The 144,179-nt window shown below is 40.4% G+C and overlaps 1 protein-coding gene across 3 annotated transcripts; it reads right to left on the reverse strand.

The window, feature by feature from the left end:
• Positions 1 to 5,181: 5,181 nt before the first annotated feature.
• Positions 5,182 to 120,972, reverse strand: LOC126094639 (helicase POLQ-like). 3 transcript variants are annotated; one of them, XM_049909129.1, is made up of 14 exons: positions 119,675 to 120,972; positions 100,248 to 100,426; positions 99,859 to 100,138; positions 96,572 to 96,777; positions 96,361 to 96,500; positions 96,144 to 96,271; positions 95,806 to 96,059; positions 94,937 to 95,336; positions 73,630 to 73,787; positions 69,268 to 69,363; positions 33,554 to 33,727; positions 33,349 to 33,462; positions 11,672 to 11,806; positions 5,182 to 5,602 (listed from the first exon to the last, which is right to left on the reverse strand). In XM_049909129.1, exons 1-14 carry the CDS (start codon positions 120,675 to 120,677, stop codon positions 5,501 to 5,503), a joined length of 3,369 nt encoding a protein of 1,122 aa, XP_049765086.1. In that variant the 5' UTR covers positions 120,678 to 120,972; the 3' UTR covers positions 5,182 to 5,500. The 3 variants fall into 3 exon arrangements, with proteins under 3 accessions (XP_049765086.1, XP_049765087.1, XP_049765088.1); XM_049909130.1 differs by having other exon boundaries at positions 120,616 to 120,970; XM_049909131.1 differs by having other exon boundaries at positions 99,859 to 100,143; positions 120,616 to 120,970.
• Positions 120,973 to 144,179: the final 23,207 nt, after the last annotated feature.

A 144,179-nucleotide genomic window follows, 5' to 3' on the forward strand; every position in this document is an offset into this window, starting at 1 on the left:
AAAGCAATGAATCAAGAAAAAAAGAAGCATTCAAGTATTTAAATACAAAATCCCTACATCCCAGTGATGCTAAGATCACAGAGGAAATCTTCATTGCACCACAAATTCAAGAACTGTTTAAGGATGGAAAATCTAATAGGGTAATTGAAGAAAAAGAGTAAACAATTTGGGAGGCCATAAAAAATGTTGTTCGCAGTTTCTCGGGAAATGAAAGAGCTGAAAATTAGAATCCAGCTGATAATGAACTGCTGAGAACATACCACGAACTAGGTTGTAATACGTCACTTCAAGATCCACTCTTTGGACTCACATCTCAACTTCTATCCAAGCAATTGTGGTGCTGTGAGTGACGAGCATGGAGAGCACTTCTATCAGTAAATTTCACTGATGGAAAGAAGGTATCAGGGCAAGTGGATGCTTGCAGACTTGTTGTTAGAATGTCATGACAGATGGGTTGGGTTGGGTTGTTTGGGGAAGGAGACCAGACAGCGAGGTCATCGGTCTTATCGGATTACGGAAGGATGGGGAAGGAAGTCGGCCGTGCCCTTTCAAATGAACCATCCCGGCATTTTCCTGGAGCGATTTAGGGAAATCACGGAAAACCTAAATGAGGATGGCCGGACGCGGGATTGAACTGTCGTCGTCCTGAATGCGAGTCCAGTGTCTAACCACTGCGCCACCTCGCTCGGTGTCATGACAGATGACGCAGAAGTAGATTAAAAAAAAAAAAATGCTCAAAGTCAATAACTAGGCAGCTAAGAGACCAAAGGGAGAACTTCCATGTATAAAAATCAAGAGCTAACAAATCATCTCTAGTGTAATATTCTTGTTCTCTGGTCTCAATTAAATTGGAATTGACTATTTTTGTAAAGGACAGAGACAACTTTAATTATTTTGTAGACCAGTGATAATTTGTTAATAATTATTGTCTATTTTCTTAAAATACACAAAGAATGTTTCATGTAGCAACAAATCTGTACACTTTTCATTTATAATGGAACTCTAGCTAACTCTCTATATGGTTTTAATGCAAGCTCATCAACACTGAAGGCTTTTGAAAATGTTATCTTAGTAATGATTAGTGTCTTTGAAGCAAAGTGCCTGTGATTCCATGAAAGCATTTGATTCTATAACCCATCAAATGCTCACAGATAAACAGTGGTACTATAGCACTCAACATATAGACCTGTCACTTATAGAATTGTATCCCTGTGATAGAAAGCACAAAGTAAACTTTAACATTAAGTGCTCAGAAATTCAAAATGTCTCATGAACAATCAGTTATTCACAAAATTGTTTAATTGTATAGATAAAAAAAATCTACTCACCAAGTGACAGCAGAACACACATATAAAAGACAGTTGTAATTGGCAAGCTTTCAGAGCTAGTGGCTCCTTCTTCAGGCAGAAGGGTCGAAGGGGAAGAAAGAGGGGTGAAGGAAAAGCACTGGATTTCAGGAAAGTCACCCACAACCATGGAGACGCTGAGTCGCAGGCAGACACAACAAAAAGACTGCTAAACAAGTAAGCTTTCAGCGAAAAGGCCTTCTTATTATGTAACACACACACACACACACACACACACACACACACACATACACACACACACACCCACCCACACCCACACCCACACCCACACCCACACACCCCCAAGACCACAGTTGCTGGCTGCTGAGGCCAGCACACAGTGGGCTTTGTGTGTGTGTGTGTGTGTGTGTGTGTGTGTGTGTGTGTGTGTGTGTGTCCATTGTTTGATTTCATGTAATTGAGAAATTCATGGGTTACAGAAAGGAAGACTTTATATTTTGACTCCTACTGTCTGTAAATTTGTGTAAATGGATGTATTTATTGTTATCTTTACTACTGTATTTTATAGTTATCTAATTTAAATTGAGTATTGTCTTCACTGTTGTGTTTCCTCTTATCTAATACACATTGTTTTCCTTAGTACTGAGTATGATTGTAATCCACTCAGAACCTTCCATTATTGTATTTATTTTGTATGAACTATGGGAACGTTAACAGCACGTACAGTGCCGAAGATGGAAGAATATATTAAAACTGAATGTTCTTGGCAGATTAAAACTATGTGACAGAGAATCAGGGTGAAACTTTTCCTTTCGCGGACAAATTTCATCATTCCTGTCTGCAATTTTTCACTTGTTGTGTCCAAGGAAAACAGTTCTTTAGATGTTATCATCGTTGGACCAAAAATTACTTAAAATAAAATATATTTTCGCAATAATTGGACAGTATGGAAAAAGGAAAAGAAAGGGTTGAATCAGTATTGTATATTCCTGTAGTGATATAAATAATGAATCTTGCCAGACAGCAGCATACTCGGACACAAAAAAGGCAATACAAATGCTATCTGTCGGAACCAACTGTTCCTTCATCTGGGAAAAATCAAGACATGGTAATGAGATAATCAAGGATTGAGTAGTCATGCCACTAAGGACTCTTGCTCAAGAGAGATACATAAGAAATTGAACAATGTAGGGAAAGATAGATTGCTACTTACCGTAAAGATGACACATTCACTTGTGACAGGCACAGTTAAAAGACACTTGTCCAAAGCTTTCAGCCACAGCCTTCCTCAGAAAAAGAGAAAGACACACCATTCATACACACAAACAAGCACCTCTCACGTACACATGACCAGCAGCTTGGGCCAGAATGCAACTATCACGTATGATGAAAGTAACAATCTGGAGGGGCAGGGAAGAGGAAGGTATAGTAGTGAATTGGTGTGGAGGGTTAGAATGCCAACAGGCACAATATCAGGAGGTTGTGGGAGTGGGGATAGGTGGGTGGATGCATCTGCAGAGGATGGTAAACAAAGATGGTGGGAGAAAAGAATGGGGACAAAGTTACAGGACAGAGGGGGTGGTAACTGCGCAGTTCAGAAAAGCTAGTGGTGGAGGGAAGGATCCAGATGGCTTGGGTAGTGAAACAGCCACTGAAATCAAGAATGTTATGTTCAGCAGCATGTTGTGACACAGATTGGTCTACTTTGCCATTAGCCATAGTTTGTTCATGGCCATTCATCTTGGTGAACAGCTGGTTGGTAGTCATACCAAATATAAAAGAGCTGTGCAATGATTGTAGCAGAGCTGGTAAGCGATGTTGCTGCTTTCACAGGTGACCTGGCCCCTAACATGTAGCTCCTTCCATATAGCTGCTTCCATCCCATGTGACAGCTGCATTCTGGCACGAGCTGTCAGAGTTGGCTTTCCATTGTTTGACATAAGAAATTGACAATGAAATGCTAGTAAGATGAGATCTGAAAATGACGATGACGATAACTGACATGATTTTCTTCCCACTCCAGTTTATGTATCTGTAAATACTTTAAAGGTTGTCTTTGCCTTACAGTAAAAAATTTAATATAAAACGAAAGGAGGATAGTGATACAATACCGTATTTACTCGAATCCAAGCCGCACTTTTTTTTCGCTTTTTGTAATCCAAAAAACCGGCTGCGGCTTAGAATCGAGTGCAAAGCAAGCGGAGGTTCTGAAAAATGTTGGTAGGTGCCGCCACAACTAACTTCTGCCGTCGAATATATGTAGCGCTACACAGGCAAGCGTTGTAGGCACAAAGATAAGTACTGGCGCCAAAACCTCTGCGCCAGTAAAAAAAAAAAGGAGGGTGCAAGACGAGCTTTTTTTCTCCGCCCCGAGTTTCGACCACTGCATTTTCATACATTATCCAACGAAGTAAATACAAATTCCGTATTGTTCATCTTCGAATGTAGCAGAATTTCAATGTACTACGAAAATCCGACTGGCAAGACTGTTTGGGTTGTTTGTCAATATGGCCAACTCTACGTTCTCAATTTTTTCCTACCTATGAGAAGAGATGGTTCGAATAGGAACCTGATGAAATGTAAATCACATGCAGTATTCTCTTCACCATAAGAATAATACGAATATAGACATTTTGCCACGTATTTTTCATGTTTGCTGCTATCCCATTTAAATCCTGTCTGCCTAATAAATACGAAACTAGAGTGAGACAACAGCAAACGCGGAAGAATATACGTATCGTGCCATGTTTATATTCGTATTATTCTTATGCCTAATAGTGATACAGTCAGAGATAAAGCACGGCAACTGACTAGATTTTTAAACCTAAGATGACTAATTTCTGTGCAGAATTTGATGTACTAAAGAAGCGGCCCCAAAGATTTTCAAACGGAGAAAAATTTTCACCTAACTCTCATTCAGAACATGTTCTGTCATACGCAGTCTATTATTTGGTTCTTGTTGATCATTATCAACGAAAGCAGCAGTGTAAGTAACAACAAATAGCAGTCTCTTGCCATTGTTTCACTAATGAGACGATTCCTCTCCCTCCTTTTTTTTGTAAGCGGCGGTAGCATGCACTAAAGCAAGCCATGCCGCGAGCCGCGACAGGTCGTAAACACGCACAATCAGAATGCGACAAACAATGCATGACACAGTACAGTAATGCATTTTCAGCTTAAAGAGTGACGTAAACACCTATAACAAAGAAAACGGCAAATATCAGATCGAAGCAAACTAAGCAATCGATTCAAACCAGACGAAGCACGTGAAAAAGAAAGGGTACCCGAATAAATACGGACGGAGCGCCTGACGCATAGCAATGGCTACCTGGTAAAGCTTAACTACTATGCTTACGAGTCGAACCAAACTACTGTAGCTGTATCGTCATTCATTCGACCTAAATTGTGTCTCATATTACAATGGACCAACTTTGTTTCGATTTGGAGATGCAGCCTAAAACTTTTCTCTCCCCTTGAATGTCGAGTCTAAAATTACAGGTGCGGCTTAGATTCGGGAATTTTTTTTTCCTTTATTTCGAGTCTCATTTTTCAGGTGCGGCTTAGATTCGAGTGGGGCTTTGATTCGAGTAAATACGGTACTCATGGAGTAATAGTTTAAGTGAGTTACATCACAGTCATACAACAGAATTCAACTGGCAAACAGATTTAATCCTCTGCAAACCATCTTCCATTAATGGATGGGCAATTTTGATGACGACGATGATGATGATAACACAACAACCAGTTCCCGAGCAGATAAAATCTCCGGCCCAGCCGGGAATCAAACTTGGGCCTCCGCACTGCAGTCAGCCGTTCTGACCACTCACTATGAAGACAGACAATAACTGAAAATGAAGTCTGAATTATAAAACTATTGTTCTCAATACATAATCTTTATTGTTGGCAACATCAAAAGTTTCAGTGAGACTCTATGTTTATGCTCATGATTTCAATTGCTTCTTTTCCACAACACAAACAGTACAACAAAAAACTATCAAAATATATTTACACAGTAAAAATAATTTAAGATTCAAAAATTTAGAATCAACAATGTAAATGTTACAAAATAGGTTTTAATTACTTTCACAGCACCACATGATTAGACAAGGCCAAATACATTTCTGTAGCTAAGTTAACGACATGAATCTATTTATAACATTCAAGACTAGATTGATACTCCTTAACAAAGAAAATTAAGTTTCTTCTTCTACCTCCCCTTTCACTTCAATGTTCAGCCCATCTAAGACAGATTCGGCTTCTTCTCTGAGTGTTTCTGCTTTCTGTATCAGCAACATCTGCAGGTAAACAAGATAAACACATATGATATTTTTGAAATGGCTTATACATGGCTGCAAAAAGAAAGGCATTTTATTATTAACAGCACTCTGAAATTAAGAAATTACAGAATGACCTGCTGCAATGAGCACAGTTCCTGAGAGGGTAACAATGATTTTACTGCAGTTAAACACTGTAGGGTTGTAAAATAAAACATGAAAAGTAGTATTATTAACCACACCTCACATCAATCAAATATTTCACATTATTCGAGACAAAATGTGGGTTATACTCTGATTAAAATTACTTTGTGATTGAAATAATGCAGTGGTGAAGGACAGTATTATCAGTGTGCTGCCGGTCACACTAGGCAATGCTCTGCAAGTACCTACAAAACTGGCAACACAGTCAGCACATGGTGCTCAAGAAAGAAGTATGATTAGCTGGAGGCTGGCCCCTACTGCTTGACTGGCTGAAACATGTATCACAAAGTAATTTTGATAAAAGTATAGTGGATAGGTATTGAATTGCAAATCTGAAGATCTAGGATTCAATTCTGTTGTCTACACTAGCTTATTTCTGTCGGTTATTGTTTCTTTCATCTTTGGCAATCATTTGTATATGTGAAAACTGTTTGGTTCAACAAGGTTCAGAGTACATATTAAAACTATAGATCCTTCACTAGTGGTTGGGTAAGTCAGTTCAAATGCTAAAGGGAAGCAAGGGCATATATATAACATAAAATTGTTTACTATATCGTTTAAATCTGAGAAGAACCAGTGATTACAGTGAAAAAAATTGGAAATACAGGATTTCAAAAAGTGACAACTATTATGGAAAAGTTTCTTTTTGTTGCAAGCTTAATTGTGGAATAAATGGGTTACTCGTTAAACAACAGCATGTTCACTGTCACCTATTATATTGGATGGCCTAATTATGTCAACACTCAGAATGTCTTTTCAGAAATATAGGATAAGATACACAAAACAAATCCATCCCAAACCATGTGTATGATAAGTTCCAGAAAACTGGAATGTGAAAAAAAAAAAAAATAAAATAAAATAAATAAATAAATAAATAAAATTGATGTGTAAGTGTCATATTCTTTGAGTCAAATGAAGTCTGTGCTCACACAACATGCACATGTGTTAGAATACGAATTCATAACATTTCATTCTGTTCGTGAATTGTTATCTGAAGAGAATAGAAAATATGTAGTGTTCTCGCAATGAATATGGCATATATAATGCTAGATGGTTAAGAGTTAGTTCTATGTTGGTTTTGGTCTGAAGAGGCATGATTCCACCTTGATTGATATGTAAATGTCCAGAATTCACTCATTTGGGCTTCAGAAAATGCATGTCATCTGTACAAGTCCACTTTGTAGGCACAAGAAGTTGTTTGTTTAGTGTGCAGTGTCATGAAGATGTCTTATTCAAATTATTTCAGGGCACAGTGAACAGTGAGGGCTCAATATATATGATACAATGGTCTGTGAACATCAAAACTACCAAGCAGCTAAGGCACATGTTTCAACTACATCTACACACATAATACAGAAGCTACCATACAGTGCATGATGTAGGATACCTTGTGCCACTAGTAGCCATTCCCCTTCCTGTCCAACTCACAAATGGATTGAGGGAAAAATGATTTGCCTATATGCCTTTGTACATGCCCTAATTTCTCTTTATCTTGTCTTCACAGTCCTTATGCAAAATGTATGTTGGTGGCTATAGAATTATTTTGCAGTCGGCAACAAATGCCAATAGTCTATATCCTCTCAATAAAGTTTTGAAAAACAATGTTGTCTTCCCTCCAGGGATTCCCACATGAGTTCATATGATATCTCCATAATAATTGCATGTTGACTGAAATCTAGCAGCATGCCTCTGAATTGCTACAATGTCTTCCTTTAATCTGACCTGGTGGGTATTCCATACACTAGATCAGTACACAAGAATGAATTGTGTTAGCGTTCTACCTTACATTCTCATTCTATTTCATGTCCCTTTGTAATGTTACACCCAGATATTTAACCAACCTGACTGTATCAAGTGGCACACAACCAATATTGTATCCCAATGTATTGGGATACAATACTATTGTATTATTGTATTAACTTACATTCTTCTACATTTAGAGTGAACTTCCATCCATCACACTACACAGAAATTCAAAGTTATTTTGTATCCTAACAGTCACCCAATGATGACACTTTCCCATACACTACAGCATCATTAGCAAACAATTACAGATTGCTGCTCGCTCTATCTGTCAGATTATACACATGGTGAGCCATTTTAATCCATAATCAGGAATTACTTGGGATAGAGATGAGATACAGCAAAATGTTTTAGATAAAAATTGTGGGTGGTAAAGAGGTTCACACATTGCTACTAATGGTTGTGACCTTTAATGTGATTTGGAGTTTAAAGTGAATTTTTAAAATGGAAGTCCTGCTATTTGATTCAAGATTCAAAAAGAATGGCAAATTTTGTGAATAAAATGATTAGATTATTCAAGATCATGGCAAGGTTTAATGTTGGTCAAATAAGCAAATATGTTTTTAGTCCTAGTGGGATTAAATTTGAACAGAGAAAGGATACAGCAAAATACAATGTTAGATACAAGTTGTAAGGGGCATAGGGGGCCCAAATATTATTACCAATAATCATGATCTTAAACGTAATTATCGAAGCTCATTCAAACCTTGGGCTTTGTTTTGTGGAAACCCCTATTTATGATGTCAGATCTGGAAAGAACGAAGTTTTAATTGATATGTTTACCGACAAAAATAAATACATCACAACATATAAATGTTATTTTGATATTTGCAAGACAGAACAAACATAAATAAAATATAGATCACTGATTTGCAACTCGTTGAGTGAGTCCCTTCACCTTTAATTCCTCGGGACGTGTGATTTAGAGTCCTTTGTACCTGGAAATTAAGCACTGAGCACGTGCTCAAAGTGACATTGTGCTCAAAGTTACAATGGGCTCAAAGTGACAACCATTTGCTGTATCCCTCCTCTGTTCTGAGTTAATCCATATTAGAACTAAAAACATATTTACTTCTTTGACCTTCACTGAACCTTCCCCATGACCTTGAATAATGTGTCACTTTATATGTAAAATTTTCCACTCTTTTCAAATCTTAAATTAAACATTTGGGTTCCTATTTAAAAAAAAAAAAACCACACACACACACACACACACACACAACACTTTTTAATGAGTGATCCTCTCGCAACTTTTATCTCAAACAGTTTGCTGTATCTTACTTCTGTTCCGAGTTATGCCCCATTATGGATTAAAATGGTCCACCCTGTGATGAATACTTGCCATCCAGGACATCATACAGTTTTAATTATTTAAGAAGTCTTCAAGCCACTCGCATATATGGGAACCTACTCAATACGCTCAGACCTTTGTTAACAGTTTGCAATGACAAACTGTGTCAAACAATTTCTGGAAATCTAGGCATACAGGATCTGCATGTTGTCCTTCATCCAGGTTTCACATGAGTTATGCTTTCTAAATCTCTGCTGATTTATGGACAGAAGCTTTTCTGTCTCAAGGAACTTTATTATACCTGGACTTAGAATATATTCAAGAATTCTGCAGCAATACAATATTAACAGTGTTGGTCTGAAATTTTGTAGGTCTGTTCTTTTCCCCTACACATACAAAAGAGTCACCTATGTTATTTTCCAGTCACTTGGAACTTTGCACTGGGCAAGAGACTCGCGATAAATACATGTTAAGTAAGGGGCTGATGCTGTAGGGTACTTTGCGTAAAATTGAATTTTAATTTTAGCTGTAGCTTATGGTGCAGTGGTTAGCATCACTGCCTCTACATCACAGGGTCCCAGGTTTGACTCCTGGACAAGCCTGAGATTGTCTTCATTTAAGGACTGGGTGTTTGTGTTGTCCTCATCATTTCATTTCATCTTCACTGATGCACAAGTCGCCTAAGTGGCGTCAAATAGAAAGACTTGCACCAGGTGGCCGAACAACTCCAAATGAGGTGTTCCACCCTATAATGCCACTCAATAATTTAATTTCTAAAGGATGCTGCTAACAAAACTCACCTTCACACTACCCCAAATGTCAGAAAGAAGTTGTGCAATGAGTTGCTGCAATTTATCAACAAATGTTACAGCATGTGTATTAAGAACATGCAATGGAGTATTCAGTTACGTGGACTGCATGATGGAGTCTGTTTTAACAAGTTTTGTAACTTAGTCACTTTTCAATAAGGCAGCATTACTTTTTACACACTACACACTTGAGAAGCTGTTTCAGGACTTTTGTTGAATATATATCAATAGATTTTTCTTTTTCTGTCCTTTTTTTTTTTTAATTGATGCAATTTCTCTCACCATGCAGTGGGCTTTATACATGTGAGGGTCATCCACAAAGTAAGTTCCATTTGGTTATACAAAACAAACGTGTACAGATACAGAAAAAATATTTATTGTACAAAAATCTCCAACTGTTAAAATACTTTTCTACGGAGCTTCCCAAATTTTGTAGGCACTTGTCATAGCGTGGCAAAAGTTTTTGTATGCCCTCTTCATAGAAGGTTGCCACCTGTGTATTCAACCATGCGGTAACATGTTCTTTCACCTCGTCATCATCATTGAAATGTTGACCACCAAGGACAGATTTTAGGTGTAAGAAGAGATGAAAGTCACTAGGAGCGAGGTCTGGGCTGTATGGAGGATGATCAAACGCGTTCCAGTGAAATTCCTGTAAGAGTTGTTTGGTTACATTCGCCATGTGAGGTCGGGCATTATCGTGGGGGAAAAAAACACCTTTCGACAATAATCCTTGGCACTTGTTCTGTATTGTGCAGCACAATTTCTCAATGGTTTCGCAGTAACCATGTGCATTGATTGTTTGGCCTGGTAGTAAGAAATCAATCAGCAAAATGCCTTTTCTGTCCCAAAAAATGGTGCACATGATTTTTCAAGGTGTCAAGATTTGCTTATGCTTAACCTTCATTGGGGATGAAGTGTTCCTCCTTTCCATTGACAGTGTAGCGTGTCAAAAACTGAAGTGCACTGCCCATCCATTGTTTTTTGTGTTGTTTAATAAGAATTTTGGGTACCCAACGTGAGCAAAGTTTTTTGAAATTTCAGTTTTTCAGTAAGAATTTCATGAATTAGTGAATGTGAGATTTGTGGAACTTCCATAGCAAGGGCACTAAGTGTGAACTTAGGATTGTTCTTAATCTTCAATTGTGTGAACCAGTTCATCAGTAACCACAGAAGGGCGTCCACTTCGTTCTTCATTTTGCAATTGATGATGTCCTTCACTGAACAGTCTGACCCTTCTGCTAACCATTGAATCATTCATAGCATTTTGTCCGTAAACCTCACAGATTTGCCAATGAATTTCCTTTGGTTTAACTTTCTTTGCATTTAGGGAACGAATCACAGATCTGATTTCACACATGGCAGCATTTTCAATTATGGCTGAAATTATAAAGAAGCACTATAAAGCACACGTCGGCAGCAGCAATCTGAAAATTGCGTACATGTCTTCTCCTTGAGTCAGAGTAACTGCCGCGCATGCTTGGAACTGCGACTGTAGTGCTGCCATAGATAGAAATAGAAACGGAACTTACTTTGTGGAAGACCTTTGTATGTTGTGATGCACTGACTAGGAGACAGAGTCATTGGGGTCATGAAATTGCAACCATTCCATGTCTCTGAATGAATGAACTACTACTGCTACTACTACTAATCCTACCACACCATAAACTAACGTGAGCGGTGTGCATCAGTTAGTATAGCACTATTCACCTTTTAGTATGTAATTATGATGCAGCTGAGATTATTAAAGCCATTTCTGATGGAAGTATTACTGTCACAACGACCTCCTACTACTGACAAAATGAGGAAAGTCTGTTGGTATTAGTGCGTAACTTAGGACTGCAATATCACAATCAAGTGGCATGTAGGAAACGACACTTCACCTAAAAGTTAACTTTCCATCACAAAGTATTCATTTAATTTTTTACAAATTTCTTGTGCTTGCATTTATGAATTCACTCAGTGTGATGTACAAATTCTCACCTTTGCCGCTGAAACAATCTGTTTAGCTACCCGTGTTGGCAAATGGTCAACCATACGAACAAGCTGTTTTGGATCAGCATTTGCAACATCAGTTATGGTTTTAAAACCAGCATTGTACAATTGTTTTGCTCGACCCTGCAAAAGAATGGATGTGTACAATTTCACATCAACTTACACACAAAAGCAATGGAATACAAATTATGTTATATGGCTGTGTAATTCAAAGAAAAAAAAAAGTTTATAGTAACAGAATTATGCTGGGAAGTTGTCGGGGTGTCTAGGCGTAAGGTTATGTAATTAACAATTTGGTACAGGTACAATACAGCCAAAATATTACAATTAGAGGTACACGAAATTAGCAAATACGCTTAAAAAATTTAGCATTTTGAAATTTGAATTTAGCATTTATATATTGTGATGTCTTTATCCATTTAAATGACCCATAGACATAAGTTTGACTTTTCTTTTTAACTATTCACAGTTTTCTTATACAGAGGAAATTGATTATTTATGTAACATAACACCATTGTGTTATTTGTCATTCAAATTAACACAGTTTTAGGCCTATGTACAAATGTTGATCTATTGAATGCAATCACTGAAGTTGCAATCAAATGTCTGGCTTCATTGATCACCTTCTGTCACTTACATCTAAATTCTATGTTGAGAAATACATCTCCGCATCCACACTACTGACAGGAACCCAAATTGCGGATAAAGAGCCCTTCCATTTCAGCATATTTATGCATTTTACAGAGTAGTAATTGCATTATATCATGCTTCCCATCACACCTCCAGCAGTTAACAAGGTGCTGATGTAATGACAAAGTTGCTTAAACTTTTTTTTTCTTTGGCTATATTAACAATAGCACTTTCATTCAAATATGGCTATACACCACAAACTGCCAGGCTGAAGAGCTTGCCAATGTTTTTGCAAAAAAATATTAGCTGGGCCTGATGTGTGTTTATGGATTGCTACACACACACACACACACACACACACACACACACACAAGCAAGCACAACTCTCACAAACGTTATCAAATCTCCGGCAGCTTGGACTGGAATGCTGGTCTGAACTGCCTGAGATGGTGGCCACATGTGCATGGGCTGTGCTCTTTTGTCATCTTAATATAGTGATTTTACATATAATTGTGGCTATATTAAAAGCAGGACAAGTTGAGCATCTGTATATTTAGATATCTTAGCACTTAAGTAAAGCATCTGTATATTCAGGTCTCTTAGCACTTAAGTAATAAACTTCACTGAAATTTTGCTGAAATATACCAATTTCACATTTAAGACCATTTGAAGTTGACCAAAAATATGGTGTTGTAGCATATGTGACTTTCATGTAGCTCTAACTATAATTTAATCTGTATGTAGCTCCTGAATTATAGCTTAGAGAGCGAAAATGGAATGTGCTAAGAATGAGATGTCAGTCGTCTCTAGTGCATTTAGTAGTTAGCGTGTTTTGAACATACCGTAGTCAACAAATCACCTTCCAACTTCTGATGAATGTGGTATAAGGAGCCATGAGGCAAAGAAAGAAAAATGAGGAGAGGTAATATATGAGTTGCCAAAAACAAAGTGTACTAATGCATTATAATTAAGGTTTAAGATTTTCCATGATGATTTCATAACTCTATGAATCACATACATACCTATTATAGCTATCACTATACACATACTGCAAATTGTGCATGATGGTTATGGAAGACATATCTGATACAAAGAACACCAATTAGAATTTTTTTACACATATTATTTCTGAATATTTTTAAATTTAAATTACAAAATGTGAATACTTCATTTACCTGGGAGCTGCATAGACAAAACTGTAAATAATAAGATACCAGGATCAAGAAATGACAACATCAAGATGATGTAAACTTAGAAGATTATCTTAATCCACTGTTGAACACAGTGTATATCCTGTAGTGATTAGTTTTGATAAATTCTATTATCAGAAACAAACTTGTAAAATTGCATAAAATAAATAAATTAACATATACGTGATGAAATTATAACACAATAAAAATAAAGCTATATTATAAAATAGAAAGTGGATGTGGGGATTCCTTTACCTGGTGAAAATGAGGATTTTGAGGAAACAATACTATTCAAAGAATATACATATACATATCAGCAGAAAACATGGTAGAAAACACATCACAACATTTTCCAGAAGTAGTACTTACAAGTTTCTCACATTAATAACAAGCACTCTTCAAGAATTTAACACTAACAATGAATGTGTATGTTGTTGTTGTTGTTGTTGTTGTTGTTGTGGTCTCCAGTCCTGAGACTGGTTTGATGCAGCTCTCCATGCTACTCTATCCTGTGTAAGCTTCATCATCTTCCAGTACATACTGCAACCTACATCCTTCTGAATCTGCTTAGCGTATTTATCTCTTGGTCTCCCTCTACGATTTTTACCCTCCAATACTAAACTGGTGATCCCTTGATGCCTCAGAACATGTCCTACCAACCGATCCCTTCTTCTAGTCAAGTTGTGCCACAAACTCCTCTTCTCCCCAATTCTATTCAATACCTCCACATTAGTTATGTGATCTACCCATCTAATCTTCAGCATTCTTCTGTAGCACCACATTTTGAAAGCTTCTATTCTTTTCTTGTCCAAACTATTTATCGTCCATGTTTCACTTCCATACATGGCTACACTCCATACAAATACTTTCAGAAACAACTTCCTGACACTTAAATCTACACTCGATGTTAACAAATTTCTCTTTTTCAGAAACACTTTCCTTGCCATTGCCAGTCTACATTTTATATCCTCTCTACTTCGACCATCATCAGTTATTTTGCTCCCCAAATAGCAAAACTCCTTTACTACTTTAAGTGTCTCATTTCCTAATCTAATTCCCTTAGCATCACCCGACTTAATTCGACTACATTCCATTATCTTCGTTTTGCTTTATACCCTCCTTTCAAGACACTGTCCATTCCGTTCAACTGCTCTTCCAAGCCCTTTGCTGTCTCTGACAGAATTACAATGTCATCAGCAAACCTCAAAATTTTTATTTCTTACCCATGGATTTTAATACCTACTCCGACTTTTCTTTTGTTTCCTTTACTGCTTGCTCAATATACAGATTAAATAGCATCGGGGAGAGGCTACAACCCTGTCTCACTCCCTTCCCAACCACTGCTTCCCTTTCATGCCCCTCGACTCTTATACCTGCCCTCTGCTTTCTGTACAAATTGTAAATAGCCTTTCGCTCCCTGTATTTTACCCCTGCCACCTTCAGAAATCGAAAGAGAGTATTCCAGTCAACATTGTCAAAAGCTTTCTCTAAGTCTACAAATGCTAGAAACGTAGGTTTGCCTTTCCTTAATCTTTCTTCTAAGGTAAGTCGTAGGGTGTGTTCCAACATTTCTACGGAATCCAAACTGATCTTCCCCGAGGTTGGCTTCTACCAGTTTTTCCATTCGCCTGTAAAGAATTCGCGTTAGTATTTTGCAGCTGTGACTTATTAAACTGATAGTATGGTAATTTTCACATCTGTCAACACTCGCTTTCTTTGGGATTGGAATTATTACATTCTTCTTGAAGTCTGAGGAAATTTCGCCTGTCTCATACATCTTGCTCACTAGATGGTAGAGTTTTGTCAGGACTGGCTCTCCCAAGGCCGTCAGTAGTTCTAATGCAATGTTGTCTACTCCGGGGGCCTTGTTTCGACTCAGGTCTTTCAGTGCTCTGTCAAAGTCTTCACGCAGTATCATATCTCCCATTTCATCTTCACCTATATCCTCTTCCATTTCCATAATATTGTCCTCAAGAATATCGCCCCTGACCCTCTATATAGTCCTTCCATCTTTCTGCTTTCCCTTCTCTGCTTAGAACTGGGTTTCCATCTAAGCTCTTGATATTCATGCAAGTGGTTCTCTTTTCTCCAAAGATCTCTTTAATTTTCCTGTAGGCAGTATCTATCTTACCCCTCGTGAGATAAGCCTCTACATCCTTACATTTGTCTTCTAGCCATCCCTGCTTAGCCATTTTGCACTTCCTGTCGACCTCATTTTTGAGACATTTGTATTCCTTTTTGCCTGCTTCACTTACTGCATTTTTGTATTTTCTCCTTTCATCAATTAAATTCAGTATCTCTTCTGTTACCCAAGGATTTCTACTAGCCCTCGTCTTTTTACCTACTTGATCCTCTGCTGCCTTCATTATTTCATTCCATTCTTCTTCTACTCTATTTCTTTCCCCCATTCCTGTCAATTGCTCCCTTATCTCTCCCTGAAACTCTATACAACCTTTGAATGTGTATAACATATTAAATAAAGATGACCTGTTGAGTTGCAAACAGAAAAAACTGTTACACATTATAGAGTTTGGCCAAAGCCTTCTTCATCAAAGAAAACACACACTTATTCACACTAGCAAACACACTTCATGCACACATGACTGCTACCACCAGCAACTCTGACCAAAATGCAACTGTCAGGTGAAAAATAATCTTGAGAAGGAGGCAGGGAAGGGGTAGGGATAGCAAGATATAGGTGGGTGAGGGGATGGGGGAGAACACTGTCTGGCAGGGCATGCACTGACTAGAGACTGCCAAGTGCAGCATAGGGAGGTGGTGTGTGCATTTGTGTGTGGGGGGGAGGGGGGGGGGAGGAAGGGGACGGGTGGGCATGTACATTAGCAGAAGGTGGCGGGGAAAGGCAACGGATGGGCGGGCACAGTGGCAGTGGGTGGTGCGGAAAGGAAATGGCTGGGTGGGTATATTGGCAGAGGGTGGCACGCAAAGAGCATGAGGGAATGTCAAAATGGAGGGGGTATTAGGACAATGGAATGGAAACAATGGCTGCTTCACAAGCTGGGCCATCTGGATCCTCCCCTCCACCACCAGCTTTTCTGAACTGTGCAGATAGGAGTCATCCTTACAACACATTCTCTGCTGCAAAAATTAACCTGGCCTCAATCTAAGGTAACCTACTGTTCCCACACTCTCCAATCAACAGCTCCGGCAATCAACAGCTCCGGCCCCCTCGTCCTATTGCCTCCACCTTTGTGTGCTGCCCTCTGCCAATGCACCCACCTGTCCTTTTCCCTTCCCTACTCCTCTCCTTTTCCGTCCACCCCCACCTCCCGATGCCGAGCCTGTCAGACATCACTCTTCTCTCCCACCACCCATATCCTGCCATCTCTCCCACCACCCATATCCTGCCATCCCTCCCCATTCCCCACATCTCTCCAGATTGCTATTAAGGTTGACAGATGCATTCCCATCAGACCTACCGGTGGTAGTGGTCATGTTTGCATGAGTTGTGCTTGCTTGTGTGAATGTGTGTGTTTTCTTTGTTGAAGAAGGCTTTGGCTGTATTTATCAAACAATGGAAAGTCCAAGTTGGAATATCAACAATGTTATGAAAAGGGTAGATAGCTACTCACCATAAAAGTGACATGTTAAAACTATTGGCTCTGATGTGATAACAACTGTTAGTAAACAGCTGAGAGGTAATTGCAATGGACCTCTACATTCTGGTGGGATTGGTAGACTATTAGGGCCCTGTTTTTTACCATTTTATTTTGTTTTTAAAATTAAAAAGCTGCAACTGTAGTAGGTAGTATATTTATTTAATAGTTGCTCTTTACTAATAACTGCATTTAACTGATTTTCAGAAGCTGGTATTTCAATAAAATGGCGATGAAAACAAATTTCGGCAGAAAAATCAATCTATTGCATAATTACTCGAAATTAAATTGTCAAATAGACATAAACATTATTTTATCCTAAAAGGTTTTTATACTTGTCTGAAAATTCTTACATCATTAATGAAGCAGGTAGTGATTTACCACCATAACTCACCTTTGTTGTATTTTCTGTAACACATCACTTGCAGTAATTTAAGCAGCACTATTATCAAGAATAATGTTTACGAGATGTCCTACTTGGAACAATGGGTGTAATTTTACTTTTCTATTGTATTTCAGTTCATATATGTATTGCTATATTAAGGGTGCAAATTAAAGTAGAACTATTTGCTGACGGTGAAGTCATTTACATAGCCAGCATACGAAAATACAAAGCCAAATACCATGTAGGGACTACATTTTATAAATTATTTTGTTTCTCCATCATTCATTCTATTCATTCAATTTCCACTTTCTTCATCTACAACTGCTTTTGCTAACCATCTTTTGGGACACATAGCTGCAATTCCTTAACCTTGGCATGTATGGAATCCCAGTAGAGAGTGTAATCCCGCTCCCTGGGGAGACACTGACTGACTGATTAATAATCATTTTCTGTCACGCAGTCATAGTTCTCACTTATAAGGATTAAATATCACACTTTAGCAAACATTTATTAAAAATATTTGTTGCACAAGATTTTTTTGAGTGTCACACTTTGTGATTCATAAGAAATCAAAATGTTACCTTAAAACCTTATATCTTTACTGTATGCTTTTACTGTGTTAAAAGAACATGGTATCTAACATCATTAATTCGTACTATACTTGATTTTTGTCAGAGATGATGTAGCCTAAAATAGGAGCCTGATGCACTCAATTTGAATTTCTGGTTGTTAAGAATTATTGTGAAACTCATTACGGCCATTTTAACATCTCATTTCTGTTCTTGCTGGCTTCCTCGACTGACAGATGTTGAACTCAAATGTATTTATATAGAAATAAATGTAAGTATTTGTTAAACATCACATGTGCACACTGCATTCTTATTATGTTCCTTCACTCACTGAATTATTTATCATATTAAAGAGCAAATTTAAGTGCCAAGGAATATTTCTAGATAATTTACATCTAGAAAGGTGACTGCAAGAGACAATATACATTCAGATTAGTTATGGTAAAGAAACAAACCTACAGATTTACAATTTATTTTGGAATTAATTTATACAACATCTTACGAAAAAATTACTTTTTTGTTATGCAGTATATTGCCAGAAAAGACAGGTAGTTATGATATCCCTTATTTTTGCTTACTGAATATGTATGCGAACTGTGAACTGTCAAAACGAGACAGGACATGTTAATAGAGTTTTGTAATTATTAATGAAATATCATAACAAGTTGTATATGCTTTCTCTTCTAAGTGGAGAGAGAATAAAGACAATACCAAACTGTGGTACACCTGGAGAAGAGAAAGTATCATCAGTGGAGCAGCACATGCAAGTCGAAGTTCTGTGTTTTTATACTGGCTTACTCGCATCAAACCAAATGCTTATAATGACTCAACATTCAGCCTCCAATGTTTTATCTATCATTATAGTAGTTTTTTTTGTGGCGGCGTTTGTAGCGACAAACACTTCGCTGTAGAAACGGCTTACGAAGTCACCGCCACACTTTTAATAGCGGGCCGACCGGTCCGCTGGAACAGTGAACAGAAAGATGAAAACCCAAACACTCTGATTAAATAAAAGTCGGTACTTATCTTTATTAACGAAGATACAGAAACACAGTAGTGAACTCCGTGTCTACAGAAATCTGTCTAGTTCGAGTCGGAGCGGCTAGGTCAGCGTCGGCTGACGACAAACAAGAACTCTGCTGCGATGAACACACAACTGACTAGCAAGTACACAAATCGGTGGCGAGTATACAACTGAGCGGCGAATACAGAACTGTCCTAGCGCTCGCGACTCCAGCGCTTAAGAAGCCAGAAGCCAGCGGTGGCGCGCGCAGACTTGCAGCGATTTCCTGTATCGCTGGCGCTGCTTATGCGGACGGCGTCCGGACTTTGATGCTGCCAACCTTTTGGCAGCGGGCTCGGTTGGCATTACTGGCTAGGATATAACAGTTTTTTTGTGTAGTAATAAATAATTTTCTGTCGTTTGTGAGTGAGACACGCATGACGACACAACAACAGAACCGTGAGCTGTTAGACAGTTTTATTTTTTATTTTTTAAGAACATTTTATGATGCAACCAATATTCTTGCAATTTAGCAAACTGATTGATAGATCCTAATATTAATTACTTTAACATCATATCCCTTATTATTTTCAGGTTTCTGATGAAATCCACACCGTGATAAAGATTGCCAAGCAAACAACCATGGATGCCGGAGCAGCGAGCGATGTCAAGTTGAATACTGAAATGGGAGAAACCGGCACTCAGAAAGTAGGCTACGACTGATAGAGTTCATAACAGAAATTTTAAAGAAATTTGCATTGTGGTGTCCAAGAGGTGTATGAAATTTCAAGAAGGCAGGTAGCTATGTTGGCCAGAATTTCAGAGAATTCGAAAAAGCAGGATGCAATCGCAAACAAAATTTTAGGGATGTCTAACAAAATTTCAGAAATTGTAGCAGAAAAGAAGGACAGGACAAGATAATGTAAAAGTTTTTCCTGAAATATCAGAGATGAAACAAGCATGTGGTGGTGTACCAGGGGTGGTGCAGAACCAATGAGGCTGTAGAAGTAAAATGAACGCATTTCAAACTATTTTCACCAACTTTCCAATAAATTAGATAAATTGCTTCAGAGCAGGAAAAAGCACTGTATGAACAATTTGAGGGACAAAGGAACCAATTTTTGGAACAGTTTCTGGCATCCAAAAAGTATACACATACCATAGAACTGGTAGACAATAAGAAGAATAGGTAACCATTGGGAAAATTTTGAATGAAGTGGTGGGCATAGCTGTTCTAGCAGTCAGACAGCAACTGAGTTCCTTAACATAAACAAAAAATTAGCCAAGATTTATTGGTATGGCAAAATACTGTGAGGGAACAGATCAAAAACGTAAAAAAATAACTAGGAAATGTAATGGTTATTGTGCAAATGGTCAACCCATAGCACAAGGTTCTGAAAATAATTTCATTCCTAAACCAACATTCAGTGGGCTGCAGCAAACGCAAGCCAAGCCCACGACTACGCTATTGCACGGTACTCAGAGCAATGTGGAGGACGCGCTGCTTTTATGCTGCGTTACTAGAGGAGAATTTAAAATGCCATCAGAAATTCCAAACATTTTTATCAGGCAAGAAGTCTATTCACCCTATCATATACATTCATGCATTTCACGGAGCTATGCCAAAATCATGTTCAGATAGGCTAAAACTAGGTTTCATTACCGTTTACATCCAAGAAGACACTGCAATGTGGCCCAGTGAAGCTGTGGAATATTGCAAACCAATTCATAAAAGAGTGTTTAACCAGGAGCGGTTCCAGGCTTGGTTGGGCAGTTTATGCAAATACTTCGGCAAATACATTAAGGGGAAGTTCTGATCAAGAGGCACAAAAAATGGGTGAAGTGTAGAATTTTGTTTCACATAGTGAATGTTTTTACTAAAATGACAGTTTTATTGCTTTATTACACATACATTCCTGTATGAATTTTTTCTTACTGCACAGCAAATGAAAAATGGCAGCTGCAGCCCTTGTCAAAGAATGCACCTTGTGACACATCCTGATTTGCGAGAAGCATTGTATAGACTCGTGGCTATTTCTGAAATCCATGAAAATAGAAAATTCCTAAATTAGAATGAATTTGAGGGGCAGTCTTGATGAGTTTTGAAAAATACCCCAAGTAAATAAATATGGCATCTATCTGAAAAACATGTGAATTTATTGGCATGTTTTTCTAACTTCAAATGTTTAAAAATAATTTTTTAATTTCGATTAAAAAAAAGAGCACTTGCTAAGACCCCTAAACTTAATTATATTTCTTACAAAAAAATAATAATAATGGAAGAATCAGTCAATCTGTCAAGGCTCTAAAGTGCTTTGCACATGGAATTGCTTTTGAGGACCACCACCACCACCACCACCACCACCACCACCACCACCACCACTGTTTCAAAACTTACGGTTAATCCAGAATTGCAGGACCTTTTTCAATCTAGGCTCTTTTAACAAACTGAGACATTCCTTGATCTGTGGAGCCATGCTTTTCCTGTCACGTAAGTCTGCAAAGCTTTTGCTGTTTGCGCCCCCCCCCCCCCATCTCCCCCAAGATGATTCCTGATATGTTCACGGTCTTCAGAATAGATGAATAACCTTCAACAAATATACCTGTAGCCATATATGCTGATATTTCAACAGTTTTTGCCCCAAAATGAATATTTTTCATACCTGTTTCCAAATGCATATGTGAAGCTCCTCATTTTGTGTATTGGCACCACTGCATCTTTCAAGTAAATCCTCTTTGGACAGTAATTGATATACCAGTCAAATCTTTTCTTGAACTTGTTCATCAAGCAAAAAACAGAAATGGCGTAGTTGAGTTCAGACACAAAAAGTGGCAGACAATAGACCTCACCTGTCAACATCACACATGGAAAATTGATTCCAATTATGATTAGCCCCTAAATGATGGTTGAGAGATGGAGAGGGGGCGGAAATTAATTGATACGACTTGAACACACATATGACATCAGGGATGACTCACATTCTGATGACACTAGTGCAATAGTTGGCATATTACCATGCCGCAGTCCATTGTGAATACATATGTAGATGATGTCTTAAAGAGAGTGGTGCTGTATACAGGTGCTGTAATGAACTATCTTCACTGACTTGTACAAAAGGATTTGCGAGAGTATGCATGTACCCATTTGCCCATTAGCAATTGCAAAGATTGTCAGAGTGATAGGCACCAGATCTTGCAATGTTAAGTGGCATGTCCATATACAACTTTCCTAAGATATGTAGCAATATTATGTACATTCTTAGTGGTAGTTTTATTGGTGATGGACTGCATATTAAGAATGGGGGTTTCTTTCTAAAAGGAATGCTCTGATTGACCTTTCGACTGGAACATGTCAACTGGATTATGAGTGTGTCAGTCTAGTGGTGGAACTGCTAAAAAGCAACAAAGGTCATGGCAAATATTACCAAGGTTTAAAAATTCATTTCATAAGCAATGGGCTTAACTATATGACCAGGCAACTACCTCAATTAGCTCTTGTGGTCAATATAAAGAAACTGGTAGTCAGCAAAGTAAGTGAGACAGTACACTCGACCAATGAACAAAGTAATAATTTGATGAGCATTGCTTTGAAATAAGCTAACGTGTTTGGCAAACGATCCGGCATGATACAAGACTATCTGTGTCATCTCAATGTCATATCACATCATACATTCAATAACAAAAATAATCAATTATTGATAATATAATGTAAATGGATAGAAAAAAATATATACTCACGAAGCGGTGGCAGGGGAATTCTTTTGTGTGTGTGTTCCCCCGTCGCTGCTTGGTGAGTAGGTTTTCTTATTTATCCATTTACATTACATCATACATTCTGTGATTCCTGCTACTCCATCTCCTGGTCAAAGAGAGCTGCTATCACTCGGGAGACAAGAAAAACATTGAACAAAACGTTCTTCTTAGAAATCATCCTAAATATTCATCTCTGAATACAAAGAACAGAAAGTGACAAATGCTTTACATTGTGCCATCTGAAACTGCAAGTGTAGCTCACTGGAGCGTACTTGCAAATGCATCCTGGAACTAACAGAATTAGAAGCATTAACCCCCTCAGGATATGAGAAAATGCTACTAGCATGGTATGTGCAGTAGATATAAATTCATGTTAGTAAACCATATCTTGTGTGGATGAGATTACAAAAGAGGAATAACAGACACTTTGCTTGGGAAGTAATACAAATCAAGGAATGGTGTACGCACATTAGTTTACATTATATTCCAATTAATGAACCACGTACAGGAAAGTAATAAGGAGAGAACCTTTCCTTATTTTTTCAAAGTGTAATGCACTGATTAAATCATTTGCTGTGCCATGAGCACACAAATTGCATATACAGTAGAGTCCCGTTAATCCGAACTAATTGGGACCGGACATCGTTCGGATAACCGATTTGTTCGGATTAGCTGCAATTACGGTGATGAGTTTCTAGAATGAAGTATACCAAGCAGATAAGTAGGTACTCCATGGTAACAAAAGGGAACAAGTGTGGGGACAATGGCTCACTTTCACTCCCTGCCCTTGTTGTTGTTCATTGTTGAGACCTCTGTAGTGTCTGAGGTCGGTGCACTGCCAGTTAGCTCGCAAAGTGCTTGGTTATGTTAGTTATCGATCACTGGCACACGTGACAGTTGTATTGTATTCGTTCTGGTGTAGTGGTGTGCATATTTTGTCATGAGTAAACAGAAACATACAAAGTTAACTCTCAAAGAAAAACTGAATGCCTTGAATTGGACAGACAATGGTGAGTACGTATCTAAACTGGCATTGGAACTGGGTGTTGGTAAAGCAACCATTTGTGATTGGAAGAAGAACCGAGTGAAGCTTGAACAGTCCTGTGCAACGTCTTCGAGAAAAACACTCGAAATTCGGCAGACTTGGAAACACTCTCAGTATGATGAAGTGGATGAAGCTCTTTTCCTTTGGTTTATGCAGGAAAGAAAAAGGGGAACTCCTTTGTGTGGAGCACTGGTTCAAGAGAAGGCTGTTTACCTGAACAAGTTGATGAATGGTGGTGAGTCTTTTAGTGCGAGTACAGGTTGGTTGGACAGATTCAAAAAATGTCATGGAATCCGTCAGCCAACAATTACTGGGGGTGAGTTTGAAAAAAATGATAAGAGTGGGAAGTATTCTCTCCAACAAATTTATAACACTGATGAGACTGGCCTTAATTTTAGGGCATTGCCAACAAAAAGCCTGGCCTCAAAAGCAGAAGACCATGCTCCTGATTTTAAAATGTGCAAAGATTGTGTGACTCTATTAGCATGCAGCGATGCTGCTGTAATCACAAGCTGCCTTTAACGCTGATCGGCAAATCTGCTAGGCCCAGAGCTTTTTAAAACCTGCAACATGAAGTCCCTGCCTGCTTATTATTACAACCATAAAAAAAACATGGATGGATGGTAAGCTGTTCAAAGAAAGGTTTCATGGCCAGTTTGTTCCCTCTGTTCGACGGTTTTCTAAGGAAAATCATTTGTTTCCCCGTGCAGTCCTTTTGATTGGTAATGTACCATCTCACCCCAGCACTGAGGAATTATGTGATGGAGAAATTGTGGCGAAGTTTTTGCCGTCGAATGTTACACCACTTCTATAGCTGATGGGACCAGGGTGTAATGCAAACATAAAAACTTACTTATTTATTTTATTTATTTATTTATTTATTGTTCCGTGGGACCAAATTAAGGAGAAGTCTCCATGGTCATGGAACAAGTCAATACATGAAATTATAACACGATATTAGAAACAGATAAAATGAAATATAAAAAAAAACATATTCAGGTGACAAGTCGTAAGTTTAAATGAAGACAATCAACAATGTAACACTGCAATTTGCTTAATTTTTTAGCTCTTCCAGGAGCTCCTCGACAGAATAGAAGGAGTGAGCCATGAGGAAACTCTTCAGTTTAGACTTAAAAGAGTTTGGGCTACTGCTAAGATTTTTGAGTTCTTGTGGTAGCTTATTGAAAACGGATGCAGCAGAATACTGCACTCCTTTCTGCACAAGAGTCAAGGAAGTGCATTCTACATGCAGATTTGATTTCTGCCTAGTATTAACTGAGTGAAAGCTGCTAACTCTTGGGAATAGGCTAATATTGCTAACAACAAACGACATTAAAGAAAAGATATACTGTGAGGGCAATGTCAGAATTCCCAGATTTTTGAATAGGGGTCGACAAGAGGTTCTCGAACTTACACCAGATATAGCTCGAACAGCCCGTTTTTGAGCCAAAAATACTCTTTTTGAATCAGAAGAATTACTCCAAAAAATAATACCATACAACATAAGCGTATGAAAATATGCGAAGTAGACTACTTTTCGTGTTGAAGTGTCACTTATTTCAGATACTGTTCTAATGGTAAATAAAGCAGCATTTAGCTTCTGAACAAGATCCTGGACATGGGCTTTCCACAACAGCTTACTACCTATCCGAACGCCTAGGAATTTGAACTGTTCCATCTCGTTTATAATATGCCCATTCTGTATGATCAAAATATCGGTTCTTGTTGAATTGTGAGTTAGAAACTGTAAAAACTGAGTCTTACTGTGATTTAGCATCAAATTATTTTCCACAAGCCACAAACTTATTTCATGAACTACATTATTTGTTACTGTTTCAATATTACACACAAGATCCTTCACTATCAAGCTGGTGTCATCAGCAAACAGAAATATTTTTGAATCACCTGTAATACTAGAAGGCATATCATTTATATAAATAAGAAACAGCAGTGGCCCCAGCACCGACCCTTGGGGAATGCCCCACTTAACAGTGCCCCATTGGGACTGAACATCACTACCACTCTCAATATTGTGGAGAATTACCCTCTGCTTTCTGTTCTTAAAGTAAGAGGCGAACCAATTGTAAGCTACTCCCCTTACTCCATAATGGTCCAACTTCTGCAGTAATATTTTGTGGTCAACACAGTCAAAAGCCTTCGTTAAACCAAAGAAAACACCTAGCGTTCGCAACCTTTTATTTAATCCGTCCAAAACCTCACAGAGAAAAGAGAATATAGCATTTTCAGTTGTTAAACCATTTCTAAAACCAAACTGAACATTTGACAGCAAATTATGTGAATTTAAATGCTCCAGTAACCTTGTATATACAACCTTCTCGATAACTTTAGCAAACACCGATGGCATAGAAATAAAGTGGCTTCACTACCGAGTACTTTAATCGGTCAGGAAACCGACCACTCCTAAAGGAAAAGTTACAGATATGGCTGAGAACTGGGCTAACATACATAGAACAATACTTCAGTATTCTGCTAGATACCCCGTCATATCCATGAGAGTTCTTGGTCTTTAGTGATTTAATTATTAACTCAATCTCCCTCTTGTCAGTATCATGGAGGAGCATTTCAGGTAACAGTCTCAGAACACTTTTTTCTAAGAGCGCTATATGATTCCCTGTTGGGACTAGGTTTCTGTTTAGTTCACCTGCTATATTCAGAAAGTGATTATTAAATACTGTACATATATGCGACTTATCAGTAACACGGACATTCCCACTATGCACTGATTCTATATCCTCGACCTGTCTCTGCAGACCAGCAACTTCCTTTACGACTGACCATATGGTTTTAATTTTATCCTGAGACTTAGCTATTCTATCTGCATACCACATACTTTTTGCCTTCCTAATAACATTTTTAAGCACCTTACAATACTGTTTGTAATGGGCTGCTGCATTTATATTTTGACTGTTTCTAACGTTTTGATATAATTGCCACTTTGTTCTACAAGATATTCTTATCCCTCTAGTCAGCCACCCAGGCTGCCTGTTTGTGCTAGTACCCTGTTTTAAACGTTCTAATGGAAAGCAACTTTCAAAGAGCATGAGAAAAGTCTAGAGAAAAGCATTATATTTATCGTCTACTGTATCAGCGCTATAAACATCTTGCCACTCTTGTTCCTTTATAAGGTTTACAAAGGTCTCTATAGCAACTGGATTAGCTTTCCTGAACAGCTGATGACTATATTTAACACGTGTTGCAGCATAAAAATCTTTTAAAGTTAAAATTTGCGCATCATGATCTGAAAGGCCATTCACCTTTTTGCTAACAGAATGCCCTTCTAGTAATGAGGAATGAACAAAAATGTTGTCTATGGTTGTTCTACTGTTCCCTTGCACTCTCGTTGGAAAGAATACGATTTGCATAAGATTATATGAATTAAAGAGATCTACCAGCATCGTCTTCCTTGCACAATCACTTATACAATTAATATTGAAGTCACCACATATAACTAACTTTTTCTATTTCCTATAAAGTGAACCAAGAACCTCCTCTAGCTTTAGCAAAAATGTTGTGAAATCGGAGTCTGGGGATCTATAAATAACAACAGTTACAAGTTTAGCTCCGTTAAATTTAACCACACCTGCACAACATTCAAACACCTTTTCAGTGCAGTACTTTGAAACATCAATTGACTCAAATGCGATGCCGTTTTTCACATACATGGCTACTCCCCCACACCGCAAAGAGCTCCTTACAGAAAACAATTTTTAAGAATGCTGTTCCAGGATTATTTATTTATTTAGCGTATGGCTCATAACATCACAGTAAAAATTACAGAAACAACACGATTAAAAAAATCACATATGTATAAACAGAGCAATAAATAACAGTTTGTATATAAGGACACCGCCAATTGTAACGTTACACTCACAGAAGACCAGTCACAAGCAGACGTCCAGCTTAGATAGTAAATAGTCGATTGCCTCTTGGGTCGCCATTAGGAAATCTTGTGGGTCACCCTCGTATGCCCTTAGTGGGCATTCCTGCACGATGTGTTTGACCGTCTGTCTCTCAGCGCCACAGTCGCAAGCGGCCGAAGGAAGTTTACCCCATCTGTGTAAGGAGTCGGCACATCTCCCACAGTTGGTTCTGATGCGATTAAGAGTTGACCAAACTTTGCGAGGGCAATCAAATCCTTTTGGTTTACTAAAGATGCATGGCATACTGTGGCAGTTTACTACTGTTCTGCTCTCCCATTCCTCTTTCCATCGGTCATTTATTTTGAAGTTGGTTTGGTGCAGAGCCTGTGCGGTCTTTAGTGGAGGATGCCTAGACCGGAGTCGGTTTCCTTGGATGTCGTGAGTATCTTCATGGATTTGTAATTGAGGGTTGGTCATGATTTTTTGAAATTCTCTAACCAGAGCGTGTTCACGGCGCAGGTTAGGAGGGGCTATGTTACTGAGAACGGGCAGCCACACTGTAGGAGTTGGCCTGATTGTGCCTGATATAATACGCATTGTTGCATTAAGTTGGCTATCTACCATGTGTGTGTGTTTGCTGTTGAGCCACACTGGGGCACAGTATTCTGCCACTGGATACACCAAGCCAAGTGCGGATGTTCTTAAGGTAGATGCTGTGGAGCCCCAGGATGATAGCATTCCTTTAGTGGACAAAATAAAAAAGACCAATGTGAAGGATGTTGTTTATTGGACCGCAGAGGCACGGCATAATATTTCAGAAAATACTCAGAGAAAATCGTGGAGAAAACTATGGACATCTCTTGAATTTCAGGACAACCTAGGTGAAAATGGAGAGGATAATCTACTACAATTGATACAGACAATCCCTGGATGTGAAGAAGCTGGTGAAGGAGACGTAGATGAGTGGATGGCAGCGGATGGGGCATGTGTGGAGAACTTTACTGATGCTAATTTAGTTGCTGCTGTGACTAAAGACCAGGAAGAAGAGGACTGCTGTGACGGAAGTGACAATTAGCCTGAAAGTGAAAAAGCAGAGCTGATGCCACACAGTGATGCAGCAGAAGCCCTTGACCTCGCGCTGCCTTATTTGGAACAACAGCCCACTGCCACACCTGATGATTTGATTTTTATGAGATGATGGCGCAACTATGTATCATAGAATAGACTGTCTTCATTACGGCAAAAAACAGCGGCTGAGTTTTTGTCATCTAAAAAGTAGGTATAAAATATCTGCTGTATTTTAGTAAGTTTGACAGCTTTTCTTTCATTGTTATGCATTGTTTAAACCTAATGTTTCCTTGCCAATTTTTCTAATCCATGTTTACTGTACTGTGTAAATTAAAATAGTGTGTATGTACAGCAGTTTACTGCACAGTTTTCCATACTTAGACTAACATTTTTCATGTTCAGATTGACCGAACGTTCGGATTAACCGAACGTTCGGATTAACCGAACGTTCGGATTAGTGGGACTCTGCGGTATACTTAAATTTGTCTGAAAAAGGATGTATATGAAAGCATTCATGCAATGGCAAAGCAATTAAACAAAGTTTACACAACAAGGACTGTCCTTTCCCCATTTAATACATTAAAACATCAAGATTCAGTAATTGCTGACTGAATAATTCTAAGCCCAGTACGAAACATTAAGTTAGGTGTGGGATTTTATGGATTTGTGTGTGTTTCTGATTTTGTTATCTTTCTTAGTTTTTGAGCTGAGTGTTTTCCCTTCTGAGCTTGGCACAAGTGGGTGCAGTGGAAAACACATGGGTTATGAGGAAACAGCAACCTGCAGCATTTCCTGCTTTTTCACACACTGGCTGTTTGTGCACTAGCTACTAGTTGAAGGTGTTCTTGAGGCAGCCCTGAAGTGGAGGTGCTTAGTAGAATTTTACATGGTTAGATTATGAGAAATAATTGTATGATAGAAGAGTTTCATTGGTGGGAGGATAGTTTGCAATCATATGAGATTTGGGATGGTAGTCCCACAGAACATTATATTGTGAGATTGTGATATAAGTGACAAATCTGTAAATTCAAACTGACAATATAAACATTAAACTGTCAGCCAGTCTAGCTATGTATGTGTCAGCTAGTACTGCACAATGAACATGAAGGAAAAAACTGTAGTTGTGGAGATGATAATAGAATCACAAATTGCACTTACTTGCTGATAATGAGTTTGATGTCGAAGGAACACCTTCTATGAGGTACAACTGATGAAACATGTACCCTGTGTGATGTAAAGACCCTGCATTCCACACACTAACTAGAGTAAAATTTCACTAAGACTGAACAAGTGTCGCTGGAGTGTCAATGAGGGTGCATATCAACATTATTAATGAAAAATCTGGTGTTTGACGCTTTCAAATTTCATAATGTCTTACCAAGGCAGCAAGTGCCTGATTACATAGACATCATGAGTGTGAATGTGTAGCAGTCACAGTGGCATACAACTGTAATGGCATAATGTATTATAAGTCAATAGGTGGCAGACAATAAACTGGTTTAACAAGAAGGCAACTTCTGCCTTGACACTGGAATAAACTACAACATACACTGTCACTTCCTAATTCACAAGAGTATTATTTGGAACAGATTATGATGTTTTAACAACACAGCACACCTCTACCTGCTGTTGATAATTAAAACTATTGCCATGTTTTTTCTTCCCAAGAATTTGTTATTATTTACTTGTTCTTGATACTTATGTGTAACTGTTTCATGTGGTGCTACCACCAACTCATGGATGGTGTTCATACAAGACATACCTTATGCTGCTGTCATGAGGATCCTTTTGATGTATCAACAGATACACCTACGTCTGGGATTATCAAATGCTGCCTCAATGATGAATTCAGAAGTCAACAATGAGAATAATTCTAACTTTAACTTTTGTTAATCAAGCAACCGGATGACATTACTTTGTAAAAACCCACAACATTACGACCAAAGCTTTTAAAAAAAACACCCCACCAACCACATGAAAGTTCATGCATTTCTCCTTCTCTCTCCATAAAGTGAAGAGTGTAAAGAAGAGGGGAAAGTGCAACCATTACGTAACAAAAGCTTGTTGAACGTTACATGCACATAATGTATTTTTATTATTTCCTTATTCATAGGAAAGAACAAATTTAAAAGCCAAGGAATGACACGATTTTTAGACGACTTGTAGTGTTTTATGTAAGTGTGCTCTTATCCAGAGAGATAACTGCTAGAGACAATATATGCTCAGATTAATTGTGGTAAAGAGACAAACCTGCAGATTTACAATTTATTTCAGAAATTACTTTTTACTTGTACAATCATTTATGGATTAATTGTTTTTCATTTTTCCTATGTGATACCAGATAAGACAGGCAGTCATAATATCTCTTATTTTTGCTTGATGAATATGTAAGCACACTATAATCTGGAACTGAAATTTAACATAAAATATATTGTTAAAGGGTTGGGAAGTAGAGTATCAGATGAATGATGCATGGCTAAACAAACAAACAGTGCATGTTTGTCAACACTCAAATTCTGGAGATATTTTTTTTTCCTGAAGTTCAATGGTTGATCTTTTTGTAAGGCACAAATGTTTCCAAAAATCCACCAACCAGAGCAAATGAAAGGAATATTAGTATTTAACATCCTGTTGACAACAATGTCATTAGCGATGAAGCACCAGCTTGTGTTAGGGAAGGATGGAAAGAAAATGAGCCATGTCCTTTGCAGAGGTTTTGCCTTACTAAATTTAGTAAAATGATGGAAAACCTAAATCTGAATGACCAGATGGAGAACCAAACCCAGGTCCTCCCAAATGCAAATCAATTGCCTTTACCACTGCACAACATTATTTGGCGATAACAAAGTGTGGGAAATTTGTTGCACCACGTTAGTCCACTCAACATGTCTCACTATTGAGTGATGCTTCCTTTTCTTCTACAGTACTGAGTGTGGGTTTGGGTGCCTGTGTGGTTGTGTGTACTTTTGTTAGAAAAAGAGCTAGTGCTCGAAAGGTAATGTGAACGCTGTTTTCTGTTAGATGTTTCTGTACTCCAAGTGTGGATCCACTATAGGTGAGTGGTTGCCCTTCCCAGGAATTTCTATTATTGTTTTCTTTAACTTGGTACCCTTAATTTTCAGAGATACTTAATCTTTGTGGGAATAAACTTCATGACACAAAAAGAAGTTCTTTTACTGACAAACCAGAATTTCTTGTTATCTTTAAATAGTATCACTTAGTATTTTATTACATGTACACTATACATAAATGCCATTATGGGTGTATATGTATGTATCAAGTAACAGTATCAGAAGAATCTGTTGCTTACTGTATCTGAGATGCCCATAGGGAGTTATACGTTGCCCCATTATTCCAAGGTAGCATCAGAGGTGAATCTGTGCACTACTCTTCCACTTCAACAAGAATCAAATATCAGCAACAGATCTATTGGTTGTAAAAGAATAGCAGTTTATGAGGAAAGTAAAGAGATTCTTTGACTATACTCTCCACCTATTTGATACAGTAGTCACAATTCAATACAAATTAAAGGAGTAAGTTATACATGTATCCTGCTCGAATGCAACCTTATTCCCTGTTAAATCTATACATACATCGATGGTGAAGACTGTGAGGACGGACTGGTTTATTTAATACAAAGCACAATTCTAACATTTCCTTGAATAGAAAATCAGTGTATTTGATCCAGTGAGATTCAAATTTCTTTCACTCTCTCATAAAAAATTGTTTCCCACTTCATATAATATATATTTACAGTTTACTATGGTTTAACATCTTATCCAGAACAAGATCATTCAAGGAGAAGCACAAATTTGGATCGGGGAAAGAAAACAGACATGATCTTTTCAAATGAACTGTCCCAACACTGATATTCAATGATTTAGGAAGACCACAGAAAACATAAAACTGAACACCTGTATGAGGATTTGAGCCACCTCCTAATGGCAGTCCAGTGTCTTACCATTGTGCCACCTTCTTTGTCAGCCGAGTTCATTTTCTTGCGTTTGCACTTTAGTTACTTACAATATTTCTTAACTAAAATACAACATATGGAAACTGAAGCCCGTTACTACAAGCCAGGCAAATTTGAATCTACTTATCATTCATTGGGGTACCTAGTCAAATGACTTAAAATCTGTCCCACAATTTAATAGTACGTGATCTGCTGAGCCTTGCATATTACCATTTGGTTATTACAGCAAGAAAATATTTCTTGCAAAAAAAATGTGTCACCATAGGTTGCTCATTTCTCTTCTCTAAAATGAGCTCTAACCATTGTGACAGTTGTTTTTAGTGTCTCCCTAATCATGGCAGTTTTATTTGATATGCCATGCTCTGATGAGACACTGTGTAGCAGTATTGTAAGCCATCAATGAGGCCCACTAGAGGACGATCTCTGGCAGCAGGCAGGAAATAAGGCTTTTTCTCTGTAGGTACCATCTGAGCTACAAGTAAGCCATACTTAACACTTCCTCGCTGCTCTGGTACCACACTGAAATTTCTCTTGTGCAGGAATGTACTCACCCTTTTCACAGCAGGGAGTTCCATAAGAGGGATAAGTTCAAGTGTGCAACAATGTGATAAGCGCTGTGTGAAACTTGACAAAAGATCTTTAAATGCCCAGAACTCTGGTAACTCCTGCAAGCCAAAAACAAATATTATGTTAATAACAAGAATATAATATAAAATTACGAAGTTCTCAGACATTTCTGGATGGTACCTAACTTACCTCACAGAATCGCATAACACACGAAGCAAATGTTGATGAATTAACCATCAAGGTTTGAACAAATCCTCTTGGTAACTGAAATTTTTCTGCCACCATCCACACTGGAGTTTCATTCCAAAGCTCATATATAATTAAAGTTAAATAGAATCTTTTTATTACTCTTTCTGGCAATGACTAAAAAAAGAGAAAAATGTATGCTAAATTTTACATGCAAATTTCTGATGAGAGAAAACAGTAAAATAAATAAAACACTAAAAATATAGTCTACTGGCAATTCCATATGAAGAGAACTGTATTTATTTGGAAATGCTGAAACATCACTGGAGAAGAGAGATTAAACACTTTTTTTTCTTTTTTTGGGACACGAGGATTTGTAATCGTGGTTTAGATATTTTTGAAAGTCTCATTAATAAAACAAAAACCAAAAAGAGTAATTGCTTTCAACACTTACTATTTGTTGCTAATATATTTTACACTCTTGAAATTTTTCACATTTACAATCCACTAATAGGCAGGCAGAAAAGGGCATTGATGTAAAATTTTGTCAAAGTTATGAAAATCTACAAGGTGTATGACTTTGCTTCCGCCGTTTGCCGATAGGTGCCGACAACGGTAAGTAGCGGTCGAAAGAAACAGATCGCAAACATCAGGTAGTTAGCTTGGACCTCGGTCAACATAACATCATTCAAACATTAGTCGATTTGTGTCTGCATCATAAAGTTGTTCTTGATTAAAAATGTCAGTTTAAGAGCCTAATTCTCGTCATTTGTGGGAGATGTTACTGTTTTGTTTCAATATGAAGAAAACTGTGGCTGAGTCTCTTCAAACGCTCTCAAGTACATATGGTAAGGACGCTGTTAGTGAAAGAACATGTCTTGAGTGGTTTCAACGCTTCAAGAATGGTGATTTTAACATCGTAGTCTCCCATAGTGGTGGAAGAGAGAATGTTTTCGAAGATGTAGAAATGGAGACTTTTCTGAGTGAAGACTCGTGTCAAACTTAAGAACTGGCACGATTAGTGGGAGTGACACAGCAAGCGATTTCAAAACATCTCAAGGCTATGGGCATGATTCAGAAAGAAGGAACTTGGGTCCCGTGTGAGCTAAAACCAAGAGACATTGAACAGCATTTGTGTGTTTGTGAACAGTTGCTTCAGAGGCAAAAACAGAAGGGATTTCTGAATCGCATTGTGACCGGGGATGAAAAATGGGTTCATTACAATAACCTTAAATGCAAAAATACATGGGGTTATCCCGGCCATGCTTCCACGTTGATGGCCAAACCGAATATTCACGGCCTCAAGACCACGCTCTGCATTTGGTGGGAACAGCTCGGCGTCACGTACTATGAGGTGTTAAAACCAAGTGAAATAATCATAGGTGCTTGTTATCAAATACAATTAATGCATTTGAGCAGAGCATTAAAAGACAAATGGCCGCAATACAGCGAGAGGCATGATAAAGTGATTTTGTAGCACGACACCACTCGACCCCCACGTTGCAAAAGAGGTCACAACGTAATTGAAAATGTTAAAATGGGAAGTCCTACCCCATCCACCGTACTCTCCAGACATTGCTCTCTCTGACTAGCACCTGTTTAGATCTATGGCGTATGGCTTGGCTGACCAACACTTCCGATCTCATCAAGAAGTCACAAATTGGATCTATTCGTGGATCGCTTCAAAAGATGAACAATTTTTTAAACGCGGGATTTGTACACTGCCCGAAAGATGGGAGAAAGTAGTGGCCAGCGATGGAAAATACTTTGAATGATACATGTGTAACCAATTTGTTTCTTAAAGTCTCAAATGTTGGCGAAAAAACGGCGGAAGCAAAGTTGTACACCTTGTACTTCTTTGTGTTTTTCCACCAGGGCACCATCACAAATTTTCCTCAGAAAATATATATTCTCAAAAAGGCCAAAAACATTCAGTTTTCTTTCACTTTTTCTACCCCTAACTTGAAAACAATTTTTCTAGTAAAATTATTCTGTACTAAATTAAGCAAGTCTACATTTCTTACAATTTTTATCATGATGATTTTGTTTGCCTCAAACACTGTCTGCGAGCAAGTGCACCCTGAAATAATAAAACTCATTATACTTGCAGGTGGAGCTCTTGGTTTGTTCGCCTAACTTTCCACCACTATCATCTCCTACTGACCCTACCTTGTTTTTATGAAGACTGTTTAGTTATCCTCTCATTCAGCATGTTCCTACACACTGATTTTTTTAAAAAAAGTGATGAGTTTGTCAAGTTTTATTTTTGACACTGTAAGGATTATAGTGTGCTGGAAAGTGCAAGTGCAATGACAGAACTGAAACAAATATTCTGTATAGAAAGTTTGCAAACAGAGTATGGGGCAATCATTACTGTGGGAGAACATTACTAACAGTTCGCAACAGATGTCAGTGGAAATTTTGATTGCTGCCAATGAAGAGAGGGTTCAAAAACGACAAGAGTAACAAATATGTTCATCTATACCTATCTGCCTTTGCAATAAAAACTAGTAGCGAATTGCAGGAAGATCTGCAGCGGATAGGCACTTGGTGCAGGGAGTGGCAACTGACCCTTAACATAGACAAATGTAATGTATTGCGAATACATAGAAAGAAGGATCCTTTATTGTATGATTATATGATAGCGGAACAAACACTGGTAGCAGTTACTTCTGTAAAATATCTGGGAGTATGCGTGCGGAACGATTTGAAGTGGAATGATCATATAAAATTAATTGTTGGTAAGGCGGGTACCAGGTTGAGATTCATTGGGAGAGTCCTTAGAAAATGTAGTCCATCAACAAAGGAGGTGGCTTACAAAACACTCGTTCGACCTATACTTGAGTATTGCTCATCAGTGTGGGATCCGTACCAGATCGGGTTGACGGAGGAGATAGAGAAGATCCAAAGAAGAGCGGCGCGTTTCGTCACAGGGTTATTTGGTAACCGTGATAGCGTTACGGAGATGTTTAACAAACTCAAGTGGCAGACTCTGCAAGAGAGGCGCTCTGCATCGCGGTGTAGCTTGCTCGCCAGGTTTCGAGAGGGTGCGTTTCTGGATGAGGTATCGAATATATTGCTTCCCCCTACTTATACCTCCCGAGGAGATCACGAATGTAAAATTAGAGAGATTAGAGCGCGCACAGAGGCTTTCAGACAGTCATTCTTCCCGCGAACCATACGCGACTGGAACAGGAAAGGGAGATAATGACAGTGGCACGTAAAGTGCCCTCCGCCACACACCGTTGGGTGGCTTGCGGAGTATAAATGTAGATGTAGATGTAGATGTAGTTATTTTTATGTGAGTTGGCGATAACATTAAGGCGATAAAAGCTGACTTCCGAAGGCTAAATGCAATTTCAGTACCGTGTTCAGAAAACAAAATTGTGAGAAAATACACTGTAATCATAAAGGAACTCAATGATGAGTTTGGACAAGTGATGAGTTCAACCAGTCCCAGATTTAACAGTACTGAAATATATGCTTACAATAAGCCTTCATATTTTGAGGTGTCAGGAATCAAGAGCCTAAATCTGAAAGTTCTCACAATCTGTATAAGATAAGACAGACTTTAATGCTTGGGTGCTTGATGGTCTCAACACTTTTCACACGATGGGAGGCATTGCTTGTTTCACCTCAAAAAGTGTAATTGTTTCACAACAAAATATCCATTTAATGGGTCATAACAACGACACAATTTATGCAAACTTACAAAGCTTCTTGGCTGAAACACTATGACATAAAGAAACGGTGGAAACTCCAGGTAGGAATATCAACTATACAGGAAAAGACAGGTTGTTACTTACACTTTAAGTTGCAGACTGGCACAATTAACAGACACTTCTTTAATTTATTACAGAATGATGTTACTTGAAACATACATTCCTTAACATTTATGAGCAAAAAATTGAAGAAAGCACAATTTTTATGGTTTTTCTAGTTGAAATTTATAATCAGCATCCACAATAAACATAATGAGCTAATTTTCAGAATTATTCCAAATCTTGCATGAACTATTAACACCCACGTGGATTCTGATACAGGTTAATTTTAATTTCAAAGTACAGTGATTTACGATTCTCTTTTCTTCAGGAGTTATCTTAACTACACGTTTCACTCACAGAAAATTGGCACTGATAGACATAAATTAGCTTTCCTCTGCAGTTTCATGAGTAGGTGATGCCATTCAAACCAATTTAATGGTTACCCTACAGCAAGAAACTAGCAGAAGAAATTTATGGATTACCCTTGATACAAAAACAATTTTATTAAGACTGTAACACATAAAAATAATTTGTTATAAGGGTCTGGCACATATCCTGTATTACAGAGGAAAGCTTGGTTGTGTAGAAAGCAATATGAAGCACGTTAAGACATTCAAATATTTACAAAGTGACTAATAGACACTCTGAAATCACAACCCCCCCCCCCCCCCCCCCCCTCTCTCTCTCTCTCTCTCTCTCGCAGACTACCCCTCCACTGGCAGGTTGATTCTACATCTACATCTATACTCTGCAAACCTCCCTGAGGTGCACTGGTAATGTATATGTCCCATTGCACCAGTTATTAGGGTTTCCTCCTGTTCCATTCACACTTGGAGCATGGGAAGAATGGTTGTCTGAATGCCTCTGTGCGTGCAGTAATTTTTCTAATCTTATTCTCAGAATCCCCGTGAGAGCGATACATAAGGCCGGTTCTTGAAACTTTGTTAATAGACTTTCTCGGGATAGTTTACATCTGTCTTCAAGAGCCTACCACTTCAGTTCCTTCAGTATCTCCATGACACTCTCTCATGGATTAAATAAACCAGTGGCCATTCATGCAGCTCTTCTCTGTATAAGTTCAACATCCCCCGTTAGTCCTATCTGGTATGGGTTTCACACACTTGAGCAATTTCTAGAATGGGTTGCATAACTGATTCGTAAGCAATTTATTTTTTAGGCTGATTACACTTCCCCAGTATTCTACCAATAAACTGATCTCTACTACCTTCTTTATCCATAACTGAGCCTGTGTGATCATTCCATTTCATAACCCTAAAAAGTGTTACACCCAGGTATTTGTGGGAGTTGGCTGATTCCAACAGACTCATTGACATTATAGTTATAGGATACCATGTTTCTTCATTTTGTGAAGTACACAATTTTACATTTCTGAATATTTAGAGCAAGTTGCCAATCTCTGCACCACATTGAAATCTTATCAAAATCTGACCTAATATTAAAGCAGCTTCTTTCAGATAGTATTCACTACAGATAACTGCATCACCTGCAAAAGCCTGATTTTACTACACTCCTGGAAATGGAAAAAAGAACACATTGACACCGGTGTGTCAGACCCACCATACTTGCTCCGGACACTGCGAGAGGGCTGTACAAGCAATGATCACACGCACGGCACAGCGGACACACCAGGAACCGCGGTGTTGGCCGTCGAATGGCGCTAGCTGCGCAGCATTTGTGCACCGCCGCCGCCAGTGTCAGCCAGTTTGCCGTGGCATACGGAGCTCCATCGCAGTCTTTAACACTGGTAGCATGCCGCGACAGCGTGGACGTGAACCGTATGTGCAGTTGACGGACTTTGAGCGAGGGCGTATAGTGGGCATGCGGGAGGCCGGGTGGACGTACCGCCGAATTGCTCAACACGTGGGGCGTGAGGTCTCCACAGTACATCGATGTTGTCGCCAGTGGTCGGCGGAAGGTGCACGTGCCCGTCGACCTGGGACCGGACCGCAGCGACGCACGGATGCACGCCAAGACCGTAGGATCCTACGCAGTGCCGTAGGGGACCGCACCGCCACTTCCCAGCAAATTAGGGACACTGTTGCTCCTGGGGTATCGGCGAGGACCATTCGCAACCGTCTCCATGAAGCTGGGCTACGGTCCCGCACACCGTTAGGCCATCTTCCGCTCACGCCCCAACATCGTGCAGCCCGCCTCCAGTGGTGTCGCGACAGGTGTGAATGGAGGGACGAATGGAGACGTGTCGTCTTCAGCGATGAGAGTCGCTTCTGCCTTGGTGCCAATGATGGTCGTATGCGTGTTTGGCGCCGTGCAGGTGAGCGCCACAATCAGGACTGCATACGACCGAGGCACACAGGGCCAACACCCGGCATCATGGTGTGGGGAGCTATCTCCTACACTGGCCGTACACCACTGGTGATCGTCGAGGGGACACTGAATAGTGCACGGTACATCCAAACCGTCATCGAACCCATCGTTCTACCATTCCTAGACCGGCAAGGGAACCTGCTGTTCCAACAGGACAATGCACGTCCGCATGTATCCCGTGCCACCCAACGTGCTCTAGAAGGTGTAAGTCAACTACCCTGGCCAGCAAGATCTCCGGATCTGTCCCCCATTGAGCATGTTTGGGACTGGATGAAGCGTCGTCTCACGCGGTCTGCACGTCCAGCACGAACGCTGGTCCAACTGAGGCGCCAGGTGGAAATGGCATGGCAAGCCGTTCCACAGGACTACATCCAGCATCTCTACGATCGTCTCCATGGGAGAATAGCAGCCTGCATTGCTGCGAAAGGTGGATATACACTGTACTAGTGCCGACATTGTGCATGCTCTGTTGCCTGTGTCTATGTGCCTGTGGTTCTGTCAGTGTGATCATGTGATGTATCTGACCCCAGAAATGTGTCAATAAAGTTTCCCCTTCCTGGGACAATGAATTCACGGTGTTCTTATTTCAATTTCCAGGAGTGTATTAATAATGATGTTCAAGGTCACTAACATACAACATGAACAGTAAGTGTCCCAACACACTTCCCTGGGGCACAACCGAAGTTACTGCTACATCTGATGATGACTCACCATCCAAGGAAATATGCTGTGTCCTCCCTACCAAGATGTCTTCACCCCAGTTACAAATTTCACTTGATACCCCATACGATCGTAGTTTTGACAATAAGTATACGTGCGGTAATGAGCCAAATGCTTTTCGAAAATCAAGAAACACTGCATCTACCTGGTTGCCTTGATCCAAAACTTTCAGTATCTCATGTGAGAAAATTGCAAGTTGGGTTTCATATGATCAATGTTTTCAAAAACCATGTTGTTGGCACTAAGGAAGTCATTCTGTTCAAGATACCTCATTATGTTTGAGCTCAGAATATGTTCTAAGATTCTACAACAAACTGATGTCAAGGATACTGGACAGTAGTTCTGTGGATCACTTCTATTGCCCTCCTTGCACATGGTTGTGACCTGTGTCTTTTTCCAAGAACTGACCATCTTTTCATTCGAGGGATCCACAACAGATTATAGTGATAACATGGGCTAACTCAGCCACAAATTCGGTACAGAATCTGACGGGGCCTGGAGCTTTGCTCAATTTTAATGATTTCAGCTGTTTCTCAACACCACTGACACTAACTCTTATTTCATTCATCTTTTCAGTGGTACAAGTATTAAATTGGGGCAATTCTCTTGGGTTTTACTATGTAAAGGAACATTTAAAAATGGAGTAAGCATTTCAGCTTTTGCTTTACTGCCCTCAATTTCAGTTCCTGTCTCATCTGCTAGGGATTGGATACTAACTTGGTGCCACTAACAGCATTTACATACAACCAGAATTTCTTTGGATTTTCTGAAATGTCATTTGACATTCTGCAACAGTAATCATTGAAGGCATCATGCATTTCTCTATTGACAGCCAAACACATTTCTTTCAGCATCTCTCGATCTATAGCCCTATGCTTTGTTCTACATCTATTACGCAGTAATCTCTGTTTCTTCAGATGTTTCTTTAGGCTGACCGTATACCATGAAGGTTCCCTCCCATTATGAACTATTCTAGTGAGTACATATCTATCCAGTCTGTGGTCACCTAATCTTTTAAACTTGAGCCATAGTTCCTCTACATGCTCCTGACCTGTGCTGAAAGTTTCAAATTCCTCTTTCAGGGTGTATACTAGAAAAAGAAATTCCCGGATTTTTCCCCGATTTCCCGGTTAAAATTACACTTTCTCCTGGGTGAAAATACATGTTACGTGACAGTATACTTTTCCTCGGAACTGTAAAACTTATCAATCCTTTGAATGGATATGGTTTTATACACCGGCATAGAACTTCCCGGACCTTTAGAAAACCAAACTCAGTAGAAAAAAAAAGGACCCATGTTACTTTCCGAAGCATTGAAATCAAGATTGCAATGCGCTTTTGTAGCCAGTCATAGCTCATCACGTGATCTAACCAGCCGATGACAGCGAATCTTCTAGCGTAGGATACGTGATGTAGTCAGCCAATAGCAATATCACTGTTAAGTAGCGCGTACACACAAATACGAAAAGTTAATGGTTTAAATTAACATACACAATGTTACTACAAGAAAAGCAAAGCTTCCACATATAATGTTGATTTTTTTGCACATGTTACACTTTAAGGTACATCACACAAATGTGTCATTAAAATTTTTAATAAAGACATAAATGTCTGATCTTCTGAGCTCGAAATTTTTCTAAATGTACGTCCTCAAAGACTTGATTTTTAAATAAGAGTCAAACGCTCTGTGATTTAAGAAATTCATTGTACATTCTTGCACATAATTCATCTTGCATAAAAGGAAATTTACTTTGAAAGTAATGCTTTTCAAACAACCATTTGCAATATTTTCCTGTGACCTGTTAGAATAAAGTTTCTTTCAGTAGTTGCCAGAGAGCGCCAGAAACAGGCGTCACCGCACTTGCGCAGCTACGATAATCCAGGAAGCCTGTATGTTCTTAGGTGTAAAATATTAAAAGATCTTACACTATGTCATAAAAGAAGCAAGACATCAGAGGATACTCCAGGAACATTGGAATTTCATGAACCATACTACAATGCGTAATTCGGCTTAAAGTGCACATTCGTATGTCCAGATTCAGATGTAAATTTTCTTGAGTACCAGTACTGTATTATGTCATGTTTGGTTCTTTATTATGGCATAATGCCATACGTGCTAGAAGATGAAAACATGCACTTTTTAAATGCAGCGAAAAGTTGAAACTAGCCCATTGTATGGAATTAAACACTTCGTTTCAAATAAACTGACTGCCCCAACAGACAAGATTAATAAAAGCCAAATTTCTTTAGCAAACCGACAAAAATAACTTCATTGTTCTGCAAGGTGATTAATGCTTGACTGTCAGAAAGGTGGACATAAAACCTGAAACTAATGACATCTTTTAGCCTTCCGTAATCACGGCCATAGTTATCCGTTTTGTTTTCGTTTAATGTGAGAGCAATAAATGAAGAGGAACCAGCAAAATCACTAAACATAAACATGGGTCTTGTGGAGACTCCCCACTACAACTCAGACTGCTCTGTGGATCAGCACCGGATCTCCGATATTTCTGAACCGGGGCAATATTAGACAGTGGTGCCCAACCACATGTCTGTAGCCAGAGGCGGGAGAAGGTACTTTTCATACACGACTCAACTGCACATGCACAAGAGCCCGCCCGCAACTGCTCAAACGAATCTAAAGTAAACAGTTGTGACGTCACGCTCATTGGAGACAGTTTGTTGTTAGGAAGCATTGCATAGTCTTCCCAAGAGCCTTTGACACACTTTGCAGCTGGCAAACGCTTGTATGAGCACCATGTTTTATTGTTGTATATGGCGTATTTCTTTTGCGACTTAAGTTTTATTTTTGTTTTTTTCTCTCGTTCATGTTTTGTTGCTGCAGTATTATTCTGCAGAAGCGGGATACAATAATATCCTTTGTTAGAGTATTGGTTCTTACCTGTCAAAATCACAAAAATTTAACTGGAAACTAAAACAATGAAAAATTTCCGGAATTCTGAAAAATTTCCGGAATTCTGAAAAATTCCCGGGTTCATCCCGGTTTTCTCCCGGAAGAAAAAATTCCCGGGATATTCCCGGATCGTATACACCCTGGCTTTAAGATATGACATTACTGATTTTCCATCTAGTTTACTGAACATATATATCTTCCTTCTTGTTTTAGTAGTCCTTTGTACTTTGGTAATCATTGTTGCCACAAGTGCATCATGATCACTGATACCAGTTTCAATGTGCGAATCCTCAAAGAGGTCGGGTCTATTTGTTGCCCTTAGAGCCAATATATTTCCATCATGAATGGGTTTCCTAACTATCTGTTCTAGGCTGTTTTCAGAGAAGGCATTTCATAAAGTTTCACAGGATGTCTTATCAAGCCCATCACTAACAAAATTCTAATTTTCCCAATTAACTGTTGGATGATTAAAGTCTCCACAATAATTAAAGAATGATTGGGGAACTTACGTGCAAGTGAACTGAGGTTTTCTCTGAAGTTTTTGGGCACATCAGGAGAGTCATTTTATGCCCACCCCTGATACCGAGTCTTCCCCAATCAATCTTACAAGCAGCTTCAATTTATACTGCGACAAATACATCACCTCCATTTCCCTTTTGCCCATCCATTAAATGTACACTTAAATTTCCCCTAAAAATCTCACTGCTATCAATTTCAGGTATAAACCAACTTTCAGTACCTACTATTATGTGAACTTTACTTTTTTTCATGAGCGCTTAAAACTCTGGCACTTTGTTGTGAATACTTCAGCAGTTTACCATTAGGATTTTAATACTCTCACCTGTGGGAGGCATTGTTTCGATCTTACACTGATACTTCTTGGTTTCCTAAAGCTATCGTTATTTGGATTGGGTGGCGTCACCTAATCTAAAAAAACCCTTGTTTGCACTCCACACACAGTCAGCTACCTGAGTAGCAGCCTCTGATGTGTAGTGCACACCTGACCTATTTAGAAGGACCCTACAGTTCTCAACCCTATGGCGCAAGTCCAGGAAGTCACAGCCTAGCTTGTCACAGAACTTTCAAAGTCTCTGGATCAGTCCGTCTACTCGACTCAGAACCAAAGGGCCATGATCAGTTTTAGGGGACAATGCTGCAATTTGTGAGCTTCGTTGAAACATGATTAGTATGTCTTTTCTAAATTTTTTTAGCAAGTAGAGACAACATGATTTTTGTTTTTATTTGTGTAAAAGTTGTGTGTTTCAGTTAGATTAGATTTACTTTCATTCCAATTGATCCGTAGTGAGGAGGTCCTCCAGGATGTGGAACATGTCAGAAATACAACAATACATGACAAATATTTACAACTAAAACAAATAAGCTAATGTACCATTCCACAGGTCCCAAGTGGAATGATCGCCATATTTTAATGAACACTAAGAGTCATTTTACAAATACTAATGCACTGAATTTAAAATAAAAAAGTTTTTTATTTATTTATAAGGTAATAAACATGTAATACAACTACTGAAATACTTATTTACAATGAACACATTACTGCACTGAAATGGTGCAGAAGTTAGATTATACTTACACAAACCACACACACACACACACACAGACACACAAATTTTCAGTGAACACATTACTGCACTGAAATTGTGCAGAAGTTATGTTGTACTTATATACAAATCAGTTGGTTTTACTAAGAAATTCATCAATGGAGTAGAAGGAGTTGGCCACCAATAAATCCTTTAGGCTTCTCTTAAACTGAATTTCATTGGTTGTTAAGCTTTTTATGGCTGCTGGCAAGTTATTGAAAATGTGTGTTCCTGAATAATGCACACCTTTTTGTACAAGACTAAGTGACTTTAAATCCTTGTGAAGATTATTCTTATTTCTAGTATTGATTCCATGAATTGAGCTGTTGGTTTGAAAAAGTGATATATTTTTAATGACAAATTTCATTAAGGAATAAATATATTGGGAAGCTGTAGTTAGTATCCCTAGTTCCCTAAACAGGCTTCTGCAGGATGTTCTTGAGTTCACACCACATATAATTCTTACTGCACGTTTTTGTGCCCGGAAAACTTTAGCTTGGCTTGATGAATTACCCCAAAGAATAATCCCATATGACATTATGGAATGAAAGTAAGCATAGTATGCCAGCTTTTTCATTTTTATATCCCCTATGTCTGACAAAATTCGCATTGCAAACAGAGATTTGTTAAGACGCTTCAGCAGTTCTGTGGTGTGCTCCTCCCAGTTGAATTTATTATCAAGCTGTAATCCCAAGAATTTAACACTGTTAAAAGTGTTGTTTATTATTCTGATTTCTAGAGCCTCTTTGGTGACAGAACCCCTATAAGCTCATACACAGGGAGATTTTCATTCCTTCAGACTTCTGATTTACAACTTTTCTGGGGTGTAAGTTATAGTGAGCACTTTTCAGAATTGTCAATGGTATTTTGTAGTCCAATAAAATAATGTTGCATAGGAGTGAATTGTGTATGGTGAAACCAACTAGCATTTATTTATGATGCTAAGTCAACTAACAGCCATAGCACAATTGTTGGAGGAGGTGACTCAAATTTGAAAGTTCTAGACCTTAATAAGAGCAATGAACTAGCATTAATAAGAATGAGTATCTAAATTCACCTGTAGGTGAAGATTCAAGTCTTAATTCCAATGTCCAGGCACAAGATTTGCTTATGAGCAATCATAAATCTGTGATGTGGCTAGAGAGTAATAACTTGATATTGGAAGGGCTAAAAATGATGCAATGAGGCAGGGTCATTCCATGTCAAAACACGCAATAATCCAAGGATTTGTAATCTTTCATCTCACATTTTGACAAAACTTTGCACATTTGCTTATACTTACAACACAAACTTTTGCAAAATCTTTTTGGTTTCAGACTAGAACTTCATTTTGTATCAAATTTTAAATGTAGTGGTATTCCAATAACGAGGTTCTGCAAGAGTGTCCATGCAAAATGGTACTTATTTACATAAATGCCCATAACTCAGGTGTTTACGAAGCTTTTGATTTGGATTTTTTTTTACAGAAGTTAAATAAGGAATATAGTTAACAGATATCCATTTACTGAAGCAGTAAAATTACAAAGAAAAATTTTAAAAAACATTAATGTATGTCAATTTTCGATTTCAGAAAAATTATGAGGATGTGAAAAAGTGCTTATATCACACTTCTCCAACCTGCTGGGAACCTGATTTTGGTCTTAAATAATCCCCTAGATTGTAAACTTACTAATAAAGTAAAAATTTTAATGGGTCTTCTGCTAACTGACACACACATCTGAAATCAAAATACTTTTTGCTGTGAAAGAAAAGGATCATTTTAAGTTAAGTTCATCCACTCACTGTCTCAGATGCAAGGGTATCAAATTAGCATATTTCAGTATAACTCATTCTAGGCAGGGAAGTTAACTTTAAGTGTGAAAATTTATTTCCTTTCATTTGACTAATTCGGTAATTTTTAAAGACGATTTATGTGTTCAGCCAATCACATGCTCACAGTGATAAAAATGTGTTCTCAGACAGCAGTAGCTTGTATGAAACCTTTAGAGGCATGAAAACAATGTAACAATTGCTGAAATTCATTGTTGAGAATAACTGGCATCCAAATATTTGTGTATTTGGCCTCAGTTGCTCTTCATCTTTCTGTGAGACAGGTCATATCTGCTTGTGGTGCGGCCCTATCATTCCACTTGTATAAAGTATGTTTTAAGTGCATTAGTACTCCGTTAATTGCAATGGAAATTGTGAATTCATGCACTGTTGTAAAATTACTAAAAACACCATGTCATTTGACAACCTACACCTTAGTAAAAACTCTACAAAAAATAGAAGAGCTGAGTGAAGACCAACGAGATTTGATATTGCTGCAACCAATATACGCTTTCCACAAGATCAAGATAGTGGACATCACAGAAACTATTACTTAAAAGTTTCTGAAAGTCGTCAAAGAGCTTGTTGTGATCCTTTAAAAAAACACAGACAAAGAGTTAAAAATCTTTGAGGTTAGTTTGCTTGTCTTTGTCTAAAAGATTAACTGCTAATAGAATCTATGTAAAGGCAGGCTAAAAACTGTGCACAACGTGTCTTAAGTTTCATGAACAGGAAACTGACATCAGTGATAGAAACAAAAGTGATGGAGATGAATGAGGCAGGTGACATTTCATGAATCAGTACTGAAAGGTCAAAGTATTGAGGACGCAAATAAAACTTTACATGATTTGGGGTGTTCTCTCTTAAAACTTCACTCCATTACAAATCACAAGACTTCAGTTACAGAAAGATGCTAGAAAAAGTGAAGCATGTTTTGGAAAGATAAGTGTGCTGGGCATTAGACTGCAGTATTGATGATTCTGGCCGTAGACAAGAAGAATTTGATGATGAATTGTTAAGAAAGCCAAAGATTTTGATGCCATGACATTTTTAATGAAAGAAAAAGTGGCTAGAGTAAGAGTACCTGAAAAAATAAAAATTTTAATTTTAGCTCCACCCTCTTGGTCAAAAGAAAACATAACATCAGAATTCAATGTTAGTGAGTATGTGGTTTGTCAAGCATGGAAACTAAAAACAGAAATGGGTAGTTTAGCAATTCCTAAACCAAAAAATGGGAAAGTTATTGTTGATGAAGTGGTAAAGACTCACTGATTTCTACCAAAATGATGAATATACATGAATGTTACCAGGAGCAAAAGACAAAGCTAGCATTCAGAAGAATGTATACATGCAATAAAAGATTTATCATTTGCAACTTAAGAGAACTGTACTCTTAAAATTAAATGGGAGAATCCAAACATTAACACTGGTCTTTCTAAATTTTGTTCGCTAAGACTGAAGTTGCGTATTTTAGCTGGTCCTGCCAGCACTCCTTCAGTTGTGTGTGTGTGTGTGTGTGTGTGTGTGTGTGTGTGTGTGTGTGTGTGTGTAATCCACCAAAATGTAAAACTGCTTTTGGATGTGAAACATAAAAAGAACTTATAAAATTTCTTGTACATGACTCTCAAAACTACAACTGCATGTTTAATCACAGTGATAGTTGTCCAAGCGATGACAAACTGTCAGAATTATTGAAACAGAAATTATCTTACAAAGATGCTGATGATAAAATTGAGTTCAGCCAGGGGATAAACACAGATCATCAGGCAGAACTGGCTGCAACTGTTGGTGAATAAGAAGACTTCTTGGCATCAAAATTATAGGCACTTAAACCACAGTCATTTATATCTAAGTACCAGTCAAAATCACTGAAAAAATTGAGAGAAGATCTACCGTATTTACTCGAATCTAAGCCGCACTCGAATCTAAGCCGCACCTGAAAAATGAGACTTGAAATAAAGGAAAAAAAAATTCCCGAATCTAAGCCGCACCGGAAATTTGAGACTCGAAATTCAAGGGGAGAGTAAAGTTTTAGGCCGCACCTCCAAATCGAAACAAAGTTGGTCCATTGTAATATTCGACACAATTTAGGTCGAATGAATGACGATACAGCTACAGTAGTTTGGTTCGAGTCGTAAGCTTAGCAGTTAAGCTTTACCAGGTAGCCATTGCTACGCGTCAGGCGCTCCGTCCGTATTTATACGGGTGCCCTTCCTTTTTCACATGCTTCGTCTGGTTTGAATCGATTGCTTATTTTGCTTTGATCTGATAAGTGCTGTTTTCTTTGTTATAGGTGTTTGCGTCACTCTAAGCTGAAAATGCATTACTGTACTGTGTCACGCATTGTTTGTCGCATTCTGATAGTGCGTGTTTACGGCCTGTCGCCGCTCCCGGCATGGCTTGCTTTTGTGCGCGCTACCGCCGCTTACAATTCAAAAGAGTAATCGTCTCATTAGCGAAACAATGGCAAGAGACTGCTATTTGTTGTTACTTACACTGTTGCTTTCTTTGATAATGATCAACAAGAACCAAATAATAGACTGCGTATGATAGAACATGTTCTGAACGAGAGTTAGGCGAAAATGTTTCTCCGTTTGAAAATCTTTGTGGCCGCTTCTTTAGTGCATCAAATTTTGCACAGAAATTAGTCATCTTGGAATTAAAAATCTAGTCAGTTGCCATGCTTCATTTCTGACAGTATCACTATTAGGCATAAGAATAATACGAATATAAACATGACACGATACGCATATTCTTCCGCGTTTGCTGTTGTCTCACTCTAGTTTCGTAGTTTATTAGGCAGGCAGGATTTAAATGAGATAGCAGCAAACACGAAAGAATACATGACAAAATGTTGATATTCGTATTATTCTTATGGTGAAGAGAATACTGCATGTGATTCACATTTCATCAGGTTCCTATTAGCAACCATCTCTTCTCACAGGTAGGAAAAAATTCAGAAAGTAGAGTTGGCCATATTGACAAACATCCCAAACAGTCTTGCATGTCGGATTTTCGTAGTACATCGAAATTCTGCTACATTCGAAGATGAACAATACGGAATTTGTATTTACTTTGTTGGATAATGTATGAAAGTGCAGTGGTCGAAACTCGGGGCGGAGAAAAAAAAAAAAAGCTCGTCTTCCAACATTTCTTTTTTTTTTTTTTTTTTTTTTTTTTTAATGACGCGGAGGTTTTGGCGCCATGCCTGTGTAGCGCTACATATATTCGACGGCAGAAGTTAGTTGTGGCGGCACCTACCAACATTTTTCAGAACTTGCACTTGCTTTGCACTCGATTCTAAGCCGCAGGCGGCTTTTTGGATTACAAAAACCGGAAAAAAAGTGCGGCTTAGATTCGAGTAAATACGGTAACCCTGATAAAAGCAATTCTATTAGTGGACTTTGAAAACTACAGTTTTGTAATTCATAATGAAATTCAGAGTTAACACTGGATAAGAAGCAGCTGTACAAACCAATTCGTGTGTGTTTATGTGGTAAATTGAGAAAGTAAAATTGGGAACAATAAACCACTGCTTTATAAGTCATGATATGGAACGTGATAGGATTTGTAAATGCTGTCCAGAAAGAAATGGTTAAGTGGCTGGCAGAGCTTTACCCATAAGTGAAGAAAGCGCATTATTTCACTGATGGATGTGCTGCTCAATATAGGAATAGAAATAGCTTTAAAGATTTGTGTGAGCACAAAAACAATTTTTCTACTGATGCTGAGCATTCCTTTTAACCACGGTAAATCTGTGAGCAATGGTTTGGGAGGAACTATACAACAAATACTGAGAAGAGCTAATCTTCAACTAGTGGATGGTGCACAAATAACAACTGCATCTGGTGTTTATGATTTCTGCAAAGCTAATACTGACAAATATTTTTTTCATTTCTTAGAGAAAGTCAAGGTAGATATTATAGGCAAGAAGCTCGAGAAGAGATTTTCGACAGCCCACACTATACCTGGTACCAAAAATTTTCACCATTACAAACCACTTTCTTGTGATTCTTTAGAGAATAGAAGAGTAACTTCTTCTGACAAGCATTCCTTGATTTTTTCATTCAATGAAAATGCCCCACAATGGACATGCACTCGTCCTCAACAAAATTCTTTTGTAGCAGCTGTATATGGCAACATATGGTACTGTGCCTTTGTCAGATATGTCTGTGTTGAAGGAGGAGACATTTAACTACTTTTTCTCCACCCACCTGACTAGCAGTATCATTATTTTGGCCTGAGAAGGAAAATTATTGTTTTGTGCCTTTGGGAAACATTTTATGTGCTGTTGGTGTACCTAAATCAACATCATTAGGCAGACTGTATTACTTTAATGAAAAAAAAAAAGTTAACAGAATATAATTTTTCACAGTGTATTAAAAACAGAGATGCCCTCAAGAAGTTTCATTGACAGTTTCAGGGATCATCACTGCAGAATATGTACATTTAAAATTAACATTGTTGTTTAAAGATGCTAATTTGACACCCTAAATAGAGTTAACTTGTGTAATGAAAATGTTTCAATTAAATTTATAAGTTTTGGCTCTGTACTTTCCCGAGGCAGCCTTACTATAGGTTGTCAGTTTACATAATCTGATTTGAATGATCTTCTGAACAATGGAAAATCCAGGATGGAATGTAACAATATTATGAAAAGGAAAGTTGCTACTCACCATATAGGGGAGATGCTGAGTCGCAGATAGGCACAACAAAAATTCTGTCACAAATTAGGTTTCGGCCAGTATGGCCTTTGTCAAAAATCGACAAAACACACACACACACACACACACACACACACACACACACACACACACACACAAACTGCAACTGGAGCCACACACTTCTGAACAATCATGTGATATGTGTTAAATGAACATCCAATATCTATCAAAACTCAGAGTGCTGCTTCTTTTTTTCATTTTCAAAAATAATATCAAGTTTCAATAAAAAAAATTGTATCAGCGGTCATAAAGTGATTTACATATTTTAAAATCATTGTTTGAACCACAACAGCTTAAGTTGATTTTCTGTATTCCCATAAGTCAAGAATAGTTATTAATTTTTTTTCCAATAAAGATACATCCCTTCTGTGACATCTGGGGAAATCTTACAGTGATGCATTGAAAATAAGACAAATGGTTCAAATGGCTCTGAGCACTATGGGACTTAACATCTGTGGTCATCAGTCCCCTAGAACTTAGAACTATTTAAACCTAACTAACCTAAGGACATCACACACATCCATGCCCGAGGCAGGATTCGAACCTGCGACCATAGCGGTCATGCGGTTCCAGAGAAAATAAGACACTTTCTGTTATTATTATTATTATTTATTATTTTTGTCTGACATAATGCAATCCAAATGAAAAACTGCAGTATTTGCAAAAAAATTCCATTTTTCCCTTCAAACTACATGAAGTATGTGGAGAAATTTTGCATTGATTATTTCCATGCAGAAAGTAACAAGAAGAAAAAGTTCCGTGAAAGTCTGAAACAGTGGGTGTCAGGTATGGATGATCTTTCATAGAATTATCTTTTTTTTTTTCTTTCATCATCACACAAAGCATTGTGGTTTCAGATTTATTTGTGTGTCCATTCATACAAAACCCTTAATGATTTTATTTTATTACAATATGTACTGTCTTGAGAATTATTTAAGATCAATTATAAGTTCCCAATAAGTTGGAGAAATGTGATACAAGCTGTTGTGACTCGCCGATCATCGAAGTGCCGCCGCGCAATTACGCGTGTCCTCTACATGCGGCGCTGTCTGCCAGCCACGCAGCAGCCGCACCACCTAAGCGGCCAGCCAGCCAGCGGCCGCTAGACTTGGACTCAGGGCTCAGTTGAATGTTACCGTGTTCACATGTCTTGCTTTGTCAACTTGCTCAGTGACTTACATGTGTTGAGTCGTTTTGAAATATGTGTGTTCAACTTGACGTTATAACAATTGATGACGAGGATGGGATTTTTTCCTTTTAATTGTTGACCCACAGGTTTCCATGGCTACTTTAGAGCAACTATTGCAAGGTCCCGTTGAACAGCAAACGCTTCTCACATCGGCGATTCGCGATTTCGACACGGCATGCAATGCGGGCCGTTTCTTGTTGTTGTCTATACCTCCTTTTCCTCCTTACGACAAGATGGCAGAAGACTGGTCTGATTACGAAAAACGTCTTCGACAGCACTTCTTGGCATTTCATGTCACGGACGAACAATCATGTAAGTCTCTGTTCCTTTCATGGATTTCACCTCAAATGTATCGATTGTTGTCGCAATTGGCTCCTTTTAAAGACCCTGTGTCTTTGTCCTTTGCTGAAATGTGCTCAGTTCTGTTAGTATATTTTCATAAGCAAATGCATGTGGTAGCCTCTCGTGTTGCCTTTTATCGTCGTCAAAAACAACTGATCAATCCTATCGTGCTTGGGCTACTGAGCTTCACGGCCTCAGTCGAAAGTCTCAATTTGTTACTGACGTTCACAAAGAATCCTACGAGGACTCCATGGTACGGGATGCTATTATCCGGTCGGCGCCCGACAAAGAAGTGAGGCAACGTGCCCTTCAGTTGACAAATCCGACTCTAGATGAAGTCCTATCCATCGCACAGTCTTTTGAAATTTCTCGCGCCGCCGGAGCACGAATAGAGGCGTGGGGTGACATCGGGAACATACAACCTCTGTGCGCTGTTGACGACAAGTGAGGCGTGTCCTCACCGGCCGACGTGGCCGCAGTAGCTCCCACGTGCAGCCTCGGCCTAACCGTAAACAACCCTCTCAGAAACTGCAGCAAAACCCCCAGCAACTTCCATCATGTCCGCGGTGTTTTACGAAACATTCACGCGAGGGTTGTCCCCAACGTTGGGCCGTGTGTCACAATTGCAAAAAGAAGGGTCATGTGTCTTCCTTTTGCAAATCCGACCACATACATAATGTTCATGACCGTCACGCTGATTCTGCTTCTGTGTTGTCTGTCAATTGCACTTCTTCCCTTTCAGGGAACTTATTCCTCACAGTCCAAATCCTTGGTCAGGATATTCGCATGCAGGTGGATACTGGTTCTGCTGCCACTATCATTAATTCACAGACGTATCTTCAGTTGGGTTCTCCACTCCTATCACCTGTCACTCGGCAATTCTGGACATACAATAAACAGAAGATTTCTCTCTTGGGACAATTTAATGCTGAGGTATCTTACAAATCCGTCATTCGCACTGTTCCCATATTTGTGGTCGACCAGAGTAACGCAGAAAATCTTTTTGGTTTCGATGCCTTTCGCGTTTTTGGGTTCTCCATAAATGACTGTTAATATCGTCTCTGATGCTATTCCTTATGCTCAGTTGGATTCCTTGTCGACGACATTTTTGTCCCTTTTTTCTCCTGGGTTAGGCCGTGCAAATGACTTTGAAGCTCATATCGTGCTCAAACCCACTGCTCGGCCTAAGTTTTTTCAGGCTCGGCCCATTCCTGTGGCCCTTCGTGATCGGGTAAAACGGGAGCTGGATTGTCTCACTACTTCAGGGGTCTTGCTTCCTGTCACTTCCAGTGAGTGGTCCTCTCCTGTTGTTGTTGTTGTTGTTGCTAAGCCCAATGGTGATATTCGTCTCTGTGGCGATTTTAAAGCCACTGTAAATGCACAATGCCTCATTGACACTTATCCTATGCCCCAATCTGAAGAATTGTTCACTAAACTTGCTGGTGGCCAGTATTTTTCTAAAATTGATCTGTCAGAAGCTTATCATCAACTTCCTCTCGACGCTGCTTCCCGGCAGTTTCTGGTCCTTAACACGCCTTTCGGCCTCTATCAATACCGATTGCCATTTGGGGTTGCCAGCGCCCTTGCTCTCTTTCAGCGATTCTTGGAACAATTATTGCTCCCTGTTCCTGGGTGTATCAATTAAATGGACAACATTGTTGTCACTGGCTCCACCACTAAAGAACATCTACAGAATCTCCGCACACTCTTTCATGTCTTACAGACTGTGGGTCTTAAGTGTAATCTTTAGAAATCACAATTTTTTCAGGCATCTATCACGTACTTGGGGTTTCAACTCTCTTGGGATGGTATTCGTCCGCTTCAGCAAACTGTTGCTGCGATCGATGCCCTTCCTCGCCCTACATCTGTTAAGGAACTGCAGGCCATCTTGGGGAAAGTAGCATACTATCACAAGTTTTTACCGTCGGCTGCTGTGATGGCTCAGCCGTTGCATCGCCTGTTGCATAAAAATGTGCCTTTTCACTGGTCCGCGTCATGCGATGCGGCTTTCCAGAAATTGAAGACTATGCTGAAACAGGCCCCGTGTCTGGCTACTAATCGACCTGGCCAACATCTTGTTCTTGCCATGGACGCCTCTCAATACGGGGTCGGTGCAGTCCTTGCGCACTGTTTTTCAGACAGTTCTGAACAACCCGTTGCTTATGCCTCCAAAATGCTCATGGATGCCCAACAAAAGTATTCTCAAATTAAAAAAGAAGCTTTGGCCATTATTTATGCTCTTCATAAGTTTGGCGTTTTTCTCTATGGATCCAAATTTCATCTTGTTATGGATCACAAACCACTTGTTCCCTTGTTTCATCCATCAACGCCACTTCCCAACAAGGCTGCACACCATCTCCAGCATTGGGTTCTTTACTTGTCTCATTTCAATTACGAGATTCATTTCCGGCCGACAGCTCAACATGCGAATGCTGATGCACTGCCTCGCCTTCCCATGGGTCCTGATCTGGCATTCGATAGGGACGAATTTTTGTGTTTCCACCTGGATGTTACCGAGCAGTGGGTTGTGGACAGATTCCCCATCACCGGGGACTGGCTGGCGGCTGCTACGGGTTCTGATCCTACCCTCTCCTGGGTTTTACGCTGTATTCAGAAGGGTTGGCCAGATCGTCCGTCCGCTAAGACTTCTGATCCGTTGTGGAACTACTACGCTTTGTGCTACCGCCTCACGGCTAGGGATGTGTTATCCTCCTTTCCACCGACAATGCTTCGCCGTGTGTTGTGGTACCTGCGCCTTTGCGTGCTTCGGTCTTGCGCCTCCTTCACCAAGGGCACTGGGGTGTGTCTCGCACAAAATCTCTGGCGCACCGTCGTGTATACTGGCCCGGCATCGACTCTGAAATCGTACACATGGTTGCTGCCTGCGGGTCCTTGTGCGTCACAGGCCGCCACCCCTAAGTCATCTATGTCACCGTGGCCTTCGCCTGAGAAGCCCTGAGAGCGTATTCATGCTGACTTTGTGGGACCTTTTTTAGGTACTTATTGGCTTCTCGTTATTGACGCCTACTCTAACTTTCCTTTCATTGTCCGCTGCACGTCGACTACCACCGCGTCAACCACAAGTGCTCTCACCTGCATTTTTTTTTGGAAGGCCTTCCCTCTACTCTTGTTGCTGATAATGGTCCGCAATTTGCCTCTTCCGAATTTGCAGATTTTTGTGCTCATCACGGCATTATGCATGTCACGGCCCCTCCGTTCCATCCACAATCAAACGGTGAGGCTGAACGACTGGTCCGCACATTTAAGGCTCAGATGTAGAAACTCCTGACTTCTTCTGCTGCTGATGATGCGCTTCTCCAATTTCTGGCTTCTTACCGTTTCACCCCCATGGGTGACCACAGCACGGCTGAGCTCTTACATGGCCGACAGCGCCGCACACTACTTCATCTTCTGCAGCCTTCCACCTCCCGGCCGCGGGTGCCTTTGCTTGGCCGGTTCACCGCTGACGACCTTGTATGGGCACGGGGATATGGCAGGCGGCAAAAATGGAGTCCGGGCTGCATATTACGACACCGTAGCCGATGCCTGTATGAAATCCAGATAGACACGGGTGTTGCAGTGCGCCATTCGGACCAGCTTTGGCCGCGTGTGCTGGCAACGCTTGTTCTGAATGCCGCTACACCACCTTCGGCTCTACCTGACGCTCGGGATCTTGGCATCTCTCATTACTCACAACACAGCCCTCTCACCGTCATCTCGGTGCCAGTACAAGAACGGACGCCACCAGGAGACATGCCCATGCAGGAATCGGATGACCATCATCTGTCGGAGCAACTCTACTCGCCTCCTCCTCCTATGGATGCCACCACATCGCCCATGTTTCCTGTTATATCAACCGGACTTGCTGCAACGGGCAGATTGGTGCACGGGGCCCCAGCAGATTCGACCGCTACGTCTCCTGTCATCTTGATCCGTTATAATTGGGGACACTTCAGTCCGTAAAGGAAACCTGCTCCTCGAGACTTTACGGCCAGTCAAACAACACCTATGGACGTTAGCAATCTACAGGCCATCTCCATCAAGACCAGTGCAAAAATTTCAAAGGGGGGAAAAGTGTTGTGACTCGCTGATCATTAAATGTGCCGCTGCGCAATTACGCGTGTCCTCTACATGCGGCGCTGTCTGCCAGCCACGCAGCAGCCGCACCACCTAAGCGGCCAGCCAGCCAGCGGCCGCTAGACTTGGACTCAGTAGAATGTTACCGTGTTCACATGTCTTGCTTTTTCAACTTGCTCAGTGACTTACATGTGTTGTGTCGTTTTGAAATATGTGTGTTCAACTTGACGTTATAACACAAGCCTTGTTCAATGTGTTTGTATTTTTTCTGGAAATTGGAAAGTGACACTTATTAATTTTTTAGTTGTTCTTTCTAACTTTACCACTTAAACAATTAAATGTCTGCGAAGTATGTGCTTCTCTTAACTCAGGAAAAAAATTCAACCAAAAGCTTCATAAACACCTGAGTAATCAGCCTTTATGTAGATAATTACCATTTTCCACTGATATTATTGCAGAGCCCAGTTATCAGAATATCAATAAATTTAAAATTCGAAAGTTTTAGTCTGAGAGCAAAAAGATTTTGTACAAGTTCTTATATACTTATATAAGCAAATGTGTGAAGTTTCATGAAAATCTGAGATGATGGGTAACATGACCTGCGTGATTTGATGTGGAATCGCCTGGCAAAAACTACGCAAGGAAGTCAGGTAATGAGAGAAGGAAACAAAGGAATGAGCAACAGGGAGGGGGTGGGGGTGGGGAGATAGATAGATAGATAGATAGAGATAGAGAGAGAGAGAGAGAGAGAGAGAGAGAGAGAGAGAAAAGAGGCTCATACTCTAGAGCAGGCCTGGCTAAACAATACTCTGCAAATGCTCTGGCCACGTTCCTGCCTAGCGCTCCAAGTGCAGCAGCAAGTGGGGCTAAGGGGTAGGGAGGAACAGGAAGAGGAAGGCTGTAGCTGAACCCGATAGAGGGAAGTGGTTTGCCAACAATACCAATTGTGTTAAATTAGATTTACATTCTGTATTAGGAACACCATGGTGTCTACACACTTGTCCATAAAGAGATGGAAAAGAAGTGTGGATTGGCCATATCATTCAATGCTGAACGGGAATTGCTTTACATTTCGTATAATCTGAAAGCTGTTCAAAGTGCTTAATACACAATCATGCTATTATGAGCTGGAAAAACATTCACTGGAACATCATTACAACACCAACCACAAAGACAGTTTCAAGCACTTGTCTTCTGATGAACAAAAGTGAATGGCGGCTGAACTTAAGGTGACCATTAGGGAAAAAAACTGAGGTAAGGGTGAATACAGTAGAGCAGTGACAAAATCTTATGGTCTACAAATCTATTATTTAATTTCATTATGTCTTTTAATCCAAGGGGAGAATCAATGGTAACACACCTGGCAGAGAAGATTGAGGTTATCAAACAAAAATCAATTCCCCGGAAAAATCACCTTTGCATTTCTCGAAACTCAAAACAGTCATCTGTGGGGCAGATGTGACTCACTGTGTTTCAATAATTGAAATATTTCATCATTAACTCTCAAAGATATTCCAAGACTTCGCACGTATCGAACTGTTCTTGCTTTTGGTTGATGAGGTACCTTTTCATTATCTCAACTTTAAGTGACAGGCATACAGTGTAGCATCTGATTTAACGTGCAATTCATCCAGTCCAGGAATATATAAAGTTACCACAACAGCAATATCCTCAACTGCACAGGCAAGTTGCTAAAGTTATTTCAATGTTTGGTGCAACATATGTGTGCAAACTTTTTTAATTGAGAAAAGCCTGCTAACTTTCAGGTTTAACAGGTATTAGCACTTTCTAATATACTTATTGCACTAAGCAGTAAAGTTATTGCTTTGGTGGAAAAATAAAAACTAGAACATAAACATTAGTGATAAAATCTCCATATAAATGTATGGTGCAACAATCGCCTTTCAGAAGTAGTGACACAGTTTTGCAAACACGTCTCCCTGAGTTTCCTGCATATACAGCCTTCAGCATACCCATCTCATGCACACACCTGCTTGGCTGAGCAGACTCAGCTGCACTCGCAAAGTGCGAGCATGCTCCAGGAGTGTAAATCTTGGCCAGACCTGCTCCATTGAGGAGTTCAAATGCAAGATTTAAGTACGACGATTTTTATCAGCAGATTGAGATGAATGTGACCAGTGTGCAGCAACAGCATTACAATTTAGAGAAAAACATCAAGGAATTTGATAATGCCACATAATGCTTTCAAAGAGATAAAAACATGCAGCTCACCTGCTGATACAGGTTTAGTATTAAATGAAGTTAGTGCTGTAATGAAAGACAACCATAGTAGGAACTGCTGTACAAACATTGTTAGGGAGGGTCTTATGCGTAAAAGTCAGTTTAAAGAATTCCACCCATGTTAACATTTTCACCCACTTGATTCCATGAAGCAGTTCAGAATTGTCTTTTTATGTATTGTGTGTGAAGCCTAAAAAGTTGATATGTGTAAATGGCAGACAAGTGTGATGTGGCCAAATTGCATTATCAATCAATATGCCCTGTTCGATGAGCTTGAGAACACATTCTATCACAAATACTGGTGTAACGGAAAACACTGGAGCATCAAAGACGAACTATTGTCACTCAATAATTATGAATCAAATGGAGGAATGATGAAAAGTCTCTCGCATTACAACTGAAACCAAAAGGCCTTGATCACTGAGACGAAGGAACATCTGCTGTGAAATATTGCACGGAAAGATAATTGCAAATGTTTGATGAATTATTGTTGTTAACAAGTTGATACAAACAAAACAAAAGCATCACATTACAGTGTAAAGTTACATAACATAGACTGGCCGAGACTGCTCTCACTGACATTAATAACCCAAGCACATTGAATCTGGATAGAGTTAAGGAATTATATTTCTGTGCCAGTGTATTTTCCATGTGGTGTGTATTCATGTACTGCATTAACTTTTTTGGCAAAGAGTTTGGAAGAGGACCAAGACATTGTCTACAAATGATCATTTCAATAGATTGCTATGTGTGTGCGCACTGCATGTATGATATCAAAAGAACAAATCACTGCAGTTTTCTTGAACAGCATCAACATTTTAGCTTTGAGACCCCACCTGTTAACATCCTTTTGTTTATACCGAACTTTTGTTAACAGGAGGGGATTCATGTGAACTTCCAAGGTCATAGTTACATTAGACCTGGTACGGCAGCTGATTCTGTTACCTGCTGCCCTTCTCATTGCAATGTGGGCAATACACTTGCACAACTAGTCAACCCAGGCTTGCTTGATGAAAGTATAATACCTTACAATGACATAGTGAAACCATCACTCCGATCTAGATTCACCATACTCCTTTCTTAGAACTGCTGTGAGAAGATGCCACCATCTTCCCATAACCTACCACTAGAGGAACCTACATAATTCAAACATAGTTTGTGTGTGATGATGAGAAAGTGCCAAGCATGCTAGTACCTGCAAGTGTTTTAGAGTGGCGAGAGCAATTGGCCCCCTTTCCCAGGTTTTTACAATTAGGTTTATGAAATTACACTGACAATTTCCAATTTCTTCACTTTCTCTTTCATGTTTATCTACATGATGTTTTATATTTTTTAAATATGTTTACAGTATGAAACTACAGTGGGCATAGTTGTTACTGCTATAATCCTGTACATAATACTAAGATATGTGCTGTGACAATAGAAGGCCAGTGCACTACACTCCTAATATTCCACCAATGGCATCTGCACAGGCCAGTCACCAGAGGCTGCCTCTGGTAGGCCACAGGACTTGTGCATACAACATGCCGTCTGCCACGCCATATACCAGAACCCTCTTTCATGTCGTGTTCAACTTATTGTCAGCAGCTACTTGTATCAGGACCTGATTGTTTTTATTATTGTGTCTTCATTCTCACCTGCTGTTCAATTGTATGTGGAAGAAGAGAAAACTTTGGTTCATTGTGGCCATGCTGTTGTTTGCAATACAGTGACCAATTGGATTACATGGTAGACAGTGGTCTTAATTTCATGTATTTTCTTATGCTATAATATTTACAATGAAGAATTAAGTATATGAGTTTAAGTTTCTCAAATTATTTACTGGACTACAGTTCGTTTACATACAGTAGTAGCAAGTTCTAATTATTTTTCATTTTTCACAGCGATGAACATGGCATTTATGATATATTGTTCTCATTTATATTTTTCAATTCGTATTTTGGTACATTCACATGCTTATATTAATCAAACAAAAAACATTTCACATGTTTTCTCCAACAGGTGGGTTGCTCTCATATTGGGGTCTGCAACTTGCCCTCCTTTTTTAACCTTCCCCAACCTATCATTCTCTCCTCCTCATGAAAGGAACTAATACTTCAGAAAGCTAGGATAGTCTGTGTTCTATGAAATATTATTTATTTCTGTAATTTTTTACTTATCCTGTTACTTGGAGGCTGACTGTGATTACATCAAAGTTAGTCAAATAAATTCAGATGCTGAAAGAATAAGGGAAGCATCTACATACAAACTCTGCTAGCCATCATACGGTGTATGGCAGAAGATACCCTGTAGCACTAATAGTCATTTCCTAGCCTGTTCTACTTGAAAATAGAGCAAGGAAAAAACAACTGTCCATGTGCCTCTGTATGAGGTCTAATTTCTCAAATCTTGTATTTGTGGTTCTTATGTTAAATGTATGTTAGTGGCAGTAGGATCTTTCTGCAGTCAGCTCCAAATGACGGTTCTCTAAATTTTTTCAATAGTGTTGCTTGAAAATGCCGTCTTCCCTCCAGGGATAACCATTTGAGTTCCTGAAGCATCTCCATACCACTTGCGTGTTGTCTGAACATACCGGAAACAAATCTAGCAGTCCACCTCCAAACTGCTTTGATGTCTTCCTTTAATATGACCTGGTATGGATACCAGGATGATTGACTGATCTGGCCTTGTAACATTAACCAAAACGGTCTTGCTGTTGTGGTACTGCGAACGGCTGAAAGCAAGGGGAAACTACAGCCGTAATTTTTCCCGAGGGCATGCAGCTTTACTGTATGGTTAAATGATGGCATCCTCTTGGGTAAAATAGTCCGGAGGTAAAATAGTCCCCCATTCGGATCTCCGGGCGGGGACTACTCAAGAGGACGTCGTTATCAGGAGAAAGAAAACTGGCATTCTACGGTTCAGAGCGTGGAATGTCAGATCCCTTAATCGGGCAGGTAGGTTAGAAAATTTAAAAAGGGAAATGGATAGGTTAAAATTAGATATAGTGGTAATTAGTGAAGTTCGGTGGCCGGAGGAACAAGACTTCTGGTCAGGTGAATACAGGATTATAAATACAAAATGAAATAGGGGTAATGCAGGAGTAGGTTTAATAATGAATAAAAAAAATAGGAGTGTGGGTAAGCTACTACAAACAGCATAGTGAACGTATTATTGTGGCCAAGATAGACACGAAGCCCACGCCTACTACAGTAGTACAAGTTTATATGCCAACTAGCTCTGCAGATGACGAAGAAATTGAAGAAATGTATGATGAGATAAAAGAAACTATTCAGGTAGTGAAGGGAGACGAAAATTTAATAGTCATGGGTGACTGGAATTCGACAGTAGGAACAGGGAGAGAAATAAACATAGTAGGTGAATTTGGATTGGGGCTAAGAAATGAAAGAGGAAGCCGTCTGTTAGAATTTTGCACAGAGCATAACTTAAGCATAGCTAACACTTGGTTCAAGAATCATAAAAGAAGGTTGTACGCATGGAAGAATCCTGGAGATACTAAAAGGTATCAGATAGATTATGTAATGGTAAGACAGAGATTTAGGAACCACGTTTTAAATTGTAGGACATTTCCAGGGGCAGATGTGGACTCTGACCACAATCTATTGGTTATGAACTGTAGATTAAAACTGAAGAAATTGCAAAAAGGTGGGAATTTAAGGAGATGGGACCTGGATAAACTGACTAAACCAGAGGTTGTACAGAGTTTCAGGGAGAGCATAAGGGAATAATTGACAGGAATGGGGGAAAGAAATACAGTAGAAGACGAATGGGTAGCTCTGAGGGATGAAGTAGTGAAGGCAGCAGAGGATCAAGTAGGTAAAAAGACGAGGGCTAGTAGAAATCCTTGGGTAAGAAGAAATATTGAATTTAATTGATGAAAGGAGAAAATATAAAAATGCAGTAAATGAAGCAGGCAAAAAGGAATACAAACGTCTCAAAAATGAGATCGACAGGAAGTGCAAAATGGCTAAGCAGGCATGGCTAGAGGGGAAATGTAAGGATGTAGAGGCTTATCTCACTAGGGGTAAGATAGATACTGCCTACAGGAAAATTAAAGAGACCTTTGGAGAAAAGAGAGCCACTTGTATGAATATCAAGAGCTCAGATGGAAACCCAGTTCTAAGCAAAGAGGGGAAAGCAGAAAGGTGGAAGGAGTATATAGATAGTCTATACAAGGGCTATGTACTTGAGGACAATATTATGGAAATGGAAGAGGATGTAGATGAAGATGAAGATGAAACGGGAGATACGATACTGCATGAAGAGTTTGACAGAGCACTGAAAGACCTGAGTCGAAACAAGGCCCCGGGAGTAGACAACATTCCATTAGAACTACTGACGGCCTTGGGAGAGCCAGTCCTGAAAAAACTCTACCATCTGGTGAGCAAGATGTACTAGACAGGCGAAATACCCACAGACTTCAAGAAGAATATAATAATTCCAATCCCAAAGAAAGCAGGTGTTGACAGATGTGAAAATTACCGAACTATCAGTTTAATAAGTCACAGCTGCAAAATACTGACACGAATTATTTACAGACGAATGGAAAAACTGGTAGAAGCCGACCTCGGGGAAGATCAGTTTGGATTCCGTAGAAATGTTGGAACACGTGAGGCAATACTGACCTTACGACTTATCTTAGAAGAAAGATTAAGGAAAGGCAAACCTCCATTTCTAGCATTTGTAGACTTAGAGAAAGCTTTTGACAATGTTGACTGGAACACTCTGAATTCTGAAGGTGGCAGGCGTGAAATACAGAGAGCGAAAGGCTATTTACAATTTGTACAGAAAGCAGATGGCAGTTATAAGAGTCGAGGGGTATGAAAGGGAAGCAGTGGTTGGGAAGGGAGTGAGACAGAGTTGTAGCCTATCCCCGATGCTATTCAATCTGTATATTGAGCAAGCAGTAAAGGAAACAAAAGAAAAATTTGGCTTAGGTATTAAAATCCAGGGAGAAGAAATAAAAACTTTGAGGTTCGCCAATGACATTGTAATTCTGTCAGAGACAGCAAAGGACTTGGAAGAGCAGTTGAATGGAATGGACAGTGTCTTGATGGGAGGATATAAGATGAACATCAACAAAAGCAAAAAGAGGGTAATGGAATGTAGTAGAATTAAGTCGGGTGATGCTGAGGGAATTAGATTAGGAAATGAGACACTTAAAGTAGTAAAGGAGTTTTGCTATTTGGGGAACAAAATAACTGATGACGGTCAAAGTAGAGAGGATATAAAATGTAGACTGGCAATGGCAAGGAAAGCGTTTCTGAAGAAGAGAAATTTGTTAACATCGAGTATAGATTTAAGTGTCAGGAAGTCTTTTCTGAAAGTATTTGTATGGAGTGTAGCCATGTATGGAAGTGAAACATGGACAGTAAATAGTTTGGACAAGAAGAGAATAGAAGCTTTCGAAATGTGGTGCTACAGAAGAATGTTGAAGATTAGGTGGGTAGATCACGTAACTAATGAGGAGGTATTGAATAAGATTAGGGAGAAGAGAAGTTTGTGGCACAACTTGACTAGAAGAAGGGATTGGTTGGTAGGACATGTCCTGAGGCATCAAGGGATCACAAATTTAGCATTGGAGGGCAGCGTGGAGGGTAAAAATCGTAGAGCGAGACCAAGAGATGAATACACTAAGCAGATTCAGAAGGATGTAGGTTGCAGTAGGTACTGGGAGATGAAGAAACTTGCACAGGATAGAGTAGCATGGAGAGCTGCATCAAACCAGTCTCAGGACTGAAGACCACAACAACAACAATGGATACCAAACAGTCAAGCAGTACTCAAGATTAGATCATTCTAATGTCCATATGTGGCATCCTTTAGAGATGAACCACACTTTCCCAAAATTCTGCCAATAAACTTAATTCGACCGCTCGCTTTCCTCACAGTCTCCTTTCGTTTTACATTGCTTTGCATATTTATACCCAGATATTTAAATAATGTGACTGTGTCCAGCAGGACACTACTAACACTGTATCCAAACATTACAGATTTCTTTTTCCTACTCATCTGCATTAAATTATATTTTTGCACATTCATAGCTACTTGCCATTCATCACACCAACTAGTAATTTTGTGTATGTCATCTTGTATCGTCATACAGTCACTCAACTTTGACACCTTCTCATACACCAAAGCATCATCGGCATACAACTGCAGAGTGCTGCTCATCTTGTCTGACAGATCATTTGTGTATATAGTAAATAACAATGGTCCTATCACACTACCCTGGGGCACTCCTGACGACTCCCTTGTTCCTGATGAACACTTGCTGTCAACGACAACATACTGAGTTCTATTACTTTAGAAGTGTTCAAGCCACTCACGTAACTGGGAACCTGTTCTATACACTTGTACCTTTGTTAAAAGTCTGCATTGGGATACTCTGTCGAATGCTTTCTGGAAATCTAGAAATATGGAATCCACCCTTCTTCCATAGTCTGCAGTGCATCATATGAGAAAAGTGCAAGCTGAGTTTTGCATGAGCAATGACTTCCAAAACCTTGCTGATTTGTGGACATAACCTTCTCTGTCTCAAGAAAATTTATTATATATGAACTAAAAATATATTCAAGAATTCTGCTGCAAATCGATGTCACGGATTTAGGTCTGTAATTTTTGCCCTTATTATGTACAGGTGTCACCTGCACTTTTTTCTAGTCACTTGGGACTTTGCAATGGGCGAGAGATTCGTGATAAATGCCAGCTAGATACGGGGCCACTGCCATCCAGTACTCTTGATAAAACTGAACTGGAATTCCATCCAGACCTGGTGACTTATTTGTTTTCAACTATTTCAGTTGTTTCTATACACGAAGAGTGCTTATTACTATGTCGTCCATACTGGCGTCCATTTGATGATCAAACGAGGATACATTTGTATGACTCTCCTGTGTGTCAGATCTTTTGCTAAGACTGTTGCTGACCATCTAACAATGGGTCATTACAAATTCGTAGTAGGCCACAATGCAGAGTAGTCACAGAAAAGGGCTGTGGTAGAGTGCCAATGCAGTAATATGAGGAACTTTTGAATAGAGCATGAGAAATTGATTACTGTGTTGCGAAATGAAGTCACAGATCAGCATCAAAAGCAGGTGGATGATCTAGAATTAATGTGTAAGAAGTCTTAGTTGTACCTCTGCCCACAGTCTACAGGGTTCTACTGTGAAATTTTACAGAGCACAGAATAAAAAATTATTTAATGCAATAATGTTTGTGACACTAAATCACACGAGTTCTTATATTAGAGTCTTCCCTGTCCACACTGTGTGAACAGACATGTATTAAATGTGGAGCAGGAGGAAAAGCAATACTACATACCGCAAGGAACATATTGGCTACATGAACTACGATTTTAACATAGTGATCTTCAAAAAAGGAAAAGGTGTTCACCATTCACAGAGCAATCTGCCTATCGAATCCCCTCCTTTTTATGGAACTGTTGTTGTTGTGGTCTTCAGTCCTGAGACTGGTTTGATGCAGCTCTCCATGCTACTCTATCCTGTGCAAGCTTCTTCATCTCCCAGTATCTACTGCAACCTACATCCTTCTGAATGTGCTTAGTATATTCATCTCTTGGTCTCCCTCTACGATTTTTACCCTCCACACTGCCCTCCAATGCTAAATTTGTGATCCCTTGATGCCTCAAAACATGTCCTACCAACCGATCCCTTCTTCTAGTCAAGTTGTGCCACAAACTTCTCTTCTCCCCAATCCTATTCAATACCTCCTCATTAGTTACGTGATCTACCCACCTTATCTTCAGCATTCTTCTGTAGCACCACATTTTGAAAGCTTCTATTCTATTCTTGTCCAAACTAGTTATCGTCCATGTTTCACTTCCATACATGGCTACACTCCATACAAATACTTTCAGAAACGACTTCCTGACACTTAAATCTATACTCAATGTTAACAAATTCCTCTTCTTGAGAAACGTTTTCCTTGCCATTGCCAGTCTACATTTTATATCCTCTCTACTTCGACCATCATCGGTTATTTTACTCCCTAAATAGCAAAACTCCTTTACTACTTTAAGTGTCTCATTTCCTAATCTAATTCCCTCAGCATCACCCGACTTAATTTGACTACATTCCATTATCCTCGTTTTGCTTTTGTTGATGTTCATCTTATATCCTCCTTTCAAGACACTGTCCATTCCGTTCAACTGTTCTTCCAAGTCCTTTGCTGTCTCTGACAGAATTACAATGTCATCGGCGAACCTCAAAGTTTTTACTTCTTCTCCATGAATTTTAATACCTACTCCGAATTTTTCTTTTGTTTCCTTTACTGCTTGCTCAATATACAGATTGAATAACATCGGGGAGAGGCTACAACCCTGTCTTACTCCTTTCCCAACCACTGCATCCCTTTCATGCCCCTCGACTCTTATAATTGCCATCTGGTTTCTGTACAAACTGTAAATAGCCTTTCGCTCCCTGTATTTTACCCCTGCCACCTTCAGAATTTGAAAGAGAGTATTCCAGTTAACATTGTCAAAAGCTTTCTCTAAGTCTATGAATGCTAGAAACGTAGGTTTGCCTTTTCTTAATCTTTCTTCTAAGATAAGTCGTAAGGTCAGTATTGCCTCACGTGTTCCAACATTTCTACGGAATCCAAACTGATCTTCCCCGAGGTCGGCTTCTACCAGTTTTTCCATTCGTCTGTAAAGAATTCGCGTTAGTATTTTGCAGCTGTGACTTATTAAACTGATAGTTCAGTAATTTTTACATCTGTCAACACCTGCTTTCTTTGGGATTGGAATTATTATATTCTTCTTGAAGTCTGAGGGTATTTCGCCTGTCTCATACATCGTGCTCACCAGATGGTAGAGTTTTGTCATGACTGGCTCTCCCGAGGCCATCAGTAGTTCAAATGGAATGTTGTCTACTCCCGGGGCCTTGTTTCGACTCAGGTCTTTCAGTGTTTATGGAACTACAGCCAGCAAAATAAGTAGGTTCTTTGGCACATACAGCCCATGGCCTATTCTCTGCATCCAATTAAGGGCTGTGTTAGTCTTAACATCCCAGGAGTTACAACCCTACAAAGCAAAATCATTAGTTAATCAATTCACACATTTCTGAAACTGGTTCAAAACATTGGTGCCTCCTCAAAACTTGTAATTTTTTAACAGCAGTGTATAAGTACAGTTTCAAAAATAAGCATCAGTTTATGTTTGACGAAACAAAAATCTCATCCTATATATCAACCTATTGGGACTCTCGTCAAACAGGTGGTAGACACAACAGTGTGCATCAGTAACTGTAACCGGGACAGCAGCTATAATCTTAGCTATGCATGGAAGTTGGCTTTAGAATTTGGCACACTAAAGATAAATCTGCCATGTTATTGAGGTTCTACGAGACTTAATTAGCACTATGGCCATCAACATAAATTCTGGTAGCACCCTGTTAGTCAGTTGTTCTTGACAAAACAATGATAGCTCAAATTTTTATTCTTATTTGAAATGGCAAGCTTACCAAGAATGTTCAGACAAGAATTCTGTCACAAGAAACTCCCCCCCCCCTCCCCATATACATTTATATAGTGTTCATTTTGTTTCAGCAAGCAAATACTGATAATACCATACCGGAAACACTTTTGGTTCATAAAACAATAATATCACAAAAAATGTAAAGGAACTTTTTATCACCCTTCATATTTAATTATCGTTTGTGAATCAAAAACATTGTTCTGTGCTTCCTAGAGTGGTTATGCCACTGATGTCAATTTTTTTTACCTTTAAGCTAACTGAGAAATGGGAGCTCAGGCAGTACTTCAAAATTTTCCATTTTCTGTTACTGATGAATCTTTTGGAACTTGTTAGCTGATTAATTATTTCAATCAAGAAAATTTCCACCTTGTCTCATTAATTCATTCTAAAATTAACTGTTTCACGCAATTTAAATGGCTGCAGTAGTGATTAACCTTAAGACTATGAGCGATCTGGAACACCAAGTGAAGATTATATTTGTTAGTATATATTACCTTGATTCTCTGCCCCTTCATTATTTTTACCATTGTGGCTTCTGAGAAGCCTATAACACGAGCTGTCTGCCAATCCTTCTTGTTCAGCCTTTCACACTGGCAGGAAAATAAAAAGTAGTTTAAACACTGACAACAAATAAAGTAAAATTTATGTAATTTTATTGGAAGTTAAAAAATGCTACATTTGACAGATTTAAAGTGATACACACAGAAAATTTTGTACCTTTTAATTAACAAGTATCACATTAAAAAAAGGGACTCAAACAAACAAGAGGAAATACAAATGGTTTGTGGAAGGGAAGTTAATGAATAGTATAGTATTTTGTCACTTATTTACCCCCTTCTTTTTTAGTTTTGTCTGATTTAATGGAAGATATTAGAATTATGCGAGACGATCATGCAATTTTTATTTATTGCTACTTTCTTGAGCAAAGAAACCATAATTCCTTCATATATAATATCTAAATCATTATACACGTCACATGCGTATCGTGATTTACACACTGCTGTACTCTGCTTCCAACAAATGTAAAACACAGTAATATCATTGTATATCTTGATACATTAGTATGTATGCTTTTGCCACAGTGGTAATTCGAATCGCAACTGTGAAACCAAGCTGATGCGTCAGGAGCAGCGGCACTTTCTGTTTATGCACAAGATTTAGTTAATTTTTTGTTCTAAAGTGTTGTTGTGAGATCTGAATTGTATCTGTGTATTTTACTGTGTTGACTAGCATTTCTAGCTCATACTAAGTTTGTGTGTAAACTTCAGTGCATTTGCATTATCAGAGTATTTTGGAGTGTAGTATAAATCAGTAGTAGTGTAGCAGCACTACTTCAACAGCATCCAGCGACTACTTGGGTTAGGATCACATTCCTTGCAGTACAGATGAACACTGATTAAATATGGATAGGGCCTCCTCTGCTGCCTTCTGATACATGGGGAATCGGTCACTGTCTGTAAACAATTGGAAGCCACATTTGGCTTCAGGCTGCTGCCCTGGGTTGTGACTGCAATGGGTCACCTGTGATAACACCTGGGGTCCCTGATGTCACAGCACTTTCGAATTTGCTTGTGCTGATGGTAATGGCAGACAGTGGCAATTTTGCAATCTCTGGGCGCAAGGTGGAAGGGGTACTGGTCATTCAGCTGTCCTTTTATGTCTTAAAAACAGCTATGAGGTATCGGCCACTGCTGAAAGTACACCTAAGAAAGCACAGGATACCTCATTTGTTGCGACAGGAGCCAATCTCCCTGGAAGGTTTGATGCACAGTGGGTGTGACTGCTTATCATTGGGATATACAATATTAAGACAGGAGATTGGGAGCAACAATGTAACAGTGGCCAACTCAGGAATGATGGTCAGTGTGCACTCTGTTTGCTGGGTGGAGTCTCTGCTGGCAGCGATGGAGTAGATTAAGCCAGCATGAATGACACATGATACATAGGTGCAGTGGCCATACTCAGTTTCTTCTGGTCCAATGTGTGAGAGGGTCTGGTTGGCCTAATCAGATAAGTAAAATAAATAAATAATGCAGGTGGCTGGCTGCTTTGGTGAAACATCTACCCTCACACATGATGAGTGAAAGCAGAGCCAGCCTCGTATGAGGAGGGATTGAAAGCAGCATAATTGATGAACCAGTCATGGTCCTTTGGTTTGAATCAAGTGGAATGCTTAAACAAGAGGCTCAGACAATACTGTGGCAATCTTGGATGCAAGTTCTCTTGACCTCCACTATTCGGTAGAGCACTGTAAAACCTCCTTAATAGGTTAAGCATCCGCTGCACACAAGAAGTGGGTACTAAGGTAAAGGAGTACATGTAGTGTGTACAAGTGGGTTTGTTTTGATGGATAATGTGTTGTGACATGGCACTCGACAGAGTCCATGTTGGAGTGTTCAACAGGAAAACAATGTGGTTTATGTACATACTTTGGATCTAATCCATACAAGAGCTCTAGGGTAGCTACTATACTATTCTTGACAATATAATTTAACATGATAGATAAAAAATCTACTCACCAAGTGCCGGCAGAACATACACATAAAAGAAGGTTATAATTAGCAAGCTTTTGGAGCCAGAGACTTGTTCTTCCAGCAGAACGGTTGAAAGGGAAGGAGAAGGGGTGAAGGAAAAGGACTGGAGAGGTCTAGGAAAAGGAGTAGATTTCAGAAAAGTCACCCAGAAGTGCAAGTCAGGGGAGACTTACGGGATGGGATGAGAAGGAAAGACTGATTATTTTGGACTGCACTGGAGCGCTCTCTCTCTCTCTCTCTCTTCTCTCCTCCCGCATGTGCGCACACACACACACACACACACACACACACACACACACACACACACACACACACACACACACACACACACACACACACCTCTGTCCCTACATGGTGCTGGCTGGACTAATAGTGCCAAGTGGTAGTGCACAAAAAATATTTCCCACACCATTTCTTAATCCTCCCCACCCCTCCCCCGATCTCCCACCACTCTAAAAATCATACATAAAGGAGTGGTGGCCTCCTTGTCACCCAATATCATCCGAGAGTGGGACAACTGAACCATATCCTTCACCAACTGAACCATATCCTTCACCAGGGCTTTGATTACCTCTCATCCTGCCTTGAAATGAGGGACATCCTATCCAAGAACCTTCCCACCCCTTCTAAAGTGGTGTTCCACTGCCCACCCAACCTACTCCACCGTCCACTGAACCTACACATTGTAGTCCATCACTCCGGCGCCCAGCCCCTTTCCACAGAGATCAAACCTCTGTAGCAGGCCAAGGTGCATGTCTGCCCAATCCACTTATCCAACATGTCTTACTCCAGTCCTGTCATGGGCTTATCTTATCCCATCAAAGGCCGGGCCAAATGTGAGTGCAACAATGTTGTATACTAGTCTTGCTGCAACTATTGCACAGCTTTTTATATTGGCGTGACAACCAATCAGCTCTCCACCAGGATGAATGACCACCAATAAACTGTGGCCAAGAGTAGACTACACGTGGCACAACATGCTGCTGAATATAAAATGTTTGGTTTCAATGGCTGCTTCAAAACCTGAGTCATCTGGATCCTTCCCTCCATCACCAGCTTCTCTGAACAATGCAGATGGGAGTTATTCTTACAACACATCCTCTGCTCCTGTAATTGTCCTCATTGCAACCTAATGTAACCCACTGCCCTGTGTCCTCCCCATAACAGTTTTCCCTTCCTCCATCCTGTCACCCCTCCCAATTTATATCTCTATGTTGCCTTCAGTGCATGCCACTCCTAACCAGCCCCTTCAATCACACATTACGTGTGTAGCTATATATCTGCCACCCCTACCTCATGTATTTCTAGCTAGCAAACTGACTTCCTCCCTCCAAGCCACTAGCGTCCACCTCCAGTCCCTCTACCTGCTCAACCCAACACTATCCCCACCAGAAACGGTCCACTGTTAGTCCAGGCAGCCCCATGTAGCGGAAGAGGTGTGTGTATGCAGGCATGCATGTATTTCACTCTAGCTCACCAAAAGATAACTCCAATAGCTTGTAACTTTTCTTTCTTTTATGTGTGCCTACTGACAAATTCATGCTTCTGATTTTCAATGATTGGTCTCCTTCAGTCCAAAAGAAATTATCATTTGTCACATGGAAACAACAGCAGCAGCTGCAGTAGTAGTAGTAGTAGTAGTAGTAGTAGTGAGACATGTGGATATGTAATATGATTAAAAATAGAGCAGTGCACTGAGAAATGCTGCTCTGAAATTCAGAAACTTATCAACCTTCCTCTTTTCCTCTCATCCAAAAAAGATAGGTCACACATAGTCTATGATATTTCCTTAAAAATCATTGAACTATTATATTAATGCATAGAGACAACATTTACAAGTAATTTTCTACACTGAACCATTATCTGGTGTCTTACTGAGTTAGGACAAGTTTTACTGGGTTCACATAAAATAACTGAACTACATTCCATTTTTTATTTCAACTTGGAAGACCAATACAGATGACAGAAATAGTTTTTACTGCTTGATGACATCACATAATTTACATACAGGCAGACAGCAAAGCACAAGAGCAAATTAAAAAGTATAAACAAAAAACTGACCAGCCTTCACAAAAGTCTACATTGCATGGAAACAAGTCAACTGGAATTATTGTTCACTCAGACGACAAATAACGACACAGTATGGCTAGCTTTCTATGACAATCTTCTGATAGTTGTATTGCAGAGATCTTCACATTATATTCATTTGTGACTAATGCAAATACCGTACATCAAATTTGCATAATTTAAACCTCTAAATATGTAACTAACCAAGTACATAGTTTGAGAGATAACTATAACTGTGTAAGTATGTTTACTCACCACAGAAAAATAAATATTAGGGATAGGTGTGATCTGGTTAACCATATCATATGGCGTAACTAAGTACAGAAGATGCAAGCATGTTAACAGGACAAGGCTTGCCTGTGCTTGCACAAGATCAGATTTTAGCTGCTGCACATTATGGAGGGGAATTGGGCCTGAAAGAAACAAAATAAGAAAGTGCTTTATAGCAGAATAAAATTGACAAACATATCTAAAGAAAAATTTCAATAGTGGAGGGCATAATGCAGCAGACAAGGAAATACAATAATGAAGTGATTGATACTATGACCAATGCACGCACTGATACATTTTATAAATTACTGTTAACACTGCCTTACTCGATTTCATTTGATTATGATTTTATAATTGTCATTATGCTTAAGTAGAGTTGATTCCAGTTTTCAAATCATCTTTGTCTTACGTAAATCTACTTTCGCAGAAAAAAAAAAATCGGTTAGATATCAGTTCATGAAATCACATTCCCAAATTATTTATTTCTGAATTAATAATATATAATGTCAATTAGTAGATCATGATCCTGTGAAAATATCAGTACCGAAAACTATGATATAATTAAAACTAAAGTTAATACTTTTGTAAACTGATTGTTCAAAATAAGACACCTTTTAAATTTTATATTAAAACATGCATTCTAAACAGTTTGGTTTACACCAAACAAAGCAATTCCCTTCTTAGAATCAAATTGTATATTGAATTCTTACAGAATTACAAATATTGATTGTAAGAACATTTATTTAGCCCTGTCATTAATGTTATGTGAAATACATGTTGGAACCTGTTATAAATAGCTGGGTGCCTGTTTTTCTAGCTGCTTGTTTTAAGCAGTGTGTCACATGCTCAGTACTTGTTTACACTCAGTGCTGCAGTATGCCAGGTTTACAAAGATTGGTGTATTTGTTGTGACGCTAAGGTGTGAGCATGTGTAATCAAACAGCAAGCAATACAAGTGCCTCCACAGTTAGCCTGGAGAGGTTGCCTCACAACCTGGACAGAACATGCAGTAAGCACTGTGTCATGTGCACAACAGCCCAGTATAAGCCCAGCACACCAGTGCACAATAAGCCCAGCACACCATGCCCTTGGCTTTACTTTTGAGGACTATCTTATTGTATGCTCACCTACGAGATTTTATGTCGATGTGTTTTATAGTGAGTGGACTTCGCCCTGTTCTATACTTCATTCAGTGTTATTGTGGATTTCTTTATGTGGAAACAGAATAAAATTTGGTTGGTGTTACTTCAGATATTGTGTATGTACAATTTACAACAAACTTACCGACGAGTGTGGTATACTCCAAGTGATTCATTCCTTTGATTCAATACACAGCCAACATGTCAGTGGAAGTGGTTCTTCAATCTCTTGTTGAACAACAGTGAGCTCTCACCTACTATCAGCAGGCTCTTGCCATGGCACGAAAAAATATAGCAACCTCATTGGCATGCCAGGTTCCACCGGAGTTGATGCAACTCCCACTGTTTTCTCTGTATGACGGTACTGTGGAAGGTTGGGCAACATGATTTTCAAGCTTTCAGAGTCACAGACCCCAACTGTTGTAAGAGTTTATTTTTGTCAAGGATTTCTCCTCCTGTCTGTCACCTTTTGTGTCAGCTAGCTCCTCTTCAGGTACCAGCCAGTCTCTCTGTTGATGAAATGTGTCAGTTTCTCTCTAATTATCATTAGAAACATACTCATGTTATTGCTGCTCACACTGAGTTCTGCCATTGTAAAAATGGCTGCAAGAGCCATATAGAGCTTGGGCAGTGGAACTTCATGGACTTAGCAGTCATTTCCAGTTTATTACTGAGGCCAACCGGGACTCATATGCAGATCCCTCACTCACAGATGTTCTGAACATTTTTCAGTCTTTTGAAGTATCTAGGGCAACAGGAAATCAGACAAAAGCATGGTGTGAAGTAGCCGCCACTGCTTCCTCTCCTCTCCTCCTCAGTCACTGTCAGTTAGCTTATAAGGGGGGGGGGGGGGGAGGAGACGACGTCACAGCTGTGCTCTTCTCCATTCTGCATGGGCAGTTCCAGGCTCAGCAGCAGCATCCAGCATCATAACAGTGGCCAAGTCCTCCTCTTCCATTATGCCTTTATTGTTTTGTTCAACATGGGTGGGTCACATGCTCAAAGCGTTGGGTGATGGCAACCCAAAACAGAGCGGACAAATTGCATCTGTGTGCAACTCTCAACCTCCTTCAACAGACATGAACAAGGATGTGAACAGTATTTCCTAAGTGATGGTAGCCCCAAACAAACTCTACATCGAAGTACATGTAATGGACAAGATGTTAAAAACACAACTAGACACGGGTGCAGCAGTGACTTCGTTAAATTTTCAAACCTACATGGATCTTGGATCACCAGTGTTGTCCCCTTTCTCTTGTTGGTTGGTTGGTGAGTTACAACAACTACCCATACTGGGACAGTTTTCTACTTCCATAGTACACAAAACAGTTGTTCAGCCTTTTAACATTTCTAGTAGTAGATAATGACAACACTGAAAGTTTATTTGGGTTAAAAGACTTCAAAATTTTTGAGGTCTCCATTTCTGACAAAGAGCATCCGATATCAGATCAAGTTCCATACCAACGACTGGACACACTCTGCTCAGAATTTATCTCCGTTTTTGGAAGGTTTAGGATTTGCTGTCAACTTCAAGGCTCACATCACAATGAAACCAACAGTGGACACCCATTTTTGTGTCCGCGCAGTTCCAGTAGCTTTACCAGTACTAGTCAAGTTGGAATTAGATCAACTTACATCTTTGCATGTTATTACACCTGTATCCTCTAGCGGATGATCTACTCCACTGGTAATTCCCAAAAAACCCAATGCCAACCTTTAGTCTGTGGTGATTTTAAAGTGTCTGTAAATTCACCATTTATTATTAATATCTATCCCTATGAACTCTCAGCACAGCTTTCCGGGGGTCAATATTTTTCCAAAATTTACTTGTCAGAAGTCTACTTACAACAACCATGACTCCAAACATGTCCTCTCAGTGTACTGAGGTTATATGAATACCAGCACCTGCCATCTGGTGTGGCTAGCACTCCTGTCATTTTCCAACAATTTTTGGAGCAACTCATGGCCTTCATGCCAGCATGCTTTAATTAGCTGGATGATACTGTGGTGTCAGGTTCCTCAACAGATAAACATTTGCAGAATCTCCGTGCCTTGCTCACAATGCTACAGGCTGCTGGTCTGAAATGTAAATTGGACAAATCAAAATTTTTTCAGCTGTCTATTGTCTCTCTCAAGTCTGAATCTCACATGCTGGCACTGAGGCTTTACACCAGTATGTCGATTCCACTAAAGCTTTGCCATGTCCTACCAATGTCTACGAAAGATTTCCTACTACCATAAATTTCTTTGTTGTGCAGCCACATTGGCCCAGCTACTGCATGCTCTCTTATGTAAAGATGTTCCTTTTCCCTGGTCACCAAAATTACACTTGAAACTGGGCTTGGTTACCTTCCAACCAGGCCAACATCTTGTTTCGGCCACAGACACCTGTCAATATGATCTTGGGGCTGTTCTCACGTGCAAATATGCAGACGCTTCTGAACACCCTATTGCATATGCTTCAAAAACTTTGAACCAGGCGGAATAACACTAATCACAGGCAGAAAAAGAAGCCCTTGCTATTGTGTATGCACTCAAAAAATTTAATGTTTTCCTATACAGCTTTAAGTTTCATTTGGTTACTGATCATAAACTTCCAGTTTCTCTTATCCGTCCTTCGGCATCTTCACCAGACAAAGCAGCCCGTCACCTAAAACACTGGGTTCTGTTCTTGCCATCCTATAACTATGAAGTTCATTTCTGACCCACAGCACAACATGCTGATGTAGATGCTCTTCCTCAATGGCTGACTGCCTCTGATCAAGCATTTCATCAGGATGAAACACTGTGTTTCCATTTAGATGTTGAAGCCCAAAACACTGTGGATGGTTTTCCTATTCTAGTTCTTGGATTCTGGCAGCTGTCTGGTCCAATCCTGTCTTATGTCAGGTTGTTCAATTTGCCCACCATGGCTGGGTGGATAAACCACCAGGGTGAGTGTTGCATCCTTTGCATAACTATTATGCTCTTTGCCAACACCTCTCAGTTCTTGATGGTGTGTTACTGTTGTCTGCTGAAGAATTGGTGCCCAGGATTGTGATCCTGTCTGCATCGCTCTGGGCTAGTATGCACCTTCTCCACCTGGACCATTGCCATTACACGTTTTTGCTGGGTATTGACAATGAGAGCGGATGCATCGTGACAGCCTGCCTGCAGTACGGCACTTGTCAAGCGGTGCCATGACACACTCTTTCACTATGCCTCCCCCCTCCAAAGCATATTCATGCTGATTTTGTGGGTCCATTATTTAAATCCTTTTGGCTTTTAGTATTTGATGCTTTCTCAAAATTTCCTTATGTGTTCCACTGGCCACCCATGTCAACTACTATTACAACCCTCTCAAAGATTTTTTCTTTAGAAGGATTGCCATATACACTTGTAATGGACAACAACTTACAGTTTGGGTCTCAAGACTGAGGATTTTTTTTTTTTTACAGAAAGTGCCACCCAGCATATTACAGCCCCTCCCCTTCATCCCCAGTTTGAGCGAGAGGCGGAGTAGCTGGACTATTCATTTAAAACTCAGATGAAAAAATATATCACTCAGTCTTCTCCTGAGGGAGCCCTCAACAGGTTCTTGAGTTCATATAGGTTCACTCCAGTTGGCTACTGTAGCCTGGCGGAACTGCTTCATGACCACCAGACCCTTATGCTGCTTCATCTGCTCTGCCTGACACTCAGCCACACACTGGTGCCCACCTCACAGCAATTTCATCCGGGCTCCGCCATCTGGGCCTGGAGGTTTGGCCAGTGGCCTAAGTGCATACCAGTAGTCACCCAATGCTGCTGGGGCCGCCGCTTCTGCATCGTGGTGCACATCTCTGATAGCTTGGTGCCATGACAATATGACCAGCTCAGTCCAAGCATGACTGACTGTGCACCGGAGAGCTCTCCGCTCCCGCAGCTGCCTCCACTAATTGTGCTGTGCAACTACAGTGCAATCCATGCCTCCTATATCTCTGTTTTCATTCTGCGTGCCACCGTCACAAGCGGAGTAGTCAGTGTGGGGCTACATCACTCTTCACAGTACCTGTTTCCGCCATCTTCTCTAGTGCCTCCATCGCCATGTGCCTGCCTGGATGTGAACATGGATACAGCACCATCATCACCAGTGCTCCCTCCTGGCCTCTCCCCACATCTGTCCGTGCCTGCACCATTTCAGACCATATTCTCGTGAGACACCACAACACCTGTTCCACCAGTCATCACCTACCGATAAAAACATGGACATCACCACAGTCAACACTTTTCCCCAACAGGGAAGGAGTGTTGTCACCCTACAGTTTGAGTGTGCGTAATTGAACAGGCCACGGTAAAAGTGCCTCCAGCCATGTGTACAACAGCCCAATGTAAGACCAGCATGCTGGGCCATCAGCCACACTGATGTTTACTTGCTTATAGTACGCTCACCTTCGAGACTATATACTGATGTGTTGTATAGTTATGAGATTTTGAATTGTACTGTACTTCATTCAGTGTATTGTGGATCTCTTCGCGTGGAAGCAGAATAAAACTTGGTTGGTGTCACTTCTGATACTGTGTCTGCACAACGTTACACAAGTATTTTATGAGAATTTATAATATACAGTGAGAATGGAAGAGGATCTGTATACATTATTTACTAATCAGCCTTTTCCATCAATATTTTGAAATATTGTTGTAGCAGAATCTTACAAGGGAAACTAGAATTTGACAAGAAAACAAATCTATATATGTTTCATCATGTGTGAAGTTAAGGCAGAGAGATACTGTTAAATCAGTGGAAATATATCACAAGATGAAGGCACAGTCTGGTGATCCATGAGTGTCCTGCAGCAAGTATACAAGTGATGGTTGTTGTTGCTGTTGTGCTCTTCAATCCGAAGACTGGTTGGACGCAGCTCTCCATGCTACTCTATCCTGTGCAAGCCTCTTCATGTCTGAATAACTACTGCAACCAAGATCCTTCAATCTGCTTACTGTATTCATCTCTTGGTCTCCCTCTATCATGTTTACCTCCAACACACCCCTCTAAGACTAATTTGGTATCCCTTGATGTCTCAGAACATATCCTATCAACTGATCCCTTCTTTTGGCAAGTTGCGCTAGAAATTTCTTGTCTCCCTACCTTCAGAAAAGACTTCCTAACACTTAAACCTATACACAATATTAACAAACTTCTCTTCTTCGGAAATGTTTTTCTTCCCACTGCCAGTTAACATTTCATGTCCTCTCTACTTCTACCATCATGTTATTTTGCTGTCCACATAGCAAAACTCAAATGCTACTTTAAATGTCTCGTTTCCCAATCTAATTCCCTTAGCATTAATCAAACAATGGAAAATCCAGGGTGGAATGTACCAATACCAGAGAAGGAAAGTTGCTACTCACCATATAGCGGAGATGCCGAGTCAAGATAGGCACAACAAAAAGATTCACACAATTATAGCTTTCAGCCATAAAGACCTTTGTCAGCAGTAGACACCCATACACACTTGCGCACACACACACTCACGCAAACACAACTTGCACACACATCTGCAGACTCAGAGCTGAAACCACACTGCAAGCAGCAGCACCAGTGCATGATGGCAGTGGCGACTGGGTGGGGATAAGCAGGAGGCTGGGGTGGGGAGGGGGAGGGATAGTATGGTGGCAGTGGCGGACAGTGAAGTGCTGCAGTTTAGACGGAAGACAGGAGAGAAGGTGCGGAGGGGGGGGGAGGGGGTAAATATTGGAAAGGAGAGAAATAAAAAGAAATTAAAAGATTGGATGAGGCGGGGAAATGACGGCTGTGTTAGTGCTGGAAAAGGAACAGGGAGGGGGCAGGATGGGTGAGGACAGTGACTAAAAGGTTGAGGCCAGGAGGGTTATGGGAACGTAGGATGTATTGCAGGGAAAGTTTCCACCTGCACAATTCAGAAAAGCTGGTGTTGGTGGGAAGCCTCCTGGCCTCAACCTTTGTTAGTCACTGTACTCACCCATCCAGCCCCCTTCCTGTTCCCATTCCAGCACTACACAGCCATCATTTCACCGCCACATCCAGTCTTTTAATTTCTCTCCTTTCCGATTCTTACCCCCTGCCCTCTCCACACCTTCTCTCCTGCCATCCGTCTAAACTTCAGCACTTCACTATCCGCCACTCCCACCATAGTATCCCTCCCCCTTCTTGCCCCAGCCTCCTCCTTACCCCCACCCAGTCGCCACTGCCATCATGCACTGGTGCTGCTGCTCGCAGTGTGGTTTCAGCTCTCTGGGACTGCAGACGTGTGTGCAAGTTGCATTTATGTGAGTGTGTGTGTGTGTGTGTGTGTGTGTGTGTGTGTGTGTGTGTGTGTGTGTATGTGTGTCTACAGCTGACAAAGGCCTTAATGGCCGAAAGCTATAATTGTGTGAACCTTTTTGCTGTGCCTATCACGACTCAGCATCTCCCTTAGCATTAACTGATTTAATTCGACTACATTCCATTATCCTTGTTTTGCTTTTGTTGATATTCATCTTTTGTCTTCCTTTCAAGATGCTGTCCATTCTGTTCAACTGCTCTTCCAAGTCCTTTGCTGTCTCCAACAGAATTACAATGTCGTCAGCAAACAAAGTTTTTATTTCTTCTCCCAGAACTTTAATTCCTACTCCAAATTTTTCTTCGGTTTCTTTTACTGCCTGTTCAATGTACAAATGGAACAGCATCGGAGATAGACTACAACCCTGTCTCACTCCCTTCTCAACCACTGCTCCCCTTTCATGCCCCTTGACTCTTATAACTGTTGTCTGGTTTTTGTACAAGTTGTACATAGCCTTTCACTCCCTGTAGTTTACCCCTGCTACCTCCAGAATTTCAAAGAGAGTATTCTACCCAACAATGTCAAAAGCTTTCTCTAGTTCTACAAATGCTATAAACTTATGTTTGTCTTTCCTTAACCTATCTTCTAAGTTGTAGGTTCAGTATTGCCTTGTGTGTTCCTATATTTCTCTGGAATCCAAACTGATCTTCTCCGAGGTCAGCTTCCACCAGTTTTTCCAATTATTCTGTACACAATTTGTGTTAGCATTTTTGCAACCATGGCTTATTAAACTGATAGTTCAATAATTTTCACACCTGTAGGCAACTGCTTTCTTCGGAAATGAAATTACTACAGTTTTCTTACGGTCTGAGGGTATTTCGCCTTTCTTATACATCATGCACGCCAGATGGAAGAGTTTTGTCATGGTTGGTTCTCCCAGGGTTGTGATGGAATACTGTCTACACCTGGGACCTTGTTTTGACTCAGATCTTTCAGGGCTGTTTCAAATTCTTCATCTACATCATCTTCCCTTTCTGTAATATTGTCTTCAAGTTTGTCTCCCTTCAGTTTTCCCTTATTTCCTTAGGACTGGTTTTCTATCTGAGCTCTTGACATTCATACAGCTGCTTCTCTTTTCCCCAAAGACCTGTAGGTGGTATCTATTTTTCCCCTAATGAAATATGACTCTAAATCCTTACATTTGTCCTCTAGCCGTTCCTGCTTAGCCATTTTGTACTTCCTGTCAGTCTCATTTTTTAAGTGTTTGTATTTCCTTTTTCCTGCTTCATTTGCTGCATCTTAAAATTTTCTCCTTTCATCAGTTAAATTCAATATCTCTTGTGTTATCCAAGGACTTCTACTAGGCCTTGTCTTTGCACCTATTTGATCCTCTGCTGCCTTCATTATTTAATGTCTTCAAGCTACCTCTTCATCTTCTACTGTATTCCTTTCCCCTGTCAACTGCTGCCTAATGCACCCTCTGAAACTTTAAACAATCTCTGGTTCTTTCAACTTATCTAGGTCCCATCTTCTTATTTTCCTACTTTTTTCCAATTTCTTCAGTTTTAATCTACAGTTCATAACCAACAAATTGTGGTCAGAGTCCACATCTGCGCCTGGAAATGTCTTACAATTTAAAATCTTGTTCTTAAATCTCTGTCTAAAAACTATATAATCAATCTGAAACCTTCCCATGTCTCTAGGTCTTTTTCATCTAAACAACCTTCTTTCATGATTCTTAAACCAAGTGTTAACGACTGGGCTAAATTCTACCAGGTGGGTTCTTCTTTCTTTCCTTTCCCACAGTCCATATTCACCTACTATTTTTCCTTCTCTTCCCTTTGCTGCTACTGAATTTCAGTCCCCCATCACAATTAAATTTTCATTTTCTTTAAGTATCTGAATAAATCTCATTGTACATTTCCTCATTTTCTTCATCATCTGTGGAGCTAGTTGGCATATAAACTTGTACTACTGTGGTAGGCGTGAGATTCATGTCTATCTTGGCTACGATAATGCATTCACTATGCTGTTCATAGTAGCTTACCTGCGTTCATATTTTCTTATTCATTATTAAATTCACTCCTGCATTACCCCCATTTAACTTTGTACTTATAACCCTCTATTCACCTGATCAGAAGGCTTGTTTCTCCTGCCACCACCCTTCACTAATTCCCGCTATATGTAATTTCAACCTATCCCTTTCCCTTTTTAAATTTTCTAACCTACCTGCCTGATTAAGGGATCTAATATTTCACGTTCTGATCTATAGAATGCCTGTTTTGTTTCTCCTTATGACAACAATGTACTGAGTAGTCCCTGCCTGGATATCCAAATGGGGGACTATTTTACTGAAGACGACATCATGATCATCATTATTTAACCATACAGTAGAGCTGCATGTTGTTGAGAAAAATTTCAGCTGTAGTTTCCCTTGCTTTCAGCCATTCTAGTATCAGCACTGGAAGGCCGTTTTAACTGAGGTTACAAGACTTTATCAGTCAATTGTCCAGACTGTTGCCCATACAACTACTGAAAAGGATGTTGTTGTCCCTCTTCAGGAACCACACATTTATCTGGCCACTCAACAAATACGCCTCCATTGTGGTTGCTCCTGGGGTATGACTGTCTGTATCACAGAGGCACGTGAGTCACCCCACTGACAGCAAGGTCCATGGTTTATGGGCAGGGTAGTACAAGTGGTACAAAATGTTTAAAAGAGGTGTTAGTTCCACAAAATACACCACACACCCGGTCCAGATACACCATGTAGTGACGAACAAATGTGAAACAGCTTTTGAAGAAAAACAGGTGTATTACTGTAAAAAATAACCACTATTCTGGATACTAGTTTTGGCTCAGCAGGCAATACTGTGCTTGATGTTTTGCGATTCAATCAAGTGTCTACAAGGTGTGTGTCATGTCAGTTGACAGGTGAATTGAAAGATACTTCACTGTCTGCCACCCCCACCATACTACCCCTCCCCCTCCCTGCCCCAGTCTCCTCCTTACCCCCACCCATTCGCCATTCCCATCATGCCCTGGTGTCTCTGTTTGCAGTGTGGTTTCAGTTGCCTGAGACTCTAGTCATGTGTACGAGTTGTGCGTGTGCGCACACGCGCGCGCGTATGTGTGTCTTGTTGAATGTGTGTCTATTGTTGACGAAGGCCAATGGCCAAAAGTTTTAATTGTGAAAGTCTTTTTGTTGTGCCTATCTGTGACTCAGCATATCCACTATATGGTGAGTAGCAACTTTCCTTCTCATAATATTGTTACATTTCATCCTGGATTTTCCACTGTTTGAATTGAAAGACTGTCACATCAATGTCTACGAGGAACTTCGGTGTAGTTTAAAAGTCAAAGATAATGGATTTCTTGATAGAATTTTTACAGGTCACACATTTGTGCACTATCACCAACTGAAATTAAAGGATCAAGCAAGGAATGGCACCAAAATACAAAAAAAAAAAAAATTACAGCCAACTGTCAGTAAGAAAAGCCATGCTCACTCTCTTTTGGGCTGCTAAAGGGGTTATTTTTGAACATTACATGAAAATGACACCAACAACGATCAATCATTCTTGCTCAAATCTGCTACAAAATCACCTTCATCTGGCAATCATGAGTAAACAATGAGAACCTCCAACAGCAGGTGTTTTGTTGCAACACGACAATGTATCCCCCTACTGACCTCCTGAGCATAGCAACAATACAGAAATCTGAATGTCTTACGTGTTCACTTTACTTCTCAGACCTCGCCTCAAGTGACTTTCACATGTTCGGACAGCTCAAAGACGTGCTTGGGGAGGGGGGTGGGGGGCAAGCATTCCCAATGAAGAGAATTCTTCTTACGAGGTATCCATGCACTTCTGAACAGTGGAATGCGTGCAATACATATCACAGGGATTATGTTGAAAAATGATAATCTGTAATTTCTCTGTATTACCTCATTTGCATAATAATAAATGTTAAGGTTTTCATTTGATTCAATCTCATATACAGCTTCAAAACTAGTTGTGTTGGATGTAGATAGTTCACACTAACAAACTGGAATGTTTGCTGCCATAAAATTCTTTGTTACATAGAGATTATTACCAATGGAAATACAAAGTTGGTGATTATTTAAAAGGGGTATGCACTTTTGTTGTCAAGTTTACCTCAGTGTGGCTGTATTCTCTTAATGAAAAAGACTAGTTTATTAATGTTTGGGGCATTTAAAAATGAATACAACTGATTTTTGTGTGTAAATTTGTTACTGTAAGTGAGATGGATCTCTCCCACTTAATTATAGAAACAAAACAAGAGAGAGAGAGAGAGAGAGAGAGAGAGAGAGAGAGAGAGAGAGAGAGAGAGAGAGTTAGTTAATTGTTAGTAAGGGAGAAGAATCATAAAGCACCTGGCCAAAAAATTGCTTTGGCAATGGGAAAACAGAGGGATGTATATATGAATTGTTGGATAATCTCCATTCACCAGGTATACAGCCTCCGATTTCCACCTAGCCCCACATGTATAGAAATATGTCTGGAAGATACACTGAGAGTGGGAGTGGGGGGAGAGGGGGGGAGAGGGGGGAGAGGGGGGGGGGAGGGGGAGAGAGAGAGAGAGAGAGAGAGAGAGAGAGAGAGAGAGAGAGGGGGGGGGGGGGAGAGCAGCCTTTCACAGGCACATCAGGTAAGTTTTCAGATTAACCTCTAACAAATAAATGTTGGAAAATATCTGAATGGCATTACTTATGACCTTCACACATCACTTTAACTCAGTTTTTACCTTCTGCCCATGGTAATCATTGTTTACATAGCAGAACCATCACATGTTGTAGTAGCTGCACTACCTCATACATGTAATAGCTCATCTTGCATAACATAGCAGCATGCTGTTTTTTTCTAACAATAAGTGCAAGTGTTCCTTGTATGCATTTATCATAAAAAGTATGAGGTGCAAAATGATAAAATTAATGAAGTTACTGGTGATGATGTAATTTAGGTAGACATGAAAAATGTTCACCTAGTCACAGCAGTGCTCCATTTTGGAAGTTTTAATAACTGAAGTGTTCAAGAGAAACAGAAATATCTGTTGTAAAGATCAATGTAATAATGCTATGGAGTAGTAAAACTGGCAGCTGGAAGGGCAAGTACAGAAGATACCTTTCTCACCTTTTCTGCGTATTTCCCTCCACTTGTGTTCTCACCTGACACCTCAACAAAGCCTTTGGATCAAAGGTATGCAGTTGTAGAGTCATACCCACACAAATTATGCTGTCAGACAATGCTGTCTGATACATGTAAGCATAATACATTACAAGGTACTCACTGGAAAATGATAAGTTTATTGAACTTGGAAGTCAGCACTTTGAAATAAATATTTCCTTAACATAAACAGACAATGACTATTTTAAACACTTTATTTTTGCTGAAAACCACAGGCCAAGAAAATATTATAGTGAAATAGCAATTCCTTTCATTCAAGAGCCTTTCAATTTTATATATTCATTTATGAATTATAAGGCATGGCTATAGCAAAATATACTGTTATTCATTTATTTATTCATTCATTCATTCATTCATTCATCCATCCATCCATCCATGGAATGACACCCCTTGTGAGCCTTGGTCTTCTGTAGAACATCATTCAATTCTTTCCTGTTTAGTGGCAAACTCCTTCAATTTTGAATTCCATTTCTCCTCGTGTCCTTTCTAACACCTTTCTCCCCCCTTAGCAGTTGTCTTTCAACCCTCCTAGTTCCTTCAGGCATTGTTGAATGAATATCTTCTTAATCATTCTGTCTAGCTCTTGGTACAGCCTGTTCATTCCAGTGTTTTAATCACAATGCAACTGACAATGTCTGGTTAGTTACATAATTCATATTTGCAGTTCCTCCTCCTGGCACCATTTAATTCCACTGGGCCAAGAATTTCTCTCAACATCTTTCTTTCAAATATGTGCAGTTTGGTTGGGTTGGGTTGGATTGAGTTGTTTGGGGGAAGAGACCAAACTACGAGGTCATCGGTCTCATCGGATTAGGGAAGGAAGTCGGCCATGCCCTTTCAGAGGAACCATCCCAGCATTTGCCTGGAGCGATTTAGGGAAATCACGGAAAACCTAAATCAGGATGGCCGGACGTGGGATTGAACCGTCGTCCTCCCGAATGCAAGTCCAGTGTTATGTGCAGTTGCTTTTCATCAAATTTCACAGGGTTTCTGCACATTATATTAGTGCTGGGCTCATCAAAACTTTGTACACCATCATAACTTGAGATTTCCTAAAAAGCAGTTTAAAAGATGTCTCTTATTGACATACAAAATTCATTTTTGGATTTCAGAGCTGACTCTGTTTACAGAGTTTACTTCTGATCCAAGGTAAGTGAAACTAATAAAAATATCGAACTTCAATGAGGGTTCATTAAGATAATCTTTCTTAGTTACAAGCATTACTTAGTTTTTCGTACATTTATCTGTAAGTTCATTTTTCCAGCAGCACTTTCAAGACTTGTAAAAACTTCTTTCACTGCTCTTGGCGTTTTTTGAATTGCATCAGTATCATTTGCATATGCCAGCATCTGAACTGATTTGTAATGGATAGTCCCCCTTGTATTGATGCCCAAATCTCTTATAACCTTTTCCAAGACTATATTTCAACACAACACAAGATAACAAATCTCACTGCTTAATCCATTTTTATGGTCACAGGACTTGATAGTATATCCTGTATCTACATCTGACCCCATGCACTCTCCATAGTAGCATTCACTCAGGCAATAAACTGTTTTTTTTTTTTTTTTTGTGATTACTATATACAATTTCACAAAGGTGATGAATTGTTACTGTGATTACTACAGACAATTTCAGTAAGTTGATGAATGGTGATTGTGATTACTGTATCCAGTTTCACTATGGTGATGAACAGTAACTGAGATTACTATACACAGTATCATTAAGGGCATGAACTGTTATTGTGATTACCATATACAACACCTTTCTGTCAATACTATCATAGGCAGATCTGAAGTCCATAAAGTGGTGATGTGTATCAATCAAAATGGACCAATTTAACAGTTCATCAAAGCACTGAGCTTATCTTACACACATTACTTCTTCATTATTCAATATTGAGCCATCTGTATTTATTGATAAATTTGTCTTGGGTGGTTCTTATTCAACTTTAGAAAAAAAGCTCTAACCTTGTACATCCCTTTCAACTGATTCATTCCTTTTATGTTCTCTCTTTCTTTTTGTGAAGCCTCTTCTCTTCTCACTATTTTATAATCTTCTACAGATTTTCAGGTATAGTTTACCTGTTGTATTCTCTTGTAGGCCTAATTTTTAACCTGGTGTTAATAGTGTGTGCTCTCCCTCAAACCAGCCACTGTATGTGGTTTGGTCTATTCGTCTTATACCCTTCTCTATACCTTTTGTAAGGGTATTCTTTAGGATTTTTTCATATTTGTTCAATTCTCCAAATGTTGGACAAGTGTGCCAGGTTTTTCATGAGTGAATTAGGAAATCTTTAGAGAAGCTTGGGCTCCTTGAGCTTATCAACATGAAATTGTCTTGCATGAGATCCACATACCTTTCATGCATTAGATGACTGACTTCTGACTGTTGCCATAAGGTAGCAGCCTGAGTCAGCATTAGCACCCCCAAAGCTACTAACATCCATTAGGTTGGAGACTACATGTCAGATCCTTCTTATCCTGGGGACTTAGTGATGTGCCCTTTTTTTTAACCTTTCTCAACTTATCCATCTCTCCTCCACAAGGAAGGATCTACTAGTTCCAAACTCTAAGATAGTGTATCACTTTTATGTGTGTCTAACCATGGTCTACACATATTTCACCACCTGAATGTACAAAATGGCCAGCTATTCTGTCTCATAATTTGAATTAATTTTGCTTTGATACAATTAATGAACACGTACTGATAAATTCTGGGGGAGGTGAGAATAACTGACAAGACAACAGAAAAGGGGGAGGGGGGAGAGAATAGTCTTCATATCTTTGGGAAAGAAAAAAAACAAGAAACATAACAGTTAATGTAATTTATTGTTTCTTAATAATTTTGTTCTGAAGAATCAAGTGTATTTTGAAAATTCAATAGCTGAGGAGGCACTTGAAGCAATGGACAATATTTCCCATAAGATTTTCTCAAATGTCTTCATTCAGGAAGTAATTTTTAGTGTGGAGTACACTGTTAAGCCTGTCTGACAGTAATGTCATCAATGGAAATTTAAGCAAATTTTGCATATCTTTGATTCTAAATGTGCAATTTCTGGATGGGTCATCTCCTTTCACTAGTGCACCTACATATATTATTCTCAGCTGTATTCAAAATGGTGAGGGGGCCTCCTCACAACCTCGTGCCCCATTTCTGTTACTAAACTGTCAATTTCAAATTGACTGTATAAGCACTTGTGGTGCCAGACTTTCTTAACACCTCTACTTTCATATAGCAATCCATAATTGAAATAATTTTCTCTTTTGTCAACTGCACAATTCCTCCACTTTGTGTGTCTGGATTGCGAATTTTCTCTTCTGATTTTAATGACAACTGAAGTTATCCATGAGGATCACAACACTTTCGTCTAAACCACACAATAAATCTAAGAAACATTGTTTGAATACATTACTGTACACCTTTTTTATGATAATCACTTGTTGTAATTAATAGCTTTGCACTTCTGACAAAATCAAAGCCACTTGACCCAACATGCTAGACAGTAAGTTCATTTTCCAAGTTACGACATCATCGCAAAAAAACGCTGACCCGTACAGGTAATAAGTTTCCTTTAATTTACGTCTATGGTCACAAACTTTTTGTTAACAGATTACTGGTTTTGGTCTTCAATGACCATCATCAGATCTGATGATGGTCGCGTCGCTAAAGACCGAAACCGGTAATCTGTTAACAAAAAGTTTGTGGTCACAGACATAAATAAAGGAAACTTAAGTTTGTTTCCTCTGCTAATCAATTTTTCAAATTACTCTTGCCCACTGAGTGAGCCAAGCTCATTAACATGAATAATATGGTGCTGATCACTTTATTTCCTGATGTCACGCATTTTTCTCAGAAAAGTTACCCTTACTGTTACAATATTGGATTTCATCAGCAGAATGTGTGTAACATCATTACCTTTTCTGTACTTGAACCCTCATATATTTCAGAATTCTTTTAATTGAATGGCAGCCCCTCATATACAACTCGTGTCATATAAAGTATCTGCTGCCTTTTGCCTTATGAGATGACTGGCATGATCATAAATTTCCAAAACAATACAATACACAATGTTGTTCTCAAAATCTTCCAAATTTTCTTCTGTCAATATTTTTCTTCAGAGAGACCACTGGATCACAGGTTCCCATTCTCTTCTGGGGTCTTTAAGGACACAAAGAAATTCTGACATCTTGTGTATGACTATTTCTCTTAGTGTGTCTTGTAACCAAGTCATTTTAACTAGCAAAGAAGTGCACCAATAGTTGCTGTGATGTCACAACTCTCTGAACAAAATTACAACACATCCATATAGTAAATGATCAGCAGCAACAAAGTTGCCAAGTCAAGTCATCAACAACATGACTCAAGCACAGTGTTGCCACACTGACAGTGTGTGTGTGTGTGTGTGTGTGTGTGTGCGCTTGCGTGCTTGTGTGTGTGTGTGTGTGTGTGTGTGTGTGTGTTCTTATGATGATACCTGGATGGTAGCTGTGGCAAAAATGACATATCGGCAACTGTGTTCATTTCAAATAATGGACCAAGCCAGATCAGGTCAAAGATAAAAATGGCAGTTTAAAATGGAGGGTGATGGGTGGGAGGATTAGAGATTTAAACATCGACACATCGAACACAGGTGGATTCTGCAACACGTATTTGAACATTATGTACAGCTATAGAATATCACCATTGACTAATTAATACAGCCACAAGGGTAACTAAGCACTGAGCATCAATCACTAATCATATACTAAATGACTTTGAGAAAGAAAATTGTGATATGGTTGTAGGTAACCTGGGCCTTTCAGATCATTCCACTCAGCTGTTAAAATTAAAAATAGCTGTACAAAACCAAACTAAAATACTCAGATATAGCAGGGTCTTCTCTCTAACAGCAAAAAGGTCTCGAAATGACAAAATTATGGAAAAGACAGAAAATAAAAGCATCCCGGAATGTCACCAAACTGGAGACAAATAGAGAAAAGACAAAACAGGTTAACATATAATTACAGCGCACTGATACCACAATACATGATTTTAAAAAAATGCAGGCTTTGCAAATCAATATTTCAGCAACATTGGTACCAAGCTACAATACAAATTTCACAAATTACAACCTGTACAAATACTGAACTATGTTCGAAACACAATGAAGCTACAGCCCTTCATTTCAGAAGAAATAAGTAATGTTGTTTGGAACCTAAAAAATAAAACCTCAGCAAGTATACATGAAGTACCTGTGTGCTTCCTGAAGGACTGCACAGAAAGTATCACGGACCCTTTAGCGCACATCATAAATGAATCATTTACCACAGGTTGCTTCCCAGAGGCACTGAAGCATGCGAAGGTTCTACTGCTAAATAAGAAAGGAGACCCCAAAAATATACAAAATTATAGGCCCATCTCTTTATTGTTATCATTTTCAAAAGTAATGGAAACCATAATGAAAGTTGGACTCATGGGGTGCCTAACAAAGTACAATTTTCTGTGTAAAGAACAGTTTGGTTTCAAGCCTAGTAAAAGCACACATTCAGCTACAGCTCGTTTTACAAATGTTTTTCTGGAAGCACTAGATATGGGAGAGCATATAACAGGCATCTTCCTTGAATTCAGCAAAGCCTTTGATACAGCAGACCACACAATTCTGTTAAATAAACTGAAAACTGTGGGTAGCAAACAAGTGGTTTTGTTCATACCTTGAAAGAGTGCAACAGGTAGAGATCTCTCAGACGAACTCCAATCATACCATTAAATACCTTTCTGACTCAGAATACATTAATATAATGGAGTCTCCCAAAGAAGCATGCTTGGCCCAATACTCTTATACGATTTGCCCCAGCATCCCAAACAAGGTGAAACAGTATTGTTTGCTGATGACAGTAACATTCTAATCAGTGAAAGATCAACAAGTGTATTAAAGGACAAAGCTGAAGAAAGACTCATGCATGTATGCACATGGGTAGACAACAACAAATTAACTTTAAATGTAAAAAAACCAGTTGCATTAGTTTCCACATAAGCAGGAAACCCAAAAGTAACTCTTTAAAAGTGAAAGATGAGCTCATAGAATGTGTATCATAAACCAAATTTCTTGAGGGTTGCACCTTGACACACAACTAAAATTGACTGAGCACGCTACTGCCCTCGGGAAACGAATAGCTACAGCAACTTTGTAATGAGAACAACAAATTCTGTGTGTAGTAGATCTTGAACCAGAACAACATATTTTGCATATATTCATTCTGTGATGTGTTATGGGATAATGTTCTGGGGAACAAATGAACAGAACAGAAAAACAATCTTTAAGCTACAAAAACGTGCTGAAAGAATTATGACAAAAAGTAGATAGAGAACACAGTGGACTGAGTTGCTTAAATCTACAAAAAAATTGACTGTTGCATATGAGTACAGTGTGCAAACAGTGATCCACATTAAAAAGGATGATGATCAGTACCGAATGAGAAGGTCTCTACATGAACATGGAACCAGATCCAGCCACCACTTATACCTCAACAGAAAAACAAAACAAAAACCCACAATAGAGGGCTATATAATGAAATTAAACTATATAATACCACACTCACAAGAATCATCTCATTTTTTGGGTCTGTGGAACGAAAACTGAATTTAATCTACCACAAGTGATCAAAGACAAAAGTGAAAGACATGTCTTCAGGTATGTGCAAAAAAAATTATCTGTTAGAAAAGTGTTTTATACTGTAGAGGATTACCTAAAATTATGTGTAAGTTTTGTTGAGAATAGTGCTAATGAGCAATTACTGCAATTAAGAAGCATTTTACAATATGTCCAACAGAACAGTGAAGTGTCCAAATGGGTAACTCAGTAAGACAGGAAATGTATGTATCTATTTATGTATATAATTGTGTATGGTTATGTATCTCTACATCTACATTTATCGTATTTACATGTTGACAACATCCATACATTTTACACTGTCTATGGAAGGATAAAATATATATATATATATATATATATATATATATATATATATATAAAATAGAGGGAAACATTCCACGAGGGAAAAATATATTTAAAAAGAAAGATGATGAGACTTACCCAACAAAAGCGCTGGCAGGTCGATAGACACACAAATAAACACAAACATACACACAAAACTCTAGCTTTCGCAACCAACGGTTGCCTCGTCAGGAAAGAGGGAAGGAGAAGGAAAGACAAAAGGATTGGGTTTTAAGGGAGAGGGTAAGGAGTCATTCCAATCCCGGGAGCGGAAAGACTTACCTTAGGGGGAAAAAAGGACAGGTTTACACTCGCACACACACACATATCCATCCACACATACACAGACACAAGCAATGTCTGCTTGTGTCTGTGTATGTGTGGATGGATATGTGTGTGTGTGCGAGTGTAAACCTGTCCTTTTTTCCCCCTAAGGTAAGTCTTTCCGCTCCCGGGATTGGAATGACTCCTTACCCTCTCCCTTAAAACCCAATCCTTTTGTCTTTCCTTCTCCTTCCCTCTTTCCTGACGAGGCAACCGTTGGTTGCGAAAGCTAGAGTTTTGTGTGTATGTTTGTGTTTATTTGTGTGTCTATCGACCTGCCAGCGCTTTTGTTGGGTAAGTCTCATCATCTTTATATATATATATATATATATATACCTAAAAACAAAGATGATATGAATATAATAGAGGCCCAAACTCTTTGCCTGTACAAATGTCTGCTTGTGTCTGTGTATGTGTGGATGGATGTGTGTGTGTGTGCGAGTGGAAACCTGTCCTTTTTTCCCCCTAAGGTAAGTCTTTCCGCTCCCGGGATTGGAATGACTCCTTACCCTCTCCCTTAAAACCCAATCCTTTTGTCTTTCCTTCTCCTTCCCTCTTTCCTCTTTCCTGACGAGGCAACCGTTGGTTGCGAAAGCTAGAGTTTTGTGTGTATGTTTGTGTTTATTTGTGTGTCTATCGACCTGCCAGCGCTTTTGTTGGGTAAGTCTCATCATCTTTCTTTTTAAATATAAAAACAAAGATGATGTGACTTACCAAATGAAAGTGCTGGCAGGTCGACAGACACACAAACGAACACAAACATACACACAAAATTCAAGCTTTCGCAACAAACTGTTGCCTCATCAGGAAAGAGGGAAGGAGAGGGAAAGACGAAAGGATGTGGGTTTTAAGGGAGAGGGTAAGGAGTCATTCCAGTCCCGGGAGCGGAAAGACTTACCTTAGGGGGGAAAAAAGGACGGGTATACACTCGCACACACACACATGTGTGCGCGAGTGTATACCTGTCCTTTTTTCCCCCTAAGGTAAGTCTTTCCGCTCCCGGGATTGGAATGACTCCTTACCCTCTCCCTTAAAACCCATATCCTTTTGTCTTTCCTTCTCCTTCCCTCTTTCCTGATGAGGCAACCATTGGTTGCGAAAGCTAGATTTTTGTGTGTATGTTTGTGTGTCTATCGACCTGCCAGCGCTTTTGTTTGGTAAGTCTCATCATCTTTCTTTTTAAATATATTTTTCCCATGTGGAATGTTTCCCTCTATTATATATATACAGTATATATATATATATATATATATATATATATATATATATATATATATATATATATATATACACACACACACACACTTGCCTCCCAACTGCCAGTTTTACTTCTTCCCAGTACAATTAATTTGCTAGAGGGCAGTTTATTAATAAGTTGCTCCATACCTTTCATGGCTGCACGTCCCAATTTACTCACAGTAAGTTCAGTCTCTGAGTGTAATGTGACCCGGGATTTCCTTTTGCTGGAAGACACATTGCATGCAGTGGGCATGCTTACTGACAGCACATCACTTTCATTTACCACTGCTGGTGAACTCACAATAGCTACTGCCCCAGTCCGAACAAGATGAGAAACAGCAGCATCTGTTAGCTGCAGCACATCAACTTCAAGTCTCTTTTCTTGAACTGAAAGGAGAGTGGTGCGTGCAAGATCATGCAGACGAGCACGTGTTGTTGCCAACCCTAGACCAATTGCACTGAGCATTAGAGTCTGGAGACCGACATTATCTGGCTTGTGTAGAGTGCTGCAAGCGTCATCAACTGGAGACTGAATTAAGCTGTTAACCTGAAAAGTAGTTTGAGTATTTGCATTAGCTGAATAATAGGTTTTCCAAATGTGAATATTGCAAATCTTTAAAGAACTTTTTTTGCACTAATGGTATTAACATATTTAGTGTAGCAACACTGAAATAAAATGGTTATTTTCCCTCATCCTGAACACCTCCTTCTGGTTTTCATCACTGTATGATATTCAATGGGTATAAATTCTTAACTAAACGATTTTGATGTAAACGACTGCAATCTTAACCTGGAAATTCTTTGATGGCAAACTGCTCAGATCCTGGAGAAAGTTGAAAATACTGAATTTAAAACACATGAGAGAGAATGTCATAGAAATATCTTGAAATGTTGGTGCAATTACTGGTTAGTACTATTTTTTTTAAAAAAAAATTGCCATCCTTAAATGTTTGAACTTTTAACATTGTCACTGTATTTGTTTCATTTATTAAATAAAATAAAATAATTCTACAAACCATATGAACTTCTGAAGGTTTGCAAATTAGAATGCTTTCACCAGAGGCTCCAAAACCAGCACGACCAGCCCTACCAATCATTTGCTTGTATCGGCTGGGACTCAGAAATTTTTGTCCAACATATGGAGAACGTAGGATAACTCTTTTTGCAGGAAGATTCACGCCGGCTGCCAATGTTGAAGTGCAAAAGAGGCAACACAGTGTGCCAACAAGGAAAGCCTCTTCTAAAAGCCTACGTTCATCGACTGTAAGACCTGAAATTTTTTCAACATACCCTGTGGAACTTTCGTATTAGCCAAGTAGTCTTATAATGGACAAATATATTAGGGAAGTGGTACCTGAGTGGTGATATCCCATTCCATAAGGCAATGTCTTCTGCAGTACAGGACAAAGACTACCATTTAATTCAGATATAAGAGTTCTTATCAGGGCTTGTTTCTCCTCTTTCCTGTGGTCCAAGATCTCTCTGCAATAGAAGAAAGATGAACACAGACACCAGCCAAAAAGAAAATACTTGATTTTGTATAAGATAATATATATTTTGTTTCAAGTTACCTTGGCAAATTCTTAGACACAAGCAATGCAACATTTTCACAATTTTTCTTTGTGGCACAAAACACTAGGCAAGAATCATGTGGTATTACTTCACACACTAATCGAGCAATATGGTCTTGGTCTCCATTGCATGATGGGGGCTGAAACATTCTTTTATTAGATACAAAATCATAACAATAATAAAAAGGTAGCAGACATTCTCCTTGCTTACTGGCATATCCATGGTCCTAACAAGAGAGAGCATTTCTTCAGAACCTTTCAATTTCGAATTGACCTCAAAAATATTTCTTTCGCATTTCACATATTCCTTCAGCTCCACAGGACGAAAATTGCGTGAGTAAATTTCAGCATTTAGGAATGTAGCAACTTCCTGAATGTTGCCAATGGTTGCACTCATTCCTACTATTTGGACATGCCCTAAAAATTAAAAAACACACACTATGACAACAGTTTTTAAGAAATAATTATATGTACATGTTTCAAAAGTGTGCTTCAGTGGATATCGAGATGAATATCACACTGTAAATCTGAAGGGCCAGAATTAAATCCCCAGTTGGTTGAAATAGCTTTTCACTTATTTAATATGACTTCCAATTCCACTAACATTCTGTGAAAATGAAAAATTCAACATTGCAAGAAAGTAGTGTTTAGTCCATAAAAGAAAATTTACTTATATTGCTGACAATTAAAATTGCACAACATGAAGCTTGTATGCAACAAATGTCAAATTTGCATATAGTGTACTACATGCTCGCATAAGCAAATAATTAGCATTTCAGCACCACACAAAGTAGGTGGAAATAGTGCCATCTGAATTCTGTATATCTTACTCATTCAGAAACAGCATTTGAATGTTGACTAATTGTGAGAAGATGGTGTGATGCCTTCATGTCAGAGGAGGAAGGTCTACAAGCATGTGTCAGATTTGACAGCAGCAGGGTCATGGACTATCAAGACAGTGGTTTATTGTTCCACGACAGTGCTTCTCACATTGGTCGATTACAATTGCTATGTGAATATTGAATGAAGGGTTAGAGGAGTGTGAAACTCCATGCCATGCACGGACTCAACGGCCTCAAGTCCAAAGGGACAGACATTTTGTTCACTCAGTTGTGAAGGACTATACAGCCATGTTACATACCTTATGTTATGAAACGGGCTTGTTTACAGAAAGACAGGTACTCAGACGGTGTAATGACTTCTTGAGCACCACCGACTGCCAACATTTCGGTTATTGTTGTGGCAGCATAGAAAGACATGCCAATAGCGATGCACGCAATGACGACACTGGAACAAGAGTGAGTCATACTGTCATTTCAAATGAGTCCCCATTCTGCATACAGCATCATAATGCACATATCCATGTGTGGAGGCTCCAAGGAGAACAAACAAAATCAGACCACATTTGGCATCATTATACAGTTAGCATCTGGCACGATCATATGATATGGGGTACCCACTGGTTACACAATATGATTGCCTCTGGCTCGCAAATACAGTGGTTTAAAATAATAAGAAAATGTAAGTCTGTACGTTACTCATGCTGTTCTGCCATATGACGTATGTGAGAAAAGTAATGAGGCTGGCAACACAGCAAGTGATCTGGTAAACCTGTGTTGTTCTACTTGTGTGGACCAGTGTATTCATCCCTTCCAGATGCTCAGTCCAAGTTTCAGCTCTGTAGTGCCATCACGTGATTTTTCAGAGCACCATCAGCAAAGTTGTGTTTTTGTTGTGTGTTACGAAAATGGTACAGCAGAATTTTGAACATTGTTACACCATCAAGTTTTGTGTTAAACTTGGGGAATCCATGAGTATGACTCCTGAAAAGTTGAAACAAGGCTATGGGGAACATTCCTTATCAAGAACACAAGTTTTTCACTGACACACATCATTTCTGGAAGGCTGAGAACACACTGAAGATGAACCTAGCTCAGGGAGATCTTCAGACTGAGTAAGCTTGTATCTTACCAGATAGAATTAGTCACAAGCTCAAACAGCTAGCAAAGGAGGCCTTTTTCAGAGGGAGCCCAGTGTTAAATGTTTCCTTATATGGAAACTGTACACTTTCTGCTTTACTCAATGCTTAAAATTCCTTCCAAACTACTGAGAGGTTAAAATTAAACTTTCGCAACTTGAGCCAGTGTAGACAGAAAAGTATTTACCGTATGGGTACCCAACTTTATCAGGAAGGATATTCAGACTGTGTGCTGCAAGATTTGTGTTGTTACTAGAGTTACTGTCATTAAGTGTCGTTAGGCATCGGTACTGGTACGGCAACATACTGTTGAAACTTAAGCATCAGTGCATATTACAGTTGCAGACAATCTACATGAGCCTGAAAAAGGTGAGCAGGGCTTTAATCATAAAGCTGTTTGAGCAATTCAACAACAATAGTGCTGCTCCTCTTTGAGAGTATCAAAGCATTACAGGAATACAGAGAGGTGCTCTTTCTGCACCAAGATTGAAGAATGATTCAGAATTTCGAATTAACTGTCAATTTGGGAATTGCTCCTGGGAGAAGCCAATGGCCAATAGTGTCCCAAAATGTTGAAGAAGTTACTGTTGGCATAGCTGGGAATGTTGGACACAATGTGCAAGTTTCAAGCAGTGCAAGAGCTGTGCCATGACAGATGAACATTCCATGGTCCACCATTCAAAAAGTGCTGCAAACAACAGCGAAATGGTATCCATACAAACTTTACATTACTCATCAGATCAGATAGTCATCACATTGAGCAACGTTTGTAACCTGGAATGTAAGCATGAAAGGCAATTAAAAATGCTACCCTCTCAGGTGGACCTTAAAATGTTTGTCTTAAATGGTTTATTTGTTATTTCTCTTCCACATGTCCTTACAAATGTTCCCACAAAGTTTCACTGTCCTACGCTCACTCATTTTTCATGGGGGCCCACTCAAGCAGTGAAAGTTTAATTATAACCAGCCTGTAGTTACTTCTTAATTAGTCATGTCCACAGCTCAGTAGAAATTGATGAAGTCACTGGACAAGAGACTGAGAGGTGATTATGGTGGTTAGATGCAATAAACCTTTAAAGTTCTGGAAAATCTGCCTGATAGCCAAGCAAGGAGGGTGCCTGCAGGAAAGCCGATGGCCACCAGCTTTTCTCTTCAAGAATCTTAAGAGCTGGGGGATTAGGGCAGTCATTTCATTGCTACCCAATTCCAGCAAGCACTATAAGTGTAAAGACTGGAAATTGTAACATATTATACGCTTGACCCTCGATTTAATCATTATTTATTCCACCATATTATGAGAAAAATATCTCACATACATAATCAATACCGTTCATGATTACAAGATTTGCAAGCAAAATAAAAGTTATTTTACTATTGTGTAAGCCATAAGGTAGAACAAATAGATCAAAATGGTATAAAAAACACATTGTGTAAACTACCTTCATTTCATTTTCTTTACATTTTGTTACAGCATCAATTCAACATAAATTTCAATATACAGTACAGTTCCAAATACCTACTAGCAGAGAAACGAAGCTTTGTGAGGAGGATTTCCAGAGTTGCTGACCGTGAACTGTCTGTGTCTCCAATTAAATGCAATTCATCAACCACTACAAGCCCTATTTCTTCCATTCGCTTTGTCTCAAGTAGGCTGTTGACAATGCCAAGTGCTTTTTCCATTGTTGCTATGTATACAGAATGCCTCTTTCTTCTCTTTGTTGGAGGATATTGTCCCTTACCAGCTGCATACTCTTCTAGCATGAAGTCCAGGTCAACAGCAAAAGGGGCCATAGAGCGTACCTTTACTTGAAAGAAAGAATTTAATAACAGAAAAAAGAACAAAAATTTCTACGTTTCTACACGTTGCAACACAGTCGAGAATTACATTTTCCATAAGAAACTTCCTTACCTTCTCTTGAACAATTGAGACATATGGTAAAACAAATATAGCATTTCTCCTGTGGCACAGTATTTCCCGAAAGATTAAAATCTCAGCAACTAAAGTTTTTCCTCCACTTGTAGGAAGTGCATAAACCAAATTCTTCCCGTCATTCAATGCTTTTAAGTTCAAGCACTCTTCCTGCCATTCTGAAAATGAGCATACAATCCAATTTCTTAACAATACAAACAATATACCAACCAACTCCTACAAAGGGACACTAACTGATATGCATTTTTTGTGTTCTGAACACCTATTAAAGATAAAAGATGATGATGATGATGATGATATGCAATCATCATTCTTATTAAGACATTACAAAGTTCCATATGACAATAATTAATGAACAAATGAAGAGTCAAATAGATAGTAACTGGATAGTATTCCTGACATGTAAACTGGTCAAAAGGAACACTAGTTCTTACATAGATCTGCATGCTTTTGCTGGTCAATGTACACATCAGGTACACTATCTAACCACATCCTAAACAACATTTCACTTACATATGCATTCCGTAACATGAACTTAACATTACAACAGAAAATCAATAATTGTTGTTATTACATCTTGACTACCAATTTACATTCATTAAGAACAATGAGCAGAACAAAACCAAAGAGAAGAAAACATCACTTATTCAAGATGCAAAGATGCAAGCCAAATACATCTCTCTAGCCTGAAATTTCAATTTTTAGTGGAGTGTTCACCAGAATTAACTTATCTTATACAAAAGTATCATATGCTGAATTGAGACTCTAATCTGTATCTTTAGCTTTGCCCTCATAAAATGAAGATGTGTGTTTGTCTTCAATCTGTTAGGCAGATTAATTCTTGTATGAAGTTGGAATCAAAAGGCACTTATGATTTATCATTTAGCTGCCATTAGAACAGAAAACCAATTTATACTGTAAAAGTACATGTGATTACAGTGCACAGCAATTTGTAACATATCTTTAACAGTTAACTGCCAAGTTAAGCTGAAATGGAACTGCAGAAGAGTCATAAGAGATGAAGCAGTCAAGACAATGGATGTTACAATAATTCCGAATAAATTACTTAGCGTAGTTTATAGACAGCCAGATTAATGTTCGCATTTGTGAAAGAAAGTAAATTTAAATCAGCTGCGAAGTGTACACTGACTTCGATTAAAAATGAAAACTATGCACATATGTGCAGACTTAAGTTCCAGTCTAAAATAGTTTAATTTATCACAAAAGTTTACAATGTCAAATCCATGCTGTTAAAGGGAGTTTAGCCAAATGAGATGGTAGAAGCCACACAATATTTTGGTGCCTTCATGTGTTTCCTTCATCAGCTGACATGGCAGACAGAGGGGCATATCGTATCTGTATGTATGACGATACATATCTTCCCCAATTTCACCCCTGTTCTAACAACACTGTTTGTAGTTTGCTATCACATCAACTATAATGTAATCCGCAAACCACTTTATGCAGTGTGGTGAAGGGTACTTCCAGTACCATTATCATTTTCCCCTTTCCCTGTTCCCTATGTGAATGGTACATGAAAAGATTGATTGTTCCGAAGCTTCCAAATAAGCTGTAATTTCTACGATTTTTTCAATGTGGTTATTTTATCAGATGTGTGTGGGATAAAGTAATCTGTTGCCCAACTCTTCTTGGAAAATACAGTCTCAGAATTTTAAAAGAAAACCTCTTCATAATGGAGAATGCTTCTGCTGTAGCATCTGGCACCGGATTTTGTTCAGCATCTATGCAATGCTCTCATGCTTGAGTTGACAAGAGACTGATGACCTCTGACATACATGAAATGATGTACCTTTATCTTTCATTTGTTTGACTTTATGCACAGCCAGGTTAAAGTTATTGTTGCTGCCAGAGCTAGCAGCTCGGTATATAATAACCTACAAATTTAATTGTGTGTTCTTCCTATTATAATGTATATACACAGATAAGTGAAATTTTGTAATCTGATATCCTTCCTGGAGTTACAGTTTTAAGAGCCAACCAGGTATGCTGAAGCGCAATTTTTACTAAGACCTAGTGGACAAATTGATATATTTTCCGACACAACCAAGTCATATTTAATGTTTATAGCTTTATAATGATGACACCGACTATTCTTTATTTAAATTCAAGTATTTACTTTTTCCTGTGGTATTGGAAAGGGCCTTTGGAGAAGACTTCAATAATGTAACACGAGTGGAATTTGATCGGTAGCTAATGTGATAACAGTGCTGCGCAGTATCAAATAGAACACCTAATTCACATATGATTCATCTGCATATCTGTGAACTTTAAGACCAACAATCTTTATTCTGCTGTTGTGGCAATCTCACAAGTTGCTAGTGAAGCTATGTACACTTTTACAAGCCTATAGCACTCCGTCTTCAGGCCACAAGTGGCCCATCGGGACCATCCGACCGCCGTGTCATCCTCAGCGGAGGATGCAGATAGGAGGGGCGTGTGGTCAGCACGCCACTCTCCCGGTCTTTATGATGGTTTTCTTTGACCAGAGCCACTACTATTCAGTCGAGTAGCTCCTCAATTGGCATCACGCGGCTGAGTGCACCCCGAAAAATGGCAACAACGCATGGCGGCTGGATGGTCACCCATCCAAGTACCGACCACACCCGATAGCGCTTAACTTCGGTGATCTGACGGGAACTGGTGTATCCACTGCGGCAAGGCCGTTGCCTCTTTACATCAGAATAACAATGCAGTTGCATGCTTTGATATATCAAAGGAATTTAAAGTGTGGAGGCAAAAAAGGCATATGATGAGACAAACGCAACCAACATTTTACAACTGTAACACACAACACACCTCACTACAAGACAGCTTGAATGTGTTAGTGGTATCACGATTCTTTCCACATTTCATTCCAACACCTTCATGGGAATGACTTTCGAAACTGGTAAGAGAACTCAAAATGGCATCTGTGAAAATTGAAAAATGACATGAATGCTTCTATGCAATATTTTGTATTGTTTACAAGCCATGGGCAATATGCACTACTCAACAGTTGAGAATGAGGCCTACAAGGAAACACCAACAACTTTCAGTGACACGAAATGCTGAACAATATGAGCCTGTGATGCAGCGATTCCAGATAAAACTGAACAAGCAGTATTGTCCATCTGAAATCGTGTATAATGCCCAAGAGCTACATTACGAGCTCTAGCTACAACAGTTACAATGATCAATACGCGAAGCGTATCACAGTTATGTGTTTGCTTAAATTTCGTGCAGTGGGGCAGATGTTTATTTTTCTCATGACATTGGAACACTGGTCTGTGGCAGTTATCTTTTCAGTATTTGATCAAGTTCCTCACATGTCATGCCAGTTCTCTTTGAAGGCTCTTTCCTTTGGTACAGTAAAAAGATTTCCATAGTTATAATTAAACAAAACAAAGTTGGAATCTTAATTTGGCAAGGATAGACATTCACATGCATACAGCAGAAAAGTCATCACACTACCCATAATCACAACCACACACTGAGATATTTATTTTTAAAGATACAGTGGGTGACGAATCTTAGTGGCCTTATCCAGTATACAATCATTTATTTATTATTCATCCAGGGACAATCTTACAATTATATAGGACTTGTCATCATAATACAATGAAAATAAGTAGCGCAAAAATATGCATGCACACAGAATATATGAGCTCAGGGAGTTAAAAACTGCACTAGCTCATTCTGCCAGTACCTATTACAATGTACTTTAATACACACAGAATTTGATCCAGATAATGTATAATAAAAACATCATTTTGGTATTCATTGCTGCAGGCATCAAGGACACCCAATGGTGACTCTTGAACCATGAACTTGACCATTATGGAACAATCTTCATGCACATTAGACACTGTATGGACAGTCTTGTAGTTTCACCATCTTTGCACACAAAGAAGACAAATGGAGGTCACGTGACTTCCAAGTGGTGATACATAAATCCTTATGAGGCTTGAGGGAAAGAAGACGAACTCTTGAACCTACAGACCTGAGTGAGGTATAAAAGGGGATCTAGTTTTAAGAGTCCGAACATCTTTTAACACTCTTTCCTCCAAAATTGAGTGTCTTTGTAAATGATAAGGTCATGTGTTCTTTTTTTCAGTAATTTAAAACATTTCCTACTCTATAGTTCATTTAACACTACAGAAAAATATTTGAACCTTAATGTGTAAGAACACAAACTTTCCATGTAACGTTTCATCCTCAGATCACTGTGTGTATAAATGTGTGTATTATTGTAACTGTGTTTAAATATTGCATTTTTTTCATACGATAACATGACTAACCTGCACTTATTTGTATATTTAATTGATTAATACTGTTTATTTGACCACACTGGATGTTGTATTGTAATAACTGCAAGGTCGTAAAACTGGCTTATTCCATATGCTATGGTCTGTTATCACGACAGATCTGGAATACTAAATAAATAAAAGCAAAATAAATAGTTATACGCATTACAGCAAAACAATATTCTGCTAGGCCTACAGAAAAACTGTTGTAACAATTGTGCTTGGTGCTGGTGTTCCTTATGGGCAATAGTTTGTAGTGTCAAAAAATTGCTTACACATTCAGCAGCTTACTTGGAAAATACTGTAAATGGGTCTATGAAAAAGTACATCACAGTCACTGTTAATACTCACCATATAATGGAGGTGCTGAGTCGCAGATACGCACAACAAAAAGACTGTCACAACTGTTGTCAGAGACTGCAGACGTACGTCTGTGTGTGTGTGTGTGTGTGGCCTATTTATGACGAAGGCCTTACTGGCTGAAAGCTTCTTTGTGGCAGTCGTTTTGTTGTGACTATCTGCAACTCAGCATCTCCGCTATATGGTGAGCATCAACTGTCCTTTCATAATATTGTTACATTCTCCCTGGATTTTCCATTGTTTGATTTTCACTGTTAATACTCTGAAACAGCCTATTCAAGTTGAACAACAATCTGGAAGCTGACTTATATCTACTCAATGACCCACACTGGTACCCACTGCAGAGTATAGGGCAGGCAGTAGTCAGCATGGATATACATCAGGATCTCACTGTAAACCACTGAGTACTTTCTTTTTATTCACTTCATTATTCATTCATGAATTTCTATTGATTAAAATATGAAGCAGAATCTTCTGGAACGTGAGACAAATCAAGGTAAACGTTGCTTTTGAAGTGATCACTGCAGAGTTTGGTTCAATGCAGTTTTCAAAGATAGTCTATCTTATGCAGACCTCATCATCTTTGCAGAGCAACTGCAACCTGCATTTACTTGGCCCCATTTATTGTACTCTATCCCTTGATCTCCCTCTACTATTATTCCCCCCCCCCCTCCCCCAGTTTCCCTTCCTTGCCAAACAGACTATTCCTGGATGGCTTAGGATGCATTATACCAACTGAGTCCTTCCATTTGACAAGTTGTGCCATAAATTTCTTTTCTTCTCAATCTGATTCAACACATCTTCATTAGTTATCCAATCCATCCATCTAATCTTCAACATTCTTCTCTAGCAGCACATTTCAAAAACTTATATTCCCTTCTCATCTGGACTGTTTATTGTCTATGTTTCACTTCTGCACATAGCTATTATCCAGACAAATACTTTCACAAAAATTTTTCTAGCAAATGAACAGGGTGGTCCATCTGAAGTTTTGGACGAGATTATCTCGAAAACTATACATCGGGTAAAATAGAGGGTAAGAGAAGTTCATAAGCTCAAATGAGGACATCAAATGATACTAAACTTGACCCACAGCCCCCGTCCCCTTGCGTGGGGTGGGGGGCAACTTTTACATCTTAAATGGAAACCCCCATTTTTATTGCAGATTTGTATTCTCAATAAAAAAGGTAATCAAGTTTCATCTGAAACATTTTTTTAAACCATTGACAGAGGGCGCTGAAATTGAGAAACATTAAAATCGGGAAAGAACTCTGATTTATTTAGAATGATCCGAGAAAGATGCATCAAATCGATGCAAAATGTGCACCAATTCTTTCATTATGCCAAATTAAGCTATATTTTCACAAAATGTATCCTACCTGCCACAGTTTTTGATGGAGGGAGGCAGAATGGTATTAAAATTTTGTAAGGGAACTCTTCACAATAGCATTACTCACTCGACTGTCGTGCTACTGTGGCCAAACTGTGAACTAAGGCTCAGTATAAAGGTCGGTGCAATGCCATCAGATGTCACTTCACTTTCAGATTGTGGACTGTTAACATCAAATGACTAAAGTAAATTATTCTTTAGTGAAACATGGCTCACTATCCTCCTACAGAGATTGTTGACAGGTGTCAATTTTAGGTGAATGCCGTAACAATTACACTGCAGCTGCGCAATTGTACATTGATCGTTTCCCAAACAGATGACATCCAAGCAAAAACATTATTCGAAATTGCACTCAAAGAGCTCGAAATGGATATGTGCACCATCCACCTCGTCATCGCGAATACAATGAAAATGACGCTGTTACCCATACCATTCTCGCCTGTGTTCAACTGGATCATGCAATTCAGGGACAAACTGGAATACCAAAATCAACTGTTTTGAGGATTTTGAAGGCATGCTTATCATATCACACTGACACAGGCATTAATGCCAAAAGATATGCAAATACACGAGCATTTCTGCCAATGGGCCTGGGAAATGATAAGAGGTGACAATGATTTTTTTTTTTAGATACGTTATGTTCACTGATGAAGCCACATTCAAAAGCAATGGTGAATTAAATCATCATGATTGTCATTATTAGTCCCCTGTCATTCCACACTGGCACAGACCCATTGACAATCAACACAAATTGACATTAATGGTCTGGTGTGGAATTTTAAATGGTTGCTTGATAGGACCGTATTTTTTTGGGTGAAATGTTACTGGGGAATCTTATTTACAACATCTCCACGATGATTTGCTGGAGCTAATGGAAGATGTTGATTTAGAAACTAGGCAATGACTGTGGTTTCAACAGGATAGAGCAGCTCCCCATTATGTTAAAAATGTGCGGAACGTTTTAAATTTATGGTGCCTGGTCGGTGGATAGGATGCGGCGGACCAATTCAGTGGCCTCCATGTTCACCAGACCTAACATCTCCTGATTTTTTCTTGTGGGGTTATTTAAAAAATATTGTCAATGAAAGGCAGCACACAACCTGAAACGATACAGAGCAATGCATTCAAAGAGCATGTGCACCCATACCACAGGATGTACTGCTCAAAACTGTGGACAACTTTTGCAAACAATTGACTTTATGCGTTGAAACAAATGGGGATAATTTTGGACAATTTCTTTGTGGCTAATTTCATTAATTAAGCATGCCAAATTGTGAGAGGCAAGGGGACTCACACTAATGAAGCACCTGAACATGTGAGAGGCAAGGGGACTCTCACTAATGAAGCACCCCATGGGAACATCATTCCACTACGTCCATGTCGTCGTTCCTGGGTAACGCTAAAAGTAGTATACAGTATGTTTTGTACAAAAATAGGTTAATTTGGCATAACGAAAGAATTGGTACACATTTTTTATTGATTTGATGCGTCTTTCTCGGATAATTCTAGATAAATAAGAGTTCTTCCACAATTTTCCTTTTTCTCTATTTCAGTGCCATCTGTCAATGGTTTAAAAAAAAATGTTTCAGACAAAACTTGATTACTTTTTTATGGAATCTGGAATAAAAAATGGGTGTTTCGATTTAAGCTTTAAAAGTTGACCCCCATCCCACCCAAGGGGGCAGGGGCTGGAGGTCACGTGTAGAATCATTTGATGTCCCCCTTTGAGCGTGTGAACTTGTCTTGCCCACTATTTTTACCCAATGTATAGTTTTCGAGACAATCTCATCTGAAACTTCAAACGAACCACCGTGTATATTAGGTGTTAAATATTTCTATTTTGTAGAAACACTTTTCTTGCTACAACTAGTCTGTAACTAACACACTTTCTAAGTCAGGCATCATCAGATGCCCAAGTACCAAAACTTGTTTAATTTTAATGTCTCATTTCCTAATCTAATCCCCTCAGCATCACTGATTTAATTCAAACACACACCATTTTTACAACTGTTTACATTCATCTTACATCTTTTCAAGACACTATCCATTCCATTAAACTTACCTTCCATATCCTTTGATGACACAATTACAATGTCATTAGCAAATCTGAAAGTTTTTATTTCTTCTCCTGAACTTTAAAACTCATTCCACATTTACCTTTAATTTCCTTTTACTGCTTGCACTGTATTTATCGAATACAGGATTTAATCCTATCTCACTGCCTTCTCAATTATTGCCCCCTCCCGTAACTTCTGACTCTTATAAATGCTGTTAGATTTCTACACAAGTTGTACATAACACCTGGCTTCTTGTAGCTTATGACTACTGCCTTGAGAAAGTACCTAAGGGACCTGAACAAACATTCACTATTTTGGAACTGGAATCATCCAAACAAATCCTCAAGTTGGGTGAGCCACTGTTTCTTTTCTAATGGAGCTAGAGTCCACGACTTGTCATCTTGACTTCTGCAGAACACAGAAATACCACAATGGAAGATTAGAAAACAATATTTTAAATATAATTAGGGTGTTTTATAAAATGCATTTTAACCATTAGCTGTTTATTGACCATTAATCGTCTACCGGTTTTTGTTATTAACCATACTCCAGAATGTAGGATACAACAAATTAGTAATTGTACCCTACATCCTGGATGATGGTTAATGACAAACTGGTAGATGGCTAATGGGACAATAAACAGCTGACAGTTAAAATGCATTTTATAAAATACTTTATGGCTGTTGAACCTCACCTTATGGAAACATTATAAATCAGAGCAGTTATTGTATGACATTTTTTAAAATTTTTGATACTGTTTTGTGGGCAACAGCACCCGTTCCCCTCCTTCAGGTTGGTTTCATTTCATGAAAAAATTAGTTGTGTGAAATATATGTTAAGTAGAATAAGGAGAGGATGTGCCCCTGAAAATTCAGAAAAAAAGAAAGAATGCCTTCAACAGAGAAAAATATTACTTCTGTAAAGTACAGTCATTAAGAAGTTAATGTAGAATGATTTTTAAAAACAGTATACTTGACGTGATTTTATTTTCCTGTGACCCCATGACACAACGATGAGAAGGCAAAGTGATCTGAGGCCTCCCTTTTTATGGCCCAGCCAGCACCACTCCAGACACCTTTCACTTTCGACAAAGTTAATTTATTGTTTGTGTATTACTCGAAGAAATACACGAAAGCAAACTGTCAACAGGATCTTAACAGTTTTCTTTTACAATTTGAGGTTGTGCAAATTAACTACATGTCAAATTGAAACAGTAGCTGTAGAGCAAATGATGATTTATCAGCAAAAGCAAAAACTGTCACAGGAGCTAAGAAAAAACATAACAAATTTAGAAACTTTGTATAAATGGAGTCAACTAAAAAAACGGTGGTGGGGAGCTGGAAATCATCGGAAGTTCACAGGGGAAAAGAAAATGTTAATGGCTAGAGGAAGATAACCCATTTGTGATAAATCATTGAATTAAAGGAGGGCCAACATTTGTGCGTAGAACTGACCGCAAGTCATTTTAGAAAGAAAGCTAGTAAGTTAACTGGGACAGGCCTAATGAGTAAGAGAAGCAAACCTGAAATTCTGTGATTATGTAATTGTGCTAAAAATTTTATGAGTAAATTGATTTGAATATTAAGTAAAATCTACCAATACTCTAATTCTGATAGTGTCACCCATTTTGTCATCTAAATTACTCTCTGAAAGAGCAAGAAAATATCTTTGAAACTCTTGCTGAATGGTGTTTCCAGTCATACCTGTCTGGCACATCAAATAAAGACTCTTTTAGACACATTTTTAGAAACATTATCAGGAAACGATCTCTTTGTATTTACCCTGTAGGCATCAGATATGGAAGTACTACGGAATGGAGGCTATATGTATTATGATCATGAATAGCTCTACAGGCAGTTCACTTGAAGAGGAATGGGCACCTCTAAAAAGGGCATTCACAGAAACTGGAAACAAAAACATAAGCACAAAGAGGATAGCTGCGAAAAAACCATGGGTAACAGAAGAAATACTTCAGTTGGTAGATGGAAGAAGAAAGTATACAAATATTCATGGAAATTCAAGATTAAAGAAATACAAGTCACTTAGGAACAAAATAAGCAGGAAGTGCATGGAAGCTATGACGAAATGGCTGTATGAAAAATGTGAAGAAATCGGAAAAGAAATTACCGTTGAAAGGACTGACCCAGGATACGTAAAAACAACCTTCAGTGAAATTAAAAGTAAGGTTGGTAATATTAAGAGTGCAATGGGAATTACAATATTAAATGCAAAGGGGGAAGCAGATAGGTGGAAACTGTATACTGGAGGCCTCTATGATGGGGAAGACTTCCTGAAAAGATGGTAGAAGAAGAAACAGGAGCTGATATAGAAGAGATAAGGGATCAAGTATTAGAATCATAATTTAAAAGAGCTTTGGAAGACTCGAGATTGAATAAGGCAGAAGGGATACCAGTAGATGACATTCCACCAGAATTTCTAAAATCATTGGAGAAAGTGGCAACAAAATGACTATTCATGTTGATGTGTAGAATGTATGAGTCTGCCAAAATACCATCTGACTTTTGGGAAAAATCATCCACACAATTTCAAAGATTGCAAGAGCTGAAAAGTGTGGGAATTATCACAAAATCAGCTTAAAAGCTCATGCATTCAAGCTGCTGACAAGAATCATACACAGAAGAATCAAAAAGAAAACTCAGGATGTTTTAGTTTGGCTTTAGGAAAGATTAAGGCACCAGAGAGGCAATTCTGACTTTGCGGCTGATAATGGAGACAAGACTGAAGAAAAATCAAGACACCTTCATAGGATTTGTCGACCTGGAAAAGTATTTGACAATGTAAAATGGTGCAAGATGTTCAAAACTGTGAGAAAAATAGGGGTGGCTATAGGGAAAGACAGGTAATATACAATACATACAAGAGCCAAGACGGAACAGTAAAACTGGAAGACCAAGAACAAAGGGCTCAGACTAAAAAGGGTGTAAGATAAGGATGTAGTATTTCACGCCTACTATCCAAACTAAGCACTGACAGAAATAAAAGAAAGGTTCACGAGTCGGATTAAAATTCAATGTGAAAGAATACAAATGATAAGATTCATTGCCATCATTATGCTCAGTGAAATTTAAGGAGAATTACAGCTTTGCTGAATGAATTGAACAGTCTAATGAGTACAGAATATGAATTGAGAGTAAATCAAAGAATGATGAAAGTAATGAGAAGCAGCTGAAATGAGAGCAGCAAAAAACTTAACATCAGCATTGGTGATCACAAAGTACACGAAGTTCAGGTATTCTGCTGTCTAGGCAGAAAATAATCCATGATGGACGGAGCAAGGACATAAAAAACAGCTTAGCACAGGCAAAAAGTGCAGTCCTAGTCAAGAGAAGTCTACTAGTATCAAACATACGCCATAATTTCAGGAAGAAGTTTATGAGACTTTACGTTTGGAGCACAGCATTGTATGGTCATGAAACATGGACTGTGGGAAAACCAGAACAGAAGAGAAAATCAGGTGGACTGACAAGCTAAGAAAGGATTGGGTTCTCTGGAGAAATGGTGAGGAAAGAAATACTTGGAAAACACTGACAAGAAGACACCATGGAATAACTTCCACGGTTCTAGAGGGAGCTGTAGAGGGTAAAAGCTGTAGAGGAAAACAGAGAAAGGAATACATCCAGCAAATAACTGAGGACAGAGGTCACAAGTGCTACTCTGAGATAAGAGGTTGGCACACGAGAGGAATTTGTGGTGGAACACATCAAACCAGTCAGAAGACTGATGGCTTTAAAAGAAAGAGAGTCAAACTGATATTGCCATGAGCCCAAGAAAGCACTGCAGGCGATTTTGTGCTGTTAGCAAAGGCACTCACGTCAATCACATGCTGCCATAGCCCATTAAAATCATTTCACCACACTGTCCTAATAGATACATTCATTGTACGTCTCACATTGATTTCTGCAGTTATTTCACATTGTGTTGTTTGTCTGTCAGCACTGAAACTCCAAACAAATGCTGCCGCTCTTGGTCATTATGTGAAGGCTGCAGGCCACTGTTTTGTCCTTGGTGAGGGGTAATGGCTGAAGTTTGGTACTCTTGGCACACTCTTGACACTGTGGATCTTGGAATATTAAATTCCTTAATGAACTCCAAACCTGAATGTCCCATGTGTCCAGCTCCAACTACCATTCTGCATTCAGAAGCTGTTAATTCTGTCATGCAGCCATAATCAAGTCGGAAATCTTATAACGTGAATCACCTGACTACAAATGACAGCAGCGCCAATGCACTGCCCTTTTATACTTTGTGTATGCAATACTATCACCACCTGTATGTGCGCATATCGCTATCCAATGACTTTTGTCACATCCATGTTCATATGCAAAATTTCTGAGGTTGTTATTAATATACAACATGAACAGTGAGAGTATCAATACAATGCCCTGGGGCATTTCTGAAGCTATATCTATGTTTGATGATGGCTTTCTGTCCAAGCTGCATCCTTGATACCAAGGAATCCTCAGTTCAGTCACAAATATAATTTCACACACCATATGATCATACTTTATTTCATAAACTTTGCTATGGTACTGATTCAAGTGCTTTTAGGAAATCAAGACATACTGCACTTGCTTGAATGCCTTGGGCCACAGTTTTTAGGATGTGATATAAGAAACATGTGAATTGTGTTCTGCATGACTGATGTTTTGGGAATACATGCTGGTTAGCATGGAGGAGGTCATTCTGTCTGAGATACCTCATTATGTCTGAGCTCAAAATATTTTGTAATATTCTATGACAGATGGGCATCAATGACATTGGACGGCAGTTCTGTGGATCACTTCTGCTGCCCTACTTGTTTAAATGTGACCTGTGCTTTCTTCCAATTACTGTATCTGCTTCTGTATAGATACTAATAGGGATTCCATTGAGCCCTTGAGGATTGTTCAATTTTAGCGATGTAAGATGTTTCTCAACACCACTGACACTAATGACTATAGCACTCACTTCAGCAGCCTCCATTTTAAAGGAATATTTGGTAATGGAGTTGAGCATTTTCACTTTCAATCTTCTACCATCAATTTTAGTTCCCAACTTGTCCAAAGGTGTCTGGACACTAACTTTGATGCCCATGACAGCCTATATGTAAGAACAGTATTTCTTTGGATCTTGTGATAAGAGTCTACTATGGTAGTCATAAAAGGCTTTACGCATTGCCTTTTTGACATTCATTCACTACTATCTCTCTATCTTTTGTACTTTGGTAATCATTGTCGCTAAAACTCGACAATTACTACATGGTTACTGGTACCAGTTCCAATATAGAAATCCTCTAAGGGGTCATATCTATTTGATGCCCTCGGATGTAATATACAGGGTGATTCAAAAAGGATACCACAACTTCAGGAATTTAAAACTCTGCAACGACAAAAGGCAGAGCTAAGCACTATCTGTCGGCGAATTAAGGGAGCTATAAAGTTTCATTTAGTTGTACATTTGTTCGCTTGAGGCGCTGTTGACTAGGCGTCAGCGTTAGTTGATGCTAAGATGGCGACCGCTCAACAGAAAGCTTTTTGTGTTATTGAGTACGGCAGAAGTGAATCGACGACAGCTGTTCAGCGTGCATTTCGAACGAAGTATGGTGTTAAACCTCCTGATAGGTGGTGTATTAAACGTTGGTATAAACAGTTTACAGAGAATGGGTGTTTGTGCAAAGGGAAAAGTTCTGGACGGCCGAGAACGAGTGATGAAAATGTAGCACGCATCCAGCAAGCATTTGTTCGCAGCCCAGGAAAATCGACTCGCAGAGCTAGCAGAGAGCTGCAAATTCCACAATCAACTGTATGGAGAGTCCTACGAAAAAGGTTAGTTATGAAACCTGAACGTCAACTACCCAAGGCGATGGATCGGCCGCCAGGCAGCCCGTGACAGAGCACTTTATCACTGGCCTCCAAGAAGCCCTGATCTTACCCCCTGTGATTTTTTCTTATGGGGGTATGTTAAGGATATAGTGTTTCGGCCACCTCTCCCAGCCAACATTGATGATTTGAAACGAGAAATAACAGCAGCTATCCAAACTGTTACGCCTGATATGCTACTGAGAGTGTGGAACGAGTTGGAGTATCGGGTTGATATTGCTCGAGTGTCTGGAGGGGGCCATATTGAACATCTCTGAACTTGTTTTTGAGTGAAAAAAAAAAAACCTTTTTAAATACTCTTTGTAATGATGTATAACAGAAGGTTATATTATGTTTCTTTCATTAAATACACATTTTTAAAGTTGTGGTATTCTTTTTGAATCACCCTGTATTTCTGTTATGAGTGGGCTTCCGAACTATTTGTCCTAGACAGTTTCAGAGGAAACATTTATTGTTGTTGAAAAGGACTTTTGTCATGCCTACCACTTCAAAAACTTGAACTAACCCAATTTGATTGTGGCGTGATGAAAATCCTCTCCAATGAAGACAGTACAACCAGGGACTTGTATTAGTGAACTGAGGTTTTCACACAAGATTACAGTTACGTCTGGTGGTGAATCTACTGATTAATAGCAAGATCCAGTTTCAAGTTACATCCAACCTTGAGTCTGAGTCTTGCCCAAACAACTTCACATGCAACTTCAGTTTCTCTCTTGGTGGATCTGCATTGGACTACTGCCACAAATACACTACTTTCATTTACCACTGGCCCATCCTTTTGACACACAGTTGGATTTATCCTATAAATGTAACTATAAACATAAGAGTTACATTTAGTACCTTTCTGTATCTACTACTATGTGAGCACCACTGCATTTTAAGTGGCAATTGAAATTGTGGCACTTTGTTGCGAATTCTATGATTTTAATAGTCTAGTAGTTCAGAGATTCATAAAGCTATCACTATCTAGACTGGATGTAGAGTCACAGAATCTAAAAAACCCTTTTGTGTGTACCAGAAATACGAGTACAATTGGCTATGAGTGTAGCAAGCTCTTATGTTTAGTGTAACCCTGAGAAATTTAGGATGGACATTACAGTTCTCAATCCTGTGGCAGAAGTCAAGAAGGTCCTTGTTACTGAACCTTGAATGCAGCTGGTTAAAGCCTCCCAGTCAATCTATGCCCCTGTGGCCATGATCAGTTTTGGTGACAATGCTGCCGACTGTCAGCTCTGTTGGAATTCAGTTAGCAAGACTGGTGTTCTTAGCCTTCTCTGCCAGTCATTGGAATGATCCAAGTATGTCCTCAAAATGCGGGTGAATGGTATCATTTGTTTTCACATGTACGAGAGTATATAGCTAGTTGCACCCTGCTCTTTTAATGGCTACTGGAACTCTCTTCAATATGTGCAATACGGCTGTCAAGGCACACACTACAAGTGCACAAGGTGATCCTTCTCATCCCTTACAGCCAATTACATATGGGGTACCATTATTCACTGTATGTTTGAACTGCTTATGATTGACAGTCAACTACTCTTCAGTGTTTGCTTGCTATTAACAAACCAAAATCTTTCTTGAAACTAGTACGTGAAAGGCACTAGGAATATTATCATTTTGTAGCATATATGGTCACTCTGACAGTACAAAAATTAGTGAATTAAGAACTTTCAACAAAATGAATTCCTGAATGCCTGAAAAAGAGTAAGCCTGCAACTACTTATAAGCATGGTGATATGAAAATTCTACAAATTATACGTCAATTACTACTACATCCATTTTGCCTAAAATAGTGGGAACTGTCACAAAAAATAGTAAATTACATTTTACAGAGGAGAATAACATATTCAAAGAGGCACAGCATACTTCTGGAAAAATGCAGATATATCATGACAGCAGCAGTTAACATAGCAGGCAATGTAACTGTGGCATTAGATCAGCAAAGAGAAGTCTGGGGCAATTTTCCTTGTCCATGCTAAAGCATTTGATTGTGTATGTCACATCATACTAATACATAAACTAATACTGTCATGGTATCAGAGGAATAGCAACTGAAATAAAAGAATATTTTTTCTGGAAAAGAGAGACCCATGTGTGGAAGTGAAGCATAAAATAAATGATGCTATTAATTTATTACTGATGTAGTTGGTGTACATTCGGGATCAATAATTCCGTAGCAACAAATTCAGAGAAGTTCATATTTTGACTGTCCACTCACTTCACATATTCACAACAATAATGTACTTGAAACAAATAGCACTGCTCAGTTCAATACATACTTACATTATCAGAATACGGGAAATAAGGATGTTTATTTTGTTCATAGAGAGCAACATAATTTAACTGAAAAGGACCCCACAATTTTGGGTGCATCCTTTACAATAAACTAATATACAAAATAAAATGACAAGAAGACTCCCATAGTCGGAATTAAATTAAGAAGCTATTAGGTCCCATTTTGTCTATGTAGTCTAAAACAGTTCCAAACAGTTCCTAAGGCTAGACATTAGAGAGGTACATATTCAAATAACAAATTATCCATAAACCAAGAAATGTAAGTATGCAGTGTCATTATTTGTTTATATAAGAATGGTCCCACTGTTGTTATTCTCTTGTGTGTGTTCCAAGTAGTGCTGAAGTAATGAAGCAGCCAAAAAGTAGAATTGTGATTACGAGTGAGTAAATTGGTGTTGATTTCCAAGTATGGTTTAATTGTGGTTCATCTTGATTAGTGTATGTTTGTGAAATGTGTATTAAGTACTGCAGATATAATACCAAGTGAAGGGTAACAGAGAGCACCTAGCCCGCACCTCCCCACCCCGCTCTTTGCTAACAAAAAAACCCCACTTCGCAAACTGCACACACACCTTCCCCTGCCACAGAAACAGGCATCATATCAATTCTTAAGGTAGCTGAAAAATGGATACTGAGTAGCAGCACGTGTACTCAGTCATTTGTCAAGAAATCTAAAAACTATTTTGTCATTTACCATGAAACTAACAAATGTTGCCCCCCTCCCCCCTTTCTAGCTCTAACATTGGGAATGTTCTTGGAATACAATGGACTCTGCCTATGGATAAATAAATAATCATTTAAAAAACACTATTTTCTATAGGTCCCTGTCTCATTTTGTAAGAATTTGTGCTTCATTTTCTCGCATCCCTTCCTCTTCCACAAAACTAATGTGAGCCACCCCCCCCCCCCCCCTCTCTCCGAATCCTTAGTCTAATTTATTAGGTACACTCTAGTCACAATGGTCTTCATATCAACACAACAAGGGAGACTTCTATGGGAATGTCAAACTGAGTTACTTGATTTGGTTTATCTGCACATAACTTTTCTTCACAGAATGTGCTCACAATACTCCAAAGAACAGTGCATTTACTATGAAATTATAAGCACCAACCTGTGTACAGGTACTAATTCATTTAAAATGTGAATTATGTACTCTAAACAATGAAGCAGAAATTCAATAGGAATATAAAGCATTATGTTGAGGACATTTTCCACACTGTAGGAGGGTATGCGACATCTACAGCCACCTTAGGTTTTCCGGACATTTTCACCAACATGACAGTGGAAACATGTACAAGATATGTTTGGATCAATAAGACAAGATATGCATAGTAATTGTTATGCTTATGCCATCAATTTGATCCCACAAGCAGATCTCTAGAATCATACAGAACAATTCTGATGGGTACTACAAACATTTGGCCATATATTTTACCTATGTACCAATTTAAAGAGACTGTACATTAGGTATAAGTAGCTAAGTTAGTGCAACTGTTCTGTAATGTAATCCAAGGAGAATTAAATTACTGATACTGAACTTTATGATCGAATGAGTACATTACACATCCTTATTTGAGAGCTTTATGAGAGAGATGGGGCAGAGGATTTTATAATATATTTAATTACATCTCCATAATATCTAATGTGATAGAAACAATAATTTTATACATTTGAGTTGCGTAAAATTGCTTAAGTTATGTGATTTGAAATGCTGAGCATTTTATCAAGATTTTATTCGAAATATAAAAAACTGTAAGTTCCCTGAATGAAATTTTCAGTCTGCAGCACAGTGCGCATTGGTACAAAACTTCCTGGCACATTAAAACTGTGTGCCGGACCAAGACACGAACTCAGGATCATTAGCTATACTTCTATCAGTACCTTGTCTTCTGCCTTATGAACTTCACAGAAGCTCTATTGAAAAACTTCCACTCGTGGAAGAAAGGATATTACGGAGACATGGCTTAGCCACAGCCTTGGGGACATTTCCACAATGAAATTTTCACCCTGCAGCGGAGGTCCCGAGTTCAAGTCTTAGTCTGGCACACAGTTTTAATCTGCCAGGAAGTTTCATATCCTAATTACGTTTGTAATCCCAAGGAGGTTGACTGGAGTCAGAATCATTCCTGAACTTTCACAAAAAAGGTAGTTCCTTTATAAATAAAATTTTCTAAAGGTGATGTTAAACTTATCTCACGACTGACTGCAGCAGTATGCCATTCTCAGCTGCTTGGAAACGCATTAATTATTAATATTTGAATACATTTTATTCTCTATTTTGTTATTTTTTTTACTTTTATTCATAGAGATTTCACTAAGACAACAAAGTATACAACACCATGGAACTATAAAAACTACACCATCCCATGGAGAAAACAAATCATAATAACAACTAGAGCCGATGATGGGAGTGCACCAATGTTAAGCGTACATGCTTCTATATTAATTATTGTAAGCTTTGATATTAATTCAAGCTGTTTACCACCCACAGTAACATATTATGAAAAATCTTCCTGCCCCCTCCCCTCCTTAAAACAACTATTGCTAAAGAACACAAGACTTGTCTTAACCAACTTTCTCCCTTGCCCTTTCTTTTGCCATTGTATTACCTCAATTATTCTATCAAAAGCAAATATTTAAATTCAACAAAAGTTTTAAACATTTTTGTGTGTCAGTTCTGTTTCAAGTGCCTATTTCTATGACAGCTACATGTACACACTTATCCCAAACATTGTTACAAACTGGTTAATGTAGGTGTACACACAGAATGATCAGTGAACATTTTCATAACTTAAAACCTCTGGAGAGGGCGGAAAGTATTTTACAGCTATTGGTCAGAGTGTACTATCTGCCACAGTACTGTGGTTGCAAGTACAAACATACAGGTAGCAATACTGTTACCCAACACAGAAAGACATAAATCAGGTGTGTAATATGCTCTACTCAGGAAACTATCCACAACATAAAAGCTTTAAAGTGGGTGTGAAAGAAAGTGTAATAGCTGCACACTGTCTGAAACAAAGTTTTGTATGTATAAATTGTATTTCTGAAATCATTGCGAAAATAGGTTTCATGCAAGGGGGCAGTGAGTCTAAAACTATGTAACTATGTGAGCACATACCATAAAGCTTATCGATGCCTTTACAAGACTTGATGAGCGATTCTACTTTTTTTGGTAGTCCAAAGAACGGACCATCAAGACGACTTAGATCTTTGCTACTGTCCACACTTGTGTTTTCGTTACAAAACAGTTTTGGTGTTACAGGTTTCTGCGCATTCATTACCAATGCTTGTCGTATTTTTTCTTGCATTGTGATAGCCGGCGTTTGTTCTAGGCCTATACATTTAGATTTATTTTCATTTAGTACGCTGTGAATCATGGATTCATTGGTCCAGTTAATGGACAAATCTTTCAAATTATCATGTATCTCATTATGATTAACTATTCTTTGTTCTGTATCATTGGCACATTCAAATTCTCCTACGTTGGTTGCACATGTATCAAAGCCTTGACTTGCGAACAAGTTTTTAAGTTCGTCAGGTATCTCATCAGTACCTGTTTCTTTAGTCTCGACGATACCGAGATCTATGGCCTGTAAAACAGAATCATCTTGGGTAAGCATCTGCTTTTGTGTGAAACTAATTGTTTCAGTCGAAATGCTGGGGCACAAGTTGCCATTTACATTTTTAAATAATTTCTCTCTTAATCTTCTACTTACTGGAGATTTTTTTGTAATGATTCGTTTCTGCTTCGAATTCCTTATAGGCGTTATGTTCTCGATCAATGTACTAAATAGAGCCTGATCTGTTTTAAGCAGCTGCGACACGTTTCCAGTTTCTTTAGTCTGTTGTGAAACTCTTCGTTTGCTTTTGTATTCTACTGAGTCATTAACAGTGCTCCTTTTCCTTCGAGGGGTGGATTCTGATAGAGGTAAGGCTGTTGTCGTTGGCAACTGGCACATAGAAATGTCAAGAATATTAACCTGCGTTCCTTCTAGTACAGCCTCTTCGCACTTTCCCAAATTAGAACACGATTTACTTTTACTGCTACACTTAACGTACCCCATATCAATATTTGCTTCTTTATGTCGAATACTTAACTTCATAATCTTCTTGTCAGTCATTTTCGTAATTAATTTGATGCATAGAACACATTATCACACAAAGCCACAGTTCAAAACACTAACTTCGGCCTTCATCGGCACAGTATACCGGCAATATGTCGTCATAATTTCAAATCTTAAGTTCTTCACTATCACAACTATTTGTCCTTCAGCTCAGTTTTTAAACTACACTACGGGCAATCAGTTATCGATGATCAAATAATTCACACGACTTTTTTTTAACTCATACACAACGATTCACCAACTTACAAGCCCATACCTCCCGCCTTCTTTGTAAAAGGTGTCGGCAGGCGGCGCGGTAGTCGCAAACAAATGAACCACATCTAATTCAAAGTGAGTTGTCATCGAGTATTCTACCACAAGTGAGATATGGCATAGGCTACAGAATCTCAAAAAGCTTACATGTCCTTGACTTTTCTGATAACTTATTGTACAACAGTTTTGTGATTAACGCTCAAGAAATAGGGCTACCAAATAACTGCAACTTCCTTTTGCGTCTCTCTCACTTCTGTCTTAAGTAACGTCACATTATTTGATAGTAGACGAATATCCTGCATTACCTTACTTTTATGGCAATACACATATTAGTTTTCATATAATCACTTCCAGAATTGTCACCGGTTTGTCTGAATGTGAATAGTAAATCTATATCATGAAACCATTCGTGTTAATCTAAAAAACTACGGTGTAGTAAGAGTATGCTTCATTTTCGTTTTGTCGTTTCTTGGATGTGCGATGCAAGAACCAAGAATTACACCTGATTAGGCATTTGTTGGAGATTGCATAAGTCAACTACAAGCGTGTCAGGTAATGCGCAATCATTTTGTTTGAAATTAGTGAGAGATTGTTATTAATTTTTTTATTTCCTCGAGAATGTGCCCAATTTTTTTGATAAGCTAAATTAAACTTCACGAGAACTACTGCTGGCGCAAATAAGCATCACAACAAATTGATGACGCTCTTGTATACAAAAACAGACATACATTGCTTCGTTTCTGTAAGACGTTAAGAAATGAGAGCATTCTTTTGAATATGGGGTCTCTCAGCTCAGAGGAATGGAAATTTTCTAAGTATTTTGCAGCGAAAAAAAGAAAAGAATTGTTCTTTTTCTGAAAAACGATCTGCTTGCTTTCAGTCTTAAGTATCAGCTAAAATTTATGAATTTTTCCCACAGAAAAGTCTGTAGTCTCGTGCTCAGGAGCAACGACACGGTGGTAATGATTTGAATAAGCCGCTAGACCTCACGGTAACAGCGAATGTACGGCTTTATAGTTCCACGAGCGGCCACTAGTGGCTCTCGCTACTTTCAGCGTTAGCGTCTGTGGTAACACTGTGGGAAGCGCGCCAGTCTCCGTTTACGACTGTTGTACGGGCGAATCCGCTGGTGCTTACATTTTTTATCTTGTGCGGGAGTGAGTGGTTTTACGCACATGCACGTTTTCGAACATTCGATGCCGCGGCCGGCATATGATGCGGAAAAGCAGGTACAGCTTTTACTGCTAATCTTCCTTTATGGATAGAAGACTAAAATTATGAAACGGAATATGTGCTGATTTTCTTGAACGTGTAATAAACCAGGGAAAAGTGTCTTAAATACCACGAGAATATACCGGAAACGAAGCTGTTGTCATGTAAAAATTATTTAAATGGTGAAAGCAGGTAGCTGTTTAGTTTTCTCTTTTCTCAAGTACGTGGAATTTTGTTTGTGTCTTCGTATTCTTCGAAACTCAAAAATAATAACTGTTCGTTCATTGTATTTTCAACATATTAACTGTTTCTGCAATTGTTACTGGGCAGATACTAATTTTCGTCTCGTAAGAAACGATCTCTTCGTTTTTCAAAGGTAAATTTGAAAAAAAAAATGTTGATTATTAAATTAAGACATGAATTAATAACGTGACTGGTGGCACAGCAAAACAAATATTTTCTTTATAACAGACACAGTACCAATGCTTAGTTAATATGGCCACAGTCATTTCTGATAGAATAATATATTCTATTTAAGAGTCCATACTTCTCCAGTTAGCTGAAGTGTTTTCTGTTCTTATTCTAAAATGTATTATTTCCCGGCTGCGATAAAAATTTGATCATCTCCCACGGCAAGTAGACTGGGACCCAACAGTTAAAAATATTCTATTATATACATAAGGGTTTCGTTTTCAAAAACAAATTTTTATTGGAGAAAGTATAACACGCTGTCTATTGGTAGTATTAATTGTAGATCACGTCCTTGTGGACAAGACTATTTTTTCTTTTTTTTTTCAGCGAGCAGGGTGGCACAATAATCAAGGCATCTGACTAGCGTTTGGAGAGAGTGGTATTCATACTCCAGACTGGCCATCCAGATTTCTGTTTTCCGTGATTTCCTTAAACCTCTGACGACACCTTGGGAAAGTACGCAACCAATTTTCTACTTCATCCTCGTCCTAGACAAGGTTGTGCTCAGTCCATATGACCTTATCGGCAACAAGATGTTAGTTCCTAGTTTTTATTTTCTTTTTTTCCTTGGTTTTTGTGAGTTATTTGAGCCGTGTTCATTCGTTATTTGATGTACAGTCTGTGTTTACGTAATGTCAAACGTACTTTTGCTTCTGGCACCAGTCACATGATTATATTCCCTTCAAGGCCTGGCAGCCGAGAATAATTTCCGTGAAATCTGCTATTGATGCGAAATCACGGTGCAGTTGTAATGTGATGGGGAAATATTGCGCTTTCCATCCCCAGCAGGCTAGGGTTCATAGTAGCGACTACAGTTTCACGGCAATACAAAGTACGAAAATTTTGAAACTAGCTTGCTTACAGAAAGATTCATCTATAAGAAGCAGTCAAATGAAAACGAGACACGGAAAAATAGTAACTTAACTTTTTAATATCCCAAAAGTAATCGGCTTAGCTGTTAATACAGTTATCCCATTGTGAGGCAAGACACTCAGTGGTTTCATGGGAAAATGTTTGCGGTTTCCTATGGAACCATGATTATTCCCTGACGTCATCGTCCCTGACGTCATCGTCCGAAGCAAATCGCCGGTCACGAATCTCTTTCTTCAGTGTCCAAAAATAAGAAAAAAACAAGGGGTGCGATCGGACTGTATCGAGGATGTGTAAGGGCTTGCCGTCAATTTGCCTCAGACGAAGACGTGCACCTCTGGGATCAAACCTCATTCCGTAGGCAACCGCAAATATTTTTCCATGAAGAAACTGTCTATCTCGTCTCAAACTGAGGTACAAGTTTTAACAGTTATGGCGATTATTTTTGAAGTAATAAATAGTTTACTTACATTTTCCCACCTGTCTCGTTTTCATTTGTCTGCCAGTTATAGGATGAATAAATCTACATGGATCTCTGCAAATCACTTTTAAGTGGCTGGCAGAGGGTTCATCGAACCAGTTTCACAATTCTCTGTTATTTCAATCCCGTATAGCGCACAGAAAGAACGAACAGCTATACCTTTCCGTACGAGCTCTGGTTTCCCTTATTTTATCATGGTGATCGTTTCTTCCTATGTAAGTCGGCGTCAACAAAATATTTTCGCACTCGGAGGAGAAAGTTGGTGATTGGAATTCCGTGAGAAGATTCCTTCGCAACGAAAAACGCCTTTGTTTTAATGACGTCCATCCCAAATCCTGTATCATTTCTGCGACACTCTCTCCCCTATTTCGTGATAATACAAAACGTGGTGTCCTTCTTTGAACTTTTTCGATGTACTCCGTCAATCCTATATGGTAAGGATCCCACACCGCGCAACAGTTTCCTAAAAGAGGACAAGCGTAGTGTAGGCAGTCTCCTTACTAGACCTCCTGCCAATAAAACGCAGTCTTTGCCCTTAGCCTCCCCCACAACATTTTCTGTGTGTTCCTTCCGGTTTAAGTTGTTCATAACTGTAATTCTTAGGTATTTAGTTGAATTTACGGCCTTTAGACTTGACACATTTATCGTGTAACCGAAGTTTAACGGATTCCTTTTAGCACTCATGTGGGTGACCTCACATTTTTCGCACCAAACAGATATCTTTTCTAAATCGTTTTGCTATTTATTTTGATCTTCTGTTGACTTTACTAGTCGATAAACGACAGTGTCATCTGCAAACAACTTAAGACGGCTGCTCAGATTGTTTCCCAAATCGTTTATATAGATAAGGAACAGCAAAGGGTCTATAACACTACCTTGGGGAGCGCCAGAAATCACTTCTGTTTTACACGATGACTTTCCGTCAATTACTACGAACTGTGACCTCTCAGACAGGAAATCACGAGCGATGTGTCAACATTTCGTTAAACGTCGCTTTGAGGCGAAAGTTCTGGCTTGTCCTCTATGAATATACGTCCCTTGTACCACATACTGTACTTGAGATGGTATTGTTTCATTCATGGTGTTCCGCAGATTTCTTCAAGAAAGAGAAGCTCCAAGAATGTGAAACGAGTCAAACTACGTAATATAAAAAGACAGTCAACTCGTAGAAACGTAACTTTATTAACCCTAGAACACTAAAGGGGGGAAAATGTTGCACCATCGTAAATGTTACTACACGTTTTATTCAAAGGAAGTCATAATTTGTAGTTCTTGCGCTCGTTAATTACAATTATAAGGTCTCCAGTGAAACGTCACTTATAAAATATCCTCTCTTACACTCTATACTGAAGATACCAGATTAGCGGAAACCGCGAATTTGAACCAACTGCAGTCGTAAATTTTAGGAGGGCTTAGTAATCAAGGGTTAATAATAAACTTCCACTGTACTGGTTAATACCATTTTTGATTACACCAGCTGAATATACAGGGGTTGGACAAAAATACAGAAACACCGCTGGAAATGTATGCTTGAACATAAGCGCAGATGGTAGCCGAGCCTGCAGGTTGTACTGTTGTATTTGACCACGAACGGCACCTGTGCAACGGCATCCATACGTCTGCAGGTGTCGTTCGTGCTCATAACAGTGTTCTGGTAGTTGTGAGTGCGTTATGTCGGAGCTTGAATTGGGGCGTGGGCAAATTGTTGGTGCTCATGTGGTAGCTACTTCCTTCCGAAGACTTAGACCGCATACGGGAAAAACGCAAAAACATCATCCACTAAGTGGGCTACGCAGACTAAAGATTGTGCTGAGTTTCGTAATGGACGTTCGTTGAAGAGCATTGTGACGAAATACACTCCTGGAAATTGAAATAAGAACACCGTGAATTAATTGTCCCAGGAAGGGGAAACTTTTTTGACACATTCCTGGGGTCAGATACATCACATGATCACACTGACAGAACCACAGGCACATAGACACAGGCAACAGAGCATGCACAATGTCGGCACTAGTACAGTGTATATCCACCTTTCGCAGCAATGCAGGCTGCTATTCTCCCATGGAGACGATCGTAGAGATGCTGGATGTAGTCCTGTGGAACGGCTTGCCATGCCATTTCCACCTGGCGCCTCAGTTGGACCAGCGTTCGTGCTGGACGTGCAGACCGCGTGAGACGACGCTTCATCCAGTCCCAAACATGCTCAATGGGGGACAGATCCGGAGATCTTGCTGGCCAGGGTAGTTGACTTACACCTTCTAGAGCACGTTGGGTGGCACGGGATACATGCGGACGTGCACTGTCCTGTTGGAACAGCAAGTTCCCTTGCCGGTCTAGGAATGGTAGAACGATGGGTTCGATGACGGTTTGGATGTACCGTGCACTATTCAGTGTCCCCTCGACGATCACCAGTGGTGTACGGCCAGTGTAGGAGATCGCTCCCCACACCATGATGCCGGGTGTTGGCCCTGTGTGCCTCGGTCGTATGCAGTCCTGATTGTGGCGCTCACCTGCACGGCGCCAAACACGCATACGACCATCATTGGCACCAAGGCAGAAGCGACTCTCATCGCTGAAGACGACACGTCTCCATTCGTCCCTCCATTCACGCCTGTCGCGACACCACTGGAGGCGGGCTGCACGATGTTGGGGCGTGAGCGGAAGACGGCCTAACGGTGTGCGGGACCGTAGCCCAGCTTCATGGAGACGGTTGCGAATGGTCCTCGCCGATACCCCAGGAGCAACAGTGTCCCTAATTTGCTGGGAAGTGGCGGTGCGGTCCCCTACGGCACTGCGTATGATCTACGGTCTTGGCGTGCATCCGTGCGTCGCTGCGGTCCGGTCCCAGGTCGACGGGCACGTGCACCTTCCGCCGACCACTGGCGACAACATCGATGTACTGTGGAGACCTCACGCCGCACGTGTTGAGCAATTCGGCGGTACGTCCACCCGGCCTCCCGCATGCCCACTACACGCCCTCGCTCAAAGTCCGTCAACTGCACATACGGTTCACGTCCACGCTGTCGCGGCATGCTACCAGTGTTAAAGACTGCGATGGAGCTCCGTATGCCACGGCAAACTGGCTGACACTGACGGCGGCGGTGCACAAATGCTGCGCAGCTAGCGCCATTCGACGGTCAACACCGTGGTTCCTGGTGTGTCCGCTGTGCCGTGCGTGTGATCATTGCTTGTACAGCCCTCTCGCAGTGTCCGGAGCAAGTATGGTGGGTCTGACACACCGGTGTCAATGTGTTCTTTTTTCCATTTCCTGGAGTGTATAAGAGGACACTGCAGAACTGAACGTCGCATTTGCGAATCCGATCGGCACCAAAACAACACGAAGGGAGCTCCATAAATAGGGAATTGCAGGGCTAGCTGGAATTCGAAAATCACTCAATAGTGACGCAAATGTCCGTAACAGGAAAACGTGGTGCAGAAGCCACAAACCTGGATTATAGAGCCATGGAGAATTCTCAGCCCTGTTCCACACTGAATCTAACTTCTGGCCGAGTTCACATCCTTGCAGTAATGCATGGCGAGGATTCGGCATTGATTTGGGTAACTGTGTAGTAGTATTTCATGGGCCCCATGGTTACTCTGCAAGGTCGCATTAATGCGAAGGATTGCGCGATCATTTTAGCTAAGCAGGTCTATCCCACGATACAGTGTTTGTTCCCCAATGGTGATGCTGTGTTCCAAAACGACTAGGCTCTTTTTCACACGGCTCTCATCCTCCAGGACTGGGTTTGTGAGCGCGAGAATCAACTGTCGCATCTCCCCTCCACTGCAGTCACCAGTTCTCAACAGTATTGAGGCTTTGTGGTCTGCTTTACAGAGAAGGGTGCGTGGTTACTATCCCCCTCCATAACGTCACCTAAACTTGGCACTGTTCTGCGGAAAGAATTGTGTAAGAGCACCTTGAGTACAACACGGGACTGTGTTTATTTATTCTGAGACGACTGGAAGCTGTTTTGAACGGGGAAGACTTTCCTACGCCGTACTAGCCATGGTAATGTGTTGTGTTTTCGATGTTTTCATATTTTTGTACTCCTCCCGTACTCTAGTAAATTAGAAGAAAAGATGCTCCTTTGAAGAAAAGGTGCTGCTCTCTAAGGTGTATTACACTACTGGCCATTAAAATTACTACACCACGAAGACGACTGTCTACAAACGCGAAATTTAACCGACAGGAAGAAGATGCTGTGATATGCAAATGATTAGCTTTTCAGAGCATTCACACAAGGTTGGCGGCGGTGGCGACACCTACAACGTGCTGACATGAGGAAAGTTGCCAACCGATTTCTCATACACAAACAGCAGTTGACCGGCGTTGCCAGGTGAAAAGGTGCTGTGATGCCTCGTGTAAGGAGCAGAAATGCGTACCATCACTTTTCCGACTTTGATAAACGTCGGATTGTAGCCTATCGTGATTGCGTTTTATCGTATCGCGACATTGCTGCTCGTGTTGGTCGAGATCCAATGACTGTTAGCAGAATACGGAATCGGTGGATTCAGGAGGGTAATACGGAACGCCGTGCTGGATCCCAACGGCCTCGTATCATTAGCAGTCGAGATGACAGGCATCTTATCCGCATGGCTGTAACGGATCGTGCAGCCACGTCTCGATCCTTGAGTCAACAGATGGGGACGTTTGCAAGACAATAACCATCTGCAAGAATAATCCGACGACGTTTGCAGCAGCATGGACTATCAGTTCGGAGACCGTGGCTGCGGTTACCCTTGACGCTGCACTACAGACCGGAGCGCCAGCGATGGTGTACTCAACGACGAACCTGGGTGCACGAAGGGCAAAACGTCATTTTTTCGGATGAATCCAGGTTCTGTTTACAGCAGCATGATGGTCGCATCCGTGTTTGGCGACATCGTGGTGAACGCAAATTGGAAGCGTGTATTCGTCATCGCCATACTGGCGTATCACCCGGCGTGATGGTATGGGGTGCCATTGGTTACACGTCTCGGTCACCTCTTGTTCGCATTGGCGGCACTTTAAACAGTGGACGTTATATTTGAGATGTGTTACGACCCGTGGCTCTACCCTTCATTCGATCCCTGCGAAACCCTACATTTGAGCAGGATAATGCACGACCGCATGTTGCAGGTCCTGTACGGGCCTTTCTGGACACAGAAAATGTTCGACTGCTGCTCTGGCCAGCACATTCTCCAGATCTCTCACCAATTGAAAACGTCTGGTCAATGGTGGCCGAGCAACTGGCTCGTCACAATGCGCCAGTCACTATTCTTGATGAACTGTGGTATCGTGTTGAAGCTGCATGGGCAGCTGTATCTGTACACGCCATCCAAGCTCTGTTTGACTCAATGCCCAGGCGTATCAAGGCCGTTATTACGGCCAGAGGTGGTTGTTCTGGGTACCGATTTCTCAGGATCTATGCACCCAAATTGCGTGAAAATGTAATCACATGTCAGTTCTAATATGATGTTTTTGTCCAATGAATACCCGTTTATCATCTGCATGTCTTCTAGGTGTAGCAATTTTAATGGCCAGTAGTGTAAATCGCACCTATTTATCTTATACTGGCGATTTAATATTATACATTGGTATTTTTCGAAGAAAATGGTTACCTACCTACATCTACACGGACCAGTCACGTTAATGTCATGGCCGTCGGGGGGAAAGCGAAAAACAGTGCAGTCGTTCTTGTAATGCGGAAACGGAGCTATTTATCTGACGTGTAAAAGGGCATGATCATTGGTTTTCGGGCCGAGGATGGAAGCATTTCAGAAGCGGCTAAATTTGTAGATTGTTTGTGTGGTGTCACCGCCAGACACCACACTTGCTAGGTGGTAGCTTTAAATCGGCCGCGGTCCATTAGTACATGTCGGACCAGCCTGTCGCCACTGTCAGTAATTGCAGACCGAGCGCCACCACACGGCAGGTCTGGAGAGACGTACTAGCACTCGCCCCAGTTGTACGACGACTTTGCTAGCGACTACACTGACGAAGCCTTTCTCTCATTTGCCGAGAGATAGATAGAATAACCTTCAGCTAAGTCCATGGCTACGACCTAGCAAGGCGCCATTAACCATTCCTATAGAGAGTCTCACTTGTATCATCAAGAATGCTGTATACAAATGATGGAGTTAAGTATTTCAGCAGCTACGTACTTTTCTTTATAGCATTCATTAAGTATCCTGTTTCAGACCTCACGCCAGCCGGCGTGTGTGTACGCGTGCCTTTCGGTTACCCGTCACTGTGGACTGGCTGTCTTGTCAGTCCACAACAGTTTGCATGCCGCCGTGGTTAAAGTATAGCGTGTATGGCAAACTGGTGCTATCGAAGACCGGCGCAGAGACAACCGTGGTGCACCACAGGTCATACAGGGGTGAATGACAGCTGCAGAGAGCCGGCCGGGGTGGCCAAGCGGTTAAAGGCGCTACAGTCTGGAACCGCGTGACCGCTACGGTCGCAGGTTCGAATCCTACCTCGGGCATGGATGTGTGTGATGTCCTTAGGTTAGTTAGGTTTAAGTAGTTCTAAGTTCTAGGGGACTGATGACCATAGATGTTAAGTCCCATAGTGCTCAGAGCCATTTGAACAGCTGCGGAGATGAGTACGGACGAACAGACGTCAACTGTTGAGCCCAGATGATCGAAGGAGCTGGCAACATTGTCTCCCCAACGATCGCTCGTTCAGCGAACGTTGCAGCATGTGGGCTCCCGCAGCAGGCGCCTGATCCGTGCACCCCTGCTGACTGCTGTTCATCAGCCACGAAGGCTGGAATTTGCACGCCAGTACCACAACTGGATTCCCACCGAGGGGAGCCAGGTGGCCTTTTCAAATGAATTACGCTTTAGGCTCCATGAGACTGAGCGCAAACATCCTGCAATAATCGCCACGTTGGATTAGCCGAGCGGTCTGGGGTGCCGCAGTCATGGATTGTGCGGCTGGTCCCGGGGGAGGTTCGAGTCCTCCCTCGGGCATGGGTGTGTGTGTGTGTGTGTTTGTGCGTAGGATAATTTAGGTTAAGTAGTGTGTCAAGTCCCATAAGATTCCACAAACATTTGAACATTTTTCCTGCAATAATCGTGGTAAGGTTCCAGCCCGTAGGAGGGAGCATTATGGCCTGAGGAAAGTTTTCGTGTCATTCCCTGGATGATCTCGTCATTCTGCAAGACACCATGGATCAACACTAGTATGCGTCTACCCGTGGGGACTATGTCCGCTTCTACATGCAGTTTGTTTTTCCTCGGCGCGATGACATCTACCATCAGGACAATGCAACGTGTTACACAGCTAGCGGTGTATGAACATGGTTAAAAGAGCGTCAGAATGAGTTTACCGTTCTCCCCTGCCCACCAAACTCCCCGAATTAAAACCCAATCGAGAATTTGTGGGACACCTCGATCTGGACACACACGCCATGGACCCTGATCTGAGAAACCTATTGCGGCTGGCCACGGTACTGCAGTTGGAATGGAGCCACATCCCTGTCGGTACATTCCAGAACCACAGTGACTCTCTTCCTCCACGTCCCGTTGCGGTCCGCGCTGTAAAAGGTGGTTATTCAGGCTTTCGACGGGTGGTCACATTTATGTGACTGGGCAGTGTATAGCAATAGATGTCTGTTTGCAACACAATAATACTTCTCACGTAGTTTTGCAGTGAATACTGGTTCTTGTTACCTAGGTAACAGGAATTTTCAGTCATAGAATCTAGATAATCACAACTGTAATTAGCCATTTGTTCAGGGACAATTAACATCTGTACTAGGTTCCTGGATTTATTTTCAGCTATACACGGTAGAGTAATTGTGGTAATCTCTCAAGATGACCGTCACGCTGTTCTGTACGTATATACACTCCTGGAAATGGAAAAAAGAACACATTGACACCGGTGTGTCAGACCCACCATACTTGCTCCGGACACTGCGAGAGGGCTGTACAAGCAATGATCACACGCACGGCACAGCGGACACACCAGGAACCGCGGTGTTGGCCGTCGAATGGCGCTAGCTGCGCAGCATTTGTGCACCGCCGCCGTCAGTGTCAGCCAGTTTGCCGTGGCATACGGAGCTCCATCGCAGTCTTAACACTGGTAGCATGCCGCGACAGCGTGGACGTGAACCATATGTGCAGTTGACGGACTTTGAGCGAGGGCGTATAGTGGGCATGCGGGAGGCCGGGTGGACGTACCGCCGAATTGCTCAACACGTGGGGCGTGAGGTCTCCACAGTACATCGATGTTGTCGCCAGTGGTCGGCGGAAGGTGCACGTGCCCGTCGACCTGGGACCGGACCGCAGCGACGCACGGATGCACGCCAAGACCGTAGGATCCTACGCAGTGCCGTAGGGGACCGCACCGCCACTTCCCAGCAAATTAGGGACACTGTTGCTCCTGGGGTATCGGCGAGGACCATTCGCAACCGTCTCCATGAAGCTGGGCTACGGTCCCGCACACCGTTAGGCCGTCTTCCGCTCACGCCCCAACATCGTGCAGCCCGCCTCCAGTGATGTCGCGACAGGCGTGAATGGAGGGACGAATGGAGACGTGTCGTCTTCAGCGATGAGAGTCGCTTCTGCCTTGGTGCCAATGATGGTCGTATGCGTGTTTGGCGCCGTGCAGGTGAGCGCCACAATCAGGACTGCATACGACCGAGGCACACAGGGCCAACACCCGGCATCATGGTGTGGGGAGCGATCTCCTACACTGGCCGTACACCACTGGTGATCGTCGAGGGGACACTGAATAGTGCACGGTACATCCAAACCGTCATCGAACCCATCGTTCTACCATTCCTAGACCGGCAAGGGAACTTGCTGTTCCAACAGGACAATGCACGTCCGCATGTATCCCGTGCCACCCAACGTGCTCTAGAAGGTGTAAGTCAACTACCCTGGCCAGCAAGATCTCCGGATCTGTCCCCCATTGAGCATGTTTGGGACTGGATGAAGCGTCGTCTCACGCGGTCTGCACGTCCAGCACGAACGCTGGTCCAACTGAGGCGCCAGGTGGAAATGGCATGGCAAGCCGTTCCACAGGACTACATCCAGCATCTCTACGATCGTCTCCATGGGAGAATAGCAGCCTGCATTGCTGCGAAAGGTGGATATACACTGTACTAGTACCGACATTGTGCATGCTCTGTTGCCTGTGTCTATGTGCCTGTGGTTCTGTCAGTGTGATCATGTGATGTATCTGACCCCAGGAATGTGTCAATAAAGTTTCCCTTTCCTGGGACAATGAATTCACGGTGTTCTTATTTCAATTTCCAGGAGTGTATATCTATACTTCATCTGCTGTCATAAACGCATCAGTCGGGAAGAGATAAAAAGAAGTGTGAAACGGTCGAAGAAACTCGGACTTTCTCAAAGTCTACGTGGTGGAGCACGGCGCTACATACAGTCATTGAGTTACGAATCCTGCGGTCCAGCTGGGGTGGGTGCACAATAATGTGTCAAACTGGGGAAACAAGGACCACTTTGGTCCAGTCCTAACCTGTTAAACCGAGCGAGGTGGCGCAGTGGTAGCACACTGGACTCGCATTCGGGAGGACGACGGTTCAATCCCGCGTCCGGCCATCCTGATTTAGGTTTTCGGTGATTTCTCTACATCGCTCAAGGCAAATGCTGGGATGGTTCCTTTGAAAGGGCACGGCCGACTTCCTTCCCCATTCTTCCCTAATCCGATGAGACCTCGCTGTTTGGTCTCTTCCCCCAAACAACCCAACCCAACATAACCTGTTAAAAGCTGATTTGAGAGTCGTTTGGGATGGTTCTCACGCTCATATAATCGAATGTTGGCCCTTGATCTCACTTTACTAAAACATCCCCAAAAATTTGTTTTGGGAACACATTTTGTTCAACTTTACTTATGGTATTAATCATTAAGCAACATAAGACATTAAAATACTGAAATAAATGCACTAACAAGTTCAAATATGAAGTTTTGTAAGCAAATACTGTGTAGTAGAATACATAACATTGAACAACACTGTATGGCAGAATCTTCTCAAACATTCGGAATTTTTTCTATTTCACATTTTTCATTTTTGGTGACATCTACGTCTGCAGAAACATGATTACTCTGCAATGCACATTAAAGTATCTGGTACAGGGTTCTTTAAACCACCTTCAGATTACTTCAGAACCGTTCCAATCTCTAACAGCGTGCGAGGAAAACGAATATTGAAATATTTAGCTGGAAACTCTGATTTCTCTTATCTTCATACGATGATCATTTCTCCCTATGAATGCTGGTGTCAAAAGAACATTTTTGCATTCAGAAGAGAAAATTGGAGGTTCAAAGTTTGTGAGAAGACATCGCTGAAGCGAAAGGAGCTTTTATTTCAATGATTGCCTGCTCAACTCGCGTATCATATCTGTGACGCCCTTTTCCCTATTGCGCGACAGTACAAAATGAGCTGCCCTTCTTTGGACCTTATGGGTGTACTCCGTCAACCCTCTCAGAGGACTGACAAGCCGGTCGCTGTGGCCGAGCGGTTCTAGGCGCTTTAGTCCGGAACCGCGCTGCTGCTATGGTCGCAGGTTCGAATCCTGCCTCGGACATCGATGTATGTGATGTCCTTAGGTTAGTCAAGTTTACGTAGTTCTTAGTCTAGGGGACTGATGACCTCAGATGTTAAGTCCCATTGTGCTTAGAGCCATTTGAACCGTTTGATTTGGGGGCTGACAAAAGTTCAAAAATGGTTCAAATGGCTCTGAGCACTATGGGACTCAACATCTTAGGTTATAAGTCCCCTAGAACTTAGAACTACTTAAACCTAACTAACCTAAGGACATCACACACACCCATGCCCGAGGCAGGATTCGAACCTGCGACCGTAGCAGTCCCGCGGTTCCGGACTGCAGCGCCAGAACCGCTAGACCACCGCGGCCGGCGCTGACAAGAGTAGTGCAGGCAGTCTCTTTAGTAAACCTGTTGCATTTTCTAGGTGTTCCGTCAATAAAGCGTTCCCCACAACATTTTCTGTGTGGTCGTTCCAGTTTAAGTTGTTCGTAATTGTAATTCCTAGGTATATAATTGAATCGACAACCTTTTTGTGTTGTGTGTCGTGCAACCGAACACTAAAGGATTCCTTTCAATAGGCATGCGGATGACTTCACACTTTCAATTAATTAGGATTAAAAAAAAGTTTAAATGTGTGTGAATTCCTAAGGGACCAAACTGCTGAGCTCATCGGTCCCTACACTTACACACTACTTAAACTAACTTACGCTAAGAACAACACACACACCCATGCCCGAGGGAGGACTGGAACCTCCGGCGGGAGGGGCCGCGCAGTCCGTAACATGCCGCCTCAAACAGCCCTGCCACACCGCATGTTTAGGATCAATTGCCACTTCTTGCACCATATAGATAACACGTCTAAATCATTTTGCTACTGCTTTTGATCATTTGATGACTCTGCTAGATGGTGAATGACAGCACCATCCGCAAATAATCTAAGAGGGCCGTTCAGATCGTCTCCTAAATCGTTTATATAGATTAGGAACAGTAGAGGGCCTACAAGACTTTCTTGGAGAAATGCTGGAATCACTTTGTTTGTCTGTCGATTGGTATGTACTGTTACCTTTTTGACACGAAATCTGTCGCACAACTGAATCGATACTCCATAGGCACAAAATACAAAATCTGATTAGAAATCTGTCGTGAGAAAGGGTGTCAAAAGACTTCTGGAAGGCTAGAAATATGGAATCAGTTTGAGATCCCCTGTCGACAGCACTCATTACTTCGTGTGCGTAAAGGCGTAACATTATTGATGTATGATGGTGATTTGAAGTTCTCGGAATCACCAAGACAAGCCGGCCTCTGTGGCCGGGCGGTTCTAGGCGCTTCAGTCCGGAACCGCACTGCTGCTACAGTCGCTGGTTCGAATCCTGCCTCGGGCATGGTTGTGTGTGATGTCCTTAGGTTAGTTAGGTTTAAGTAGTTCTAAGTCTAGGGGACTGATGACCTCAGATATTAAGTCCCATAGTGCTCAGAGCCATTTGAACCATCACCACGAGAGGTCAGCGCTAGCGCAACGAATTGTTCACTGATATTCAGTGGACTGTTACCTGTAAACACGTGCCACGTCAGTGCCCTTGGAAGAGAGCAGTGGCGGTGACGTGGCTCTGTTGTTTTTCTCACTTAGTGATTTGCGAAGATGGAAAAAATCGAGATTCGAGCAGTGATTAAGTACTTTGTAAAGAAAGATATGAAAGCAAAGGACATTCGTGCCGATTTCCATAATGCACTGGGGGACTCTGCTCTCTCATATTCATCGGTTGCCAAGTGAACAAATGAATTTAAATTTGGTCGTGAGAGCTTAGATGATGATCCGCACATTGGTCGCTCAAGATGTTTCACTACTCCAGAAATCATTGCAAAAGTGCACAAAATGGTCATGGAGGATTGCCGAATGAAAGTGCATGAAATTGCTCACGTTTGCCAGGTGTCATCTGGAAGGGCATATCACATTGTAACTGAAGAATTAGAAATGAAAAAATTATCTGCAGGATGGGTGCCGCGGCTGTTGACGCTAGACCAAAAATGCATGAGAATGGACATATCGGAACAATGTTTGGCCCGTTTTAGGAGAAACGAATAAGATTTTTTGCGCCGGTTTGTGACCATAGATGAAATTTGGGTGCACTACTATACCCCAGAGACAAAACAACAGTCAAAGCAGTGGAAACATGCTGATTCTTCGCCACCAAAGAAAGCAAAAAGAATTCCTTCGGCGGGGAAAAAAAAAAGGTTGAAATGGCTCTGAGCACTATGGGACTTAACTTCTGAGGTCATCAGTCCCCTAGAACTTAGAACTACTTAAATCTAACTAACTGAAGGACATCACACACACCCATGCCCGAGGCAGGATTCGAACCTGCGACCGTAGCGGTCGCGCGGTTCCAGACCGCAGCGCCTAGAACCGATCGGCCACTCCGGCCAGCTCAGCGGGAAAGATTATGGTGTCAGTCTGGTATGCGAAGGGGATTCTGTTTGTAGATTACCTCCACACTGGGCAAACAATTACTGGAGAATACTATGCTAATCTCCTGGACAAATTGCAACAAAAGATACGCGAAAAAAGGCCAGGTTTAGCAAGGAAGAAAGTCATCTTCTATCAAGACAATGCACACATGTACCGTCGCCATGGCAAAATTACACGAACTGAGGTATGAATTTTGTTGCCACACCTGCCTTATTCATCTGATATAGCTCCGTCAGACTTCCATCTCTTCCCAAAACTGAAACTTTTTCTTGGTGGACGAAGATGCACTTGAAACGAAGGATTGATAGCCGGAGTTGTTGAGAACTATTTTGCAGGCCTGGAGGAAACTCATTTTAGAGATGTGATCAAGGCACTGGAACATAGTTGGACCAAGTACATTAATCTGCAAGGAGACGATATTGAAAAATAAAATAAAAGTTTCAGTGATGTAATGACTTTTTGCCCTCCTGTTCCGAGAACTTTTCAAACCACCCTCGTACAAGTAAAAATACGCTGTGCAACACAATTAAATTATCACTTTTTCGAAATGCCATAATTATCTTTCAAATTTGAAATTTGACTCGAAGATGCCTGCAACCTTTGTTTGTAATGGTGCAAAAGCGACGTCTCCTTCGGGCTCAGCGATTCTTCAAACAACGAAGTGCCGATACATTGGAAAAAAATTCCAGAGCTTAGAATGTCATGTGAGGGGTAAGGTAGGGTAACCATGTCACACTGGCTCCAAATTTCACCACAATTCTGCTCAGCGCCGCCGTGAACATATCATATGGTGGGTAGGTCGTCACACCCTCTCTTACCCACATTTCACCCCTTCTTTTGACTCCTCTGCGATGGAGGACAGAACCGAGGGGCCCAGAGTTGAAGTCACGCGGTTTACTTAAGGACGCCATAGGAAAACATTTCAGACCCACCGCCGCTAATAGCTGACACGAGAAGGCCTTAGGTTCTCGCTAATAGGGCCTCAATGAAATCACTCCATTCTTGGGGCGTTGATTACCACACATTCTGCGGTCGAAAATGACAGTTCGCGGTGCAATGAGCAGCAGGACGGCATCCTTGACAACCTTTGACTCTGCAACCAGCCTCCCTCCCCCCCCCCCCTCCCGCTGGCCGTGGTGGCCGAGCGGTTCTAGGCGCTTCAGTCGGGAACCGCGCTGCTGCTACGGTCGCAGGTTCGAATCCTGCCTCGGGCATGGATGTGTGTGATGTCCTTTGGTTAGTTAGGTTTAAGTAGTTCTAAGTCTAGGGGACTGATGACCTCAGATGTTAAGTCGAACAGTGGTTAGAGCCATATGAACCATCTTACTTTCTGGCAACCCTCGTACTAATGTACTCGGCTGGTCCAGTCCGCCCGCTCCGACGGAAGTGGCTTACTGTCGCTGTCGCTTCTTCGGCGAGCTTTTCTTGCTCGGCATGTTGAGCAGTGTAAGCAGAAAAATGCTGTTCGTGTTGTTCTTGGGGCGATGAAAAACCTTACCTATACCAATTGGCCTTGGGTGGCGTGATGATGATTTTCTGTCTCTTCCGCGAACAAATTATTCTGGCCAGCGCGTGGTTGGCTTGTGATGTGGTTCATGGCCCAGTTCACGAACGAGCCGGTTGCGGGATTTCCCCGCGTTCTCGTAGAACGACCTCGCGATGATGATCCTGAATGTGTTCTGCAGGAGCGGGAAGCCTGCGTCTTCGTGTAGTAGACCAGTGCAGTATTCCCTCGGAAGACGTAGAGCGAACTTCAGAGCTCGGTTCTGGATCGTTTTCAGCGTTGCGATGAGTCAGTCTGCGGCTTTTTCACCACACCGCAGCTGCGTACTCTTAAACACTGCTCGGACCAGTGTTAGGTACTGTAACAGTTGTGATACTAAATGTAGCACTTCTGCTACTAAATGTAACTGGGTTTTCTCTTTTGATGCTGTCAATTGTCAGGATGAGCATTCTAAAGCATTCTGTCAGGGTGAAAATATTAAATATATTAACTTTTCTCTCTGAACAACATGTGGGCAGGGTGGGTTCTTCCTTGGCTCGGGTATGAGGTAGAATGAAACAGCATTTTTACATAAGATAACTTTTATTGAAGTTTCGTACAACTGTATCTTACTGAATGTCCTGGTTCGGAGAACGGCAGCTGTGTCGTTTGCGTAGCCTTCTGCTGCTGCTGCGGCGGCGGCGGCGTCTGATTACGCGTAGCGGTGTGAATCTCGTGTCGCCGTCTCGCCCAGCTGACCGGAGACGCGCAGAGCGAGGTGGCCCGTTTAATTATTGCGAGCGAAGTCGTGCATCGGATGGTGATACCTTGGATGTGGCGTCCCAGTGTTTCTCTTCTCTAAGCGGCCGCGTGTATTGTGCGTCGGCCAGCGGAGCGGCGCGGCGGGGGAAGGCCAGTGTCCCGGACTCGAACAACGGACTCCCGCTTGCCAGTCTTCGGCTGTCAGATCTTCATCCCAGCTCACAGGTGACTGCTGATGTGAGGCCGTCTCCTTCCCGTCCTCACGAGTCACCCGGGTGCGTAAAATCAGACTTCAAGTACCTTTTAACTTCTGTCTTCTGGCGCTGAGGTTGCTGCTTGCTATTCCATTACAGCGGCGGACTTGGGGCGTCTGTGCATGATGTAGTCTCTTCTTGCATGACGGTCTTCAGCACCGAAACTGACTTAAAACAACTGCTACACTTCTTCACTTCTTCGTCTTCTTCATCGCTCGTCTCCGTCTTCGTCTCCGTCTCCGTCTCCGTCTTCATCTGTCGGGCCCAACGCGTCACGCGTATTTATTCACTTCAGTTCACTGGAGGTGAACGACTTCACGGCCATTGCCTCTTCTGTCACGTTGAAAAGCTTCTCGAAGAATCTTCTTAACGTCGGTCATTGGCTCTTGGGATGTAGTCGAGGGCCTTTGCTCACATGCGACAACTGAGAAACACGTGAGCCGGTCATTGCCTCTTCTGTCACGTTGAAAAGCTTCTCGAAGAATCTTCTTAACGTCGGTCATTGGCTCTTGGGATGTAGTCGAGGGCCTTTGCTCACATGCGACAACTGAGAAACACGTGAGCCTGTCATTGCCTCTTCTGTCACGTTGAAAAGCTTCTCGAAGAATCTTCTTAACGTCGGTCATTGGCTCTTGGGATGTAGTCGAGGGCCTTTGCTCACATGCGACAACTGAGAAACACGTGAGCCGGTCGGGCGATGCCCTGACGGCTGAATCGACAGCGCCCGCTTATGTGGAACTTGCTGACTTCACCGTCATTGTCTCTTCTGTTCTGCTGTTTTGCCCGCTGTTTGCCAGTATGTAACTCTCTAAACTAAACCAAGTTTTTCATTTATATTCTAGTTTCTACTTCACTTTGATTTCACTAATTTATTTACTTAAGTACCACTCAACATTCCTCCACCCTTCGGAGAAAACCGCCCTCGAATTTACCACTCAACAGTACAGACTGACGCCGTATTGCGGCGGCAGCGTCCTCTGCCTGTTGAACATACAGAGCGCGAAGGCGACCTATGGCTCTGCTTCTGACGTCTCGGATATGAGGCGCCCGGGAGGGTCTTTAGTCTAGGGCTACCCCTAGGCAATTCGCCGTCTTGCACCACGGGACAGGAACTTCCAGGATATCGACTGGCGGGAGATCTGGCGGCAGCATTCTTCAGGTGAAGATCACTGCCTGGCTCTTCGCTTGCGGTGGCGCGGTGTATTGCAAAATGTATAAAGTTCCACTCATCTCGTGGTGAATGTCTTCCAACACGCACACTTGCTTGAAGTTACTGACATGCAGTTATCAGCCACAAAAAGCTACAGAAAAACATCTGTACTCATCGTAACTACAAGTCGCACTAAAATTGTTTTGTCTGTGGAAGGAATAGTTAAAAGTATTTATGTGCATAATATTTCACTGTATTACGATAAGCTTGCATACACCAGTAACTATCAGGCCTAATTCAAAAACTTTACATAGTCTGAAAATTTCATACGCACACATCATTTATAACTGTAGCCAGTTTATGGTAATCTCTCACCGAAAGATTACAAATGGATTGTTCTTTTTAGAATTGCTCGCTCAAATGTTGCTAATATCAGTCTCATGTAACAAAATGTCCACGTTCGCGGGCAATCAAGACGCCGAGCGGAATTTAGTTGTTTAAAACGTCGCTAAAAGTTCCGAAGTCTATGAGATCCAAGCCTCGACTCTACTCCCCTCTCCACACAAAAGAAGCTTCTAGTCCCCCCCCCCCCCCAAAAAAAACGCGAATATGCTAATTTCTGGCTGACAGATAAACATCACAGCCAATCGGAAGGCAGAATCAAACCCGGTCAGTACTGCGCATCTATATGGAACCAGTCAAAATTTGTCACTGAATCCCAACGGTAAATTGTCCTACATAAATTCAGAAAACATACAAATATAAAATTAATTCCCTCTCAACAAAACTACTTTTCCGAAATCATAAACTCATTTCTCCAGTACCATAAACTGACTAAATTGTTTATAGCAAATTCCCTGTACCAATGACTAACACACACGTCATTCTCGAACATTCCTCACCTGACCAATTACTTCATTGTATACTGTAAAAACTTTACATAAAACAGTATTTCATATTCATACCTTCATTCACTCTCATAACTAAGCATAATGATAGTAGTAATTAATAAACAATTAGAAATTAAACAAACAGAACTGGAAATACAATTGACATATTGACTGCAGCTCAAATAGAGTCCGTCAGCTAGTGACCTTTACCAGTTCGCGTAGAAAGTACGTACACTCGAGCAATCTGATGCCACCTGTTGCACCGCAACTTCTTCCTTTGTAATCGGCTAGATTGTCAAGTCTTCACTCATCTACACTCCTGGGAATGGAAAAAAGAACACATTGACACCGGTGTGTCAGACCCACCATACTTGCTCCGGACACTGCGAGAGGGCTGTACAAGCAATGATCACACGCACGGCACAGCGGACACACCAGGAACCGCGGTGTTGGCCGTCGAATGGCGCTAGCTGCGCAACATTTGTGCACCGCCGCCGTCAGTGTCAGCCAGTTTGCCGTGGCATACGGAGCTCCATCGCAGTCTTTAACACTGGTACCATGCCGCGACAGCGTGGACGTGAACCGTATGTGCAGTTGACGGACTTTGAGCGAGGGCGTATAGTGGGCATGCGGGAGGCCGGGTGGACGTACCGCCGAATTGCTCAACACGTGGGGCGTGAGGTCTCCACAGTACATCGATGTTGTCGCCAGTGGTCGGCGGAAGGTGCACGTGCCCGTCGACCTGGGACCGGACCGAAGCGACGCACGGATGCACGCCAAGACCGTAGGATCCTACGCAGTGCCGTAGGGGACCGCACCGCCACTTCCCAGCAAATTAGGGACACTATTGCTCCTGGGGTATCGGCGAGGACCATTCGCAACTGTCTCCATGAAGCTGGGCTACGGTCCCGCACACCGTTAGGCCGTCTTCCGCTCACGCCCCAACATCGTGCAGCCCGCCTCCAGTGGTGTCGCGACAGGCGTGAATGGAGGGACGAATGGAGACGTGTCGTCTTCAGCGATGAGAGTCGCTTCTGCCTTGGTGCCAATGATGGTCGTATGCGTGTTTGGCGCCGTGCAGGTGAGCGCCACAATCAGGACTGCATACGACCGAGGCACACAGGGCCAACACCCGGCATCATGGTGTGGGGAGCGATCTCCTACACTGGCCGTACACCACCGGTGATCGCCGAGGGGACGCTGAATAGTGCACGGTACATCCTAACCGTCATCGAACCCATCGTTCTACCATTCCTAGACCGGCAAGGGAACTTGCTGTTCCAACAGGACAATGCACGTCTGCATGTATCCCGTGCCACCCAACGTGCTCTAGAAGGTGTAAGTCAACTACCCTGGCCAGCAAGATCTCCGGATCTGTCCCCCATTGAGCATGTTTGGGACTGGATAAAGCGTCGTCTCACGCGGTCTGCACGTCCAGCACGAACGCTGGTCCAACTGAGGCGCCAGGTGGAAATGGCATGGCAAGCCGTTCCACAGGACTACATCCAGCATCTCTACGATCGTCTCCATGGGAGAATAGCAGCCTGCATTGCTGCGAAAGGTGGATATACACTGTACTAGTGCCGACATTGTGCATGCTCTGTTGCCTGTGTCTATGTGCCTGTGGTTCTGTCAGTGTGATCATGTGATGTATCTGACCCCAGGAATGTGTCGATAAAGTTTCCCCTTCCTGGGACAATGAATTCACGGTGTTCTTATTTCAATTTCCAGGAGTGTACACCTACATTTATACTTTGCAAACCACTGTGAGGTGCATGGCAGAGGGTACGTCCCGTTGTACCAGTTATTAAGGTTTCTTCCTGTTCCATTCATGTATGGAGCGCGGGAAGAATGATTGTTCGAAAGTCTCTGTGTGTGTGCAGTAGTTATTCTAATCTGATCCCCACAAACCATATGTGAGCGACACATAGGGGGTTGTAGTATATTACTAGAGTAATAATTTAAAGCCGATTCTTGAAACTTTGTTAATTCACTTTCTCGGGATAGTTTACGTCTATCTACAAGAGTCTTCCAGTTCAGTTCCTTCAGAATCTCTGTGACCCTCTACCACGGGTTAAACAAACCAGTGATGTTTCGCGCTGCCCTTCTTTGTATACATAGTATCCCCTGTTAATCCTATCTGGTATGGTTCCCAACACTAGCGCAATACTCTAGAATGGGTCGCACAAGTGATTTGTAAGCTCTATCGTTTGTAGACTGACTGCACTTCCGTAGTATTCTACCAATAAACTGGTTCAACCACGCCTATCTGGTATGGGTCCCACACATTCCAGCAATATTCTAGAATGGGTTGCAAGAGTGATTTGTAAGCACTCTCCTTTGTACACTGACTGCACTTCCCTAGTATCTACCAATAAACTGAACCACCTGCTTCAACCACGACTGAGCCTATGAGATCATTCCATTTCATAGCCCTATAAAGTACTACACCCACGTGTTTGTATGAGGTGGCGGATTCCAACAGTGACTCATTGACGTTAAAGTTATAGGACACTACATTTTCTCGTTTTGTGAAGTGCAAAATTTTACATTTCTGAACATTTAAAGTACGTTGCCAGTCTCGGACCACATTGAAGGTTACGCAGCTTCTTTCAGATAGTACTTCATTATAGATAACTGCATCGCCTACAAAAATCCTGATTTTACTATTAATGTAGTCTGCAAGGTCATTAATATACG

Source organism: Schistocerca cancellata, chromosome 8, assembly GCF_023864275.1.
Source record: "Schistocerca cancellata isolate TAMUIC-IGC-003103 chromosome 8, iqSchCanc2.1, whole genome shotgun sequence".
Classification (NCBI taxonomy): domain Eukaryota; kingdom Metazoa; phylum Arthropoda; class Insecta; order Orthoptera; family Acrididae; genus Schistocerca; species Schistocerca cancellata.

Bases quoted from the DNA above. Each gene is read 5' to 3' on its own strand.
- LOC126094639 (XM_049909129.1), bottom strand. From the start codon at position 120,677: ATGACTGACAAGAAGATTATGAAGTTAAGTATTCGACATAAAGAAGCA. The intron at 96,778-99,858 runs GTAGGTATTTGG...TTTAATTTTTAG, and splicing joins AAAGCTTCGTTTCTCTGCTA to GGCATGTCCAAATAGTAGGA. The intron at 69,364-73,629 runs GTGAGTAAACAT...TTTTCCTGCCAG, and splicing joins CTAATATTTATTTTTCTGTG to TGTGAAAGGCTGAACAAGAA.